Here is a 142,173-nt window from a genome sequence, read left to right as displayed (position 1 = left end):
CGAAAAAAGATGAAAATTTTAGCACTAGGCCCAGCGACGCGCTAAGCGCGAAAGCAGACATCTGCGCTTAGCGAGCAGAGTGCGCTAAGCCTGAATACACAGACCCAAGTCTACCCCAGCATAAAAAAAAGTCAAGCTAAAGAAAAATGACACACTTAGTCTCAAAACACTCTAATACACACCTAAAGCATGAGAACTTTTCCTTAGAAAATTCTCTCATCATTTTCTCTAATTCTTAATAAGAATATAAGAAAAGTATGCATGCATCAGTTTTGGGAGTTAGACGCTCGACAAATGATAACTTCTAATAGAACTAAAAGGAACAAATATCATAATAAAATCGATAACATTTGGGAGATAGATAGATAAAATACACTTGTCATCATGAGACGTGCAAGTACTCTAACAAATGTGGGTAGGATAAATTTACCTGATTGATAAAGAAAAATAAAAAAATAATACATCTTAGTCAAACAATACATGTTATAACATTTTCATCCCATTGAATTCTATATTTGATTATTTTGCTTCTTATTATATTCTCTTTCTACAATTATCCGTTATTATTTATTGTTCTATTTATTTATCTTTTACCTCTCTTTATCTCTTTTCTTATAAATTGAAAATTATACAAATACAAAATAAAGTTCCAGTAAAAATTGAGACTCGAACTTCCAAGTTTTTACTACTAAAACATTCGATGAACTTGCCAAACTGTTAACAAATTCTATATACGGAACTGAGTCGCCACCCACTCCTTTCTTTTCCAGGTTGATCAATCACCACACCACACTCGCCATGGCTCGTAGAATGATTAACCTCTTTTCCCTCCTTTCATTTGTTCCCTTTACAATTATTGTTGTCCTCACCCTCCTTTTTGTCTTCTTTTTAACCCTTTTTTTCTTCTATTTTTCTCTCTGGCCCTGGACAACATTTGAATTTCAAACGAGTTGCTCGTTAGTGAGGCCACACACGAAACATGCCAAGTTCTTAAAAATATGTCACTTTTATGTTAATTTAAGAGGATAAGTGACAAGAGGTTGTACATATATTGCATGGTTGAAGCTCAAAGCATATAACGTTAGCGTAACTTCCAAATAAATGTAACAGGTGAAAAATTTAGTGTCAGTTATGATTTGTGAAAAAAGTGGTCTAATTTATAACATCAGCAATTCAGCATCAATCTTTAGATTTCTTCTATAAATTGCACAAAACCTAGACTAAATATAGGCAGTAATCCATAAATGGGGTGCCAAAGTTGTTGGCAGTGTTCTTAGGTTAATAGTATTAGTATGTAACTTCAAGGTTCAAAAGCTCATGAACTTCAAAATATAAACAAATAGGGTGCATAAATGCAAATTTTGTTATGTTACTTGTAATGTTGGAAAAGGGTTATTATTCTCCATTGTCAATATTTGATTGTGTCTTTGTATGGACAAGACCCCGACCTAAATGGTCAAGTAGTATAATGACATAATCCCTAACAAAATAATTGACTTTTATTTTCTCTCACTTTTTAAAACCTAGAGCATTTCAATTAGGGGCCATGGGAATATAGTATAACATAACTAACGTATACACAACAAAGAAAAATAAACAATTGTTTGAGTCGTTCTCTGTCCCTCAGATCCATTTGAAACTGAATATTTTAAAGCGCGTAGAATCATTATTTATGATGATAATTTTTTTTTTGGTTTTATAATTCCGTAAATTAATTTATGTTGCTGATAATGGTGGCTTTGTGCTTAGTTAATACTTAATACTTTACTAGCTATCATGATTCCTGAATTCCCTTGTATGACTACAATAATGATTATCAACATTGGAGGTATCTTAGGATGCCCATGTTCTGAAGCACCTTGCGGAGATTGAGGAGTGGAAGAAAATAGAGCAAAAAATTGATAGCTTCCTAATCCCATTCAAAATGAAAGTGACTCAAGGAATAGTAGAAGACCAACAAAAAAAAAAAAATAGAAATAATATTGGGTAATAATTGCTGCTTAATGTCTAATCACATATTACAATTTTGGGGTATAGTTAATTAGTTATCATCATGACCCCCCTCCCTCCCTTCCCAAGTGATGAGATCTAAGAATGGATCACTCCTAATCGACTATTGTATAAATTAGAATTATGTTTATTTGCGTTTTCCCTAAGAAAACATTATAATAATTATTTAATTTGGTGACTAAAAACTTTAAATATTTTTTCAACGCTTTAACATATCAAGTTTTAAAAATTATATATGTAACTATATGTGTAATAAAATCACCTTTTTTTATACACATGCAGAAGAAATTAGATATATAAAATTTCCCCAAAAAGTTAATTCAAATTCAACATATTGAAATGAAATTGTTGAACGGAAGTTTTACATAAAAATTTAAGGGCCTGTTTGATTTCATTAAATGTTTTGTGTTCGTTTCTATTTTTATTTTTAATGATAATAATAAATAGGAAAAATTTTGTTATTTTTTTATACAAATATTTAAAAATTAAAGTAAAATAAACATAAGATAATACTTTTTGTAATAAAAATGATTTTTTTCCATATTTTTTCAAATCAAATAAAGGTGAAGGTGATGGTTGGGAAACTGAAGGCTTAATTTTGAAGGCCCAACTCAAAACGTAAACATTTAAAATAAATAATGCCCCATGAGTTGAATTTACATATTTTGATCGAGAGTTACTATTCACAGCTATCGGTTTCTATTTTCACCTCCACTTGCTGAAATTTTTCTTATTTCCGAAAATATGATTATGTTGTACAATTTATACAACAAAATCATATTTTCATTTCATACTTGTTGTGCTCCTCTTATTAATACATTAAAAATATGTTTTCATTGGGTATCTAATGAAAGTGTATAATGAAAATGTGTTTGCCTGAGATATCTTGGTGAGATACACAACGGAAATGTGCTTTTATGGTGTAATTTTGTTAGACACCCAACGAATGTGATTTCATTATCTCAGTAACATACTGATAGTGGGTCGACCCATTATGACCATAGTAGGTCCATTAGAATGACTTCCAGCCCTTATTGCCGAAAGACTTCCAGCAGATATGAATGGGCCTTTTTATCATTTAGTTGTTGTTGATTTTTATTACAGTTTCCCAAAAGTTACCCTAGCTAGGTATATTAAGTGATTTTGTATTCCTGAGACTTATTATGAAATGAATTGTGCATCTTTTTCTTAGTAGTTGTAGTGTAGCCTTTACCGTGCTTTACCCTAATTTAGCTAGTAGCTCTTTATCACATACACTATAGAGTCCCATTTCTGTTGTACACTTTTATCAACGAAAATGTGTTATACAACAGAATCACATTTCCGTTGAACAAATACATGCAAAAAGAAAAAATGCACCTCTCACAAAGGCTATGAAGACAAAGAAAGAAGGTAGTGGGGAAAAAAGGGTAAAGAAGTGAAGTAGGAGATGAGGGTGTGAAGATGGCAGCAGGTGAAAGAGAAGGAGGAGGGGTGGGGGTGTGGGAAACTGGCAACAGGGGTAGTTTCATCCTTTAAACTAAATCTAAAAAAGAATGGGGGTGAATAGTAGTGTCATGGGTGAGAATAACAACTCCCTTTTTGAGCTCATGAGGCCCAAGTAAGTTTCAAACATTCCAAGCAATATTTTAACGGATTTTCTTCTTGTACCCAACACCATTTCTTCTACACCCAACATTTTGAGTGAAAAACTAATTTTGCTCCTGATTCATTGACGCTTAGATGTGAAGTATGGATTCCCAATCTATATGAACCTTACGGATTGCAAATCCGTATATTTATTAGCACAAATCGAAGTTGTAGAAAAGAACTAACATCCTTTGTCATTACACTGTAACACTAACCACGAACTACCAACGAACCACCGCGGCAATGCACCTCGACCAAACCAGCCACAACAAAAAAGGAGGAGCTCCACCAAAACAAAACAAAAATGAATGGTGTATGAAGAAAATAAAGAACAAACATAGGAAGAAGAATAAGTTAACATGGGTAATTTTGGAATTTTAAAAAAAATGTTGAATGTAGAAGTATGTACGGTATAGGAAGAAAATCTCATATTTCAAATGCAACATGTTCCACTTCATTTGTATGTGATGGAAGCCAGATGTCTCCCACATCTGTGATTTCTGTAACCACAGATTTGGGCTTAGGAATGTGCTCCTCTCCTACCAGCAATCAATCTAAGAAACCTTCCACTCAATATACAATGGAGCCTCCAAAGGAAATCTCAAGTTCATTTTCTTCAAAGTTTAATGTTGCTGATGGAAATATCTTGAAACATCCATCCCAGCATTTAACCTTTTTTTTTTTTAAAAAAAAGACTTTTGGGGACACGTTGATGCAAGAAATCCCTAAATTCTTTTTGATGTCCTTACCAAGAAGGTTAGCTGGCAAGATGAAGCCTCAAGTGTTATCAGCAGAACAATAGCTGGCTGCCATGCAAAAAGGGTTGGAGCAAATCAAAGGGGTGATGTGTGGATGAATTTTGTGGGGCCTGATAGGAATGGTAAAAAGAAAGTTTCTGTTTCTCTAGTTAAGTTCTTGTAAGGAAGCCGGGATAATTTTTTTATGTGGATCTTTGTTCTGAAGAAATGAGAGGATGCAATGTGAAATTCAGAGGGAAGACTACTCTTGATTTTATTGTGGGTGAGTTTTGCAAGAAACGCTTCTCTGTGGTCTTCCTTGAAAATGTAGACAAGGCTGATGTGTTGGTTCAAAATAGTTTGTCCCAAGCCATCAAGACCAGAAAGCTTATTCACTCACACCGAGAAGTTGGTGTAAACAATGCAATATTTGTGACTTCTTTCTCTGGTCACCAAGCAAAGGATCCTTACAACTATTCTGAGGAAAGAATAGCAAAGGTAAAAGTGACGCCTATCAAAATAGCAGTTGAACATGTGAGTGGAGACATCAGAAGCCAAAGAGTTAGTGTGGCTGATGGTTCAATAGAGAGAATTTCCAATCTAGTTTTAGTAAATGAACGTAAGTTCATTGGTCAAATGAATTTTATGATCAGCATTTAATCTCAGACACGGCTAAAACAGCACACACAAAATCAAATTGGTATTTAGATTTGAATCTTCCAGCTGAAGACACTGAAATGGAAGATGGAAACTTGGAACATGCCTCAACTGAGAACCAAAACCTTTGGTTGCAAGATTTGTATGACCAGGTTGATGAAACAGTGGTTTTTAAACCTTTTAATTTTGATGAACTTGCGGATAGAGTGGTGAAAGTTATGACAAGTAGCTTCCACAAAACTATTGGATCAGAGTGTGCATTACAGATAGTGTCAGAAGTCATGGACCAATTGCTTGCAGCTGCATATGTCTCAGACAGAGGTAAAGACAATGAAAATTGGGTAGAAGAAGTTCTCTGTGGAGGATTTACAGAAGTACAGAGAAGGCACAACCTTACTGCTAGTTCCATTGTGAAACTTTTTACATGTTCGCATCAAGCATCAAGTGAATACCTTCTTCCAAGTATTACAATGGAATGAATTCCTGTTAGAAAATGTTGCTCCAATTTGGATGTATAATTTAGCTGTAGCACATAGTTAAACTTATTCTAGCCAACACAACTATAATTTTTCTGTTTTTTTTTAATCTAAATGACAAAGTTATAATTGCAAATACTATGTAATACTCAGCTAGTGGTTTGTGTGATTTTCCTTGCATAGTAAAATCAATAATCTTCTTTATACTGAAGGAAAAATATAATCAAATGTCTTCTAGAATCTTGTAACAAAAAAATACCCCTATTTCGATCGACAATTTTCTGCCGTTCGACTTTTAAAAGTGAAACAATTGAACCAAAGACTAGTCGCTAGCCAAAGGACATTAAATCATGAATGAAAGGGATAAAATGGTATGCAGTAATATGAAATGAAATCTGCTTGATTATTCTCTTATTCATTCTAACCCTTTTTCCCCTTGTATGCTTGTACAGAGCGAAAAATCTTAAAATTTGAATAATTTGATACGTATTTTTTTTTTAAAGTAATGATGTGTATATAATAAACAAGGAGGGCACTGAAGCCTTACAACAACAACAATGTACAAGATGTGATACTTGTTTGAGATCATAGATAAAAACTTTTTTCTTACTTAAAAATATTTTATTTATTAAAAAGTTTATGGTTAATGTTTAATAAGAAATATTTGTTATTTTAAATCATTCTTTATTTTAATATTTTACACATGAAAATAATTTTTTCATTAGTATATATAATCCAATCATTTTTAAATATATTTAATAAAATTTAACTTTCACTATTTTATTAATAAATTTAAAATAGGGATAATGATACAAAATGAAATTTTATTATAATTTGATTCAATATTAATATAATTACCTATTTTCTGAGTGATTGAAGTTCACATCTTAAAAAAAGTTTTCAAGGTTAAATGATTCTTAAAGTTTTATGCGAAGTTTTTAATTAGGCACTTATAATTTAAAAACTCTTAATAATATTCTTAGAACAAACATTTTTATGTGCTAAGAAATAACATTCTTAGATATAATATTTCTAGGATGTGATTTCCAAAAATGTAAGAAGATTCCATTAAATAAACACTCTCATATAGTCAGGTAGTCACATATCTTTTTTTTTTTTACTGAATATATCTTTCTTGTCTTGTAATAAGTGTTTTATGAATTTTTATGTCAAATTAAATCCATTGTTCTCTTTAATTGGTCATCAACCCAAGAATGATTTTAAATTTCCTTAATTATTTTACTCAATACTTAAATTTCCACAAATTAATGTTACATATAATAATATATTTCTAAATCATCAATAAATTAACATCGATTAAAATAATTTAAAAATAAAATATAAACATTTATATATATATATATATATATATATATATATATTTATAAATGTATAATTTACGAGATATTTATTAGTCATAAGAAAAAATATTAAATGCTATTTTCATTTTTAAACGGAGTGGATTGATTAACCTCATTAAAAAAATGAGCAGCTTTCATTTTCAAACTCGTGCTGTTTGACAAAATTTTCACTTATTTTTAAAAATTATTTCTGGCGTGCGTGTTAGAAACAACTGCCTCAAAAACACTTATTTTTAGTTGCAAGTGACGGACCAACTAAAATCATGTTTGTCCACTTGACACGCACTGAAGTTACCCCTTATGTCTCCAAATTCTTATGCCTCGTCTTCCCCGCCCAAAGTATAATTAATATCATTCGCCAATTGGCAATTTTATAACCTCTAGGGAATTTCAGTCAAAGAGCTGTAAGCTGCAACAAATTTTTTGGTAATATACTCTTTGAGACTTGTAAAAGAGCTTGTAACAGTTTTTTTTTTTATCTTGTGAGAATCGAAAACAGTTTATCCAGATAATTATGAAGAATTAAGAAAGTAATATGAATTACTAGGTGAATAAGTGAATGTCTGTGTGCATGAGTTCTAAAAATGGTACTTCCTTCATTTAAAGATGATCAATGTTTTAACATTTTAAACTTTTAATGGAAAGGATAAATTAAAATTTTCTCTCTAAAAGTAAACAAAAGAAATAAAATTATCTTGATGAAATATGTCATGCAATATGAGTACTGTAGAAAATTTATATTAAGGAGGGGCATGTCCCCATGGAAAACTACAAACAAATATTTCGAGGCATAAACAATCCTATAAAATCTTTCAGCAGAAACTGAAGGCAATCTGCAAGTGGATTACAAAGAAGATTTAAGCCAAGGTCCTCTTTGTGAGCTTAACCGGCTACATGATCTACTAACTAACATATGGATCTCCCTAATCCTACACATGTAGTATGAGTTCCTAATCCTTATTAACTCAGTGACGAATTGCTTTCACTGTAGAATTAGAACATGGTAGAGAATTCATTGTAAAATTAAGTTTGAAGTAAAAATAATTTTGTCAATAGATCAAAAATCTTATTTTTATATTTATTTTATTTTTATCCGTTAAATTTATTATCATATTTTCAACTGTAAATCAACATCCATATCTCGAGATCGAGCTAAGACATAAGTACTAACAAACCGGACCACAACACATGCATGTGAATCACATTCCACCAATTCTTTTTTCTGGCAACTACATTATATTCCATGTTCTTTCCAGGCCTGTATAAAGACCCCACAACGACCAAAAGAGTTGAAGAATTCAAATTAATGTACATTGAATATATACATGCAATATGTATATTGGATATATGAATGTAGCCGATTAGCCACTTAACTAACGACATCATCACTTTTAATTCATATAAACTAAAATTAATCAATAGACCAACATAACTAATTAAAGAGTCTTACTAGCTAGTACTTTTAACATAATTCAGCCGGCAATGCAAACAGGAAGTTAACACATTAGTTGTGATTTTTGAATTAGGTTGAAGTTGAACCCCGGTATACATTCTAACTTAATTTGTCCAACATGATAGTTACCACCCTTAATATAAGCCATTAAAATTTGGCCACTCGATCCGTGCATGTGCACTGTGTTCCCAGTAGGGTATGTAAAGAGCTTTTTCCTATTAATTACTTACATCTGGTGACTGACTTCTCTAATGTGATTGAATGGCTAAATTTTAGACAATGACAAGAGCAAACCGTTTATCCAATGTACATTATTTTTTTAAGGGTCTCGCGGGCTAATATTTTTAGGCCAGTTAAAGAATTAAAAAAAATATTTATCGTCTAAATTATAGAACATAAAAAAAATTATGAATAACAATTTTTTATCTTTCAATAAAAATATTTTTACTTTAAATTTTTTAATTAATATTTTTAGGACATTGATTAATATTTATCTTTTTTAATGAACTATTATCAACAAGAAAAATAGCAACACAATTTTTATAATTGATTGAAATTTATTAAAAATTATAATTTTTATAGGTTTCACTTGTTATTTAATGAATTTTTTTATTTTATAATTTTAAATAAATTTTAATCAATAATAAAATGTGTCAGAGGAAATGTGTTAGAGAATATGTTAATGAGATTTGTTTTTATCACCAATAATGAAATTTTAAACTAACCTCTTTCTCTTCGTTGAGATTGATATGTAATCAAAAGGGACGAAAATTATGTCTAATATGTTGTTAATATATGGCAGTAGCGCTACCTTTTCAAACTTCGCGTCGGCACCTACCTAGCACCTCTATTAGAATTATTAGAAATAAATACTTCACGACATAATGGACGAAAATATAGTTAATCAACATATCGCTTTCATGTCTTAATTTTCGTTATTAAAGGTACTTAATCTGCCACTTGTTCCATCACACAAATGGAACAAATTGTGTAGGGAAAGATCAGAATCCAAAGAAGGTAATACTTTTCTTACTTGACAAGACGAATGAAAGGTTTTACCCCACATAAACGACGGCTTGGATAACCATGCATTGTTTGTCCCTCAATTTTATGCCATGATGCCGACATTAAACTACCATTCAGAGTTCATCATGCAGAGGCATTAGAATGCTAGTTTAGTTCTCGACCCTGCACGTTAGGAAGAAATACTATGAATCACGGGAATGCTATGCTGCTGCTAGCTACAGTCATTATGAATTAGATATGCTATGTTCTCTTCTGTCTTTGGGAACCATTTGGAATCCAACAAAGTAAAGAAAGAAATTAGAATGGCATAAATGAAAGAAATAAATAATACTAATGAAAAGGGCATGGTCAACTCCACACACTGCATCCTCTTCTCCCAATCTTAGTTCTTTCCAATTAAGTTTGTAAATATGTTCCATTTGTGGATAGGTATAGTTGAATTTTAATGTAGTTTAATTTCATCGTTCCACAAGCAATATATAACAGCAAAACTTGCTCACTTGATATGTAATAAAATGTATTAATTAAATGCATATTTGATTTTCAAGTAAAAAAGTACTTTTTGAAATAAAAGTAATTTTTTCAAATGATCATAATTATTTTATTTTTGTATGTTGGATTTGTATTAGAACACCAAATTCAAAGATTTCAAATCATGTCAACGAAAATTGATTCAATTGATAGGAATAGGATAAAAATGCATTAATTTAATAATTTTGGTTCTGTTTATCTTATTTTCCATAAATAAAGTTGTAGTATTAGTTACTTGTTAAATCCTTGAATGACTTATAAAACACAAAACAAGCGTGAAAGATTATTTTTCCCATTGAAACAAACGTCCGTCAAACGTTAAACTGTATTCTAGAAAAATCAAATACACATTAGTAAATGATAATATAAATTTCTGTAGAAGTTTGTGGCATATCTTTGCCTCTTTAAATAATTTATTAAAAAGAAAAAGTTTCGAACCAATATAATTAAACGATCCTATCATGTGTACGTAATCCCAAATGAGCAATTCCAGATTAGGGTGACTCACTGCCACTATGAGACAACATGAGTGGCCTTTTTAAAAGAAATCAGACAAAGCGTGTCACTATATGTACAGTTTCAAGCACGTGACTAAAAAATGGTTGTGATTTGGATTTTTTTATGATGAAAACCTTAATAAATAGTTGACAATACTGACTTTTGAGCATGATGGGGCTCTAGAATATTCAACACAGTTACACTTGTTTTGTTGTGAGATAAAGCTCATTCGATCGTGACAAGAATTTATTAGGCAAGCATGTGGGTTTTAATTTAAGAACAACTTTTGTCAATACTAAGTTAGGAGCAGTTAATTAATAACTCACCTTGTTGAGCAGAGGTTTAACATTGGATACTAGATTTTTTATTTATTTATAAGAATGAAAGATAAATATTAGATAATTTATAAAAATTTATATACAATGTGATTAATCAATTGAATTAAATTTCTTAACAGTTAGAAAGAACCCATCTGTTAGGATTCATGAGAAATGAGAAATTATTATATGATTTGAAACTATTATTTATTTATGATCATAGTTAATTTTTATATTATATACAATCAAAATTTTAATTTTTAAGAAAGAATTAATATACCTCAATTACTTGTTAGGTATACGGTGATCTATACTAAAATTATCTATAAAAAAAAAATCTTATTTCATGAATCCATCGATCCCCCCCTAAATAACTGCAGACAATCATCTGGAGAATCTCGATGTGTCATACAATTTATATTGTTCATTGAGAATCTGCAACTTAACCCCTCGCCCTCACCACAGATAAGAAAATAAATAAAGAAATGAAAAACATTTGTCTTGTATCAAATGCGATGGAGGAAATTCGACATCCCATTTCCACGTATTAAAAAAGGAATATTAATTTCTTTAATAATTTTCATAACTATGATAAAGAAATGACACATGCACGAAAGCGAGCATCAACTTGTGATATTTAGAATCAGATACATCACAAAGACAAAAGGTTATATGCTCGTGAAAAAAAGAGTCAATTACAGTTGTCATTGTTGAAAAAAAATTGTCTAATAAAAATTGATCGAAGTATTAGTATTATGAATTTAAATTAATAATAAGTTGTGTCAAATTATGATTTTTTTTTCACGTTGAGAATCATCATTTCTAAAAAATATGAATCTGAAAATCATGATTTCTAAGAATAATGAAATTTATTTGGTTAGTAATTAAGATTAATTCTCATATAAATTTTCTGTGAACAAAAAAGTAACATATATAGTAATTCTACTACAAATTTTTATTATTTAACATATTAAATAATGAATTAATAAGAGTAACAAAACATTTTTATAAACTTGTTTTTAAATTTAAAAAATTACATTTTCACTTTTTCCCATGAAAATATTTTTGTTAGAAATGTAGTAAAACAATTCCCGATAAACATGGTTTCCTGAAAATGTTATTTTAAAAAAATTAAGCATGGAAAAAAAACATTTTCATGAAACAAAAAAATATTCTTATACCAAGCATCCCTTAACGCTTTTTGTCATTGGACAAAATTTTGACCGATTAAGTTCTCAAAAAATTTTAAAAACTCAAATTTTAATCCTGTACATCTATATAAAATAAAAAAAAATAATGTGATTCAAACTTTGTTTGAAAAACTAAAAATTGAATTTTTAAACAGTTTAAAGACATTAATTGGTTAAATTTTTATTTAAAAACTAAAAACTTTAAGAAAAAAAATTAGAAAACATTAATCCATCAAACTTTTGTTTAAAACTAAAAAAATAAAATTTTAAAAAGTTTAAAAATTAAAAACTTAATCAGCCCGTCAAAATACTAGTATTCATAAAATGTCACACACAAAAGATATTTTCACACTTCTTTTCACAGTTAGATCAATCATCAATACATCTCCCCCGGCCTACCCATATTTCAATTTTCAAGAGACTAGTCTCTTTTAATTAATCCCCATTCTTTCTATCTGTTTTTTTTCTTCCTATAATGCAAACTCAATTGTGTTATTATTGTTTTAGATGGTGACTCACGAGCGTATCCACCTTAGATCAGATCATCAGCTGTTTGAAATCTCCCACAAACGTCTCAATCAAAGTATTGTGCTATGTTTTTTATTGTTATTATTTTCTTTTTAATATATTAAGTTTGTTAATTAGTCTGGTCTAAACATCTTGTTCTCATGATTAAGCGTTGTGTTTTTTTTCCAAGTACATGAATGTCTACCATTCAAGCCAAAGTGTGTGATGAAAATATCCTGATTGAATATTGGGTTTATTTCATGAGTTTGCTTTTTTTCCTAATCATTGATTGATATAGAAATCACCTTCTATAAACTCAGAGAAGACGTTAATATTTACTTATTTCGTGAGATTTTATTCTAATTGATTGCCACTATCGGATGATCATTCATGATTTTGGGTGGCACACGGGAAGCTCAATGCCATGAAAGCGTGGTAGATCTGGTTTGATGCCATATGGAAAGTGGTTTTTGTTGGCATGAGATAGATTGTGCTCATTGCGAAGCAAAGATCAAGTTCTGAAATCATCATTTTTGTTTTTTTAATGAAGGGACTTACCTAAGTTGGCCAATCTTAAGGAACTATTAAGTTAGTTAGCAGTTCAACAATTAATATAACATAAGTATTTCACTCTTCCTTTGTTGCTTACATATAGCAATTCAAAATCCCTAATGTGTAACTTTTTTAATCGTTATGCAAGTCCTTAGTGATAAAATATAGAATTTTGCTTGATACGACAATCTATAGTGTTGGTTTGCTTGATAAAATATAGAACTTTTTTAATCGTTAGTACCTAACATAAGTATTTTATTTCTTAGCTTTTTCGCCCCACTTGGCTATATCTTTCGGTGGTTACTTCATATTTATCATTCTATGTTGGTAAATATTTATTAACCACCTATTACATGTTGGTGGGGCTGAATATGTAAGTTTTATGGGTACATCTTGTATCCCTTTTAATATTATTATACCTTTGCCTATAAAAAAAACTGACAATCTATATATATATAGTATGAGAATATAAATATTATTTTTTTAAAGGATGAGAATACAAATAACACTCTCCTAAAAAATATTTATTTTTAAATAATGCCGGAGACAATGTAGAAAGAAAAAAGTAGTGGAGTTCAATAATTAATTTAGTGCATTGAATTTGAAGCAGGCTTGTCAAGCATTGCATCATACAATTAATACAGTACATACTATTACTATATGATACAAATATTGCCCCTAAGATTATGGTGCACTTATCACCGTCATCTGTTGGGAATGTGGGGACACAAATCTCTAATAATTACAAAGCTATAGGAATGATCTTTGCGGACCTCCCAAATTCATCCATTAACATAAACAGTTTTTCCACATCAATTTCATATCTATATTATCCAATTGCTTTTGTGGTTTAACTATTAGGCAATTTGTTCAGACAAGTACATATCTAGGAACAGGATTTACAATACTATTAATTATATAATATTGCAAGCAATGTCCTTGTTGATAACGATATATCGATCATCTTGGAGATTTTAACGATTCCACATGAGATTTTCCGCATGGTCCTCTCAATCTAATGAAGAGCCTGTATTCATCAAAGGTCATGGGCGTGTAGAGTGCAGGTTTGTCTGGCTTTACCAATTCCTTTACTGGTTCAATGGGTATGTCACTTTTGGGATTGTAGAAGAAGGCTAGGGAAACTCTCTCTTTGTTTGAATTTACTAGCACCCTGTGCTCCACACTCTTGTAGTTTGCATTGCTTAGAACCTTGTCAAACAAAAACTAAAATAAATTAGTATGATTTTCTCATTGATAAGCTACATACTAAAGATCTAACATTGAATTTCAACTGGAAGTAACATGGTCATGCAAACTTAAAATCGGAGACAAAAATCTACCTTATATGTTTGTACCGCGACATTGCTTAAGCAAAAGCAAATATATATCCCTAATCTATAACTATTATAATGATAATTATCTTATTTAGTATACGTATTCATTATTTCTAATTTATCCTCAATTATTTTTTTCATTACTATCTATCTAAAAAAAAAGCAAAAAATAATATTATCATTCTCAAACGCCTACGACATACTTAATTGTCTCACTATTACACAAATCTCAATTGTTTTGTAAATAGCCAGACACAAAGTGCCTCATTTTTGCCCTTAGCCTTGGCTTATATAATGATCTTAGCAATATCAGTGTCATTTGCACCATGACTAGCCAAATTTTTAAAAAAAACATCACTAATTCGTGCGGTAGTTGGTACCCTATTCTGTCATTTTTTTTCAGTCACGATAACGTCATGCACTCATTAGGTGTTTATTTTATTTTGACTTAGTACATACCTCATAAAACTTTAATCAATGTAATGTCTATTTTGAATTTTTTTATTAAATATAAATAAGCATAGATTATAGGTATCTTAACAGTACTCTTTTAGTTGAAGTCTCAATTATTGGAGCGTGCTCTAACCTTTTGTAGTAGTCAACATAATCTAGATATATTTCATCTTATACAGTCATGATAGGAATAATATTTTACTAGGTGCAGTGTTTGGTCTTTTGAACATCGTCAAAAGATGCAATTATGTACTAGCTAGTTATAATTGGTAGATCATTGATCATAGCTTTATATGATGAGGGTATGATTGGTATGAAGGATAGAGTTTCAGTCACAAACTTAGGAAGGTAAAAGCACAAATGAGCTTAAGCAATGAAATCATTTGTTCAGAAATGTCTTGTCAATAAAGAAAGACCTTATCCCTATAATGCTTTGGCCAACAGGCCAAATGCTATCTATTTTTATGTGTGCGCGCTGATTCTGCGACAGTGAAAAGAACATTCTTTATAATTAAGATCTCTTTCAAGTTTCAATCAAACTATCACTAATAAAAATTATTTTACTACTAATTTATAATAAAACATTTATCAATAGTTTCTATTATTAACAGTTATACTAATAAATAATTTTATTAGTATAAGAAATTAGAAATTATTATTAATCTGCGTTTTAAAATATAGAAAGATCTATAATTAAATATTAATGTATAACTATTTTACCGTGTGTTCATATATAATATATTTTTTCATTGAATAAAATAAAACCCTAAATGAGATCACATGCATGTGTGTAGAAACATTGAAATGGCCACATCCGTCAAAAAATCCGACGAATTAAGGACAAAACTAAAAAAGAATCAACCCTCAACTTGTACCCTCATGTGACAGATGCATGTATCATGAATTTGTAGCCAAAGATTCCATGAGGATAATTATGGGAGAGAGAGAGCATTCACCTGAATTTGGTCTCCAATATTGACAATAAAAGCATGGGGAAGGGGCTTCACCGTAATCCAATTGTTGCCTTTTCGGACTTGAAGACCAGGGACTTGGTCGTCAGAAAGTAAAAGTGTCATGCCTCCTGGATCTGAGTGCGAAGACAAACCCAGCGTCAACTCTGGCCTTGGACACTTTGGGTAAAAATTCACCCTCATGCATGCTCCAACATCTTCTCCTCCAAAAGCTTTCTGAAGAGCATCCTCTTCCAATCCAAGGTTTATGGATAGAACCTTCATCAACCTCCCACATAGCTTCACCAGCTCTCTCCCATACTCATCACACACTTCCCTGCATTAATTCAAGTTTTTATATAAATATATATGGTTGTTATCTTAGCTAGGGATATAATATAGTTAATAACTTTAAAAATTTAAATAGTTAATTTATGATATATGGTATTCGAGTCTCTTGTATTCAATTGTAATCTAGAATTATATTCAATCTTAGTCAATCTCATTCTTCCAATAGAAAAGCAATGAATTTATGCATTATTCATGCATGCTTTGTGTACAAAGGAGTCTTGGGTGATAGAACATGCTAGACATATAATATAATTAATCATTCATGTATATATCATTATGGTTTAAACATTTTGGGTAATTCGATATCATACGTGTTATATACCAAAAGACAAGACATACAATTATACAATTAAGAACTCGACCACATACAGCAAGAGAAATCATGACAATAATCACTTCTAAATTTAAAATATTTTTTTAAAGAAATAGAGGTCAAATAAACTTATTATAAGAATATATGGTAATGAACGATAATTTAAAAACTGATCTTCACACGATCAGTTCATAGACTATTTTCTGGTAAAAATTAAATTCATCACAAGTTTATTAAATTAGATATGTACCTGCAAGAGGGAGGCTGACTGGGCCATTTGTTATTGTCCTTCAAAGACAAGGGAAGGTAATGAAGATAATAGTAATCACTCCAGTCAAGAATGGCACCTTTCTCAATCCCAAGCCTGCTACCATACCCTTCATAGGTTTTTGGCGAGTTTGCATACTGCTGCTTCACCTCCAAAGGCATGTGAAAGAACTGGCGCCAAGTTTCCCTAGCCATGTCCATCAGCTGAGGGCTAACACCATGGTTCACGATCTGGAAGAAACCCCACTCATTACAAGCCTCAGAGATTTTCTTCAGTGTGGAGGCTCGAGCATCTGGGTCACCACCATAAAGCCCTGCAAGGTCAATGATTGGGATGTTGGCATCATCAACAGCAACGGCATCATCAGATGGACGGTCACTGAGGGGTTTGATATACCTCTCAGGGATTGAATCTGTGCACCTTTCGGACAAGGACTGAACTCTGACTATTGGCTCAGGCCAATCTTGTGGGCTATTGTTTTTCATCATTCTAATTTTTAACTACACAAAGTTTGTTTTAGGCTTGTTATCCAAGGTACTCTTCATAGTTCATATCATGGATATATATATATATATATATATATATATATATATATATATATATATATATATATATATGTGTGCAGCTAAAGTACTATGAAAAAAAAAAAACTGATTTTATTGCAACAGTTGGGGTACGTGGGTGTTAGATAGAGAGAGGGAGAGGTGGGCGCAATGGGGCATGGGGTGAAATGGACTTGAATATGAAACGTGGAATTCGTGGGTGTTTAATAGGTGTGAATGCTTCATAAGTTAATGCAAAAAAAAAAAATTAGATGAGGCAATTTAGTGGGTGTTTTTTTTTTTTGCAAAGATGGGGTGGCAGCAGGTCGCCTTGAAGTAGTTGACGCAAAAGAAATAAAAGCAGCATATATCAAATGTGAATTTATTTGCTCTGGTTCATTTTATTATTTCGAAAATGTTTACTGTACATCAGACTGTGAATATCGTGCTACTAATAAGAATCTAATAATACATAACTTGTGGATTAAAAAAATTATATGCTAACTCTCATTTAATTACAATTTATGGTAAATTTATTAACCTTTAAAATAATTTAATTTATAATTAATGTAAAATTCTTAAAAATATTAAGTGTGTCATTTATAAGGAAGGAAGTTCGTGGTAAATATCATGGTCATGAGAGGAGAATTAGCAAGTCAATGACTAAAATAAAAACAAGATATATTTAAAATATACTTAAAAGGAAAAAAAAAACAAGAAGAGTGATTATATTTTGATAACTAAAAGTTTCAAACATCAAATTAATAATTATTATTTTTATTTTTCTTTTCTTATACATTACATCATCAATCAAATTAATCATTTATATTTCATTTTTTTTCTTTTTCTCTCATGTTATAAATAACTTAAGATTTTTCAAGAAAAAACTTTCAAACAAAAAGGAGGAGGAAAAATTAACGAGGGTTAGGAATATTTAAAACAAAAATTGTACTATAAAGTAACATGTGCCATGTATATTGCTTACGTTACATATGACTGCCAAACAATTTATTGATGTGAACAAATGGATTATCACTAAAAATATTATAAGAAGCATAATATATCATGTTTTTGGACTATCTTTTTTATAAGAAGGCACAGAAAAATATTATATAACTAAAATAATATTTATAAGTTTCTTAAAAATATGTGAGATGTAACAAAGAATGATATACAACATTATTCTCCTTCTCATTATGTGGTTAAACTAATTTATAAGTTGCTCAAAAGTCTTAAAAACATACTTTTAAAAAGTAACGTTGGATTATGACTTAAAAAATTATTATTTTCTTTCAGAAACGCAGTTCGTTTCCTAAGCGGCATTTAACATGTCGTGGGTGATTTAGTTTACTGACATTTTTAATTAATTGCAGAAGTTTGATAATAATATTTTCTTGATAAGTAGTTTGATAATGATATTGATCGATAATAACGTACAATTTATATTATTATCTTAAAAAAACACTTTATAATATTATTGCAAATATACATTCTACAATGTTAATTAAAAACTAGCTAGCTAAAGGATGAATATGGCCACAGCCCTCATCTTACAACTTATGTCGACAGATATGGATTGAAAGGGATAGCCATATTCCGGCGCCGTGCACAACTTAATCATTTTATGGTTTGCTATTTTAATACATATGTCTAATTCTGAACCAGAAAAATTCTGAGTTCAATAATCTTGTAAGCCACCAAGATTTCTAGCCTTGCTTTCACTGTATGGAAATGTTTGAGGCTGGGATTTAAGTTGTCCCGAAGTGTTTGATGGGACTTTTATTGAATTGGCTCTCATGTTTCTTCTTTTTCCCCATCTAAAGAGCATGAACTGTTTGCGTATATTGGGTACTCCCTATATGTCTCAATTGTTTTCAATTCCGATCCAGTTTTTAGTGGTAACATGAAATTAATGGTTTTGTTTATTAAAACCTTAACTATAATTTTAATTTTTTAAATATTATTAATGTATCATTTTATTTTCTCTATAATTTTTTGTAAATTAAATAACCATTTTTTAATTATTAAAATTATGACCTTTCATAACTATGAGTACAAGTACAGTTTCTCTGCGGAATACGATACTCGGTCTTACCGTTTTATATTACTTGTGCAATTTGGTATAACTGACCTACTCTAATTATGATGAGTTTCTGGAGGAGCTCGAGTGGAGCCATTGAGATAGGAAGCTCACCAGGCTTCCAGAGAAGAACATAGATGTGACCTTGGTGAAGAAGTTTTACTCCAACATTTATAATCAGTGCAAGGTCCGAGGAAAGGTCATCAAGTTCGATGCTCAGACATTGAACACCTTCCTGGAGATGCCTGTAGTCCTACAGGAGGGCGAGAGGTACCTTGTCTTCTCCCAGTTTCTCCACAGCCAAGGAATACAATACTCGATCTTACTATTTTATAATTTTGTTGATTACATGTATATATGTCTTGATTTCTTTCTGTTCATTGAGTTTATACTTTGCTTGTGTGATGAATTGGGGTATATTGTGTACATACATGTGTGTTGTTGCGTTTGTTTGTATTGTTTATGCCATTTTAGGTTTTCGAAAATCGATGAACTTGTTAAGTCGGACTTTCGTGCTTATCGAGTTCATACGATTTGGGTTTCTGAAACATGAACTCGCTAAGCTAGAATGTTGCTCTTAATGAGTTCATGAATTTCTGGAAATTTTGGATGAACCCACTAAACGTGCCCTACACGCTAAGCAAGTTCATAGGTTTGTTTAATTACTTTGGCATTTTTGGGTTGATGTTCTTCAACCCTTATGAATGTTCTTCAACATTCACACAATCTGGGAATTTTTCAGAATCTGCATTCAATAAGCGGGTCTTCTATTTTGATGTTATCGTTACTCGGGCTTAGCGCTGACTACGCGCTAAGCCCCAAATGTCTCTTCATTTTTCATAAGTGGCTTAGCGCCCAAGAGACTTTTTGAATTCTGAATGTATGCTTAGTGTGTACCCTCGCGCTAAGCAAGCTAGACACTGGACAATTCTTGTAATTGCTTGGGCTAAGCGCCATTCTTGCGCTAAGCCTAAACATGTCTCTGTTTGAATTCTAATATTATTTGGGCTAAGCGCATTCTACGCGCTAAGCCCAAATATCTCTGTGTGTGAAATATTTTGCTAATTGGGCTAAGCACACACCTCGTGCTAAGCCCAAGCTATTTTTTGTATGTTCCACTTTGTGTTGGGTTAAACACGCCTTACGCGCTAAGCCCAATTCCTTTTTTTGTCTTAAAATTTTGTTAATTGGGCTAAGTGCGCTACTTGCGCTAAGCCCACGCCTCTCTGAGAGGTTTCATTTTTTGAATGGGGCTTAGCGAGCCATATGCGCTAAGCTCAAATATCTCTGTGTTTTCCTATTTTCAATAATTGGGTTGAGCGCACACCCTCGTGCTAAGCCTAGTCTCCCTTTCTGAGTGTTTTGCTAAGGTTGGTGTTAAGCAACCATGTGTGCGCTTAGCGCCGAGTCCACTACATATTACCTTTATTTGTACTTTTTAATTTTGACTTTAACTATTTTACCTTTTAACTTGTGTTCTTTTTGTCTTTCTTTTTGTGCAAGTGGCTTCTAAAAAAACGCAGAGTTTCCACATCACAAGCTAGGCCACAAGTGCCCAAGACAAAATAGGACTCCACCAGGTTGACATCAAAAGTGACTTGGCATAGATATCAGGAGGAGCTCGAGCGGGGGCATTGGGATAGGAAGCTCACCAGGCTTCTAGAGAAGAACATATATGTGGCCTTGGTGAAAGAGTTTTACTCCAATATTTATGATCCTGAGGACGACTCACCTAAACAGTGCAAGGTCCGATTGAAGGTCATCAAGTTTTATGCTCAAACATTGAACACCTTCCTAGAGATGCTTGTGGTCCTATAGGAGGGCGAGAGGTACCCTGCCTTCTCCCAGTTTCTCCAAACCTACCCTAACCACCAGGCCTTCTCCTAGTTTCTCCACACCTACCCCGAAAACGACACCAATAACTTGTTGTCTCCTTGGCAAACATACCAAGTTGTACAAGTAGTATAAAACAGTAAGATCGAGTATCGTATTCTATAGAGACTATGCTTGTACTTAGAGTTATATATATATGATTAAGCAATTAATGACTCAAGTCGAATCTTGTTTATTGATTAACTACAAGTATAACTAAAAAGAATTAACTACAAAGCAAGAAACATGAAGGTTGAGAAAACATACACTCGAAGTTATGAGATGATGTTGTGGTGATTTAAGGAACGTGTTGGGGGCTCTGCTTGCCAAAACTTCTCTTGATGTAATCTTAATGGATTTTTCTCTTCTTAACATTAATATAGTTATTACCCACATCTACTAGTCTATTCTAACCAAGATCCCTCGAGCGAAAGAACCTAAACCACTTAATACCACTCCCAATCCCTTGGCGATTAATTAATAAATAATTTCCATTTTAGAGATCATTTCAAAGTTCTTAGCATACAAATATTTTTCAATATTTATATCCTAAAACAGTACATAATGATGGATGATCAAACCATAAGTATGTAAATAAGCATTGGATGAATAATAATACCATTATATTAATAGATAGTTTAGAATCATTACATCACAGATCCCTCTGTTTCCTTGTTCCTCTGCTTCCTTGGTTCCTTTGTGCATAAGGAAACAAAGTATGTTTCCTTTCCTTTTATATGTTTTACCAATTAATTGGTCAATCAGAACTCTCTTGTGCGCTTAGCGCAACTCTCGCGCATGTCCACCTGGATTAAGTGGTCACGTGCTAAGCGCAAGATGCCGCTTGTTCGTGATAGTTGTCTTCCAATGTGGCTCCTTGTGCTAAGTGGTTAACTTGGGCTGAGCGATTTTGATTCACTGAGCGAGGAGATCGCGCTGAAAGCAACACTTCTGTTTATTCATCATCTTCCATGTCTTTGCTACAACTCAACTCTACATAAAATACAACAAAAATTACTCTAAAATCATTAAATTTAGTATCTTTTGAATAAAAATTCAAAAGAAGTTAAGTTTTTGTTGTTTTAACACAAAAAAAAACAATAAAAAATTAAATAATTGCTATATAATTTCAGTATAACAATAATGTATGCATAACCCTTATCAATATGTATTTGTGCATCATTATCACTCTTATCCCTTTATTAATTTATAAATCATGAAAATAAAGTTAGTTATAATAAAAATGAATAGATTAGTCCGTGCAAATTAAAAATAGTTAAGAAATATTGAAGAGACTAAATGAACCCTTAAACAATGCAATATTTTGCATACATACAAACACAGTTGGCCTTAAGATTTGGTTGGAAGAGTTTATTTACAGTTTTTGTTTGTGTGTGTGTTTATCTTATGGCATAAGTACATGATCAAGAATGTGGCGATTTTCGCATGATAAGGAGGCAATTTGATTTAACATTTCAGACTATAGTGATGGTTCTTTGTCTTATTAGGCTAATAGGCCCAATGCCTATCTATTGCAGGCTGAGTTCTTTTGTTGTGGAGGGATATTGCAAAGTGGAAGGTGCTGGAAGACTGCCTCTTAATTGGTTTCTGAAGACAAGGATTCTGATTTTTTTGTTGAAAGCTTCCCTTTATAAGATTATATTTTTCAATTAATTTCAGCTAACAATAATTAGTTTAAAGATTTTATTAGAGTATGTTAGTAATACCCTTTTATTAAATAAAGGGATGAGAGTGATAAAGATGTACAAATACATAAAAAAAACCTCAAAATTTACCACGTTATTTCCTTGGATTTGAATTCCCTACCATTTTAAATTATGAATTAATCTTTATCTTGCTGGAGAAAAATTAAAATCGAGAGTAATCATTCTAGGAACTTGTGATGTGAATTAAAATGCTTATGTTCTTTCACGAATGTTAGCTTATTGGATCTTGACAAATTTCTGTTATTCTTGAGCTACTTATTCTTTACAACCTAAATTTTGCATCAGAATGGTAGTTTATTAGTTCTTGACACGTAGTTGAGACAATTTTTGGCAACATTAGAAGAATCAATGCCTTGTGTCGCTTACTAGAAAGGGTTCGCTTGTAATTGAAATGTCTCTAAACACTTATAAGGTGTGGTAAAACACAAGCTCATTAAGAAAAGGTAATCTAATTGCACTTAGTAATTTATGTATGCCATTATTGTAAAAAGATACAACTTTGAAATGAAGGCAATGTGGGGAAACATTGTTGTCCAGATTAGAGGGTTATGTGGCGGAATGGCGATCCAATGGTTCCTATAGGTAGTTGAGTCCTTCGGATAATGAGTAGGCCTTGGTATATAGTTTGTTTTGGGAGTTTAGCATACCACGTGCTAAAAGGGATTATTTTGCTGCATAAGTTATTTTTCTTTTATATCCAACATATTTTTTATAATTTTAATATTATCCTTACACATAACCTATATGGATTCATAATTTGTATGGACGAAAATTGTATAAATAAAAATATAAAATTTATGGCGCAACTAAATTTAAATTTCTATAAACAAATGTAAAGTTAACCTCCATAAACTAGAGATAAACTTATTAATCGACTAGAATATGTTATGATGAATTTCTGTGTTGTTTCTCTAGCACAACTTTTTAATACAAAACCATGGCATATTAGATCTGCTTAGTTAAGTTCATAAAAATTGCATCTTCATGATTCTCTCAAATGAAACATTGACATTTTTTTTAATCTAATTTCATCATTAAATAATTGTTAACATTTAGTTTTGAGGAAAAAAATATTGATATTTTTCACATTTTATTCGTAATTTAAAAAATATCAATTTACCTGAAAATGCATTATGCAGCATGCAACTTATTGAGGTTTATTATATTATTATAATATACAAAATTATATGCTGTACACAATAATTAAATTACACTAATATCCTAAAAAAATTAAATTAAACTAATATGTGCGTCAGAAAAATAAAAAATAATAACATGCACCACGTTGGACCAAATATGTTTACAAACAGTAAGTGATGGAATCAGCTACCTTAGCAAACTGCGAGGCCAATTCTCCATTCCAGAACTTCAACTTCGAAAGGAAATGAATAAGCGTATCGATGAAAATAAGAAATGCAACCAATCATAACTGCCACCATTTACGATTTTCCATTCTTTTAGCGAGCTCAGTTGCCATGGATGCAAAGTCTTGTGCCCCATTTTGCAACTCCTCAGTACGTTCGTTGAGTATCAAGTAAAAGAATGGCAAGACATGGTTAGATAGAAAAATAATACACGCATTTGGGAGAATTCCAGCCAAGTTTCAATTCATAGTAACTAAAAAATACTTTGATTTCTCATACAGCTAGGTGTGTGTGGGTGTGTAAGAAATGTCTGTTTTTAGAAACTTGATAAAAATGGAGTTTCTTTTTGGTGATTCAGGCTTTTATGTTCTTTGAAAAGGAGAAGTTTGAAATTGTCAAAAATAAGATACGGGTAATGAATTAAGGAATCAAACAATCATCTACCTGGAGTTTTTCTTGCCGCTCTACAAGTTTGTCCCTTGCAAGTGCAGTTGCTGCCGAGGCATCCTGACACCAGTAAAAAGTCAAGACATGATCTAAAATGAGTAAATTACAGAATTTTCAGATCTAGATTTACCCCCGTCTTTCTGTATTTAGCCTTTTAATTTCCTCAGCTGTTCTAGTTTTTGGTTTCGAGTCTGTGCTCACTTCTTCAAGTAATTTCTGTCTGTCTGTTCCTTTCCCTTTATCTGCAAGGCAACCATTTAATATTCAAAAGATAAAATCATAAAATACTTTTTGGAGAAAATAAAACAATATAGACGTACCTCTCTTGTCAATATCGATTTTCTGAGGAGATGAAAAGACTACAGGTTCATCAATTTGAATGTCATCTGCAAAAAGATAAGGTTAACATTTTAAGAAAATAAAGAATAGTAGGCAGTAGAAAATGTTAGGGACAAACCTATGTCAATCACAAAAGGATCTTGCTTATCTACTGTGCTCGAGGAAGACTTTAAGAAAGGAGGACTGGAGAATAATTGTTTTAAATTTTCCAATCTATTAGTATGAACTGCTTGATTTGCATTCTGATCCGCATTCCCCACTTTAAAGCTCTTAGCTATATTAAGAAAGATATGAGCAGCACCCCACAAATCAGTAAATATAAGTTCAAAAGGTTTTGAATAGACTGATTTAGAGGAAGAAGAGGGAAGTCTATGAGACTTACCAACACAACAATGATTACAATAATCAGAAACATTTTTATTGATTGGTGGACTATTACAAAGTTTAAAGACAATTTTCATAGCATCCACACTAGGATGACCTAGTCTAGAATGCCAAGTAGAAAAGGAACATGAAGTATAAGCAGCTGTATTTACAATAGGAACAACAGATTTACAAGAATCTGTATCTACAATAGGAACAACAGAATCACTTCTATCAACAGAAACAGAAGCATTTTTACTTACAAAAACAGAATTAACAGAAGCAAAATCAGCAGTGCTAAGAGACTGAGAAGTCCGAGGCACCAAAGACTTTAAGGCGGGAAATTGGTAGAGACCATCACGTCCCACTAACCCTTTAAAAAGAGTTTCTTCAGTGTATTGTGATTTAACAAGACAAAAAGAAGAATGAAATTCAAAGAAAGCATAATTATCTTTGCAAAATTGACTCACACTAACTAGATTTTTAGTAATTGAGGGAACAACAGCAGATTACTTAGGGCAAGAGACAAATTAGGTTTTAAAGGAGAGGGAAATGTAGAGACACCTGAGGAATTGACATTAAGTCCTTGACCATTACCAATAGTAATCTGGTCAGGACCCTCAAAATGAGTTAGCTGCTGGATGTTTTGGGACATATTGGTGACACGGAGAGATGCACCAGAATCAGGATACCTGCTCTGTGAAGGAGACTGAGCAGTGCTGGTAAGATAAGCCTGAGAAGCAGCATGAGATGTGGAACTCGAAGGCACAGGATTGGGTGTATAGGGTAACTGAGTTGGATACAGTTGAGGGTAGGCAAACTGAGGTGGCAACATGTATTGGGGTTGGTGAAAGTAAGAGGGAGTCCAGAACGGGGGCACCACTAAGCTGGTGCTTGAGTAGTGGTAGATGCAACAGGAGAAGCCACAGTCGAAACCGCAGAGGAAGCAGCAGAAGTAGTAGAAGCCATAGGAATAGTAGCAACATAGTTCTCATCATTTGTGACACACTTGGCATTGGACATCAACAAAATGATCTCGGCCACCACCACCGCGTCCAAAGCTCCGACCACCAAGATTGTGCCTACCAAAACCACAGCAACCTCACCTAGCCGTGTGATTGTTAGCAGTTTCAGAAGCCAGATGAACTTGACCTTGCAAATTAGAATTTGAAGGTTGAAAGGAATCATTAGCCCTAAAATTTCCTTCAGTTAGATTAACAGAAACTAGGGAACGCTTTTTGGCCATGTCAATACGAGATTCATGCTCCAAGAGCATGGTCTCAACCTCATCAATCGTAAAATTGGCAACACATCTACTAATCAGTGAAATCGATGAGTCGTACTCAAGAGGAAGTCCATCAAGCACAAGATCAAGATGCTCAGTGGACGTTACGGTCTCTCCAACAGCCGTGAGAGAATTAACCAGTGTTTGGATCTGAAGAAGATATTCAGAAACCAAGCGGTTTACAAGAGAGAGATCCTGAAGCTCATTACGGATTTGGAAGCTTTTGCACAAGTGAGTGTGGATTTTGTCCCAAATCTGCCACGCAGACTTGCATCCAACCATTCGCGGGAGCATTCTCCCGAAATCCTTGATTGAAGCGATGCAAGGAGGAACTGCTCTTATTCTTCCCACACTTGATATTCCGCAGAGACAACTCCATTGTTGCGCTCTGCGATCCTAAGAAACTTTTGGGAAATAACTGGATTTACGAGAAAATGAAAGAGTTTGTGGCATTTGATGATTGACTCTACTTGTACACCAAAGGATAAAGATAAAGACGATGAAGAAACCACCGATGAAGAACGTGGCAGCGGGGAGGCAGGAGGAGAATTCATTGCGAAAGCGGAAGCCATGAACGAGAAAAAGGATCAGAACCGAGCTCTGTATACCATAATAGAGTTTGTGAAAGAGAGAGAGATTGAGAGTGAGGAAGATATTACTATTCAACCCAAGCGTTTAATCAATACATGCTCAGTTTATATAGAGCTTAACAAACATAACAAAACTAACTGAGTAACTAACTAACTACAGTTGTACTAACAGAAAAATAAACCCATCAGAGTAGGTATACTCTAATATTTCATGAATCAAAACTGGGACTTTTAATGTTGGGATGTGGGGCTAATCCAAGTCCCAGTAAGAAATAATATAAAATTAATGAACCTCCATTATAAACTATTTATTTGAAGGATACTAAGTTAATTTATAAAGGCCATTACAAAGTTCAATTTTTATTCAGTAACAAAATTCAAAATTTCCTTTTCTTTTTGACTGGTGGGGTTGTGTTGGCTATTTTCATTTGATGTGGCTCTACTCATTAAACTGAATAGCATTACTGTGACCAAAGTACAAGAAAGCATATTCATATAAGTATAACCTTAATTGAATGTCTCCACTTTGATACAGAAGAACCAAAACACACTCTTTCTCTTCTTTCTTGAAGGTTGTAGTCCAGCAGCATCGTTGTATAAGGTTCACCTTTCGTATGTACTTACTGCTACCCTATTATTAGGAAATTTCATTACCATTAGGAAGGAATGGATTGAAATTTGAAGGAAGATGGATGTGAAGAGCAGCACCTCAATCACAAAATTTCAAGAGTGTAAGCTCAATTCACTCGTAACAAAGTAAAATGAGTGAGTTCGATATCATCTGTCCAAAATATGAATTCTCTACGGTAGTAGCACTTTCAAATTCAACTTGTGCATTTTCAGATTGGATGTTAGCTTGCACTCTAGAATCACTCTTCAGAGGCGAGTTGGATGTCAGTTTTTCAGCAGATAGGTCAGACGTATTACCATCTGAAATAACACAGCAACATAAGTAATAAAATTGATAACAGATTATAATATTTTAATTTTCTCATCGAAAGTACTTGCCTATAATGTGCATTGAAATTGCATTTGATTTTACGCTGGGGCTCATTGTCCTACTGCAAGCCATATCCCCTAACAGCTTAAACTTTCAAGTCAAGTGGGTGTAGAACATCTATATGCATGTAAACGTGCATGGATATTAGCAAAATACCAAAAAAGAATATTAGATCCTGTATGATAGCATATGCATTTATACAAAATCTCATGATTAGTTATAAACTTACAACCCTAAACTCAAAATCTCTCCGGGTGACACACATCACCCATATCAAGAAAGTTGATAGGTTACACCAAACATGCAATAACAACATTTCTCGTGTACAAAACCACAAGGCCATTTCAAAATTTGTGATTAATGGGTTACAATCTGCATCCAGACTCCAGAGAAAGTTACCCAATATCTTAATCAGAAATTTGGAACAGAAAATTTCTCTCACCACACACCAAAATTCAAACCAAAGAAAAGGCCAATGCTTCTTTTAAGCCAGCCACATAGGCAGGTACAAAAATACTAGTCTTGCTTCCAACTCAAATATGGTATAAATGAACTACAAGAATGAGTACATACCAGATATAACATTTGTGGGAACATAATAGGGTAATATTGTAATTTTTCTGTCTTCAGAGTTGAACATCAACACATATACCATCCCATGCTCAGTTCCAATATACTTGAATCTCATTAAGAGGGCAAAAATGTAAAATACCCATTTACCTATGTTTTCTTTGAACAAGTAGCATGCAAATGCAGATAGAAAATCATCTGCACAAGTATTTTACATGTAACTGGTGCCATAATAACAGAGAAAGAAGTTATGACGGATTCCCACTGCAAGGCAGAAGCAATTTGTTTGCTTTTCAAATCCCAAACCTGCCATTATCAGAAACATACTAAGCTGACTAGTGAATGAAACTGAGGAAAGGGGAGAATGAGAGTAAGGGGAAAAAAAAACTAGGCATAAATGTTAACCATTTTAAAATAACAAAAGCATCCAAGGAAAGAAAGTTCATATGTAATACCCAAAAAACAGGGTAAAATATGTTTTTGGGCCCTCAAAATATCTCGAACTTTGGTTTTAGTCCATATAAAATTTTAATACATTTTTAATCTCTAAATTTACCATAGTGATACGGTTTTAGTCCCTCATCAAGAATACAAACATGTTTTTCTGTTAAAATCTAAGGACTAAAAATGTATTAAATTTTTAAGGCACTAAAATTGAATTTTGAAATATTTTGAGATACCAAAAACATATTTTACAGTAAAAAATTATTACTCATATTCAGAGGGTGCCTGGTCATAAACAGTTTAAAAGATCTCATATGGAAGACCCAAAAAGAATTATAAGCTAATACGTAAGGTACCTGTATTTCATTATCACTTGAGACGCTGGCAAGAAAACCTTGATTTTCCAAGAACTGTGAGAAATTTGCAAAAAGATAAGATATAATATTATTCATGAAATCCCTCAAAATCATTTCATTTCAAGAGATTAATAAATGTACAATGTTAGATCAATAAGCATGCAAATGCACATCATACACACACTGACACACATCTGTGCATCACCAGTCACCACATACGCATATTCAAAGAAAAAATAAAACAAAATATCGAGGTAATAACCAATATAAGATTAAATGACTGATGCACATTACTCTTTAGTTTCAAGTTTCAACATGAATCCAAGATTACGAACCTCTAAATTTTTGAAGGATGCTTGCTTGGGAGAGATAAGAGTCCCTTCAATATTGTCACCACCAAACAACTTTATCTTTCCATCACTACAGGAGGGAAGAAAATGCCAGAGTCAGCTCAAAAACTGTCTAGCTCTCAATACCATAAAGTAGCAAGAATAACTAGTAATAACTAATGTACTACATCTAAGCTACTCCTCAATCATCACCACAAAGGAATAAATAGATTTTATTTTATTTTTAAAGTAAAACAGTTAAAAATACAATTTCAAAAGCACATAATAAAACATAAATATTTCCTTTAATAACATTAAAAAAAAAAGAAGGTGCATAACGTATCATAAGCTAGTTCCAATAGCATGAATCTCTATATACTGCATAACGTATCATAAGCTAGTTCTAACTAATGAAATTTCATTTCGGTATCCTTAGAAATGGAGAATTCCAATAAAGCAGAAAACATGAACAGAACGCGTTGTTCCAAAGCAAAGCAAAGCAAATAACTCACAGTGTTCCCACTGCTAATAGGCGTTGAATGTTATCAAAAGCGAGAATAGACGCAGTAGATGGAACGCCATGGTGAAGAGCAACTCGCGGATCGAAATTCGGCGACGGAAAACTATCTTGCACCACGTCCTGTTGCTGAACGACGCCAAAAATGTTCAGAAACAACGTCAATTGCAGGATTTGCATTAATATATAAGCTCATACGGATGCACTATTACTATTCAACAAAAAAAAACAAAAGGTTTCCAAACATTCTGCACCGGCATTCTTAACAGCCAGAAAAAAAAAATCGAAGATGCTAGAATCTGCAATGAGCGTGAATAGCGTTTGTTTATGTACCTGAGGGCGCTGTTGCGGTGGAGATTTGTGAAAGAATCGAGAGAACATTGTTGAAGATGATCCAATCCAAGAGCTTCTTCTTCTGGCTTTTGTTTGTTTGGTTCCTCTGCTGGCCAAATTTGTATTCCGATTTTCTGTTTCTTCGTGCAGTGCTTCATCTTCAGGTGCCGCGTGAATCACCAGTATGGTGCATCGTGCACGCTTGCTCCTTCCGATTTTTTTCCCATCGAAATGGACGGTGATGCGAAGCCTGAAGGGTCACGTGGACCGTCCGATTTCAATCTTCAAAGGAGTTTCCGGGATCTGATCTCCGGAGCACCAGCACACGAAACTCGAAAGTTAACACGGGGCCCATAGAAGGCAGACACTTTGCTTTTCTCTGTCCACCTCCTCTTGAAAATAAAATAAAAACTTAAATACCAATTTGGTTTTTTATATTATTTAAACTGTATCAATTTAGTCTCCGACTTAACGCTGTTAGCAATAAAATGACAAAAATGGAATCAATTATTTGGGAACTTAATTAATACATTAAAATAATTTGAGGATTTAATTGGAGCTTTAAAATTTGGAAACTAAATTGATGCCTTTTAAAAATGTTAGATATATATTTTTAATATAAAATTTCATTAGTTAATAAATTGATAGTTAATCCTAAAATAAGATGTTTTTACTTTTGATAAAGCAAAATGTTAGGTATACATCTTTAATATAAAAAAATTTACACAATTAATTAACTAGAATTTATTGATCGTTAAAATAATTATTATAAAAGTTAATAAATTTATCAATAATAATAATAATAATAATAATAATAATAATAATAATGTTACATCTTATCTTTCAGTTTTTTTACTAAAGTTTTGCTAAAAAACTTCTCATAGTTTTTTACAAAACAATATAGGGTGTTTTTCTACCTAAAAAAGTATTTGATAAAGCACTTTGACCGGTAGTTTTTCTTCGTCGTTTGATTGATAATTAATTCTAAATTTGTAAGTTTTATATATATAAAAAAAAAACATCTCTAATCAGTTGGTTGTCTTACCCTCTTAATTACTAGTTCTACCATCAATATATAGATTAAATGACATAAATGAATTATTTTAACTTTATCAGATAATATAAATTCAAATCCTAATTATACAATTGTTAAATATTTGAAGATTTTTTTTATTTACAATAATCTGACATAGAGGGACATTCGATTTAAAGGGGTGGACAAGGGCCCAAGTGTCCTCTCCCTCCTTTGAAACTTTTTATGTATATACATACTAATTTTAAGTTAATTAGTATAAAATTATTTTTGTATGTTTTTATTATAATAATGATTAAGGTTAGTTAATAAAAAAATTATAAATTTGGTTATATTTATTATTTTATTGTAATGATTAAAGTGATAATTAATGTAAAATTAGTTATGTGTTTATTATTATTATGATAATAATCAAGGTTATTATTATTCAATATAAAAAAATTTAATTTTATTTGTAAAAATAGAATTTTCTTAAAAAATATTATTTATTGAAATTTAGATATTTAAACAATTATAAAGGAAGAAAAAAAATTCAGACCCATTTTATAAGATTTCTAGATCTGCCTCCGCCGCATATAGTTAATCAGACTTAAAAAATAAAAAGTCTGAATTATAATAACCCAAAAATAATTATATTTTGGTTTGTTTTCAACCTCAGTTCATTAATTAAGTTGAGTGAGGTGCGGTCCGTGAGCAATCCAGACAGTTTAAACCGAAATAAACAAAAAACAAGTAAAAGTTTAAGGTGTGTTTAAATCATTAAAATTATTAATTTTTATTAAACCCTAAACTAGAAGTGAGGAAATTAATTTTGAAACATTAAGAAAACAAATTTGTTTAAAGAGTTTAATTAAAAATGAAATACAAAGATAAATAAACAAACAGTTATATATGCTTTTGTCCAACTGTCCAATTCAATTACCACCTTTGTCCATGGACTGCTTGCTGCCACGAGAGACGCATCTTTCCTCACAAAAGGGCAACAGGGCTGTGAGTCTGCGACTAACTATCAGCCCTAAACTTGCATGGCTTCAAAAGCTACTACCATTTTTCTATGCAGCCACAGACACATTATTTAATTATGCAAAATCTGCCACACATAAAATAATGAACATGCTGGGTTAGACTCATTGTTTCTATCAAGATATTCCCCATTGTACTTGCATAATTAAGCCCTCACTATTCCACTGTTCCTTGTCTCGTGCCTCTTTAGTTTAAGAACACTGACTGGTAGACACCATACCAAACATATTACTTTCATAAGATTATACAATTATATTTTAATATAAGGTAAGGTTAATAATAATAAAATAATAAGAATTATGCAATGGTAGGAAGTTATTTATATTTTAGATGGTATACTATATATTGAAATAAATTGGTAAAATAAAGTATATCAGTTCATTTTTAAATTATTTAAGATTTTCCTAAATTTAATTTATTTTTTTAAAAAATAATATCATAGTTAGATCAATAAAATTTAATATTTATAAAAATTATAAGAAAAAATATATATTTTATTAAATTTAATATTTAATATTATGAATATTAAATATATCTATTGTTTTAAATATATCTGTTTGATTGATTTTGTCATTATGAATATTATGGTGATCGTTTTAAATATATCTATTGTTTGTATTTTATTATAACTATCATCCTGTGCATTTATATGATAAGTTAGAAAAATATTTTTTCCGTAATAAATATAGTTAAATTATAAGATAAAATAATAATGAAACAAGGGGTTAAGATGGTATAAACAATAGTCCAGGTCCTTTTAAGAAATATCTTAAAAATTAGTTAAAACATGTCAAAAAAGTAAGACTATATCCATGCCCACCCAAAGTTACATATTAAATATCCACCTGTATATTGTGCAGACTCATGTCATGCCCAGATAAATATTTTTTAAAATATATTTTTTAACTTTTCTAGTGAGAATTATTTATAATTTTTATTTATTTATTCAAATCATTTATTTATTAGTTATTGTTTTCTATTATTAAGGATTGCTATATATATAGTAGACTTAAAAAAATACAATGAAAGAAATAATAATTAATTATATTTAAGTAGGGAGAGATGTTTTTTGTATGTTCATGTTAATGATTAGAAGCTCTAAAAAAATCAATCAATCACTACTATTTACTAGAATATAGAGATTTCATAATTAAAGTTAAATAATATGTCTTTAAGAACTATCAAAATAGATCTTCCATTTTAAGTAATGAAATCAAATAAAAATTTGATACATTTGTTGTAATTTACTAATTTAGCATTAATTAGAGAACCCCTCAGTCAATTGTAACAATCGTTGAAAAAATGGGAAAAAACGAGTGCTCGAAATTATGATTTAACGAAAATGATTCTTAATCTCCACACTTCATTTTCTTATTTAAGTTAGTAATGAATTAATCACATAAAATTTGGATATGTTGGTCACGATCTAGCTAGTATTTAGAGAAACCTCTCAATCATTTTCAATAATTATTGAAAGACAAAAGCAGATCAATTTCTGGCGATCGAGATTTCTTCAAAATTTAATGCAACTATAACAAAAGGATTATCGTGATATAGAAAGAGAAGGTACGTGACTAAGTTTTTTTTTAAAGATGATGGTTACGTGACTAAGTTGAATTAATATAAAATTAAAGGACAACATCAAAACGAACCAAGAAATTAATGTTATGTCGATGCCATATGTTGCACAAGCATAATGTCATGACATACGTAATGTCAAACAAATCTATTATAATTAATAAATTTTAGTTACATACGTGTATTAATCAAACATAAAAGATTTACAATTAAACATAAAAAGTTTTAATTATAACTAAAAAGAAACTTATTTAAACAATTTGATGAAATGAAAGCGTTTGGCTATTGTGGCCAACAAAATCCCAAGGTTGAGTGAGATTCAATAACACACGTTACAACAAAATCCCAGGGTTTCCACTGTCACTCTCCATAGTCCAAAGCATCCATTAAAATCCCAAGTCGAAACCAATAGGCAGGCTCTTAGTCTGTAGTGGGGTGGCAGGGTTCTCTATAAACCAAAACGACTAGGTTACATTCAACTTATTTAAACAATTGATTAAATGAAAGTGTTACTAAACAAGATCTTACCCACATCAGCAATCAAATGTGGCAATAAAAAGTTAAATAAAAGTACATAACTAAATTTAAATAGAATTGGTAAAAATAAAAATATTAGATGGGAAGATATAACTGTTTATTTAAGAAAATTTAAATTTTAAGAATTAATTATTTTCCTTAAGCTATTTGAATAAGTGAGTTAAGAAAGTAATTATTTTTCTAAAATAAATTAAAGTAAATGTGGAATAAATTATAGCCCTACATTATATGTTGTGTGTGAGTTTTATTTCCTGCATGTATCTTCTGTATAAGACTATTTTAATGTTCAAATTATTAACTCAATTCATTTACATTCTTAATTACAAATAAATAAGTCCTTTAAAAAAAAGCATTAGTATAATGTCTAAAAAGAGGCCAAAGTACCAAACGAGGGAAGGAGACTTCAAATAAAATCAAAACACAAAAAGAAGATTAAAAACATAAGTGAGAAAAGGCTTGAAACATTTTATTCTTCTACTTAAATGAGTTTATCGATGAATGTAAATATATTTATATACTTCTTGAGTTTTATATCTGTTGATATTTAAATTTAATATCAATACATACAAAAAAATATATTTAATATACTAACATATAAACATCATTGTATTTAGGTTAAAACATTTTTTTTCAATATTTTGAACTGACTTTCAATTTGCTGATTTTTGTCTATCTGCCCACTGCACAAATCAATCACATAGAATTGATTTGGGACATCATTCTTTGTACTTGTGACATTCAACTCAAGTTTTATACTTGGGAGTGACATCAACACAAGGCCAACCTTGGAAGACATCTTCTTTGTTTGACCTTTGTGGTCGACATGTGTTATACTGAGAATTCCAAATCAACTTCAACTTGTGTTATGTGCAATGTTACTATCATGCCATGTAACTCATAATTTGGAATAATTGTCAATAGCTTCTATCACGCATTTGACATATATATAGATTGTCATGTGTCTTAGATCCTTCAGCTATTCCTTTATTAACGTCACATCGTTACCTCTCATAATTTTTTACTTGAGCGATAAAGTCTTTGTAAGTTGCGAACGTTGAGTTCTTTCTTACCAATTACCGCACTATTGTTGTACAACGTTCTTTTTGCCCACCAAAAATTGTATGTATTGTACTTGTACTAATATCTACATATGTTAATCCCAACAAACAAATGCATTATTATTTATAATAAATTACTATTATAAAACAGTTTTAAATAAGGATATAAACTAAACAAATAATTAATTAATAAGATTTTAAATTTGTAAAACATTAATACATTTTAAAAATAAAACAAAATTTTACAATTATGGAAGAGAGATACTAGTAATATAATTAATTATGCTAAATTAAAATCTGCAATAAAAAAAGAATTTTTCTTTTTATGATCTTGCCAAATGCGTTAAAAAAAATCCCAATATTGTCTATATTGCCTGCCAACTCCGACATTGTTAACTAGATTGTCTCATTTTTATAACCAAAAAAAGCATATCAGACGTCCTGAAAAATGGAAATGGAAACGGGCCCATCACACGTGTGAATCGTCCTTTGTGCCACATATTTTGCACGCTCGCACATTCACCACAACAACGAGCCCAACATATAAGAACAACCCACAGGGTCCCAAAATTTCACACTATTTCTTATTATTCTCTCACGTAATGGCGTCTTCAGCTCAAGTGCCAAATCTCTTCGGCAGTGCCACCTCAGCTCCGCCGCCAACCCCGGCGGCGCACCACGACAACATCATGTCCTCCTCCGACGCCGCCGACGCGCTCTCCTGCCTCCTCCACCGCCTCCCGCCCACGCTCTCCCTTCCCACGCGCCTCCCCTCGCCTTCCTCCGCAGCCGCCACGTCTCCCCCCTCCCTCTCCCTAAACGACGTATTCTCCTGCGTTTCAAAACTCGGTTACGCGCAACTCACCGATCACTCAGTCCCCTCCGAACTCGCCAACTCGGCCGAGTCGGAAGCGCTTGCCCTCTTTGACCTTTCCAAAGAACAGAAGAACTCTCTCTTTCCCAAAAACTGGCCTCTCGGATACGGCGGCGACGACGAAGACGAAGACGAGCTCGCCGAGTCGTTCCGCTTCGACTCGGCGTGTTCGACCGAGTCGAACGAGTTGGCACTCTTTTCCCTGCGCAAGTTTGCGCGCGAACTGGAGATGCTGGGTTTAAAGATCGTTGATGGGTTAACAAAGGACTTGGGGTGTGAGAATCCGCTTGGGGATGACCCGACCCGGTTCTGTTCGGTTCTGTGGGTTTCGGAGTCTCTGTCCGGGAACAAATCGGGTGGGTTTTACCCGTTTGTAATCGGATTGCAGTACCAGATAAGGAATCAGAAATACTCATTGCTGTCGGATTCGGGATGGGTTTCTGTGCTGCCACACGTGGACTCGATTTTGGTCACTGTTGGTGACATTGCTCAGGTAAATTATTATTTTTAATTGATTAATGTTTTTGTTCAGACATAATGGCTGTGGCTTCTTAATTACTGCAACTTGTTTGTTTTATGTTTTGGATATTTGTTAATTTTGTTCTCCGGTCTCTTTTAAGATTGTTTGTTTATTTATTGATAATTTTAAGATTATTAATTTTACTTTTAATGTTTATACATTGATATGGAAACTCATTCTAGAACAAATTTTCTCTTAATAGAGATGACCTATTTGAAAAGCACTCAAGTAAAATTTGTCTCACCTGCTTTCTTAGGGCAACCAACAAGCCATTTATCATTGTTCATTGTACCTTTTTCCCCTATGATCACATTCAGAATATTATGGCTATCAAAATGTTTATATGTTATAACGTAGATGCCAACTAGATGGAATATCCGTATCCCTGGCAATGACTAGGCGAGATATCAACCCCTGATTTAATGACGTACGGTTGTAGGGTCCGATCAGGAGGGATATTACCAGTACCGATTGTATTTTATCCAAGTGTGTATAGGTTAAAGCTTAATGGTTGGATCAAGATTCCACTTAGAGGACACACAGTTTGCTAACTTAAAGCATGAAGTGTACGTATAGGGATTAAGTGTGTAGCAATTGGAATAAGATCCGACTTGTAGGGTATAAACTAACACTCAATTATTAATTATCTTTTAAATGATTTTAAAATAATTATTTTTAAAAGTCAATAATTTATGATTGAATAATTGCATAAATTTTTTTATACTATTAATACATAGTAATATCTCTTCTTCTTTTTTTCTCCTTAGTTATGGTTTGGGGGAAAATCGGAAAAGCTTGTGTATAAGTTTGTTAGTTAGTTAGGTAATCATGGTGGCTAGTATAAAATTATATATTTATGACTTGTAATTACTTTATTGTCCCTTAGGTACATCCATAGTTTGATTTTGACACCTGTATGTATAATTTGAAGTTTGAACAAGGTTTGAAAACACAAACTGAACTAATCACGTTTTATTTGAACTATGTGATGTCACCTAATGAGGCAGGCATTATTAGTTATATGAATGAATCTATTTTGGTTGTTATACTTCTTTACACTTTATTATTTTAATTCTATATGTAAACACTGTAAGTTTTAGTACAAATAAATTTAATGTGTTTTGTTACTTTTATAGCCATACTAACGTGGTTGACAGTGTAGCTGTTATGATCGCTACAAAATTTATGGAAGAACTACAATATTTATCACGGTTTACCAATTGCTAGAAATTTTTTATCGTGGAAAGAATTTTAGACGGCTTAACAATTGCTAGATTTCTTTTTGGGATTTTATACAGTTGGAAAAATTTTGTCTGGATGTTACAATGGCTAAAGTTAACTTTAGCGAAGTTAAAAAAAAAAACTAACATTAGAAACCAAATTACATTATATTTACTTGTTCAAAGACTAAAATTTTCAAATTTTACATAAAGGTCAAAACAGTAAAGTGCAAACAAATTAATAATTAAACTTTTTTTAGTATGGAGTCTTCTTTTACGAGAGAAATGTTACTTTAGTGATGCCATTCTACATTATTTTGTATTTTTAAGAAGAATTTAATATAAATATATTAACAGGTTATGAATATATTTAAATCATGGATAATTTATTTTAAAACAATTATTATAAAAAGAAAATTCATATATGCTAAATTATTGTGTAAAAAAATTTACGCGGTCAGTGCATGTTTTTTTTTTCTCTTTTAAGAATGATAATGAAGTTATAATTAAAATATTTTATTACGTATGTATAAAGTAAAATAATCATTGTTCTTTTCGGTCATACATTTTGGCATGCAAATTCTGATTTTGATCCTGCAGATAATTTATGTTGGTTGGGCCCCCTTCTTTAGCAAGGTGGGTCACGATGCACTGTGTAGCAATGTCCCTATGTCAGGGTGTGTCTGTTCTTCATTTTTCATTTAGAAAAATCTTCAATTCAGCTCAGAAAAAGTGGACTAGGCAAAAGCCTCAAATCTCAAATGTTATACCACACATCATTTCCTAAGAATAGAAGATGAATTCAATTTCATATGGAGGAAAAAAATCATATACAATGCCCCATAAGTGTTTTTGTGTGTGTGATGCCTTAGTTTCTTAGTAGTTGGTTTCATATTTCTTAAAAAGTTTATAAGATTCATTATTTGTTCAATTTTGTATCATACTATCATGTATCTTTTTTTATAAATTATTTTATTTTGAAGAGCACATTACATTAATCCTAGGGGTGATGCATTTATAAAGTGGGATACTATATGAATTTAAACAATTACTGTGCAGGTGTGGAGCAATGGCAAGTTAAAGAAAGTGAGAGGCAGACCAATGGCCACAGTGGGAGATGAAAATGGTTCACGCTGCATAACAATGTCATTGCTGATAACTCTTCCAACAGATAGCAGAGTGGCTCCACTCCTTCCCAAGGCAACCTGCAACAAGGAACAAAAGGAAGAAGAAGTTGATGAAGAAAGCAATGATGGTGGTGAAGAACTAGAGAAGAGGGTGTTCAACTCTTTTGATTTTGAGGACTATGCTTGGAGAGTGTACCATGAACGCATCATTTTCAAAGATCCATTGGATAGGTACCGTGTTGCTTAGAAGTTGTTGTTTGATCTTCTCAGCCATCGATGTTGTGTGACATTCATTAATTTGTCATGCTAGTGTTAGTTAGTCTAGTAAGATTTGAATTTTGGATGGGTGAAAGGGAAATATGAGAGGACTGCAATAATGATATGAATATCATATGCTCCATTTATTTATTGGATTGATTTTGAAGTTAGAGAAGTGTCACTTATTTTTTACTTTAGCTTTCAATCACGAATTCAGAGTTTGTGTCAGTTACTCTAGGGACAGGGGTCCAACTCTGTCATGCCGAAATTGACGGGACAGTGGCTTCAATTATATATCTTTCAATGAAGTATCATTAAATATTAAATATCCTGATAGAATATCTATCTATATATGTTTCTATGAAAGATGAAAAAATTTGGGTTTTATTAATTAATTTTAAAAAGTAAAGATAAAAGAACATTAAATATACTTCATAAATACTTTTATTTACTTTTAAAAGTATATACTGAATTTTTTTATATTTCTGAAATAATAAATATTTTTCAATAAAAGATTCTTATTCTAGTTCAATTTTCTTACATTATCATTGCAAAGATTTTTATATTATTAATTAATTCAAAATAAATTTAAATATGATTTTTTAAAAATAATTATTATAAAAATAAGAATTTCAGTTTGTAGGGTAATCTATGATAGGATTTTTTTTATGGGGAATAACTCATTATTTCAATAACGACTTTCTCCTCAGTACAAGATGATAAAGTATCAAATTAAGAAACAAGAATCATCATGAGATATAGAAGTCGTCTGTTAAAAACTACGAGCAACTAAATTTACTTGTCAGGAATAGGTCGTTGACAACACGTTGATTATCAAGCTCTATCACAATGTCAAGATTTTGAAGCCATAAAATTGCTTCCTTCAGGGCCAAGGCCTATCCTTCATGGACTGCAGAATAAAAGGTTTCTAATCAGAAAATGCCGTTACAAATTGACTTTGGTCATATCTTATACAGACTCCCAAGCCCCATCCCAAAATTGCTACAATTCTTTACACTATTAGTATATTTAAATTAAATTCAAATTATTTTTTTGTTCATTCAACTAATATGCTTAAAACATTAGTTAATATAATTTTATAGAACAATACTGGATAATCGTATAATGAAATGTGGAAGTACAGGAAACTACTGATTGAAAATTCTAACTTACGTATGGGGGTAGTCATGGGATGGTATCTTTACCCAATAGAGTTATTTATTTAAATCTAAATTTAAATTCCATTTGATTAAGATCTAATGATATATAGAATATAATAAATTCAATCTGATTTATTCATATAATATATCAATCTTAATATTATATATAATTAAATTGTAGAATTAAAGTATATATTTACAATTAATGTATATTTTATAATATATTTTAAAATATATAATATTAATATTGTATAATATCATGCCATACAAAACATTGTTTATTAAACTAAGAAGTTATATTATTAATACATAATTGATAAAAAGATTTATACTTTTTTTTAAAAGAATCTAAGATATTGAACGAGGTTTGAACAATCTGAAGTATAACTTGTATCCATCCTTAAAATATACTGAATTTAATTTCTTAAAAGTAATTTCAAGTCAGATCAAATTAATGGAATGGTATGGATCATAAACATTCCTGATTCTTTGGGCTAAGGTACAACCCAAGCTTAATTACCACTTTGGGAATAATTATATTGAAACTGGCAACCTCTTCCATCATGAGGAGAATGTGTATTAAAACTTGCTACGATCTTGTAATCGTTTTCATCTAAAACAGCTCTGAGACTCCAACTACCACTTCTACCATTCTCCCTGTCTTCAGATTCACTACTAGACGTCCTTTATTGAAGTGCCTTTGAGTGGTTTAGTGCCTTTGATGGCATACTTTTTTAAGGAAAAATGTTTGATGGACATCCATTAACCTATAACCTATAGGACATCTTCTTGAATGAGAGATAAAAATAAGAGAAAAATATAGATATAATAGAGTTTGTGATGTGACAAAAAAAAGAGATAAATAAATATAAATGAGGTGTTCAAAATTAAAATATATTTATATATTATTACTCTTTTTTTAGAATTGCTACTATATTCTACTTGGAGTTTTCTTTTGCTCACGATTTACCAGTCCAAAACAAAATCAAGGTACACTCAGTAAGGGTGGGGATAAACTTTAAAAAAAAACGAACAAACACAAATGTGTAAAAACAAAAAAGACCATTCTTATGTGCAATGTGTTTGGATTCGAACGTACTAAACCAGAGAACTAATGGTATTATTCTTTTCACATTATTCAAATTTCTTCTACATTTGACATATTTTAAAAAATTCAAACTTTATCCTTTTTTTATTTTTTATTTTTTATTTTTTTCTTTTTACTTTTCTTCATATAACCTATGAATTAACAATATGGATTAGATCCATATTTGTATCAGTATGATAGTCTAATCAATCAAACTAATAGATCAATTATATTAAAAGATAGTTAACATTATTATATATAACATTAAAAAATTTTAATGTATATTTAATACACATAAGTTTATATAATAAATTTTATAATAATTAATTTTGATCTAATGTAAAAAAATTAATAATAATTTTAATCTAATAATGTTTTTTTACACAAATTTTAAATAAAAATTTTAAACAAAATATTCCTGCCTACATCGCCTACTCATTTGACATTTCCATGGTTTTGCAGAAAAACAATCCTCGTGCAATAGCCACGATTTACTTATATGTAATTAACTTTCATTGCCACATGTAATAAATTGATGTCTAGTAGGACTACAACTTTGCGACAAATAAATGTTAGTCTACAAAATGTTAATTCATAGGAAAAGATTTTTTTTTTGGACAGAATTCATAGTAATAAAAGATAATAAAATGGAGACTTTGAAGTTTAAATACAACGTTATAAACACTATTTTTACATATTTTCCTTTAAAAAAATTTCTATATAAAAAAAGAGGAGACTTTCTTTCTCCTGTACTTCCAAAAGAAAAAAATTGTAAAACATTGAAATTAAAAAAATTATCGATTGTTGTTTTGGTTTCTTTCTTCTTTTGTAGTTCAAACTCTCAAAATTAATGCTACAAAGGTTTATCATACAAATGTGATTATACTACTGCTTATAGTTGGGAGGGCCCTGCAAAGTAAGGAATACAATAATATGAAAAACTAAAAACAATAGAAAAAATAATGCTCGCTTGTTAGCATGAGACATGAGTTGGCGTTGGACCACTTTGATTTTTTTTTATATTATTATTAGTGCTCTTTTCCCTTATATTCCTTTATTTATTTCCCCATGTTAGTTACGATTAGGTGATCATCTTCAACATATTTATCTAGGGGGTCGTTAATATTTTTAGGATCGACAAGTTTGGCTTTAACACAGTGATCGATGTTGCCGTTTAGCTAATATGATGTGTACATCTGAAAGTTAATCAGATGTTTTGGCTTTGATGCTTTCGGAAGTTAATTTGTCTTTCGAACGATCTGTTTTATATATGTTTCCCTTCAATGCAAAGCTTGCCAATAAGTTAATTAGCACACACATGCACCTATTGATAGGGGGAAAAAGAACACTCGAGTCTCTGATTAAGTCTTACAGTAGAATGACTAAAAAATATATATAGGAGCTAGAATTAGATGTGAGAATAAGTAGCAAATTATATACGTATAAGTTATATATTCTTCCTGTGAATGTTGCATTGGAATCCACCCCTTGAGCATTCTTTTGGATTATCAAACAAATTACCATGATCAAACCATGCATCAAGATTATACCAGCCAGACGTTAAAAAATATGTCTTGTTTGGTGGCAATATTTAAACATAAGTTATCATGTTTTAGTTTGTTGTGTATGAAGATGCGATAAAATAAACTTATCCTACATGTTATTTATTAGTATAAAAGTTAACTTAAGGACTGGTTTAGAACAAATAGGTTAAAACAATAAAATTTTTCATTTTCTCAGTCACCTAAAAAGTAACTTCTGTGTTCAACCACACTATTGACATTATTCTTTAATATTGTCATTATTGATTCTATTATTATTATCTAAATTTCTAGATGAATTACCATCCATCACTATCATTGTGATTATTATTGTTTTCATTGTCTTTGCATGTTGTAAAAACTTTTACTATGGTAAAAAATGATAATTTATAAGCTTTTTTTTTTTTGCTGAGTAATTTATAAGTTGAATTAACTACGTATACTAGTAAATTATCATAATACCATTTACTACTAGTTTAACGTTGAACTATAGCTTCCGTTGTTATATACTTTATGTAACAAAAATGGACTTATAGACATTATATGTTTTTACCAATTATATGATATATCATGCTAACAAGTAACAAGTGTTGAGAGATATTATCTGTTGATATAAAATAATGATATATATTATCTACTACGTATCGAATGTTAAAATAGTGTAGACTCACAATGTAACTTATAATTGACTTAAAAAAAACTTATAATTTACATTCTCTGAGATAAAAATATTTGATAAAAATTATCTCAATGCTTACATTTTTGTATCTTAATAAATGATATTTTTTTAGTGTTTAATATGCCTGTCTTTAAAAGTAATTGAAAGTAGTCAACGTGATATATTTATTAATTTTATACTACGTACGTATCAATGAACACATAATATAGAATCTTGTGAAATAAATTATCACAGTAATTAAAGTTATAAAAAGTTGATTATTTAGGAATAATAAAAGATCATAACAATGCATTAAACACCATCTTATGTATCACTAATTAATTAAATAATGTTTAAGAGGAAGCTAGTTTTATTTTGGTTTAAGAATTTACTTAATTCTCCCCATTTTTAACCTTATTGAAGAAGTGAGTTATGAGTTGATCGACTTACTAACAAAATTATTAAATCTTTAGCGAGTTTAAGGAGTTCAAGACAATAATTTGTCTTGACAAATTTTATAAATGAAAAATTTAGGTATAATATTTTACAGATTTCATTTATCATGAGAAATGAGAAAATCCATAGGTGTTAGTTCAGTCGAATAGTTTTATGATTTGGAGTATTGAATTGTCCAAGATATCAAATTTTCAAAGCTTGAATCAGTCATTCATGGCAAATTTTGACTAAATAACTTATGTTTGCACCGTTATAATGGAAGTTAACAAAAGATTAAATTTGACACGAAATTGAAACTTAGAAGAACAAATTGATCTTAATAAATACTCATATATTTTACCTCTCAGATCCCTAGATTCATTAATGTCAAAGGGTGCAACTATCCACGATGTTCTTGCATGAGAAAATCGGAGGCACGATCGTGTCAATGTTGAATAAATTATCATAAGATTGCTGGAGGCTTAATTAAGCCGATCGAGGTTAGTAATAGAAAGTCCATAAATCTTGATGGCTGTAGATTTTCCTTCCGAAAATATCTGGTAAATCTAAGAATATTATGTACATTCTATTATACTTTTTTAATCATTTGAAAATAATTCTTAAAGAATTTCTATATTTTAAACATAATAAATACTTCTTTTTATTAAAGTTCCTGTATTTAATTTTGTCATTCAGCCGCGGTGTTGTTAGACTGATATATTCATTAAGATTAGTTTGTCGGCATATAATTAATTTAAGAATAAATTATGCATGCTAAATGGGTGTCTATTAATTAAACTCTAAATTTAATACTAGTATATTTTTTAACTAATAGAACTAGTGTAAAATCTCATTATGTTTATGATGTTTACATGTGAAAAAATAATTTATTTAATGGAATGACTTGTATTTGATTTTTTTTAGTGTAAAATTTTATTGATCAATTATAATTACGTATTTTGATAGATGAAATTAATCTATGATTTAATAAATTAAGGACACCGGTGATCTATGGGATTCATGACCAAAATACTAGTATTTTTTTTCTTCTTTTTTTTTTTGTCATTTTAAATTAGTTGACTTATTAACATGTTGAATCTACACTCTACCGTTGGAGGGTGGTTCTCAAACTCAACAAAACTCTCTCACCATCAATTAAAGTTACCTTGCAATCTCAAGAGTGAAAACTGAAAGACAGCAACATTGTGTCCACCTAAGAGCCTCACAAAACCACCACCACCCCTTCACCTGACTGAGACTGCTACCAACTTTGTTTGAAGGCTTTGAGATCACGTATTGTCCCAGACACAAGAATTAAGAAGATGTTGAAAGTGGTTACTAATGCCTCACAAAGGAACCAAAATCACAACAAATAAAATAAAATAAATAAAAAATAGATCAATAGATAGATAGTTCCCTAGCTTGAGAATTGAGAAATACAACTTTCCCTCCACCAATAACCTCTTGAAAGACAAGACCATTTCACCAAACCTTAATTAAACGAACAAACCCAACCTAAAACTACTACTTGAATTAATTTCAATGTCTCTCGTTGCAGTGATCCCTATATTTCTACCTCTCTTTGCTTCTTCTTTTCTCAGAGATTATTATTATTATTATTATTCAGATATCATTTCCTCTTTCTTCTTCTTCTTTTTTTTCTTCTTTTCCCCCCCATGCAGCCTCTTCGAAGAAAAACTCCTCTATTCACCACCTCAGAAATGGGGGCAATGAAGGGTCGCAAGAACAACAACCTCTCCATCTTCGTGGTGGTGTTCTCCATCTTCCTCTTTGGGCTCTTCATGTACAACGAGGATGTTAAGTCCATTGCCGAGTTCCCATTCTCGAGTCCCAAAGCGCATGAAACACAAGAAGGAGGAGAACCTAATAAACATGTTGATTCTGTTCAAGAAGACAATGTTGTTGTTGTTCAAAGGGAGAGTGAGAAGAAGGACGTGGAAGACAGTGTCACAGTGAAAATTTCTAAGAGTACTTCAAGGGCTCAGCTAGAGAAGAGTGGTGCTGAGGATGAGGATTCTGATGAGCGTGTTGATTTGAAAACTGTTGTGGAGAAAGAGAAGAAGATTGAAATGCCACGTGCGGAGGAAGAGGAAGAGGTGGAAGAAGAAGAAGAAGATGAGAAAGTTGAGTTGCCACCAGAAGATTGTGACTTGTTCACTGGGGAGTGGGTTTTGGATAACGTGACACACCCTTTGTACAAAGAAGACAAGTGTGAGTTTCTCACTTCGCAAGTGACATGCATGAAGAATGGACGACCTGATTCTTTGTATCAGAATTGGAAGTGGAAGCCAAGAGATTGTTCTCTGCCAAAGTATGAATTTTTGTTTTTTTAGTTTCCTTTTTTTTTTATTTCTCTATCTTCTTAGTTTGTGTTTTTTTAGTAGATTTGTTTCTTATTGGTTGTGTTTTTGTGATCTTGTTAAGGTTCAAACCGAAGCTTTTGTTTCAGAAGATTAGAGGGAAGAGGCTTATGTTTGTTGGAGATTCACTGAATAGGAACCAGTGGGAATCCATGGTTTGTATGGTGAATTCTGCGGTTCCTTCATATAACAAGACCTGGTACAAGACTGGTTCTCTTGCCATCTTCAAAATCGAGGTTTGTAATTGACTTTCTCCTTTTTCTCTTGTCCAAGCAGGGGTATATGCCTGAAAACTATAACATGATTTAGGACCGTGTCAATGGTTTTAATCAATTTTTATGTTACATATAGTAGTTGAATTTTTCAATTTACAAAAATAATTAATAAAACTCAATTTCATGTCACGTGAATGAAGAATGATTCAAATTATAGTAGTTTGAACTTGGTAATAATTTCTCATACATACCAGTCTATTTGTACCAATCCAAAATCATAATGAATTCGCCAAAATGATTAACCACAAGCATAACATCGTAATAGATTGGTAAAGTACTGTTTTATCTTAATTATTTTTTACCTTTTTGGGCTAGAGTCGATGTAAAGCTGAAACTAGAATCATTGTGAAGGAAGTCTAATTTAGTTAATTGAACGAGATGCGTAACTTATTTTAAATATTTTGACATTGTCATTGATTCCTATAAAAAAAAAAAAATCATTTTGAGTATGATGGTGGTGGGCCACTGAATTTGATAAACAAATATGGGTTTTTTTAAATACCAAGTTACCAACTTGTTTGGCCTTTGTCTGAAAGTTCTGGCTTTAGAAGATTGTGCCAATCTCTTGGTAGTTAAGAATGGACACGCTGTGTAGGGAGTATTCAATTACTAATATCGCTTAGGATGCACTCCTGTTAAGTACTTGCTGGTTATGTTTGTGTAGGAGCCAGAGCACGTTACCACCGTGGAATTCTATTGGGCACCTTTCCTCGTGGAGTCAAATTCAGATGATCCAAACATGCACAGCATATTGAACCGTATAATCATGCCTGAATCAATAGAAAAGCATGGAATGAATTGGAAGGATGTGGACTACTTGATCTTTAACACCTACATATGGTGGATGAACACTTTCTCTATGAAAGTCTTGTAAGCACATGATTAACTCTCCCATTAATGTCTTTCCTTTCTTTAAGGTTTCGTGATTTTCAAGCAAATTCATGAGTTTTTGTAATTTTTGGGTGTGATGCAATAGACGAGGATCATTTGATGAAGGTTCCACAGCGTACGATGAGGTTCCTCGCCCAATAGCATATGGGAGAGTCCTCAAGACATGGTCAAAATGGGTAGATGACAACATTGACTCAAATCGAACTAAAGTTTTCTTCAGCAGCACGTCCCCTCTTCATATCAAGTAATTAATTAATGACTATACATCTTAATTTATGCCTTTTCATTTTTGAATAATCAACGAATATTGATTTCATAATACGAATAGTGGCATAGACACAATGCGTCATATAAATAAAAACATTCAGATACAATAAAATTTAAATCTCAACTTGTCTTTAAGTGTTACGTCATAATTAATATAAATTTTTTAAATATCTTTAATGATATAGATGAATTGTTTTTCAAAAATATTCATGTACGACAAAAATAAAAATTGTATCTAATTAATCTGATTTGTTACACACTATTTTTTTTCCTTTAACATCATTTTTCACTAGTGAATGAGGTGAAAATGATCTATCAACATCACATAAATACATGTTATTTATCAATAATTTAGTTTTAAAATGTTTGGGTTCATATTTGGTAACTTGGAACATCCTTTTGTTATTTTGAAAAACTTACCTACTAATCCATTCCTATGGTTAGTTGACACCAAATAGTTTAACCCACTTGCAATCATCCATGAACAAATTAGTGTGAAACTACAACATATTTGCTATGCCATTAGGTGGGACCATATCCAGGGTAAACTAATTAACATGATTGGAGTTTTCACTTTTGATTGTCAAGTTGGTGACCCTTTACCACATTTTTTTTTCTTTTTTACAAAGTTTATAGTTACCAACTTACCATGTGTACCTAACAAACTAAAAATACTTTTGAACACACTTTGAATTCAACATTAACATTTAACCATATGATTTTGTAGGAGTGAGGATTGGAACAACCCAGATGGTATAAAATGTGCTAAGGAAACCACCCCGATTCTCAACATGTCAACCCCATTAGATGTGGGAACAGATCGTCGCCTTTTTGCAATTGTCAACAATGTGATCCAGTCAATGAAGGTGTCAGTGTACTTCATTAACATCACTTCTTTGTCAGAGTTGAGAAAAGATGCACACACTTCTGTCTACACCATACGCCAAGGAAAAATGCTAACTCCAGAACAACAAGCTGATCCTACTACTTATGCTGATTGCATTCATTGGTGCTTACCAGGATTACCTGATACTTGGAATGAGTTTCTCTATACACAGATCATCTCTCAATCTTGACCTACAACAAACAACCTATAGATATCTTCACACACACTTCTATTCCCTTTTCCCTCTTTCCTTAATTGTTATTATTTCTCCTTTTACTTATGAAAAATGCTCCTTTTTCAATTGAATGCTTCAAGCATTTGTTTCAGTTTTTTTTTTTTTTTAATTTAGTCACTTTTTATTGGCTTTTTTTTTCATTTTAGGAATTGGGCATTTTTTTCCCTTTTTTTCCTCACGTTTCTTTGTTAAGCCAAATTAGCAAGTACGGAAGCACAGCAAGATCCTTAAATGTACAATGAATCCTTTCTCCTTGAATGAAGAAAAAATAAAGCACGAACGTTTTGTTTAGCTTACTTTCATAGAATAATTGTTTCATCTTTTAGTTTCTAAATAGTTACGTATTATGATCGTACGTTTGTACACGTGGAAAGCAAGATAACTTCGATTATAAATATTGCGTCTAATTTAGACCAAATCAAAACCTGCTTAATAACTTCATTATATTTAGATAGTAGTAGATAGAACAACACTCCTAAGGAATCCTATTAAAACCCAGAAATAAAAGCTTCCCTACCATCCACACCAGAATAAATGAAATCATATCTACAACCCTTTTGTTTATAATTTTTTAAGGAAATAATTCTACAATTACATAAAAAAACAATTTATTATTTAGAAATTGTGTAATAGTTGCTATTAAAAAATAAAGGTAATTCTACAATTCTTGAAATGTTAACAAGCACCTATGAATTAATATTAGTATATCACTGGCTATTGAATGACGTGTAAAGTTTGGATGCAAAATTCAATAGTTGAAAATGCAATGATACCAAAATTGATATATAAGAAACATGAAAAAGTCGACTTGTTTGTACCAGCCATAGATACAGTTAGTGTTCATCAGAATCATCACGACTTGCTTGTACTCGCTCAAGCAGTTCCATGGACGCATGCATGGCTATACAAACTGGTAAACAAGAGTTCAGCTGTATATACACATGCGTACTTGGTTTCCAGGGACATGCTCTCAAGTCTCAATGCCAATTTGGTTTGTGGAACAAGAAAATATGCAAAGGGATAAACTTGTATGAGCAAAAATGCTTTCGCAGCTACAGAGATGTGAACACTGCTATACATTAGTATTTGCAAAATCAAAAGATTACTGCTGATATACAATCATGACAAACATCTATCTATCTCGCTGATCACATGAATGTGAGTTCTTGGAAAAAACAGACGCAAGAAGGGAACTGAAGATGACGACATAAGCTTAGGTTTGACTCTATCAACAGCTGTCCTAATTGCAGATGAAGATGGTACATCAAACCACTGAAGGAACCAAGAAAGAAGTATTGAACGTTTATCTTGGGATTCTCCATCAGGCCATTTTCCCAATTTCAAATAGTTATGAAAATCATCCTTCAATTCCTGGGAACAATTTAGGAGCTCCTCTACCTGCTTCCGAAGTGAACCAACAAATGATGATTGCACAATTCCTCCTTTTGGAGCGGATAATTTTCCAGTCATCAATGCCTCAATATATGTTAGAGCAAGCTGCAAGCAGATACAATTAGCATCAAGTCACATACTCATAAGGGGTGGGCTAGTGACCTAGTGAATGAGACTCCGCCCATTATGAGGGCCTGGAGTGGGTCAATTTTATGCTACCTTACTTAGTGGACTAGAGAGGAATTATGACTCAACCATGACTGATACATCACAAACACAAGCAAACAACCTTACAATTTCATCAAGACTCAACCTGATGCAGATGCTTTAAAAACTTTAAAGGAGCAAGATTTATTTGATTTGAAGAAAAATCACAATTAGATTTCAAAAGAATGAGTATAATCTAACTCAGCCTAGCCCTAGGGAAAAACAATAACTGTAGTTTAATTGCGATGAATGATATCAGCACAGTCTTTGCCAGGGAACCCTATATGATAAAGTATGCCTAAAAGACCTCTGCTTTAATCATAAAATCCAGTTTAGAGAAAGCTTATTACTTGAAAAGAAAGTGCAATTATCAAGATTAAGCATAAAACTACCTTAAAACCAGATATAGAGAGTGAGTCACCAAAAACAATGGCACCGTTAGTAACTTGTTCAGCCATCGATTCAACAGTTGTGTATAATGACAAATATACCTGCATAATAGAGCCATCAATTAAATAATATCAGAATTTTCCAATAATAAAAAATGCAAACTCTCATTATGGTTTACAGCAAGCATAGACATTAGACCAAACTTCATTTATCATAGAGTTTGAGAGAGAAAAGAAGAAAGCTGGAAGATATTATGTTTATTCAGAATTGAAAGGTTGGTTACAAACTGATTCTGTTTCTCTATTTATAGAGAGAACAGATATGATTACACATAACCTGACTAAGGCAGTTAACTAACCAAAGTTAGTTACTGCTCTAACAGAAATAACAGCTTCTAACAAACTAACAGAAATAACAAACCATAGCTTTCCTAACTGAACCATAACTGTTCTAACAGCTGCCCTAACTGAATCACAAAGTAAAACTTACTTAATACACTAATAATTTATTTACACAAATACTTATAAGAATCAAGCCTCTCATAAACAATTCATTTCAAATTTTTATATCATGTAGATCATGCTCATAATCCATGGCATTTCATAATTTATACTGTAATAACTAGTAATTTAGTACACGAGATTACCGTCGTGGAATCTAAAACAGAAGAGATTATTGACTGCTTGAATATTTACTTATGGATAAGCAATTTGTTTGAAATGCCACATGTATGGCCAACATGGAAACACAGCCAGTATTGAAGTTTTTAGATTGGGTCATCATTGTTTATTGAATTTAGGAAATACAAATTAACCTTCTAAGCACATTACCTGTAACAGAGCTGGTCTATCCTTGGTCACACACTCAAATAATACTTGCAAGCAGAATTCCTTGAAATCAACATCAGATCTGCAAGCATTTTTATTAATTTATTTAGATATTGAACCGTCTTTACAACATCAGATCTGCATAATTAGTTATACTTTTTTTTTTTTTGGAAGGCAAATAATATATATGTATTAATATAGTCAAAAACAGTACAAGTGGTACTGGAAATTGATGATACAAAGCACCTCTGGTGCTGCCCTCCAAAAACCCAAGCTAACCCATCTAAAAGGCTAACCCACTCGAATTAACCAAAGGAGACTGGAATATTAGAATACCATTGGTTAAAACTAGTGTTAAATCCTTTCTTTCTAGCTTTTAACCAGGACCAAGCTAGGAACAAAGCATCTTCCATAACTTTAGATGGTTCGAAAGGTTTTTCATGGAAAATGAGGAGATTCCTATGCTGCCATATGGTACTGGTCAGAGCAACCCACCAAACACACCATGAACTGTGGTTTATGAGAGCTCCAAATCCATCGCAGAATTGCAGAAAGTGATCCACTGGAGAAACTGGAAGAGGTCCCTGAACCTGAACCCATGTCATCGACTCCCACCACAGGCCTATTATCCTCTTACAATTAAAAAATAAATGACCCACCTCCTCCTGATGTAGACCACAGAGGGGACAAACAATGTCCTGGATGATCACATTTCTTCTTATGAGATTAGCTCTAGTAGGTAGCCTGTCTTTAAGAAGCCTCCAAGTGAAAACTGCCACTTTTGAGGAAATCTTCAGTTTCCATAATAATGTTGAGGATCTCGGATCCGAGGCTGGAATAGAGGGGGTTATCAAGAATTTGTATGCTGACCTTGTGGAATAGACACCACTAGGATCAGCTTTCCAAATCATGCTGTCCTTAACATGCCTCTGGATATGAATAGAGCTGATTTCTTCCATAAAGTTGACAGCTAGATCACTTTCATGGTCAAACAGGTTCCTCCTCCATTTCAGGTCCCACCTCCAAGTATGTTGAGAGAAATTTCCCATCCTTGAAATAAGGTCAGATTGCTGTCTATTAATTATAAACAGCTGAGAGTATTTCTGTTGTAGAGTAGGACCTTCCCCTAACCACTTATCTTTCCAGAAGCTGATTTTATCTCCACTCCCAACCTTCCAACTCAAGCATTGTTGAAACATGTTTTGATCAGCTTGGTGATATAGCTTTCTGAGGTCCCTCCACCAGCATGAATGCCCTCCTTGAACACGAGCTGACTGAAAATCAGTCCATCCTCCATACTTGGAGTTGATAATCCTGACCCAAGGTTGTTGCAAATCAGAAGCTAGGGCCCAAATCCATTTCCCCAGCAAGGCTATATTTAATTTAGAGATGTCTTTAATCCCTAGACCCCCTTCAGACTTGGGCAGGCAAACGGTCTCCCATTTTACCCAAGAAATTTTCCTATGGTCTTGGTCCCCCCCCCATAGAAAATTCCTTTGCAAGGCTATCAGTTTACTTACTACCCTTTGTGGGATCTTGAAGAAGGATAGTAAATATATTGGTGCAGCATTGAGGACAGAATTGATTAAAGTTATCTTTCCTCCCATTGATATGTTTTTCTGGGCCCACTTAGATAATTTAGACTCACATTTTTTAATCAAAGGCTCCCACACAACACTGCTGGAAGGTTTAGCCCCAATTGGAATACCCAAGTAGGTGAATGGGGTTTCCAATTGTCTACAATTCAGGGTTTGGGCTGCTTCATTGGTCCAAGTAACAGCACCCCCTATAACACCAAATTGACTCTTAGCATAGTTAATCTTCAAGCCCGAGACCAGCTCATAGCCTCTTAGCATAGCCTTCAACACCAAGACATTGTCCCATGAAGCCTCACCCACAAAAACAGTATCATCTGCATACTGCAGAATGTTTGTGGGCTCATTTTTCATACCAACCTTGTAGCTGCTATAGAGATTCTTCCGGACTGCTTCCCTCATAAGGCCTGTGATGCCTTCCCCAACTATGTTAAAGAGTAGGGGAGCTAGGGGGTCCCCTTGTCTCAAGCCTCTAGAAGGGGTAAACTCCTTTGTAGGGCTGCCATTAATAAGGATCGAAATTGTTGCTGAGTGAAGACAAGCTGAAATCCACTTTCTCCATTTATGACAAAAGCCCAATCTATGCAGCATGTAGTCCAGAAAAGACCATGAGACTGTGTCATAAGCCTTCTCAAAATCCACCTTGAAAATCATGGCTGGTTTCTTCCTCCTACAAGCTTCCTCAACCACCTCATTAAGAATCAAAGTGCCATGAAGAATATGTCTGTCTTTAATGAAAGCTGTTTGTCTTTCATCAATTAAGACAGGTATGACATGTCTCAACCTGTTTGCTAAAAGCTTAGCTATTATTTTATACATGCAGCCTATCAAAGATATTGGTCTATAATCATTTAGGGACTGAGGGTGGTTAACTTTAGGGATTAAAGCCAAGAAGGAGGCATTGCTGCCTCTAGGGAAACTACCATTGACATGGAACTCATCCACAAATCTTCTGAACTCTGGTTTCAGCACACCCCAGAATTCCTTAATAAAATTGAAATTAAAGCCGTCTGGCCCAGGGGACTTATCTCCACCACAACTCCACACAGCTTCCTTGAGTTCTTGGTCTGAGAAAGCTAAAATCAACTCCTCCCTCTGCCTTTGATCAAGAGAGGGGAAGTGAACTCCATCAAGGGTAGGCCTAGAGGGATTCTGCTCAGAAAATCTGTTGAGGAAAAAGTTCACAGCTCCTTTCTTCACCTCCTCTGGTTGCTGGACCCACAGTCCATGATCTTCAATATAAATCTTGGGAATAACAAAATGTAAATGTAAATGGTTAAAGAACCCAAAAAAGAAAAAGAAAAGAAAACCTTTTTGAAGGAAAGCCCTCAATCAGGCATGTCTAGCTGATTATGATGAAAAGATGGATGAAAGTGACCTTTCCCTCCAGGTTACTTTCAGCATGCAACATATTGTAATTGTGTGAAACTATTGATAACAAATGCGGCTCCTGTACAGTCCATTCAATCACAATACTTGGCTAAGATGATCTGATCTGACCAATAAAGTTTATGCCTCTATATCTTGGAAGTTTGAGGTAGTCTCCAATTTGAATATTAATTTGATAAATGGTATTTCAGGTTTGAAGAATAAGTTGACCAAGACTAATTATGCCTCTATATTCCCAGAGGTGTAGCTCATCGGATAGAGGATTATGATAAATTTTGTGCAGGTGCTGGGGATAATAACATAATTCATTGAGTTAAATGGGAGATCTGTTGCAGGCCCACAAATGAATGTGGATAGATCTTGGTAACTAGCTGTCCAAAAACATTGCCATGGCATTTTTCTAGAGATAAATATCTTACGGCACATGTTAATTTGAATTATATATGGTCCTTATCCACAGTTTAGATGTCAAAGTAGCAGTGAATGAAACTTGCAAGCCCTTGGAATTTTTTTCCAGACATTTTCATTATCAAGGATTTTGGAAGAATGGGTGCGTGATGCCCCTTTCTCAGCTTTTCCACATCGTGTTCAGCTCAACCCCCCCCCCCAAAAAAAAAAGGATAGTAAATAGCAGAATAACCACTGTTACGGATGAGCAATCAGAGTTTTCCCATCTTTACAAAATAAATAAAAATCTAAAGCCAGATATGATTCCACTATGTATATGAAAGTATTACTTGGATTTGTTCCCTTTGTGCAAGTCAGATAAAACTTAAACTGTTAACTATTCATTAAATAGCATCTGATCAGTTATTCATCAAAAGATTTAAGAAACATTTCATAAATCAGACAAGTAGAATGAAACAGTAAAAACATAATCAAACAGAACATGGATGCCAAAACAATCTAGAAATATGAGCTTACCTATTATACCAAGAGGGGTCACAGCAGAGTTGTGCAAAAGCAATCAAACTAGGATCAGATGAGAAGGTACCAACCAACTGATCAACTGTGATTGAACCAGATCCACTACAAATGTCCGTGATTGTATCAGATGCTTTCAAACTTGTCAGGCCAAACACCTAGATCAAGCAAACAAATAAAGTGGGTTTTAATATCTGTATAAACATGTGTAGCAGTATCATACACTACGTAATTTCAACCTTGTGCATTGCCCGTGACAGCAGTGACTGGCACCCAATGGGATCATCAACATATGAACAAGCTCCAACCTTTCTTTTGATGAAAAGAATACCAGAATTAAATGGATTATTCTTGTCTCCAAAATTCCACCAAGGTTTATCTGTTATAAATGCATAATTGGGGTTACTCATTTAAAAAGTATATGATTCTAAAAACCTCATATCAGTATAAGATCACAGCATAATAGTTTATGTTTACCTTCTGGGGTAAAGTCTATTACTTGAGGCCAGTAGCGAGGCCCACAAACACGTATTCTTTTCAACTGTAACCATCAATGCCAATACAAATTAGTCCTACAAGGTTACAGATGCTTTTTTTTGCTTCAACAATAAGAAATATACAACTCCAAAAGCTATCAAATAGAAGTTAATTCAAACCGAACAGGAGAATTGTGAACCAAAAAAAGATAAATTGAACAAGACAAATCAAAGTATCCCACAGATTTCATTCATAGAGACCATCCAAACACTCAGACTTACAATTGATCGTTCTGGCAGAAGGCAAGGGGTGACCTCGCAAAAGCTGGATTCTGCATAATGCTCAGTTTCTCTGACTGTGACCTCAAGAGGAGCATAAACAGGCAGACCCGTGTCAACATCAACTGTCTGAATCCATCGCGCCTCTGTTGCAAGGACATAGAGATGGCGAAATGCCTGCAAAAACACTTTTTTCAGAACTTAATTTTCAATAGTAAACTAATAATCATTTAAGCCTTTATCCACAAGTAACTCCATCAATCTGAAATACCTGAAGGTGGCATCTGTTATCATTTGGACCAGTCGGCAAGCGTGGATATAGAGTAATTAGCAAAGCAGCAATGGAATGGTTGTTTGTTGAAAATGTTCTCATTCCACCACCAAGAAACAAGAAACCAGTAGCTAAGCTTACCTAAGACAGCAGGTTTATAAAACAAAAATAACGGAGACTGAAGAAGGCTAATTACCAAACTCATGTGAAAAAAATAAAAATTAGCATATACAAGATGTTGCATGAATATAGATCATGTAATGATGTAAATAAAATTTGTTTTACCAAATTAGGTACAGGAATATATGAATTTCAAACTGATTCTTTGATATTACTATCATAATACAAGATATCTGAATCACCAAAAGTCCTCTGATTGAAGATAATTTTTCACTGATTCTTTTATCTAAAGCCCAACTGCTAAACACAAACATATTTGCATAATATACGCACAAAACTTGTGGACATGAGATAAAAAGACATTTTGAAGATCATTAGTTGCTTAGCATAATGGTACCAAGCCACCTCCGGCCACTTAAGGTAGGGAAGTTCAATCCCCAACCCCCTGGAAATTCAAGTTCCAAAGCCAGCCTCTCATATATATCAAGATTTTATTCTTTAAAAAAAATGAAAATTAAAAAACCAAAAGACAACTTGCAGAACTTACTGCCATCTGAATACCATAACTTGACTGCCCATCTGCACAATTTCTGCTCCTTAGGAATCTCAACAACCGAAAGGTCTGTAAATGTCCAGACCCAGCCATAACCTGGTATGCAGAAGTTTAACCATAGAATTTTAGTCATGATCTTAATCTATAATTAATTGACGATGGACAGAAGGAGGAAGCAGGTACCACAGATAGAGAAAGAACAATAAGGTGAAGGCATGTTTCCAATGTGCCCCGATCGATGTAGCGAGACAGTCCCTTTGGGAAAACCTTTCCACATGTAGGAGAAACAGGCTTCATCTGCAAGATAAAAATAAACCATCTAAACCTACCACTTCACATGCATGGGGGAGTTAGGCAGCGTAATTCAGGACTGACCTCGTTAAGAAAGTAAATAACAAATTCATAAAGTAATTCCTGTGCATTTTCATTTCTTGTGCCAGCAAACACCATTCCTGACAAGGTTAAGAAGAATAAGTTTCAAGACAAAGACTAAACAGTACCACAACCACTGAGTTGTAAAAATAAAAAAATATAAAATATAAAAAAAGATAGAAGGAACCTTATTTAAGAAAATATCATCAAGGACAATAGTAGCAATGAGGATTTAAATAATTTCACTCAGGGTTATGATATGGTTACCTTTTCATATAAAGAATTTAGATAATATCAACATACATGCACTCTGTTAAATTTATCATAAAATGAATGCAAAGACTAGAGAACATTTTACCAAGTGATATACAAGCTCCAGCTATTATATTAACATAGGCCTGTATAAAAGCCTCAGCATCCATATCTTCAATATTATTGTCATCAACTCCAATCCCTTCTACAGAACATCTGACAATCTCAGGAATTTGAGACCAAACCCAATTTTTTGAGGGGTGAACCCTACAAAAAAATATGCAGGAAGCATGGATCAGAAGGGTGACAAACAGATCCAAGTAGATTGTTGCAATAACTTAAAGAAACCAGGACAAACCTGTTCCACATTATTAAATTTCGAGCAATGACTCTAAGCATTATAAAGTCAGGCCTCACATATTGTAAATCAAAACATGTATTGGGAATTGAGAGCCTAGACACAATAGCCTCAGATTCTGTCTGTCAAAAGAATAAAGACCAAAGTTATAAAAGGTAGAAAACAAATTAAATTGCAGCAGATAAACAGACTTCTTGTTGCCATTACTACTTATTGTAGAGTGAGTTCATTCGAAGAACCTTCATAAACATCAAAGCAATGGCAATGATGGCTCCAGGTGCAGTGACATCAACATTGACTGTTGTCCCATCCATCATCTACAAGTACAAATATTTAAATTAGTTATGCAAAAGAAAGTCTCAACTAAAATGTCTCATACGATTTTATTTCTCTTTTATTTCATCACGGAAAAAAAATACTAATTGAATTCTCTAAACCTGTGCAGAACCACGACTTTCATCCATTGAGACTGTCGAAAAATGAGATCTTTCCTGATGCAAAAGTACTTGAGCATTATATAAAATTATAAACATTATCAACAAGGAAAGAAATGACAGAAGAATGTGAACCCCATTACATTGTGTACTTTTTCACCAATGTAGAGAAACAGACGATTCACAAATGTGTCAATGAAACCAAGTGCATCTTCTCCCCGTCCTTCAGGCAACATATTTTGGTTAGACAAAGAACCACAAAACCAAAATCCAAAACCTATTATTTAAGCATTCATACCCAATGCAACAAGACCCAGTGCAAATCCTGCAGAAACAGCATGACCCTCTCGCTCAAGAACATTATCACCTCCACTTCGGCACCCAATTTCACCCTGAAAAATTACATATAGATGTAGGGGAAGACCAGTTAAAGGAAGAAATTAAATTAACAGAAACACAGGCGACAAACAATTTAGTAAATATGGAAATCCTGCAAACCCTAATCAACCAGGGAAGACATAGGTATTATTATTTAGAATGAAAAGGTACCATGCAAAACAAAAAAGAATCATGAAAGAAATTTATGAACTGGTACTGAGGCTGGTTTGTTCAAAATACAGACAATAGGATCTGTACATACCTGACAGACACTATCATGCAAGCAAACAACTTTGATAAACCAATTCCTAAACATGCAAGTGCACAAATGATAATGAATTACAAATCTATCAAAACTCCAAGCTAATTGCATTTAATGGAAGGGGAAAAAGGAAACAATATTGTAAATCATACCAACTGGTTAAATGGTCCAAGAAAGCAATAGAATTCAGCACAATAAATAGTACTAGTTCAACCATAATCAACCTTCATGTTCACATTATCTCGATGGCATGCAAGAATTAAATAACTCGGGCATATGTTCAACCATTGGATAAACAGCAGACAAAGACATGAAATATATTTACCAATAAAACCTGCATTGTTTGTGGGTGAGCTGAACCTTCATATAAAATCCCCAAAGACATTAAAGCGGCTGACTGAAAAAATATAAATTTCTTCATGAGATAAAATGAAGCAAGTGAAAGCCCCAGTTTTGGGCTTTTATAATTTTTCTTCTGATGTTAGAAAGCACCAGAAAAGGAGGGAAGGGGTGAAAGGGGCTAATTCAAAGTGAACAAATAAAATAAACATAAAAGATACCTGGAGCAAGGTTGGAACCTCTAACTCTGGATAGGAAGATGGATGTCGTACAGGAATATGAAAATAAAGTGTCTGCAAGTGAGTAATTTTATCAGTTCTCCCAACACAGCAGGCAGAAGGGATGAGATAAGGGGTACGTATGCATGCTATCAAAGAAGTTGTGCAATATAAAGATACTGATTTCATGCATTAAAGGGCACAAACAAATAAAAGACAATCTTCTATAAAAAGGTTAATGTTAATCCCTAAACCAAGGTCATCAAATCACGATTCAAATTGTGAATTGTAAATTGCATTTTTTGAGATCTCACATCGAGTAGTGGGATACCCAAGGCCCTAAATCCAAATTCTAAAATGATATCAGAACCTATCCTCGACTCATTATTTGGGTCACCCATATTTTCTTGTCTATCTATTCCTAAGCATGAGGGGGTGCTGTTATTGGACCACCTGCATTTGTCTGGCACACAAGTCTGACAATTCAGGTGACAATTCCGACATGCTTTGGTTCACTCTCTGGTTTGTATCAAAGGAGCGGCTGGGTCATCAATTCACACCATTCAAATTGTGAATCAAATGATTTCTATAATACTCCCCCCCCCCCCAAAAAAAAAAAAAACACAGAATCGATTATTTTGTTTCCTTGTCTTTGATAAAAGAAGAAATTTATCGAGACAGGGATCATGTTTGCAAAAATTAACAGTATACATTGTAAGGGAGGGAGGGAGTTTAATCTAAATTGTTAGCCTAGAACAATTAGAAAAGAAAGCCAACTCAATCCAATTACACCCCTCATTTGATTCCTAAAGTCAATCCCATTAACAGAACCACATCCTTGAATTCAATTAATTTTAAGAAACTTGATAGTCACTCATCAACAAATTAGTTCTAAGTAAAAATATACAATTAAGAAGACTTATTTTATTTCACCACACTCAAATTAAAATATTATCATTTCCTTGTGCTCATGGAAAACAATTGAACTAGGCGCATCCCAGATTTAATTTTCATGGAAACCATGACAAGAATGAGTGTTTTCTATTATACTCCAGCTTGAGATGCCTCAGATTTAGTTCCATTAGATTAAATTATGTGTTTTTGCAATAAAATGGCAAGTGCCTTCATGGTCAAGAAAAAACAATGCAATCAATAAGATATTTTATGTTGCACTTCAACTATGATCTAGTATCTGAGGGCAGAGATCTGCAACAATTCCACCAGAAAAATTGTGCTTGATAATACCTTTGATATAGCTGGATGCATGGTGCCTCCATAAGAAGCTGCAAGGCCAAGCATTAATCCCACAGTAGTACTTTCATGTTCCTAAACATATGTAGGGAAAATAATTTGATGTCAATGGAAAAGCTGAAAGATAAGAATATAACATATAAAGGAAAGATAGACAAATTGTCCCCAAGTTAATTGAAATTAAATGAATTATATGGCATCAACCATTTTGTGGTGACAATCGGGCCCTTAAAACCAAACAGTGTATTGACTCTACCATTTGAGAATTCACGTTTTAGTTCATTGAACTTCATTCTGACTCCAATCACTCTCACGAGAATATTTCAGTTTAAAAAAAACTGAGAACTCTACAATCAACACTGTGTCTATTTTCCTTCAGTGACTATAATTGTCTACTTGCACCTTACCAACTTAAGAGCCCCCCCCCCCCCCCCCCCAAAAAAAAAAAAAACAGCATAGTTGCTGCAATACCTGCAATTGCATTGTAGGCACAACAGATGAGACACAAACACTCTGCAATGCAGTTCCTATAGTGAGGGGCAACCACGATGCAACACTACAACGCTTGATAACTAGGCAACAAATACCCTAATTTTGGGAGCTTTCAACCTCTAACTAGATGCAGCCTGACTAGAAAGGAAACTATACAAAAGCTAAATAATTTTTTGAAGTGCCAAAAATTTAAAGATTGAGCTTAGAGTGGCAGCAACAAATAATATATGCTATGAAGTATGAAATATATTATTTTCAACAGAAATTTAAGATTAATTGTTTCTGTTTTGTAACAATAAATCATCAACATTAGAATAAATGGAGTGCTAGGGGAGCATTAGGGAATTAAACCTGAGAAAAATACTGGTAGATGTCAGTAACAGCTAATACACGCAGATATCCATGCAATCCTAGTGCAAGTAGAAGTCCAGCATGAACAGAATTTGGCTCCTCAGGTTTGTTATACAAAACCCATGTTCTTGACATTCTTCCCTGCAAAAGGAATTATATGCAATTTTCAGAAATATGCAACCATACAATTATGCAAGCCACAATAACAAATACTCCCACCCAAAGCTGGTTCAGTAACAACAGAGTTGAGAGTGAAATATTGCTTTAAAACAATACAATGCCTCTTGAGTTTTTAGTATGCGTGTCTAATTTCTGACAGACTCCATTAAAGATCTGCTTGTTTTGCTAAAAGAAAGGGACAGGAAGGCACCAAAAAAGTACTTTGTTAATTTTTAAAATAGTCCAAGATCTGGACAAAAAGAAGCCCAAGGGTCAACATAAAACACTGAAATACCACTAAACAACAACAAAGATTTATCCTACTAGGTGAGGTCAACTACATGGATGATGGATCACACGACTTGACACAATTAAAAACCAAAGTTTCAGGTTGCACAACACAAAAAGTGAAAAAGAACAATTACCCCTTCCCATTGGGTGTGTCTGGGAGTTGGGTTTTGGAGGTAAAGGGAAGGGTAGGCAGGGCAAATTTTTCATTTCTCAATTCTAATAAATATCATAAATGACATCATAATCTTTTTTTATAAATATTACACAGCTCTCTTAATTTTAAAAAATAAAAAAAAAAAAAATTGTACTCCTTTCCTTTCCCTCCAAAACCCCACACCCAAACAAACTCTTTTTTCCTAATTCTATTGTGAGGAAAACAATGCCAACAAAAAAGGTATTATAGTCTTTTCTTGTGATCTCACCAAACAGCTCCTATACAAATAATATCCTATGACTCAACAACTTGTATATTAAAAATATTTTTTCCTTTCAATTTCTCATTCAATCTTTAAAACATTAGTTAATATTTTTTCTTCCTTTCAATTTCTTAATCAATGAATTTTGGATTCTAGATGTTTGTTTGTCTCTCCATAGTCCATACACATCAAATACCCAAAATACTTTAACATAAGTGGAGGGCAGGGGGCAAAACCCTCACCCTATCAGCTCGTTATAAGAGTTGAGTTAGGCCCAAACTCAAATCCTAAAAGGCCTTAACCCTTCTACACTTATATACACCTTTTCTTGTCTTTATTTTTCTGATGTGGGACTTTATAGTTCTCCAACGAAATAGATCACGGAAGAATAGTAGAAGAGAAATGCTATTTCCTTCAACAAGTATAGACCGACTGAGCCTCCGAACCATAAAAATTCAACACGTGTCTATCAACATCATATTAAAATATTCATTCAATTTAACATTTTAAAATTTACACTCTTTCCACATTTACCCTTTCATACACGATCCAGACTGTTACACACACGACCTGGCAGAGAATGTGACTGCTAGTCGAAAAACGTTAAGCAGGTAGAAGGCGACGAGGACCTTCAGGATGTTCTGGCAGAGGTGTGTTCGCCGCCTTTGACACGGATGAGCATGTTGCTGTCGGTGAAGCAGTGGTCGTCGAGGAGGAGGATGGGCTCGAAGGTCTTGAACCAGTTTAATAACAAATTCTATATGCGACGATTTACAGGTCAATCAGACACAGCACCATAGTTTCTGTTTGTAGAAGTTCAAAAGAGAATGGTTCTGCGCTGGTTTGGGAAATAGTTGGTCTATTGTATATTTGAAGGACTTGTTGAATTAAGCATTTAGTTTTGCTCCTTTTGGTGGGTGAGCAATCTGTTTTAGTACTAGGATTTGTGGTAGCTATCTGCATAAACACTTCCTTTTTGGGTGTTCAATGCGTAGACACTTATACTTTGGAGGTTCTTGTCCATCATGAGTGGGGGTGCCACTTCACTGCTTGTGATTTGGTGCCTTTTACCACTTTTTAATATATTTTATTTGGCCTTTAAAAAAAATAAAGTTCAAAAGAGAATTGATTTATGTTACTAAAATTGTAAATGCAACTAAAAAGGGCATTAGTGTTTTCAATTGACTGCATTATAGTAGATTTTGGTAGTGATGGGTGGAATTTATCTATACATATTGTATTGTACAGCACATGGTCTTCACTTTGCCACTGGAACCATTTTTAGAGCTGAATCTAGCTGATCAAGTTTGAAGACACAGCTCTCTTAACAGTGATAGAGCATACATCGATCCTTATTTCCCTGAGAGGTTCAACAGCTGGGGGCCTAGTCCTGATGAACTACTCCATTTGTCTCATCTCTTCAAAGAACTTGTTTGCTTAGTTTTTGTACATTTAGTTATAGCTTCAGCATTAATAACAAATTTTAATTGGTGGCATCTTAATTCTAGAATTTGACATTTCTTCTTAAAATGACCTTGTACGTATGTCCAACTTTCATATATATATTTGGCTTTATGTCTTCTTCGGTTCTATTCCAAGCATAATACGCTGCATTTGTTTTTTTAGCATATCATATCATTTTCAAAAAAAATTTCCTTGTTCTTTAGTTAACATGTTACTCTTCACTCACATAATTATTAGGCATAATGGCACTAAGGGCATAGACTATTACCATTACGAAACAAAATGGAAACCATGCTTTGCTGAGGGAACTTTGCTGCATTGTGCGTATTTCTTGTGCTACTAACATGTATCCCAAGAGAAAGTGCTCAAGATAGCTCTTGCCTAAACAAGCTTTCTCCTTGCCTGAACTACCTCAACGGCAATGAAGACCCACCTAATAGTTGCTGTGAGCCACTTAAATCAATGATTGTATCAGCACTACAATTTTAAAAAATGCAGTTGCAGTAGCCAGAAGAGAGGTTCGGGTTTGGAGCCTCCTCTGAACCCACCTTTGACTTCTTGGTTAACCCTCACCGCCTTCTTTGGCTTCCCTTGTTTCTGCATTTCATCTGAGCTTTGACAAATACCATCAAGCTTAGCATCAACCACAAACCGCAGAAGGTTGTATTTGCCAACCACCAGCCTTGGTGCCTCAGGGAAGTTGAGTCTGGGACATTCGCCTTGCCGGAGATGCTTTGTCAGTAATCGTTATCAACATGCGTGTCTACGTCAAGGGCCCCACACCTCTCAGATCTATTGTACATGCGTGCAAAAGTCTGGGGTGAACAAGGGTGTGATCACGTGAGGAAGGGTAATTCTGGAAAGAACTTACATTTTAAATGTTAAATTAAATGAATATTTAATAGTAAAATTACAGACAGGTGTCAATTTTTTATTGCGTCAGAATATCTTCTGGCTGGTTTCTGGCAGAGGGTATAGCATTTCTCATAGAAGAATACTACGCAAGCAACCCATATAAGGTCAATAACATGAAAAAGGTCTTCCGCTTTTCAAGTTCTTGGTCTGGGGTGTCAGCAAGGGGCAGAAGCTCATTGAAGCCGTTAAGAGAAATTTTCATTGTCTAATTACGATAATTAAGGATATCTAACAATATCCAACAATTGCCTAATTACTATAATCAAATATATCTACAATATCTAATAGTCATTTTAGGGGAGTTAGGAGTGTCCATGTTAGATCTCAAGAGAAATTGGCAAGTTGTGTTGCATGTTTCTTAATTTATTTATTTATTGTAGGTTGTATAATCTTTAAACCTTGAAGATTTCTTATCCTCTTTTGTATATTTCTTTCCTATCTTAATAAATTTCTTTCTTATAAAAAAAATAAAATAATTTCCTAGCAGAAACATGTTTAAACCATTCAAAACTATGTAACTTAAGGATTAATGTTAAACCTGGAGAGGGGCTAGTCTAAGTCCAGCAGCAACAGCATTATGAAACTCAGGCCACGACCTGAGTTCTTGTATGTTCCTGATGTTTGGATCAAGATTAACCTGTGAATAAACAAACATGACTCAAGTCAACAAATACAACAACTAGTAAAAATAGTTTCACAAGCCAAAACAGGCATTACAGATATAATCAATAATATGATATCTACTTACAGTAGCATTCTGTTGGGCTGGCAACCGACCAGCTAGTACGAGCTTTGGAACACTAAAAGCCTAAAAATTGTACAATTTCAATCATAAAGAGTATATTTCCCAAAGTAATTTAAAAATTCTCAGTGAAGGCAAGTAGGAATATAAAAAAGTTAAACGTAAAGAGCACCTCAGTTAAGAGTGTATATATGGTTGCAAGGGTAAATGCCCCACGTCCAACAGGAAGTGAAGTGGTCCTTTGTGCAAGGTGCCACAATTGAGCCTTCATAAAAAATAAAAGAAATGTATCAAAGGCAGATTTATATATATTAAAAAAAAGTACACCCTTTCAACTTGAGAAATACTCCCTCCATCCCCATTTATAAGACATAGTCAACAAATTTTTTTGTCCCTTATTACAAGACTTCATTTCATCTCTCTTGTGCATTAATTATTCTTTTACTTATTTATATTATTCTAAAATTAAATGCTACTTTGAATTGTCACTTTCTCCCTCCTATGAAGATTGGAGAAGATGAATAGACTCCCAATAATGTTAAGGGCAAATTTAAAAAAATATTATAATTAGAGACAAATTTAATGTCAATACCTAAATTAACTATTTTTCTTAATAAGCATAATTTAGTCAACAATGTCTTATAAATAAGAGAATATAAATCACAAACAGGAAGCAATGTGCAGCAGATAATTAAAACAAACTTGGCCATCTTTTTCAAGAATAGAATTTGGTAGGAGAGAAAAAAAATATTAAATGAGAAAACAAATACAAACATGGAAGAATTAAAACATAGCCCACAATTAGGATGATTACCAACTCAAGGAAACCTTTCCCGTATAAGTACAATAAGACAAGTCGTGTACAATATGCAAATTACAAATTTCTTAGGTTTCTTTAGTTTGGTATTGATTTAATTTAGCTGCTGTAACAATTATAAATGATTACTAACGTAAAAAACATCAATTCATAACAATCTAGATTTACTTTTTTAATAAAAAATCATTCAAAAGGGAGAAAAGGTAAAAAGGGTCAAAAAATAAACATTTTACTTTAGTTATATATACCATACTAGTTGAATCAAAATATTTTATTTTTAACATTCATAAGTAATTATTTTTACGTTACCTTAATAATTAAATCAAATAGTGTTCTAATATAAAAACCATAACTTAACCTCAATACGATGATAATAACAAAAATCAACTGAACATTAAAACTCGGAAGAAATACAAATTTATGACAAAATAAACGAAGAAATCAAGGGAACAAACAACCACATTATGTGACCAAAGAAATGTATGAAAAGCCCAATTATATGTAGGATAGCTAAAGTGTCCCCTGAAAAATAATGAATTGCTTCCACATGTGTGTGATGAACATCTTATAATGGGGAGATATTTTTTACATAAATCAGGCATGTTACACAATGCCAAGAATTCCACTTAAAGTTAATATGACAGAGCAAAACAGAAGATCTAATTTCCAAGTTACATGTATGTCATAGTCACCAAGATCGGGATCATTGCATTGGGTGTATATAAGAATTTTTACCAAAGGAGGGTGGCAGGATCAGCCTTGCTAAGAATAACACCAATGAGTATATTATCAGATGCTTGAATAATCAAATTATAAACAAAACTGTTGACAATCACAAATAAAACAAATACCATGGCAACACATACCTGCTGGAGGTCCTGATCAGAAGCACTATGGTTAACAGATGTTTGAATTGCCACAGGCCTTGAAGAGCACAAAAGGCGTCTAACCTAGTAAAAGTAGCCAGAGCCATGATTCAGATAAGAAAGAAATAACTTTGTAAGTAACTTCTGCATCAACACATAACATACATCAATTTCCAGTGGACTAGTGAAACATCTCAAGATATCAGTAAAGATAAAATACATGTACTGATAGACTGTAGAGAATGATCCTGTAAGAATTCTCCATCGAGGCATAGTAACATTGCAGGTTCAGAAATGTCCCATCAAGTAAGGAATAACAGTATAAAAAATTTCATATTTCTAAGACTATAAAGCAGTTGATGTTATATGCATAAAAGCTTGACATTAACAAGTACCATATAGCACTCTTCTCTCCTATCAATTTTTGTTGTTGAAGACAGGTGAAAAAAAAATCCTCTGGACTCACTAGTAGCTGTTAAAATAGAAGAAATGGAGTAATAATTGACTGAAAACAGAGTATCAGAGTACATTGTGGATGCGTGTTTATATAGGTTAATTACATTAATTATATATAATTATAGGATATTATGTTTCCTCTAAATCAAAGATTATGTGCCTATAAAACGCTATTATTAATAAATCAGAATATTATATTCTTATTGCAAATACATTGATGGGCAAAAACCATAACCTTTTATATGATCTATAGACAAGCCACAACAGGGATTGAAAATATATATCAAGGAATGATAATCAAATCAGTCTTAAGTGAAGTGCCTCATACCATCAGATCACAACAGGGATTGAAAATATATATTAAGTGAAGTGCCATAACTGACCTCATTCAACCTAAGATCACGACCATAACGCAACTGTGTGCTAGAGTTGAATATATGCTCCATACCATCAGTCATAGACCCATCAACTGAATCTGTATCCTCAAACTTTGTTCCTTCCAATCCAATTGCATCAGAAATAGTAGAAGATATTGTCACAGGATGCAGATTTAACATATAAGGTGTGGACATAGATATAACATTCACATTGGTTGGTGTTTCCATGCCCCTATATTTGCATTCACGTGCCAAAGTTGACATTGCCAAATCTTGTCGGCCTAGAAGTACATAAGCAGCAGCTGGCCAGTCATTGGGAGGTGAATCTCGACACTTATCTAATGCCTAGAAGGCATAACAGAAAATAGATGTAAAAAACTCTGGAAATATATGTTAAAACTTAAAACTTGCTAGAGATAAAGCTCAAAGCAGAACTATTATAGTAATAGTAGTAAGCAAAACATGTGGAAAATAGGGTAGAACATTGTCCCAGGAATGTGAAAAATTCAAACAAATATAAGAAAAGCAGTAGGCAATGCCTGATAAATGAGAGTGTCATCAAGATGAACATTAGAATTATGTAAGATGACAGATAATTTCAAATGTTTGACATGCTCCTGAACAAATTAATTTGTAAATGATTTTAAAAAGTTCTCAAAGCCCTGACAGACTGGCATCAATGAAGTCAAACTTACATGGCGTAGTGGAAGAGATACACCAGAAGGTAGTGAGTCCAGCTGTTGAAGTCCAAATCTTTCACCAACCATTGCTAAAATAGTAAGCTCCTCCTTTGAAGAATGTGATCCCATAGTAATGTTACAGTAAACACCAGTAGACAGTTTCTTTCCCAGCAATTTGGCACCAGATAATATGCTATAAAAGCAAACTACTTTCCGGGCTATGCTAACCACAGAACTTCCTTCTTTACAGACTAAAGCTGGAAGATCATTAATATTAGCATAATTAGATCCATATTGCAAGCAATTTTCAAACCATCTGAATAAACTTGGACAAATTTTAGGCGAAATGGTGATTCCAGACTTCAGAAACTTTTTACAGAGGCCAGGGAAATCACGAATATAATGGTCCAAGTAGATGTCCTCAGCCAGAAATTCAGCAATTTTGCATAACAGAATTGAAAGAAGCTCCAAGTCCCTATAGATCATAGGCAACAATTATCATATAGAATCAATAAATATATTTTAAGAAAAAACTAAAAGTGGGAAATTAACTGCTTGGTAAAATACAGCCTAAAGAACACAATGAAATGCTTAAAGCAGATAGTGGTAACAATATATGGAATTATGGATAACCAAAAGACAATCAAATTAACCCTTTAGCTGCCAATAATCAGAACACAATTAGCTTGGTAAGTCTGGTGGCATCCTCACAAAGCTAAAATCTAAGGTCCCGTTCGGGGTGGTTGCCAGTTTGTGGTTTATGTTTTGAAATACTATTTTAAAACCAAAACGTGTTCAGCAAAATTGGGGCTGAGTTGGTTTTTTAATTGTTTTCAAAACAGTTTTACCCTTGTTTGTAAAACAATAAAAATTGGTTTCTGGAGTTTTGTTGTGAGTTTACCCTAAATTTCAGTCCCCCTTACGCTGCTATCTCTCTCTCTCTCTCTCTCTCTTGACAGCCGCTCTCTCCATGCGACCCTCTCTCTATGACTCGCTCTCTCGACGCGGCTTTGTCTCTCGTCTGCTCTCCCTCTCCCTCTGGTGGTCACCACTCACCGCCGGTTTCCTCTAGTCGCCGTAGATCAAACCTTGTCGCTTGCAGACAATGAAAGGAGTCCAGAGGAGACAAAGAGGTTACGTCGAAGCCAGCGGCGAAGGCTTGTTGGTTGGTCTGCATGCCGACGCTAGCGCGGTGTCTGCACCAATGATTGCGACACCATCTGTGCACAATGGCAACACAAGATCTGCATCTCAGGTTTCACGATAGAGAGGTGGTGAATATTCATAGATCCAAGTTTTGTTTCATCAAATTTGGGTGTTTTGAAAACCTACCTTCTTTTTTTCTCTCAACTCTCCAAAGATCCTTCAAGCAATTTCATCACTTCTCTGATAATCATTGTTTGGGATGGACAAAAACCTTTATGATGGATGAGTTATATGTTTTGATGCTATTGCTATCTATACCTACGTGGTTTGGGGGTTATTGGCTGGAATTTCTTTATTGTTGCAGTGGAAATTTCCTTTTCTGTTAGTTTCAGTTGATTATAGATGTTGTATTTTAATTGAAATGGAGATAATAAGAATTTGTAACTGGATATGATGTTCGAAATGGAAAAGTTTCCCTTGTTCATTGATTGGTGCTCATACATGATATGATGTAACATTGTTAAATTCCTCCCTTTTTTTATTAGTATAGTAAGGTTCTGGGGGACAAATTTCTGTATTCAATCAGGAATCCATTTGAAAGGTTCTCTATACAGCATAAATCAATGCCTATGAATTGCGTTAAATACGAATTAAAAATGCCTATGAACTGTTTAATAGAATGGCTGAGAATGAATTGAATTTTTTTGGAATGTTGTATTTCAATTGAATTTACTTTTCTTGCAAATCTAACTAGTACTTTGAATCAGATTTGGTAATTGAAATTTGAAAGCAGTGTAGTTTGTGTTTAGATGTGATAAGAAGGATTCATAGATAATGTCTTTGGAAGAAGACAGATGAACATAAAACTGAAACTCAACACTCAAAACTGAAACTGGGTTTAGTTTTTAATAATTTCAAAATTAGCAACAGAAAACCACCCTGAACTGGGACTAAAAGATTTTGCATAACGTGATGAAGTAGAAAATGACAGATGGAAGTCTCAGCAAAAACTTCAGCATTAAATTTTTGCAGGTCTAAGACTAAGACTGCTGACTGATGTATGATCTTTACTTCTAGCAATTTCAAACTTGTAATAGCAATGGGCAGATTATGAAATGATGAGAGAACAAAGAAAGATACAGGAGAGAAATTTCTTCTTTTTCCTGTACCAGCGAGTTATTTCTCCCGATTGTGTTACTGTTGTTCTGGTACCTAACAAACTTATTTGATTCCTTGACTTCTGTTGTTATGGACTTCTGTGTTTAGCTTAAGACTGTGACTTTCAATTATTAATTATTATGAATGAATTATGAATATGTCTATCATTTTATGTAATTTTTTTTATTTTTGAGCATTTATATATAAGTATAAATTATTTAACTTGTATTGTTTCTATAGGTTTCAGTACAGCAGCCATCCAGCTATACTGATGTTCAAGTTGGCTGTTCTACCTTACCCTTAAACATGTAAATCCATTTAAAAAAAAAAACTGTGACAGAATAAAACATGCAACAGGAGCAGGGCTTATGCAAACTATCCTTTGTACTGTCTCTACCAATACATAAAGCAAAAGAAAGTTGGTATATCATCATGAAATGAAAGAGAAGAATAGGCGTAGCTACTTAGCTTAAAAGTTGGCCTCAAGCTAATCAAATCAAGCTAACATTTAAAACACTGAATTTACAACTAAAAGTAATATAGATTACTGACCAGATTCACTAACCCAACCAACTAGCTGCTTCCTAAACAAACAGGGCAGTATTACCAGACAAAATGCCAAATAGGATAGAAATAAGAGATGATCAGAAAATGCATTAGCTAGGATGCTAGAGACTAAAATGAAAAGGCAACCCAAAATATATTACACAGGATCAGAGACATACCTTTTGCGGAGATTGTCAAGTTTCAAGCTTTCATAGAGTCCATGAAGAGATTCCAGACTTTCCCATAACAGATCAGTATAAAAAGGCTTGTCAAAACTTTGTGCGTCATCTACAGATGACCTTTGGAAATTTAATTCCTGCTGATCAAGTGACACTGCACAAGGTATTCCGAACATGGAGTTTACTTTGCAAAAATTATAATGAAATTGGCTACTAACAAGGAAGTCCCAAGCAGAATGTGGTACTGAATCAGAACGCTTTTGACATATAATGTTATATTTTCTGCAGATTTGCATAATTACATGACAAAAAGAGTCCCATTCTGAATCAACAATAGATTCAGTTTCCGACAGATGAGCTGGATCACTATCTTTCCAGAGAAGACCAAGAAGATGTCTGTAATAACTAGAACGAAGCCCCTCAGCAAGTGCTGCGATGCAATCATTAGCTAATGTTGATGAAGGACTTTGTCGTAATGCACATCTAAAGATCTATATGGAAAGCAGAGATTTCAAATGATGCAAAGAAACAGACTATTAGTTTCCATTTGCCAAGAAACCTACATATGCCAACTTCAATGTAAAAAATGAAAAGAAATCATCCCTAAATACAAGTCAACATACCTGTCTATTATTTACTATCACATTGACTCGCCCCTCAACAGCATCAGCCAGGCCTGTAATCTTTAAGTAATTGGGAAGAGGAGATTCTTCTGAAAGCTCCAAATCATGCAAAATCTTATCTTTATTTAAGCAAGAAGGTAGCACATATTTGCACAGGCATTGCTTCCCAGACTACAATATAAGCATGACATATTACTAAAAGAAATATCAAACTTTAGCAATCTTAATGGCACTTGATGGAATCATGAAAAAGGGTGAGTCTGAGAAGACTGACAACTTTGTATAAAGTATAAAAAGTCAATATTAAAAAGAATTTCTACAAATTAAAGCTGCCAAGTTTACAGCTCCATTTATACGAAACCATATCCAGGCATTATGGTAACATATAGGTCAAATTTTATAAGGCCAGAACAAGTTATCAGATGTAGCACCCAGTACTTATCAGGGAACAAAAAAGTATCTGTCAGTAGATATTAATAACCTACCTACAATATCAGTTATATACCAATCAATGAAACTAAACTTACAATATTACTAAGAGAGGTAGTACGCAAAATTTAGCATTAAAAAAGAAAATAAATGTCACTTCAATTATTCAAAAGTAAAATCAGATTACAGAAAGAAAGCAATTTTTATATGGACACATTAATTGAAACAAAGATAAAAACAAAGCAGGAGAATCAGGAACCCTACTAAGCCCTAACAGCAACAAAAAAAAAAATGATGCAAACATCAGCTCAAAAAAGGTCTCAAATCCACTCTATGCAAATTGCAAAGAAACCTTTATTGTAAAAAATCAAGCATTAACCCACAAGGAAGCTAGGAAAAGAATAATAATCAAAACACAATATAATGACAAACAAATGTAGAGACAGGATAGTATATAGACTGAGAGAAATGCCAGGAGTCAGGACACTAAAAAGATTGAAGAATGACACAATCAATTTATGCCCATCCATGTGTAAGACTTACATAGAGAAGCAGAACATTTTCTGGAGCCAAAACCATTATGTCTGAATATGGAAGTAGTCCTACTTTGACCCTAGAAAACACATATTTGAAGAAAATTATGTTCATCATTATAAAATCAATGTACAAATAGATGGGATATGTACCTTGGGCGGGTTACCGTCACAGGTGAAGCTGCAATTGCAGATATGTTCCAGCTCATATCAGGTTTGACATCAAACACAATCTCATTATTTATTTCAACAATCTGAAGACTAACAGACAACAACTTTCTTTGTTCTTGGTGAAAAAAGCAGACAACAGGAGCTGTATCATCATCAGTGGCCATAAAGACCTAGTAGTCATTTGAAGGAAAAGTCAAAAGAAAAGAAATAAAATTGAATGTATAAACTAAATGATAAACCACCCAAGGAGGAAAGGAGAATGCAATCCATCCATCCAGCTATCTAATTAGGGACTTGCAATTTCACTGTTCTGTGTAAAATCTAAAGGAATCTGGAGAGATTTAGAGAATGACCTAAACTGTATTTCATTTCATCAATTGAGTTGATTACAAGATATGTATTTACAGAGTACAAACATAGAGCACTAGCACTAACTGACTAACAGCTGTTGTAAGTAACTCAACAGCTGTCATAGCTAACTGAGAGGTAACTCTAAGCTACCTGTAGGTCTATACTACATACACTATAACCTATACAGAATATACACTATCATTCTGAACTAAAAATCTGATACTCCAATGAATAAAATAATTCTTCAAACAACAAAACAGTGAGGCATTTTGGATAATGTAGTGAAACAAACATCATTAACAGTGTGTTTAAATTAGCCAGTTATCTTTTTTATGTTCCAAATATCTTACAACCAAAATCTTACCAGTGTTGTTAAAACATTTTCTAGTTTGTTCTTGATAATTGATATATGTCATTATTCTATTTTATCTATAGTCTATAGTAGTACAAAAACTATTCAGCCGTTGCCATGTGTTGACTGGTCAGTGATTTTTTTTTTCCTTCCCACTTCACACTCTCTCTCCTCCTTTTACGCTCTTTTTCTGTTTTTCTTTAATTAAAAATAAAAACCGTGCAAAGCACAAGGCACTCCCTAGTTTATTACATTCTGCAGTTTTTTAGTATACATTTTGTGTGTAAAATATTTTTTATTATGGCCACCATGCAAGGGCAGGGAGTACCATCGCAACAAGGTGGTCCTCTTCTATAAGCAGATTATGAAATCAAATAAAATATTATTAAAAAACATTTGAATAATTATTTTCAAGTACTAAATATGTTACACTAAAACTTTAAATTAACAAAGTTTTAATTATTGATTAGTCATCTGCTATGCTAGAAATACAGATAAAACAGCTTTGAGGCCATATAAAGCATCTACATTCTACTCTACATTTACATATATTAATATCAATACTTGAAAAGCAAAGTAAACAACTATGTCATAAACTGATGAATTGCACTTCCCTTTTTGTTAGATCTCAAGATAGACCAGTTATCTGGAGGGTCTATTCTAGAAGGAAGAAAGCCCCTACACGGGAGATAGGATCGAATTAGTTATTAGTTTAATCTTTAGGGCCATCTATCTTTATTATTCTATCTTTATCTTTATTATTCTATCTTTATCAATTAGTTGGATTAGGATATTATAAATAAGAGTATTCTCATTAGAGGAAGGGGTAGAGAAGAATTAGAAATTGTAAAGGGTTTTCCCTTGGAAGAAGGTTTCCTTCTTGAATAAATTCAGTTTGCCCCCAGTATTTTCCGTATATTCTTCTATTTTCTGTTTCTCTTGTTTTCTCTGCTGTTAGGGATATTCAATACCCTAACAATTGGTCCGACCAGCTCTTTCCTCTACCATTCCAAATGGATTCACGTATAGACACCTTAGACCGCACCTTGATGACCCATGGAGAAGACATAGCTGATCTCAGAGGCGGCATCCAGAGGGTAGAAGGCATCATGAATCACGTACTACAGCAGCTGGAACGACTACAGAAAGACCCCTCCGATACCAAGTCGGAGAGCAATACCGAATCTGAGGTGGTTTTTGAACCACGCTTTTGGACCAAGAAGGTGGAACTATCGGTCTTCGATGGAACAGATCCTCTGTCTTGGATAGCTAGAGCTGAAATTTTTTTCGAAGTACATCAAGTGAAAGAAGAAGAGAAGATTTGATTGGCATTCATTAGCATGGAAGGGGAGGCGGTACACTGGTATCGTTTCATTCAAAAACGCAATCCATCTCTTTCTTGGCAATCTTTAACCCCACTCATGCTTCAGCGTTTTGGTGAAGGTAGTAAGGGCAATGTTGTCGAGCGTTTAAAAACTCTCAAACAGGAGGAGTCCATGGACGTTTATTTGAGAGAATTCGAAATTTTGGTGGCTCAAATCCCTGATCCATCAGAAGAACAGATGCTGGGATACTTCTTGGGTGGTCTCCAGCCGGAGATTCGATGTAAGGTGCGATCTTTCCGGCCGACAGAGGTCTTGCGTGCCATGGAAATTGCAAGAAATGTGGATGAAGAACTCCGTCTTGCTCGTGGTCAGCCTCCTTCTCAAAGGATTTTTTTTCCTCCGCGTTTTCAACATAAGGGAAGCGTCGTGATTAGCAACCCAACGAGTTCAACAGCCAATACAGCAGGCAATTATAGCGCATCCCAGGCACGTCCAGCTACTACTGGAGCACGGAACATCATGACAACTTCAAAAGGGGTTTCTTCGTGTGGATCAAATAACCCGCATTCCGGTAGTGCTGGCACCTTTTCAAGAAACAAGGGAGCTAGACAATTGCCATACGCTGAATTTTTAAAACGAAAAGAGGAGGGCCGCTGTTTTAGATGTGGTTTAGCCTTTGGTTTTGGACATAAGTGTCCAGAAGGGAGTCTGCGGATCACTATCCTTGGGGAGGACGAAGGCGACAACATAGAAGAGAATGACAAACAGGAACCAGAGGAGACCAATGATGTAGTGGGGGATCAATACCACTGCCAATGGATGGAATTTTCTCAACTGGTCCAGAGGAACATTACGCCTCCAAAAACCATAAAACTATGGGGAGAAATGGCTGGTGTTGGGGTTACCATTCTGATTGATAGCGGCGCTAGTCACAACTTTGTAGCAAGGGACCTAATCTCAAGGATGAACTGGCCGATTCAACCTACTAGAAGTTTTGGGGTTCAGCTGGGAAATGGACACCGACAGGAATCTCAGGGATATTGCCAGAATCTGATCCTAAAGATGCAGGGTTATGTTTACACTGGAGACTTTTTCTTGTTTGATCTTGGTGGTGTGGATGTCATCCTCGGGATGACCTGGTTGGCTTCATTAGGTGAGGTACAACACAATTGGAAGACTCTTACCATGTCTTTTCGCTATCAAGGGTCACCCACCCAAATCACGGGAGACTATAGCATGTAGAAGAAGGGATTTTCAGCGAAGGTCTTTGGGAGGGCTTCAGATGTTGAGGTTGCTGCCATGATACCTTTCTATTCAGACCTGCTCCGAGATCAAGAGGGAGCAACTCAAGGTGAGGAGCAAAAACTTAACCATCTTCAGTTGACCCAATTACAACATGTGACAGAGCGTTTTCAAGCGGTTTTTTCCAACCCCATAGGCTTACCTCCAAACAGACTTGTAGATCACAAGATTGTCCTCAAAGATGGGACGGGTCCTATAAATGTCCGTCCTTATCGATATCCACACTTACAGAAGAATGAGATCGAGAAACAGGTTGCAGAAATGTTACAGGAAGGCATAATCCGGCCCAGTAATAGCCCGTATTCTAGCCCGGTAATTTTAGCAAAAAAGAAAGATGGCAGTTGGCGGTTTTGTATTGACTATAGAGCACTGAATAAAGCGACAATTCCAGACAAGTTTCCCATTCCTGTGATCGAAGAATTATTGGACGAACTATTTGGGGCTGCATACTTTTCCAAAATCGATTTGAAGTCGGGCTATCACCAAATTCGAATGAGTGAAGAAGACGTTCCCAAAACAGCCTTTCGGACTCATCAAGGTCATTATGAGTCCCTTGTGATGCCTTTTGGCCTCACCAACGCCCCTGCCACTCTCCAACGAGCTATGAATTCTGTGTTGCAGCCCTTTCTATGGAAATTTGTGTTGGTCTTCTTTGATGACATCTTAGTATATAGCAGCGATTGGGAGAGCCATCTACAGCACTTGAGTGAGGTCCTACACACTCTCTTTCATCATAATTTCTTTGCAAACAGCAAGAAATGCAGTTTGGGCAGGACCACCATCGATTATTTAGGGCATCTGATTTCGAGAGAGGGGGAGTCTCTATGGATCCAAAAAAAGTAGATGCAGTCCTTCATTGGCCTATACCGAAATCCATTAAAGCTTTGAGGGGATTTTTGGGCTTAACTGGTTACTACAGGAAATTTGTGAAAGATTATGGGAAGATGGCTAAACCACTCACTGATTTGTTGAAGAAAGGAGCTTTTAATTGGAGTGCAGCGGCAACTGAGTCCTTTAATGCACTTAAGGACGCATTAACCCACTCTCCAGTTTTGACTTTACCAGACTTTAAGGAACCTTTTTCCATTGAATGTGATGCTTGCGGAACAGGGATCGGAGCTGTGTTAACACAAGGGAAACGTCCAGTTACATATTTCAGCAAAGGGTTAGCTACTTCAGTTTTAAGTAAATCTGTGTGGGAGAATGTGGATGTGATTCAGAATCTATTTCCTGAATTTAACCTTGAGGACAAGGTTCATTCTTTGGAGGGGAGTATTGTTAGATCTCAAGATAGACCAGTTATTTGGAGGGTCTATTCTAGAAGGAAGAAAGCCCCTACACGGAAGATAGGATCGAATTAGTTATTAGTTTAATCTTTAGGGCCATCTATCTTTATTATTCTATCTTTATCTTTATTATTCTATCTTTATCTTTATTATTCTATCTTTATCAATTAGTTGGATTAGGATATTATAAATAAGAGTATTCTCATTAGAGGAAGGGGTAGAGAAGAATTAGAAATTGTAAAGGGTTTTCCCTTGGAAGAAGGTTTCCTTCTTGAATAAATTCAGTTTGCCCCCAGTATTTTCCGTATATTCTTCTATTTTCTGTTTCTCTTGTTTTCTCTGCTGTTAGGGATATTCAATACCCTAACACTTTTAAAACCAAAAAATGCACATACAAACAATAGCCAGATAATTGTGAAGAAGCCTAATAGCCTATATCACACCTTACAAGCAGCTGTCTGAGCACCTTTCCCCTGCCATATTTTACGGAAGGACAGATGTTTTGGCAATACACTCATGGGATCTATATGTAATAAATCAGTGGCCGGATCCTCATCAATGTTAGAGCTGACAATTTCTGCAACCCACAAAGAGTGCTGCATCTTTCCTGAATTCAGAGTAACACTATCACAAAAATTACCAAGACAACTACCAGGAACTGATTGCAAGAACTTCAATGAAAGAAACCTTTATTATAGGAAGCCATAAGTGGGACCTGATGACTTGTCCAAATTGTCTTTTCATCATATTCCTTCATCATGTTCAATTTCCCTCTTTCTTCAATAAAAGTTGGCTACAATAACAGTAAAAGTCAGTAATCAAATGGAAAAGGTAAACCAAAACAAAAATTTATAGCAGTAAATATGTCAAAACTACACAAGGATAACCTAGAAGGAAGAAATTTCAGCAACAATCTGGAGATTGTTAACATACTCGAAGTTCATCCAGTGGATCCATCAAAATGAGATGAGAGGATACCGAAGTACCCTCCCCCTTTTGGATATGATTAGATGCACTAAGCAGCATATCACGTATATTAAGCAAAGGGCTTGTAGATGAAAAAGGAACATGTGACGGTATATTTGCTTCAACTTCTTGCTGGAGTAATAAACCAAAAGGAAGAGGCCATATAGATGTAATTGTATGAGGAAATGGAAGTGATACTACTTCACCTATTAAACAGAAGGAAATTTCAGTCACTATAGCACCAAAAAAAAAGAAAAATTGAATACCTGAAAATATTGACAATCTGATATATAGATATAATGATATACAAGGGAGATTTAAATTGATGACTTCTTCTCTAGTCATGAGTGAAGTGTGTGTGTGTGTCCAGTTGAGATTTAAAAAGATCTTTGAATCAAAGATGGAAAACGAACATGAGACATGTAGTTAATTAAATTCCCTGCTAAAGCAACAAATGAAATGGAAGAGACCGTGCAGATATGGTAGAGCAATGAGACATATAGTTAATTCAAATAGAAAGGAACATGAGACATAGTTAATTAAATTGGACTCCAGCTTCACCATGACTAAAAACAAGTATACATATAAAAACTAAAACGATAATCTAATTCTTGGATTTTACATAAATGATATGAAATAATTCGGACAAACTTCTGCTATTTTAAAATAATTTTATGTCATTTTTATTTTTTGGATTTAGGGAATTTATCTTAGTTTGACTAAGTTATTAGAGGGCGGCCCTGGCACAGCCTTGGTGACCTGTTGGTCATGGGTTCAAATCTGGAAACAGTCTCTTTGCATATGCAAGGGTAAGGCTGTGTACAATATCCCTCCCAATACCTTTGCACAGTGAGGAGCCTTCGGACAATATCCCTCCCAATAGCTTCTTAGTTTTTTTTTTTTACTAAGTTATTAAATATTAATTGATTAAATTAAAAAATGTAATCCCTATTCTTGACACCATTTTCTGTTTTGGGTCCATACATGAAAAAGTCTGCATTTTAAATGTTTGCTGACTTGACTAATGTTTGTCTTACCTTATTGGCTACTAAACATTAGCCAACTTAGCAAACATTTGACACTGATATAACTTTGGCAAATGGCAAGGACCAATATATAAATGTTTTTTCATGAAGGAACCAAAACAAAAAATGGTGTGGAGTATAGATGCCAAACTTTAAATTTAACCTTATTAATTTCAATAAGCTAGTGTTTGACTGGGATTCCAACCACCTTTTGACTATAGATACCATTTAAGGTGTCCTATTTTATTCACACTTCGATATTTATTAACTCCCACCTTGCGGGAAAAGGCACCGGTGCTGTTGTTGTAGTTTTGAAATTATTAATTAAAGAAATTGTGAAATTTTACTAGAATCTCAAGGACTCTTGGTTATTTTGGTTCTAGTTCTACATCAATAATGAGTAAAAGAAACTTGTTTCCAATGAGAAACTTGTTTTTGACAACAAAGCCAGAAACTAGTACCATTCTCATGACACGAGTTCTTTTTCTCCTTTTCTATCATATGATGGTTGAACTTCATTTATTACACTTACCAGATGTATTATAGATAGTCAAACAATCATTTTGCAATATACATAGAAGAGCTTCATCTGTATGACCAAGACGACACCAGCACACCTAAAATTTCAAAACAATTGGTTAAAGCAGAACTGTTCAGTAAATGGAACCAAAAACAGCATTACATATACAACAATGGAAAATAAAAATAAAATTTGAGACTTTTAGTCCTCCACTGTTGCAATTTCTTGTTGCACGGGAAATGTTGCAGCCATCGGATGATTGGATAAAATTCAACCTCCGTAGTCTTTGAAAACCCAAAGCCAAGTCAAGGAAGAATGTTTTGAAGGAAGACTTTATTACAAGGAAAGAAGGATAAAAATGGAATAATATAAAATAACCTCCTTAAACAAATAAGCAAAATTAAACAGAGTAAGGCCAATAATGCCTCACAGTCACAGCAGCACCTGTATGAATGCCTACCAAAAAAGTTCCACTAAGAAACTTTTGAACACCAAAGATATACTATAAAAACTATTCTTCCGGAAATAATTTATGGTCAAATCATTAAAATCGAAACATTTAACTAAATGATAGGATTCGAAGGACAACATAAATCATGTACATCACAGAGCTCTAATATAACGAATTTCGTTGCCTAGTTTTTGGGTTGGGCTTGTATGTTTTTGCTGCTTAGGTTGGATGGTTATTTTGGAGGGTAGCACCTTGGTGCCTTGTAACTTATATCTCTGGTACCACTGGTACTGGTTTATATATTAATAATATATATATTTTCTGCCTTCCAAAAAAAAAACATCACAGAGCTCTACCTTACTCCTGCCAAAATCTATAAAACTAGTAAAAAAGAAATGCTCGAAAGTTATTAGCACACACCCAAGATTCACCAACCATGCCAAGAAGCATACTTCAAATGTTGCTAGTTGCAATCTTCCTTTCTTACAGTCCTAAACAATATTCATCCTCTTATCTTATTCATTAAAATTAAATTCCTTTTTAAATTGAAAATTGCTCATAGAACTCTAATCCTTGGCATCCAAATTTCCTGAAGTAACTGTTACAGTCTGAAAATTCCAGATACTACTTACTTGAAGATTTTTTAATCCTCTAAATGTTTACTTCCCTATCTGCTTTTATATTAACTAGATCTCATCTTATACAATGTGTATGAGAATCTGAACTATATATGCAAATCACATGTCCTCTAACCACCGGCTGCAAAGGCACAAATTTTGTTTCTCTTTTTAAGGAATAAAGAAGATTAAAGTAAACATTACAAAAGTAATGAACAAATACATTAAAACACGAAGGGAGCACTAAACCAATAAATTTCTATCTGAAACACCAAAGACCATTTTCTCTACAGACTCAAACCATTAGCTTTGGCTTCACTCAAAATTAAAATAACTATAAAAAAAAAAAAAAAAAACTCCAGACAGGAAACAATCCACACAAAAAGCCGCTCTAAACGAGATATCCCTCCATCAACAATGTTCAGTTCACTTAACAAAAAAATCGTAAAGCGGGAGTTATAAATTACTAATATAGCGGGTTAAATTAAACAAACTCATTTAATTCAAATTCAAAGCATGAAAACTCAAAAACTCAAACCTTAACGATGTCAGATGACAAGGTAAATCTCTTAAATACTCTCGCACCCGTCGACCATATAATCCTATCACAAAACATCACAACGTTAGATAAAAGCAATGCAGCAACAGTGCAACTTCAGACAAAGTAATAACAAAGAGGAACACAGACACAGGCACAGCAGCAAAAGAAGAAAACAGAATTTCAAAACGAAGGTTCTAATTCAACTTCATTTCCGCACATTCGGAATCAACTGAGCAGAGAAGCGAGGGTTTTATTGGCAAAAGATGATAAATTACCGATTGCCTCGGATGAACAGCTCGTGATCCCCACGATTGCTCGGCGCAGAAGCGACGTCGTCGCAATCGTCATCGGCGTCACGGTCACGAGCGATTTCGGGATCGAAGAGGAAGTAATCGTACTTGTCGGTGACGGTGTCGGGGGGCTTGCCGTCGAGAGCTTCGGCAATGAGGCCAAATGGCTTGAACTCGCCCAGCACTGTTAAGCAACGGACTCCGATGGACATTTTCTCGGAGCTCGGAGCAAGTTCAACTTCAAGTTCTTCTCGGTGGTGACGAGAGTGGAGCAGAAGAACTAAGCTTGAGTGAAATGTGTATCGCACTCGCAGGCAGAACTAAGCTTTGGTCTCCCGCTCTTTATATCTTTGGTTGATTTTTTATTTTTTAGTTTCGAATGCAAGTACGCGACTGGGGCTGAGTTTTGAACTTTAAAAAACCCTAGCCAGACACTTGAACTAGTACCGTACCGGGAATTTAATTGTTTTTAATTAACTAATCAATTTATTTATTATTATCATTATTGTAATGTTTTTATTTTTTAATATTCTTCCAAAAGATACTTTTGTTATAGCAATTCTAATGTTTTTTTTTCAAAAAAAACTCTACTATTAACTTTACTATAATTTTTTTATTAAATTTTGTGGGTTCAATATCCAAACAAGAATATCTACTAAAATTTGCTTAATCATTAAAAATCGAGTTGACCATCTACCAAGTTATTATACTAAATTACTAGGTCAATGATTGAATCAATTACTTACTAATTAAATCATTTGACTTAATCTTTATTAAAAAAAATTAATTTTTCATAACATGCATAAAAAACCTATATAATTATTATTATTATTATTTACTTTATTGTATTATATGCCATGCTTTTGAATAATTTTTATTACTAAATTATCGTATTATATTTTATAATTATTGTTATTAATTGGTTTATTGTATTTTATTGTGATTTAGTTATTATATCATATTTTGTTTGGTGGTCATATGCATGATGTATGATTTAAGAAATATCATATTTACTTGCTACAAACTTTAGGCCAAGGTATGCTATGGAATAAATGTCATTTATGTATTTAAGTGGAAGAGATTATATTTTTTTTTATCTTTCATAAATAATTATTTCAAAAAAGAAATCTCTCATAAATACTACTATCAACATGAAGAAAAAAAAATGTGAATATGTAATTGATCAATTGAGTGTTGATTAATATCTATAATTTTTGGGAGACTCAAATTAAATTTCACTTCGATGTATTCAAACTATATGGTCCAACAAATGCTAAAACGCATTTGGCCCACATGACCCATATCCCTTGGGGTATGTTTGGAGTTGCAAAGATAGCATGGAGAGGGGAGGGCAAGCAAATAAGTGCATTGTATCATAGGACTTGAGCGATTTGGTGAGATCAAAATTGAGCTTAAATATTTTAAAAATGAAATGTAATCCACAACACAGTATTTTTCCTCTAAGATGTGAAGAAGATAACATTGTGCTTATGAATTTACTTATATGTCCCCATGATTTTATACATTTTTTTCTCCATTTTCTACCCGTGTTCACATGCACGACTTTTCTTCTCCGTCATTGGCTCCTATCAACTACTATATAAGCTAGTTTATTTTTATTTTTTACAATTTTCTTGTCCCAAATTATATAAATTATTTTGAGCACCTTGTTATTTATGGATTTTGTTCATGTTTTGAGCTCAGTTGTGTTTGTAATTTGTATGGTTTTTTTGTGCAAAAAAACTTTACTTGCTACGCCGCCTCAACCCACTGACCCTGCTTGCAAATTGGTTATTATTGTTTGTTAAAATTGTGTTTTGCCTTTTTATTTTTTTAATTATAAAGTTTTACTTATTAAATAACTTTAATTCAAATATTTCCCCTTTATTCACACTTTATTTCTTTTCATTCAAACAACATTTATTTACTCTTCTTTTCTCGCCTACATACTTCTTCTCCTTCTATTTTTTCTCCTTCTATTAAACACACCCTTGAAATCCTAATTCACTATCATTGGGTAGTTCTTTGTACTATGATGTTGCTACCTCTTCTTTTTAAAACTAAAGCAGAGTTCAACGTGGCTTGGTGGCGGCAGGAGTAATGTGCCAAAGCTTTTGGGCGACAACGCGAATGCATAACCTTTCCAACTCCAAATTCCATGTTTGATTTTTCTTTTTAGAGATGCTCAAAGAAGGTTGGAGTTAGCAAGAGGAAGGTGACAACACTTTCCGACGATGGCACAAATGTCCTCCGAGCAAGAAGAAGGTTGGAGCTAGCGAGCACAGTCGCATAACCCTACCAATGTTGAACTTTTTTTTTTTAAATGCACGAATCAATCTGGATTATTTCAACTTGTTGGTTCGCCAAGTCAACCACTTAAACAATTGAGTCGCAATGATTGGTTTACATCAGTTTGATTGGGCGTTCGATCTATTATTTTGCTCAATGCATCTACTACTCTAGTTCTCTCGACGTTCGATCCAATTTTTAAGACTATGGTAATTAGTGAAATGTGTCTCACTTGTTATTTTATATTGACATATTAAAATTATTTATTAAAAATGTTTTTTCTTTTAAATTCTCAACGACACTTTTTAATAATATTTGATGTCTCTCTCTATCTCGTCTTCTTGTATATTTATTTTCTTTTTTTTTCTTATGTTGATTGATTGGTTCAATATTTTTCTTCTTCTTATAATTTGGTGTCCTTTCTCGTCCATTATTTCTTACTTTTGATTTGATTAATTATTCTTTGTATCATTCCCCACACATTTGTATTATTTTAGGTGTTGTCGTCACATGCATGACTTATATATAGAGATTTTCTTTCACTTTGAAGATTTCATCATTCCCTTTAACAAAAATCTCTCCATCTATACCACTAACCATACACAATAACTCCCCCGAACACATACTTACAACATTTATCATATTACGCAATTCAAATAGTAATCATTCTTAAAACCTTCGTGGGTTTGGAGGATTTAGATATGGGAGAATCAAGAACAAAAGCTTCTCCCACACTCTTGTCAACTTTAATGATCTTAAAATACATCATGTTGTCAAAAACTTGCTTTTCCTTGATGATGATAATCCCATCTATAATTCTTATTTTGAAATTCATTTATGTTGGGCAAGCACGTGCAAAACCTTATTTGATTCTGGGTCAAATATTCAAATCAAAACATATTTATATAATTTAGTTATTCAAAATTGCAAATCAAAATATTTATATAAGCTATCTGATTTCATTCGTATAATTATGCTCATCAGTAAATAGTTAATACATACAAAAAAATAAATAGTTAAATCAATAAATATTTAATAATTAATAATTAATCTATGATAAACCTAGTACCTATAATCGAGAGCATTCGAATAAAATCAAGCATTACTTGTCGGAGGCGAAAGAAGCAATTTTTTTTCTGAAAAATCCTCTCCTATTTTTGTTGCACAATTTTAAATTTAAATTAAACGGGCATGAAAAAGACAAGACAGGATCCTACGTGTCCAAAATCAAAGCAAAGCCACCTTAGCAAGGCACGTTGACACGGCTCCTACAGTCTCCATTACGATTTTTTCTTTTCTTTTAATTTTGAAGTATTTATTATTTATCATTACAGCTCCTAAATATTTTCGCTTCGCTTGCTCGGTGTGTCAATAGGAGACGAGATCCATTCTTCTCGTCTCGTCATTGTAGACGACACGCCAGTTCAGTTCCACTCCCTTTCTTCTCCCTCGTTTTATTCGTGTCAGACCTTCAATTTCCCGTTTCGTTTCCACGTCTTTCTCTCTCTCCTCTTCGTTTTGAAGAGGGTCCAAGTCTTCTCTTCCGCTGCTTCCAGATCTCGCAGGGATTTGGATCCTCCTCAAGCTCCTTCTCTCTCTTCACTCTTCCACCCTCCATCGGCGAATTCAATTCGCCGGTTGCAGATCCGAATCTTCGATTTCCAGTTCCTTGATCTAAGCCACCATGGCGGCCGCGAATGCTCCGATCACCATGAAAGAAGCCCTAACTGTGAGTTATTGTTCTCCTTCGATTTTCTATTCCCGCGAACTTTTGTTTATTCAGATCAATTCACTGTTATAGCTCTGGAAGCAAGAACTAGAACACTTGCTTGTGATGATTATTGATGCTTTGCTGTATAATCGGTCAATTTCGGTCTCCAAGTCAAGTATGCTGCAAATTTTACTTTACTAGTTTGCTTACTGTGAAGTATGCGCAGATCTGATTTTTTTTTCGTTCGCTTTCTGAACTGGAGAGCGAGAAGCATAATTGTTCGTTGTTGCTGATGTATTCTTTTGCTAGATAGTGATTTGAGTGATGTGGTTTGTGTGATCTGACTTGTGATTGCAGTTGCCGAGCATTGGCATCAATTCGCAATTCATCACGTTTACGCACGTGACGATGGAATCGGATAAGTATATATGTGTTCGTGAAACCGCTCCACAGAATAGCGTGGTTATCATTGATATGAACATGCCAAATCAACCTTTGAGGAGGCCTATCACCGCGGATTCCGCTCTTATGAATCCGAATTCTAGAATTCTTGCTTTGAAAGGTACGTGACTTGTGAGTTGTGTTCTGTTGTTACTAATATTCTCGATTCTTTATCTGGTACCTTGGTATTGATATGAATTCTGTCTTTGTTGATATAAAAAATCCATTGGAAGCTTTCTTTCAACAGTTTTTCTTCTATTTATTTTTGCTTCCTTTAGTTGTATCATTTTTGTTGATGAGATTGTTGGATTAAATGAAACAGACTGCTTAATTATGACTAGTATGACTTGAAGCATTTGAACACGTCTAGTCATCCATAATATATCTACTTCTAATTCCGTGGTTCTTGGACTGTTTCTGCCACGGTCAGGTACTTTATATGCATCCTGATCGATAGGGCCACAGAGCTGTGAAGCAGGGATCTTTGATTGGTTTGAGAAGTTGAAATAAACTGGCATCCTTATTTTAAATTTTATATATAATATATAATGAAGTTAAAATATCATGTTTTTAAGTGCTATAATAGTATTTGTTGGAAAAAAGGTATTGTACATTGCTCTCACTCTTCCACAAGAAGATAGAAGGAGGGATTCCATTAGATGAGGAATTTATTTATGTAGATACTAGAAAAAATTATGTTTAAACTAAAACTTTATTCTGGTTAATTTTAATAAAAATATATGAACATTATCTGATAAATATTTTTTCTCCATTTTTTTTTACTTTTGCTAATATATCAATAATCCCCAATTTCACATTAGGCCTATTAGATGTCGCAATCCTACATATTTTTCATGCTGTCATCGTTTGACCAGGTTTTCAGTGGTTAAAAGAAAATTTTTGGTATTAAGATGAGCTGCAATGTTCATAGACCATAATGCTCCCAAATGTTGAGCAGTCTTTTAAGTTTTTAGTTTGTTGTGCATGTGCTTCTGTTGACGCTGCTTTTGAAATATTGTTTACTTTTGGTTTATCTTCACTTACAAGTTACATCATTCTGTTGAAGCCCAACTGCAAGGAACTACTCAAGATCACCTGCAAATATTTAACATTGAGATGAAAGCAAAGATGAAATCATATCAGATGCCTGAGCAGGTAACTATTATGCACAAGGACACATATATTGCAACATAGTAGGTCCAATATGGTAACATATATTGTTAATCATGCATAGGTAGTCTTTTGGAAGTGGATTAGCCCCAAGATGTTGGGTCTCGTAACACAGACCTCTGTATACCACTGGTCAATTGAAGGTAAGATGATAATTTGCTTAACTAAATATTTTTGTGTTATACTATATTTTCCAGTTTACGTATTCTTTATGCAGTGTGCTTGTGGTTTCTGCAAATTGTTGACTGGTACATGGTTCATGATCTATATAACTTGTAGGTGACTCTGAACCTGTTAAGATGTTTGAGAGAACAGCAAATTTGGCAAACAACCAGATAATTAATTATCGATGTGACCCTACAGAAAAATGGTTGGTTTTGATTGGCATTGCTCCTGGTGCACCTGAGGTATATCTCTGGTTCCTATTGTAGTCATTGTTATCAATCCCAAATAGTGGTGCAGAGTGGCTAACTTTAAAACTGTTATGGCAGGATGGACCTCTATTCTAAAGCTATATATTCAATTTAAATAATTTACATTTCACATTTATAAATGCTCAAAAGTAAAAAATTACATAAAGGGGAAAACATAATCATAATTAATAATACAAAATCAAATTCTTAAACTAAACACATAGGGTCAAAAATAACAAATGTAAAGGAAATAAAATATCAAATAAGTTTAAGCCTCCAAGTGGATGATGCCATGATTGCTTGAAGGATGACCAATGAAATGAGAAAAAAAATTGTAACAGAAAACGCTAAGATAGATCAGAGGGGTGAGCAAGTAGAAGAAGAACAAAATGTGGACTTGGAAAACATTAAAAAAAGAGTGAGCAAATTGAACATAGGCTGACACAGTTCTAGTTACATATTGCTTGATGACATGTGGAAGGCACCACTTCAGCAATGGAAGATGAGCCAACAGAAGATGCCACAAGGGAGATGGACGGTCCCTGATAAATCCGAACAGGTTCAGCCTGGAACCTAGAGAGCCTCACAATACACAAGTATTTGTATGAAAAGTTCAAGTCTGTCTATTCCATTGCAATTTCGTGTATCAGGGACTATCCATCAACCCTTGTGGCGTCTTCCTTTGGCTTATCTTCCATTGCTGGACGTGGCGCCTTCCACTTGTCATCAAGCGATCCGTAACTAGACCCGTGTCATCTGGTATAGAGGCAGGCATGACCTTTCTTCACTCAACACAAAGTGGTTATGCCTAGGCTTTGCCGAAAAGACCAGGGTTTGGTTAGAAACAACATTGGTAAGCACTGAGTGCTGGTGGTTTGTGTCAAAACAGGTGAGACAACAGTGGGTGCTTCGTGAATCAAGCTTCAAAAAAGGTTTTGAACCCTATAAGCTGTTTTAATGAAAAGGTGGGAGTGAAATCACGGAAGTCACTGAAAAGATTATTGGAGAACTTGGAAAGTGGTTGCCAAAAAAAGGGTTTCCCTATTCCAGTGTAGTGGCTACAACAACTACGAAATGCCACTCATTTGGGTGTTGACACAGAAATGCTTCGTGATATTTCTGTAGTGCTCTGCTCTCCACTATGTGATACTAAACCACAATAGCACCACTATCACATGCTCATGCTCTTGACATAGTTAGCTCTCGTGTTGCAAATACATTTTAAATTTTCAACTTTAGTTTAGGCTTTTCATTCAGATATTAATAGTTGTCTTTATCTATCTTTCTGCTGGCTTTATCTGTGTATAATTGTATAAGAATTGTGATCTTTTCACCGTGATTTTAACAAACCTGATCTATTTTGGTTTATTTTTCCATATTATTTTGCATTGTAGAGGGCACAATTGGTAAAGGGAAACATGCAACTTTTCTCAGTGGATCAACAACGTAGTCAGGCTCTTGAAGCTCATGCTGCATCATTTGCCCAATTTAAAGTGTGTTTTTTTTTTTTTTTTACTTTTGTCTTTAGTTTCCCATGATTTTTATTTTATATTTCCGGAATAATTGTATATATGCTACTGTGCTGGACAGGTTCCTGGGAATGAAAATCCTTCTGTTTTGATTTCTTTTGCCTCGAAGACACTTAATGCTGGTCAAGTTATATCCAAGTTGCATGTTATTGAACTGGGAGCACAACCAGGTCTGCATATTTTTAGCTCATTCACATTTATCTGTAATGCATCTATTTTATGGGCAACTTATGTTTTCTAGAAAAATCTGTCTTGTATGCTGGTTTAGTTATATCTCTCGACTTGATGAATTTTAATTTTCCTGGTAAATCAGAAATTGAAATTGATTATTTGTATCAATATGCATTTATCATTCCTGGTCTATAACTCAAGGTGAAAAGGTCATATGAATGATCCTTTTTGAAGATGTCTGTAGAATGATACCTTCAACATTAAAAGGATTTCAGAAATGAAAGAAGAGAAAATCACAAACTTCAGAAATGGAGTTTTGATATTAACTACCTCAACTAAAAACAGTTACATCTCGAGTATTTATACTAGAGTTAGACAGCTGTTACAACTAACATTAGTAACTGTCAACTAACCTTAAGTTAGTTGAGTTAACTAATACAACTAACCAACAATAGTTAAAAAACAAAAAAAGGAGTAATTCTACTCTTCTACTCTAATAAACATTGAACTGAAAATATAACTTTCATAAACTTTGATCTGTGGATGTATTACTCTGATCCATGATGAAGGAAGAGGCTACTCATTATTGCCAATAACTTAGGTACATGAAATGTATTATATTTTGTTGTTAGGCCATACTATGAGGATTGTTTTCCATTTGTTACCATGACCTTGGACAGTTTTTATAAATATATAGATGATAAACATGTGTAAGTGTGAAATTTGAAGGTAGATGAAGCAGTAAATATTTACTAGATAAGGGTATTATGAAATTAAACCGTGTATATCATCGTATCACCTGTGATTGAATTGATCATCCTTCTAGAGCTTGAATTGTTAGAGATATCATATAAAATCATTCATGTGTCTCTTCACCTAACTGCTGAAGCTTTTGAGATAGTTGGTATCAAAGTCTCTATAACTAATGGTGTAGAGTTCTATTCTTCCTGTCCCCATTCTTCTAAGAAAAATTTGAACTTCAGCACAGGATAGGTGGGGGCCTCTGTTCATTATCCATGCTTCAAGCCCAAAGGGCTCTAGCGTGAGGGGGCATGTTGGAAATGTTCTATGAAACCACTCATGCATCTTCACTTCACCTATCAACTTAAGCTTTTGCAATAGTTGTTCCCATGACAAACATTGCTAATTTGTTGGCAGGGAGGCCATCATTCACAAAGAAGCAAGCTGATCTTTTCTTCCCCCCAGATTTTGCTGATGATTTTCCAGTTGCCATGCAGGTACTGAAGTCGCTAGTATTTGTTGTTCATTTTATAAACAGTGTAAATATCTGATTTCTATTTTTATTTTTTGGCAGATATCCCACAAATACAATTTGATTTATGTGATTACGAAACTTGGCCTACTATTTGTCTATGATTTGGAGACAGCTACTGCTGTATATAGGAACAGAATCAGTCCAGATCCTATATTTTTGACCTCAGAAGCTACATCTGTGGGAGGCTTTTATGCCATCAACAGGAGAGGCCAGGTTTTATTGGCTACTGTTAATGAACAAACCATTGTGAATTTTGTCAGTGGCCAAGTATGTTTCTGACCATGTTATAACTTTTTTGTTGTAAAGTGGGGTATGAAATGCCATTTTTACAAATTTCATTTGGTTATCACAGCTAAACAATTTGGAGCTAGCAGTTAGTCTTGCCAAAAGAGGAAATCTTCCTGGTGCTGAAAAGCTGGTATGTCAATTTTGTGTAGAACTCAATTTTAGTAATAATATTTTTTTTCAAGGGTGTTTTCAGTGAGATTCAAAGAACTTGGATGCATTGTCAATTAATCTCTTGGGGGGCATTTGTTTCACCAAATGATATTGTATTCCTAGGATTTTTAAAAGTACATTTGGCTAGATTTTAACATTCCTAGGAATATTTTTAAAACTGAAAATGATTGAAAATAAAAAATAGGAGTTGGAATGGAAGTTATAGTTGGGTTAGAAAATAGCTTCCCATATTCCCATGGGAATATAAATTTCCCACCCCTTATCATAGGAATAGAAATGACTTGAATCATGGTATAACCACTGTCCTGGGAATAAGAAATACCCAGGAATGTTTTTTAAAAACTCGTAACATACATGGGAATACTACATTCCCCAGTTCACATTTCCGGTAATGGGATTTTAATCTGTGAAACAAACACACACTAGGGGTTTCATGTAGCTGATAAATGCTTACTTGCATGAAGTTTTGATACTAACTACAATAAAAAGTGCTATACTTTGATGAGTAATTGTTAACTCTTCTTTGTAGCAGACAGCCAGACACTAATTCAGTTTATTTCGTTGGTGTTTGACAGACATTTCTTTTCCTTACTGTTTTTTGTTGCATATTTGTTTTGAACTGTCAACCTTTTATTTTAGAGATTCTATTTTGTAAAAGATTTGTGCTCAAGTCTAGGGAGGTATGTGAGTGACCTTCATGATGCATGCTGTAGATCTGTTGCTTCTTTCGTCATTTACTTCAATGCAATATACACTGTTTAATCTCTCTCTTGTTATTGTATTTTTGGTTCTTTTATTCATGGACATGATGTCCATACTTGTTGACATTACAGGTAGTGGAACGTTTTCATGAACTGTTTGCCCAAACAAAATATAAGGAAGCTGCAGAACTTGCAGCTGAATCTCCACAAGGAATCCTTCGAACTCCTGACACAGTTGCCAAATTTCAGGTTTCTTGATAAGATGTTGCTATCTGAGAATTGTCTCTTGCTTTTTTAGCCACTTTATTCACAGAGATTCATTTTCTGGTTGTTTACTGTTTGCCTTTAGGTGGTGTCCTTTTGTTTGGTCAATTAGTTATAATGTTTAAAATGCCATTATCTGCTTTACGTGGCAGAGTGTTCCTGTGCAAGCTGGGCAAACTCCTCCTCTGTTGCAGTATTTTGGAACACTTTTAACAAGGGGAAAGCTGAATGCCTTTGAATCATTAGAATTATCACGGTTGGTTGTGAACCAGAACAAGAAAAATCTGTTGGAAAATTGGTTGGCAGAGGACAAGCTTGAATGCAGTGAGGAGCTAGGAGATCTCGTTAAGGTTGGGTTGCATTAAAATTTGAAAAATTCAATATTATTCTGTTATTTATAACTTTGTACTCTATCTTTCTAATTGTCTGCCAAAAATAGGGTACTGATTCTCATCTAACCTGTTTATTGTGAAATGTTGTATTAACTTTTACAAGCATGCTCCCTTGTAGACTGTGGACAATGATCTTGCTTTAAAAATATATATCAAAGCCAGAGCTACTCCAAAAGTTGTTGCTGCGTTTGCTGAGAGGAGGGAGTTTGACAAAATTCTGATTTACTCTAAACAGGTGCCTGTTTACTTATCAAAGAATATTGAAGCTTAATCCATAGAATAATTTTAATGCTATTATGGCATGTATAGCATTTTGTCTACCTGTATAATTATCATTGCATGTATTGCACTTTCATTTTACTGTAAACATTTGGTCCTGAACATTGTATTACTTATTTGTTGCTATAGGTTGGGTACACACCTGACTACCTCTTCCTTCTGCAAACAATTCTCCGGACAGATCCTCAGGTGTGAGAGAAACCTCTGCAGTTCATACAATTTTTTTATTTGAACCTGAACCATTTCTTTGTAGCTCCCCTTATTGTCTGCGTCCTTGTTATATCTGTGGTAACTGTTTTTGTTTTGAACAGTATATGTACATTAAGTTGACAATGTCTGCTGACAGTTACCATTTTCATTTTGATTTGCAGGGCGCTGTTAATTTTGCATTAATGATGTCTCAAATGGAGGGAGGTAGCCCAGTTGATTACAACACAATAACTGATCTCTTTCTTCAGGTTGATTATATGTTGTGATTAAGCAATTTTGATGAATATTAATATGATATTTTTGTTTCATAATCATTGATTTAGTACTGAATGGTTCTTGAAATTATTGTTATTTTCCATTTGGTTACTTCCTGCTCAGAGAAATCTGATTCGAGAGGCAACAGCTTTTCTCCTGGATGTTTTAAAGCCGAATCTACCAGAACATGGGTTCCTTCAGACAAAGGTGTGGCCTTTGTTTCTCATCTGTTATGGGCATTTTACTCTGAAAATTCTTTCTTTGAAGTGTTACGATGTTGTGAATCACTGTTCAGGTGTTGGAGATAAATCTGGTGACTTTCCCCAATGTTGCTGATGCAATATTGGCTAATGGCATGTTCAGCCATTATGACCGTCCTCGTATTGCCCAACTTTGTGAAAAAGCTGGCCTTTATGTGCGAGCTTTGCAAGTAAGGACTCTCCAAATGTGTTTTATTCTTGCACTTTCTCTATGTTAATCTTAAAATCAAACCCTTAATTGATTGCATTATTCTTGGTGCAGCATTACACAGAATTACCAGACATCAAACGCGTGATTGTTAATACACATGCAATTGAACCTCAGGTTTATGTGCTGTTCTGCTTTTAATCTCTTAGAGTTTAAAAATTAAAACCCATTCTGTGAGCTTTTAAAATACCTACTCATTATGTGGTTGTTACAGTCACTCGTAGAGTTTTTTGGTACACTGTCAAAAGAATGGGCATTAGAATGCATGAAAGACTTACTGCTGGCCAATCTTAGGGGCAACCTACAGATCATTGTGCAGGTATGGTGGTGTCAGTGTTTTCTATAACTTGGAACTTATTAAACAATTGTTGACAAAGCTTTCTTATGTGTGTTCAGGTTGCTAAAGAATATTGTGAGCAATTGGGCGTTGATGCCTGCATAAAACTTTTTGAGCAATTTAGGTCATATGAGGGACTGTACTTTTTCCTTGGATCATACTTGAGCTCCAGGTAATTCTTTCATTTGGAAAAAAAACTTGTTTTTCTGTTGGTAATTGACCTCATTTTATTGAGATATTGTCCGATGTATTTCTGCTGATGTATGTTCCTCTAAATAATATGGAACAGTGAGGATCCTGACATTCACTTTAAGTACATTGAGGCAGCAGCAAAGACTGGTCAAATCAAGGAGGTTGAGCGTGTGACAAGAGAATCAAATTTCTATGATGCTGAGAAAACCAAAAACTTTCTGATGGAGGCTAAACTTCCAGATGCACGGCCTTTGATTAATGTTTGTGATCGTTTTGGATTTGTTCCAGATCTAACACACTATCTATACACAAACAACATGGTTCGCTACATTGAAGGCTATGTTCAGAAGGTATAATAGTAGCCTTGCTTATCTCATGAGTGCTATCTACTCTTTTTCTCTGCCTATGTAAAACTTCGTGCCTTTCTATACAGGTGAACCCAGGGAATGCACCTTTAGTTGTTGGGCAGCTGCTAGATGATGAATGCGCAGAAGATTTTATCAAAGGCTTGATCCTTTCTGTTCGTTCATTACTGCCAGTGGAGCCCCTTGTGGAGGAATGTGAGAAGAGGTGGTGTTTTCCCTTTGATCCTATGTGTTATTGCTTTGCATTCTTGTTTCTTATTTTATCCTGTGTCTTTTTGATATGCAGGAATCGACTTCGTATGCTCACACAGTTCTTGGAACACCTTGTAAGTGAGGGAAGCCAGGATGTACATGTTCACAATGCACTGGGTAAAATTATCATTGATAGCAACAACAACCCAGAACATTTCCTCACAACCAACCCATACTATGATTCTCGAGTTGTGGGCAAGTATTGTGAGAAACGGGATCCCACCTTAGCAGTTGTAGCTTATCGGCGAGGACAATGTGACGATGAACTTATCAATGTCACCAACAAAAATTCTTTGTTCAAACTGCAAGCAAGGTTTGTGGTGTATATTGGCTTCTCTAAAGTGAGAGAGTATACTTTGCAGGATAAAAGTGTAGTTGCAACCATTGATTAGAAAACCAACAATTAAAATTGTTACAACTTCGAAGTTTGTTGTACTTGAATTTTATCATATTCTCAACCGTTGATTTTCTAATCAATGGTTATAACTGCACCTCCGTCACTTTAGAGGAGCTATATTTGTGATCCTTAATACACCAAATCAATTTTCTTTAATACAATGTTCACATGCTTATATTGTGATGACAGATATGTTGTTGAGAGAATGGATGGTGATTTGTGGGCTAAAGTTCTTGATCCTGATAATGAATATAGAAGGCAACTTATTGATCAGGTTGTATCTACTGCTTTGCCTGAAAGCTCAAGCCCTGAGCAAGTTTCTGCAGCTGTTAAGGCTTTCATGACAGCCGATCTGCCCCATGAATTGATTGAACTTCTTGAGAAGATTGTGCTTCAGAATTCTGCATTCAGTGGAAACTTTAATTTGCAGAATCTTCTTATTTTGACAGCAATAAAGGCTGATCCATCCAGAGTTATGGATTATGTTAATAGATTGGATAATTTTGATGGGCCCGCAGTTGGAGAAATGGCTGTAGAAGCTCAGTTATATGAGGAAGCATTTGCCATTTTTAAGAAGTTCAACTTGAATGTTCAAGCAGTCAACGTGTTGCTTGATAAGATTCATAGCATTGATAGAGCTGTTGAGTTTGCTTTCCGAGTTGAAGAAGATGCTGTTTGGAGTCAGGTGGCCAAGGCTCAACTCAGGGATGGGCTAGTAAGTGATGCAATTGAGTCATTTATACGAGCTGATGATGCTACACAATTTTTAGATGTTATCCGTGCTGCTGAAGATGGCAATGTTTACCATGACTTGGTGAAATACTTGCTAATGGTAAGAGGGAAAGCAAAAGAACCCAAGGTCGACAGTGAGCTCATTTATGCATATGCAAAAATAGATAGGCTGAGTGACATTGAGGAGTTCATTCTTATGCCTAATGTTGCTAATCTTCAAAATGTTGGTGACCGGTTGTACGATGAAGCATTATATGAAGCTGCAAAAATCATATTTGCTTTTATATCTAACTGGGCCAAGTTGGCTATCACACTGGTCAAATTACAACAGTTTCAAGGTGCTGTTGATGCAGCAAGGAAAGCCAACAGCTCAAAGACATGGAAGGAAGTTTGCTTTGCTTGTGTTGATGCAGAGGAGTTTCGTTTGGCCCAAATTTGTGGACTAAACATTATTATTCAGGTAATATGTTGATTTCAGTTTTTTGATGAACTGTGTGTGCCCATGCACACGCGTGCGTGTATATATAGGAACGTTTTTCTTCATTTCTGATGCAGACCGAGTTCAATTTAGAGAGTTTAAGTGATCTGCGTTTCAGTATGTGATGGTGAAGCAATTTCCCTAAAAGTATGCTGTGAACATGTGAATGGGCATGATTTATGATTGGAAGGGTGTTGTGCTTGTTATATGAACTTAATGTTGATTTGCTACTAGTGATCTTATTGAATTTCTAATGCTTATTGCGTCATTTTTTTTATTAATTTCATAGGTGGATGACTTGGAAGAAGTCAGTGAATATTACCAAAACAGAGGTTGCTTCAATGAGCTCATATCTCTCATGGAGAGTGGTTTAGGGTTAGAACGGGCACATATGGGCATCTTTACTGAGTTAGGAGTTCTGTATGCTAGATACCGCCCTGAGAAGCTTATGGAGCATATCAAACTATTCTCAACCCGCCTCAATATTCCTAAACTCATAAGAGCTTGTGATGAACAACAGCATTGGAAAGAATTGACCTATTTGTATATACAATATGGTGAGTTTGATAATGCTGCAACTACCATCATGAACCATTCACCTGAAGCATGGGATCACATGCAATTCAAAGATGTTGTTGTTAAAGTTGCCAATGTGGAGTTGTACTACAAGGCTGTTCACTTCTACTTGGAAGAGCATCCAGATCTTATCAATGATGTTCTGAACGTCCTTGCACTTCGTGTGGACCATGCACGTGTTGTTGACATCATGCGGAAGGTAGGATGAATATTGGCAAAAATTTCATTAGATATCAGTTGTTGCATGCCATAACACTAATGGGAAATTTCATTGATATGCTATAGGCTGGTCACCTCCGTCTTGTGAAACCGTATATGATTGCAGTTCAAAGCAACAATGTATCTGCTGTTAATGAAGCGTTGAATGAGATATATGTCGAGGAGGAAGATTATGATAGATTGCGCGAGTCAATTGATTTGCACGATAACTTTGATCAAATAGGCCTTGCTCAAAAGGTGTGGAAATTTGCTCTTAATTGGAACTATTTTTTGGTTTCAGCTGTGGAAATCTCAGATTATTGTTATTACTGTATACGCAGATTGAAAAGCATGAGCTTCTTGAGATGAGACGTGTTGCTGCTTATATTTACAAGAAGGCAGGTAGGTGGAAGCAGTCTATTGCTTTGTCAAAGAAGGATAACCTTTACAAAGATGCCATGGAGACAGCCTCCCAATCCGGGGAGCGTGAACTTGCTGAGGAGTTGCTTGTTTATTTCATTGATCAGGTGCTAAATTCATTTTCTTGCAATATCTTATTTGATTAGGTTTACTGTTATTCTTGGATAATGTGTTTTGTTTAATTGTTATAATGTCATACTTTGTGCATGTCTATGCGTACATAGCTACTCTGCAACCTTCTTTGCAGCAATGGTTATTGCATACTTGTGGAACCTCTTATAATATGTGTAATTCGAAGTCATACAAAGAAATTATTTGATTCCAGAGTTATTAATATTTTCTTTTTGTCAAAGCCTAGTGGCTGTTCTGCAATAGCATGTTAATCTTACAATCAAAACTACTGATTGAAGGATTGTCATTCAAGCTTCTTACTCAAGGGTTCAAGCTTTTTAGTTTGTCCTAATGGAGTGATAGTATTTCAATTTATTTATGTGCATATAATTGAGATTTCTAAATTTTCTTTTCATATGCTTATGCAGGGAAAGAAGGAATGCTTTGCCTCATGTCTATTTGTTTGCTATGATCTCATACGGGCAGACATTGTTCTTGAACTAGCTTGGATGCACAATATGATTGACTTTGCCTTCCCATATCTATTGCAGGTTTGCATTTGTTTTATGCTGCTAATTTGTATCACCTGTAGTTAGAATTTTATGTTTCATGATTCAATGTGATTCAGCTAGCTATTGATTTGTATCATAAGATTTGATCATATACTTTGCAAAGTCTGATAGTTTATGATGGGTTGCAATTTTAGTCAGTCCATTTGAACTGTTTTTTTGGTGAAACAGTTTAATCTTCCTCTTTATTTATAAGATCAACTTATTTGTAAGCACTTATTCAATAAGTACTTGATTAAACAGTTTACCCAAATGCACAATTAGTGGTGCTTAGCTTGTGAATATTGTGATTGGTCTTATGCACTTGCGGTATTACAGAGGTTATGTGAGCAAGTAAATCTAGGTTGACTAATGCAGTTATTGTCTTCTCCAGCCTTCCATTGAGCTGAAATGAATCTATTTATTGCCATCTTATCCAGAGGTTTCTCTCATCATTATTTTTTTTGGGGTTGTAGTTTATTCGTGAGTACACTGGCAAAGTCGATGAACTAGTGAAGGACAAAATTGAAGCACAAAATGAAGTGAAGGCTAAAGAGCAAGAAGAAAAGGATGTAGTTGCACAACAGGTAATTATTTTATGTCATGCTGTCACTCTGTCAGCAGTTTGAGTGTTCTGAAATGTTTGTTGTTGATAAATCCTCATCTTTCGCATCATTCATCCTCGACTTTCTCAACAGATTGAACATTAGAGTAGTACTGATATGAATGAGATGTGCTTTTTGTTGCAGAACATGTATGCTCAATTGTTGCCTCTTGCTTTGCCTGCACCACCAATGCCTGGAATGGGAGGCTTTGCTCCTCCCCCTCCAATGGGTGGACTGGGGATGCCCCCAATGCCTCCTTATGGTATGCCACCCATGGGCAGCAGTTTTTGAAGAGTATAGCATGAACTCGGTCCCTATGAAGAGCAATGTAGGAACTTCCAAGTTTTGCGTAGAACAATATCTTGTGTGATTTGGATGCAGCATTCTTTCTTTGCTTCGGTTGGCGGTGGGATATCCCAAGTTAAAATAATGTGAAGTTTTTCGGTTTAGATTGTGTCATAATAGTCTTGTAAGTTTATTGTTTTTTCTGTGTTGTAGTCGAGGCATTTTTTGGGCTGCTGATTCTAGCTAACCGATAAATTTCTGTATTCTACCATTTTTCTTGTAATAAATGAGTTAGTCCTAGGTAGACCAAACAAAAAATGAATTACATCTAGTATATATAAGAAATTTTCCGACTTTAACAGCCAGCTTTATGTGTGCATGTTGTGGCCTAAATTTCCTCACATTTTCTTGATATGGAAGCTACTTGATTATGGAGGCACCCTTGTTACCCCCTGTTTCTGCAGATCCAAGCTACACCCTTGGAGACATGTTTATAGAAAAAACACAACCATATTAGTGTTCCTTGAAAAACCACAAACTTATATATGTAGCTTTATTTTGCTTTTAGTTCTATTAACTCCTCATAATCTCAACACTTATTTGAAAGCGTCGCCATAGCTGACTTGGTTTCCAAATGGCGCTACATTTGGAATCTAAAGATACACGTGGGTTTTTTTTTGGAAATAGGGTTAACAAAACATGGTAGTTGTTTGGTTTGCTACTATTTAGTTAGATATAAATAATATACTTTAAACTTGAGAATCCTAATTTTGAATGTGTTTTTGAGTTGGTTAAATTAGATAAGAACATAGTTATCCAAAGGATGAAGAATTTCTCTTTTTCTTTCTATGAATGGTCAATAAATTCCGTGGAATGTTGGAAGTGGTTGTAGGGTGCAAAGCATAACATATTTGAAAATACTATATGCGTGCAGTAATGGCACTGCAGTGAGATTAGTAGGTTATTGACTAGTAGTCGGACTTACTTTGTATCTTGTATAAGCGCTGGAGTATGAGGGTATCCCCCATTTAAAGAAGTACTCAAATTGAAATCAACATAGGCTTAAAGAAGTACTCAAATTGAGTGTCTTTACCCCAAGGCCTAGACTTCGAAGAATTCGTTAGGGCCTCACCTTCCTGATTTAGGTCCAACCCCTAAAATAATTTTTTTTACACGCAGACACTACTCGTGAATTATACAATATCTAGGACCTCACACTCGTGTTTCAAACACGTTTAACACATTGTGTTACAATTTAACACTGATTTTTAACTAGAAAACCTACACTTTTCCTTTAAAATTGCACATAAACACTTTTCTCAAGATAAACACCAATTGAATTATTGTACAATTCACAACTTACAACACAAAAATTATCACATCAAGTGTTAATCACACACTTATTCACAATCAAATCTCATGTGCACAATTTAACATCTCATAATAACACAATCCATCATCACATGTTTATGTGTATCTCACAAATTAACACATGTTCAACTTTACACTTATACTCAATCTCAATAACAATATTATAATCTCAAAGCAACATGTTATCCCACAATTCATCACATATTTAATTTATCATTTATACACAATTTTAATCACAATGTCATGATCTCAATATTATAATTTATCATGTTCAACTAGTGAATCTTATCCAAAATACAAACAATTTATACAAAAATGTTTCTTATAACATGGGGAGTAAAACCTCAAACAATTTCACATAATCATATCAAAATCATAGGTAAAAAAACATGAAAACACCAAGAGCACTCAATTTATTAACCAATTCGCATCAGGACATCAATTGGTTCATCAAACACAATAATATCATATTTATAATCATAAAGGAAAATTTATAATTTAATAAACATCCCAAAATAAATCCAATTTAATCCCTTAAAGATCTCTACACATGTTCATTCTAATCCCAATTGTGATAAACTCATCCCTTACTTCTAAGTGGGCTCACGTGTGTAGTCCGACAATGATAGCTGTATCTTTAGGAGTTCCCTAAGATTCTTCAAATTTTTCCTATGTTTGTTTTGTTAGAGTTTCCAAGCGTCAGAGAAAAGGAGAAGAAATTGTAGTCTCCATTTTATTGTGAACATGCGAGGGACGTTTCTCTCTTTATGGACATTATTTCACAAATCACAACGGTGGAGATGTGTGAAAAGGGATTCCAAAGGTGGTGTCCAAATTTCACAATGATCTAACGATTAATGAATTAAAGATCATAGTTTTACTGAGACATATTTAAATCTCTGGGAAAAGAGAAAGCTAAAATACAAAGGGAATTTCTCTCACCTCGACATTGTTTCACAAATTCCAATGTTTTACCAAGACATGTCTGTGTGTATGCGGGACAAAGAGAGAGTGTTTCGGGAGGAGGAGAAAAGAAAATGAAATTGAGAAAAAAGAAGAACCACATAGACTATCGTTTAAAAACTGATATAGTATATTTCTATTTATAGCTAGGGTATTCCTAATCTATTATTTCCTCTATTTTTATTTATTTATTATTTTATAAAAAAATATTCTATTTTATTTTTTAACAAATGAATAAATCAATTTTTTTTTATTTTCCTTCAAACTATTATTTTAGTAAAGTTATTTTTCCTTATTTATTTAATTATAAAAATCTTATCATTTATTTTAAAATTTTATTTATGTTTAACTATTTTTTTTAATTTATTTTACGAAAAATAAGTTACCATTAGTATGATAAACCTACGTGTCTTTGCGTGACAATTGTAATACGGTAATGATATTCTCATGTTTATCTTAACAAAGAATAATGAAGTTCCATAAATTATTGTGTTGCTTACATGGTATGTATGAAATATTTTCACTACAAGCTAATAATTGTGGGCTATTTCTAAGGATTTTAATTATGGTTGGCATGAGTCTATCTTTTTCTGTGGGAAGTTTGTTGCGGAGAAATAAACTTTTCATCGAACTCACTTGTAAACATGACTGAAATGTGTGCTAACGACTTAAATATTTCTGAAAAAAAATCATTATCAAAACTCTTAATTTTTGATGTGATTAATTATATTTGGCATCACATGCAATGCATATATTTACATATAATTTAACTTATTGATCTTTCGAACATTACTTGACATCCAAACAAAGAAATATAGATATCGAACACCCCGCATATATTTACATTTAATTATATTTGACAGGACAAACAACACCCGTGCATATCCTTCCCTTTCTTTGAACATTTTCACTTCCCACCCATCTTATTCGCTTAAAAATATAGAACACATATAACACTGTGCAGAGACTGAAAAGGGAGGAAAAGTTAAAAGAACAAAAAAAAACTGACTTGAATGATAGATATCGAATTTTAGGATAAAGTAAAATCAAATGATTTTCAACGAAAAAGAAAAGTAGAATCAAATCACTTTTACCTCTCATTAGCAATTACATAATTATTTCCATCTTTTTCAATTGCATCCAATGTATCTCAGCCTTCCCCATTCATGTGTCAATTTTTTTTGCCGTTTACTAATAATTACTCTCCATTGAGCCATTTATTACGAAACTATGATTGCACCTTATCTTTATATTATTTACCCTTTCTTTGACCAAAGGGACAAGGAGGAGTGCATAGGCCTCCAACCTTAATTAGCTTCGGTGTTTATAACGCTTTATTTCTTATCATTTCATTTCTTGATATAACCAAAGATTTTTATTATGCAGCACGGCTGGTGGATCAATTAAAATAAAATTATTTGAGTTTAATTAATAATCTTAAATATGACTAAGTTATGTTAAATACTTGAAAGGAAAATTTTATCATTTATAATAATTTTATTTGTTTTGAACATGATTTCTCTTAAAAATAGGGTCCTAAAATATCCATTATGCAATTTACTTATATATAAGGTTAATACTAATAAATTAATAAAAATAATTTAATTAAAACAAACAAATATAACATTAATTCATCCAAATTCAAGTCATAAATAAACAAAATTACAAAGATAGTCATCCAACATATCAATTGTTAAAGTTAATGTTTTAATTGTCTAACAAAAACTTTAATTAAAGATTTAGTATTTTCACTCTCTATATTATTTCATATTAGAGACTTAAAGTATTAGTAAAAAAATATAATTATTTTTCACAAAAAATTATATATATATATATATATATATATATATATAATATAATATATACAATATATATATACTACTGTTTTATAACATATTATTTATTTTATATATAGAGAGAGAGAAATGTATTTTATATGAGGGTGAGATGATTAAATTTGGATCATATAACTAAGCATGGACGATTAAAATTTAATCTTAAAAAGTCATGTGACTTTTCAAGTAGCCACATCACATTAAATTTTAATCTTACATATATAATTATATAATCCAGATTTAATTATCTCACCCTCATGTAGAATATATTATAATACTCATACTCACGTAAATTTACAGATATATACTCATCCCAATATTATGAATAATTATCCGTCTTACTTACAGATATTTTTGCAAATACTCATATTATCCGCATATACTTTATCATACTTAATTCTTGAAGAGAATACATGTGATCTAGAACTAAGAAAAAGGACATGCCATCTCACTTTGATGGTTTTGGTTTGCCACATTTTCATCATGATGCCTTCACTTTGCCGATGATATATAGATAAATATTGAAGATATGTTTTGGGATTATGTGACCCAAAAGCCTAAAGTTTCGATTAGATAAAATAACATGGGTTGAGGGAAAGAAAGAAGAAGAAAGAAACAAGGAAAGAGATTGAAAAAAAAATACGGAATCACAAGAAACCACACAATTTGTATGAGAGATAATTGAGCCTAACAAAGTGAGTGGTTGGATCAGTAGTCGTATCACTCTTTAAGGTGCTTTATTATGAGTTACAAATTGTGAGGGAAAATGGGACCCTCCAGTGATTGTAATTGAAGCTTCCTTTGTTTGCTAGCTTGTGCGATAGACATACTAAGTGAGCTTTTCAATCAGAGCGCCATTAAAGTGTACAAAATAAGCCGCTTTTACTCAGTGGCCTGCTTTCAAGTTCCACCTTTCAATCAAGATACATGAGGAATTCACCAGGAAATAATAATTTGTAAGAAATCAAAGTAATTAACCTCTCTTCCAGATGCATGCACAATTGGACAAATCCACTTATTTGTCCAATATATAGAGATGGGCAGTAAATGTAGTAATTGAGTAATTGTAACAAGATAGAATTGCTTGTGATTCGTGTGGTGGAGTAATCCTCTAAATAAGTTTCTGCTAACAATCTCGACATATCATTGGTGTCTTGTCTGTTAGTATAAAATGTCTACCTTCTCTATTACTTTTTAATCACAATATAATAGAGATTGGCAAAATAGGTCCACAACATAAGTTGTCTTAAACTTAATGGACAATCCGTTTATCACTGTTGTTACATCAGGCATTTGTCTAATTGTACGAGCAAATCTTGCGTTCATTTTTTTGTGTACAAATGTTCTCTTTCAGTCACCTTTTTCATCTTCCTCATCATGGCAAAGACTAAAACCTCGGTTGGGACAGTATATAATAGTACAGCAACTTATGTGGTGAAACTTAAGCATATTGAAGTTCAATGTGATAAAGTATATCTTTGAATGTATTTCACCTGTAGCCCATATCCTAAGTTAAGGCTTTAAAATATAGGAGCATTTTTATTTTTAACTGCAAAGGTACATGTAAGTTTTAAATGGCAGTCGACTTGTGGGTCACAATCTTTGACATTATGGAAAGTTACAGACAAATGCAACGACAATTGCGGCCACGATACAATTGTCGTCAATTCAAAACCAGAGGTTAAAATCGCGATCTCAAACCATTTTTTAAAACTATATGTTTAATCTTATGAAGTTAAATTTCAAGATAAGTACTACTAGATCTAGACTATAATCCACATGGTGAGCCCAAATGGTTATGATTGCCATCAGAGCAGACAAAAAACTTTATGACTATACACACATATAGAAGAATAAGATACTGTTCGTGCATCCACTACATCAATTGCTGTTAATAGGTCAAGCGATTCCAAAGTTCCACACAGTTGTTCCCAAGTCCATTTGCAAGATACTATTTCATTTATGGTTCAAATTCTTAGTCAGCACGGATACTCATTAAGATAAGCCTGTTTGTTGGGCCAGGCCACACCCTCTTGCTTTTTATTTTGGCTCTTCCTTTTTCTCCTTCTTAAACTTGAGAGATTCTTTACAAAGTCTAGTGAGATTTATTAGGGAGGCAAAAAAAAAAAAAAAAAAATTCTTGGTGAAGTGACCGGAGGATACAGCCAAAAATGATTTTCATCTGACCCCATTAAAGGTCATTGCATATCACACCAATCACCTTAAAAGATAAGAAGATCGCCCATTAAGCAAACAGTGTCCATGAAATGGGAAATAAAAAGCTCACAAAGCAAGGCCCAAGCATTAGAATGGTTTGTAATTTGTGTTGTGTGTGCATATGGAAAGTTACTACTATTCTGGCTGGCCTCTGGCTCAATTCAACTCTGCACCAAACAGTGATCAATTATCTCCTTTTTCAGTCCCAACAACAACACAACAAACACTCCCTCTTGTTGCTACTTCAACTTCTGACCGTGCAGCAGCAGCCTCTCTTCAATTTGGTGAGTTCCCTTCGTGGCCTGCCCCCATTGCAGCAGAAGATAGAGCTGCAAGTGCTTCCAAGAGCCACAGCCAAGCAGAGAAAAGGCGCAGGGACAGGATTAATGCACAGCTTGCAACTCTCAGAAAACTCATTCCCATGTCTGATAAGGTAATAGGAAAAATAAAATAAAAATCATGATGTGTTTCTTTTAATAAGTAGCATAGTTACTCCTATCAAATATACTATTTTTAAAATCTTGCATACTGTTTTAGACAAGAAGCAAAAAAGTGGAATTGGTGAGTTACCTATTCTATGATGTATAGGGTATCATTAAGGTAAATTAAATTAGATTCGATGTAATAATTTAATATGATATGATTGATAAAAATTGGCGTTACTTTAGCATGCGATCAATGTGATTAGAGGTTTGATCCTCATGTCCACGCATATAGAATAACATTTGGTAGGACTTGGAGAAACTAATTCCTTAAATGCATTTTAATATTTCGAGGGATTAATTTCTGACTCTCAACCATAGATACCTTGGGTTAAAAACAGAAAATAAGATTTGATCCAGTGTAAATTTGTGGCATTTCAATGTTTCTTTTTTCATGATAGATAGCACAGTCCCTTTCAATTCCATGAATAGCTTTACTAGGTTGTATGATAGGCCATATAGATTTCAATTCCACTAACTTGCCCATCTTTAGTAAAAAAAAAAAAAGAAGAAGCTATGAGAAAAAAGAATTATAGCATGAATAGCTTTACGATAGGTTGTATGATAGGCCATATATTTCAGTTCCACTAACTCCCCTATCTTTAATAGAGAAAGAAACTATAAGAGGTAAATTTATGTGGCTGCAGATGGACAAAGCAACATTACTAGGGAGTGTGGTAGACCATGTGAAAGATCTAAAGCGAAAAGCCATGGATGTCAGCAAAGCCATTACTGTTCCAACTGAAACTGATGAAGTAACAATTGACTACCACCAAGCTCAAGATGAAAGCTACACAAAAAAAGTGAACATATTAAAGGAAAACATCATAATCAAAGCTTCTGTTTGCTGTGATGATCGACCAGAACTGTTCCCTGAGCTCATCCAAGTCCTCAAAGGGTTGAGACTTACAGCAGTTAAAGCTGACATAGCCAGTGTTGGTGGCAGAATCAAAAGCATATTGGTTCTTTGCTCAAAGGATAGTGAAGAGAATAATAGTGTTTGCCTTAGCACTCTCAAACAATCACTTAAATCTGCTGTGAACAAAATTGCTTCGTTATCCGTGGCAACAAATTGTCCCACTAGAAGTAAGAGGCAGAGGTTCTTCTTGCCTTCTCATTACGTACAATAATTCATTGCAATTTTCTTTTTCATTTTTGTTTTTAATTCTTAGAGGGGTCGTGTCAGTAGCTCAAATTATTGGTTTCATTTTTCAACATTTGTTTACCGGTCAGATATAAAACTAAGGAAAGCTTAAGTGTTAGTTTTGTGCCTCCAATTATGGTAGGTTACGCTGAAATTAAAAAGTAGCCGGTTAAGCATATTCAAAGACCAATTCTTATGTTACTTCCAAAATAGAAACATGAGCTTAATTACCAATTTATGCAAGAAAAAGGAGGGGGATTGAGACAAAATCTTGGTAACTTTCTTCGTTTGGATTTTATCCAATTAGAAGGATAATTGGAAAAGGAAGAATCATGAACAATAAACAATTACATTGATATACACATTGAAACAGCGGAAAAATACACTTTTCAAAGCAAAAATATTAGAGTAACTATGCTCTAACTTTTATTAGAAAGTCCGTCAAATTCTAACTATTTCTCAAACACACTATATCCTCCCACAGGATTAAATTATGGTGACCCAGTAAATCAAATATTAATTATTAGAATAAACTTTAATATTATCTTAAAATTTATGTTATGACTTAACTCAACTTAAAATAATATTACTTAAGTAACCGAAAATTATTCTTCACTTATACGTACTACTTTAATTATTTAATTAGTGAACGTGAGATTTACAACAATACTTTATTCTTATTTTTTTTTGGTAGATACTTTATTCTTAAACCATACTATGTGACTTTTAGAAATGATTTATGGTGTTGGAAAATATTGACACGTCTAGTCGAGTAATCTTCATTGTAGTGCAACAAGTTGTTCCTGTGTGGGGCCCAATATTCTCTGGTTATTTATACGCAGAAGCAGCAGATGATTTATGAGATGCAACAACCAGTGATACCATTGTAAATAAGAACCAAGGCCATAATTAGATTAGGTTTAATTTTTTTTTTCCTATAATTTAATTGTGGTGTTTTTAGTCCTTATATTTTATATTTTAATTTTTTTTTAATTCTTATATTTTATATTTTAATTTAATCAAAATATGAATAATATTATTAATTACAATTAACTACAAAGATATTAATAAATAATTTGTAATAAAAAATAGTTAATAATTTATAATTAATTTGTAATTAATTATTTTTATATATATTTTTATAATAAAGACTAAAAGGTAATTAAAATAAAGACTAAAAAAATCTCTTTCAAATTATACAGACTAAATGAGAATTAAATTAAAAATATCACTTTTAAACTATATAGACTAAAATGTACGAATTATAAGACTACAAACTAAAATCATAAGACTATAAAGAGACCAAATAAGTAATTTAGTCATTCCGTTACTATGCAACAAAAGGAACATTTTATAAAATGTTCTTTTGAAAATGATTTATACGGGAAAAAAGGTAATCGCCTGTTGCAATGTGTTTTTTTCTCTTTTTGTCTTTAGAATTGTGTTATTTTTTAGAATTGTTTTTTTTTTCTCCTGAATTTTTTCTCTTTTTGTCCAAGCCTTTCATTCACTGAATTGAATCTCCATCCTCAACTTCCTTCTCCTTTCCTTTATACATCAATTCTTTATTAACATCACTTGTGTATTCAATTACTGTTGAGCACTTCTCCCGATCCCACCAAAATAGACTTCTTCTGAATTGCCACAATTCTAACTAACTACTCCTTGGTTGTAGTCAGGTACGGTTGAATTTGTTGAATCTCTTTCTATATCAAATATTCAAATTGCCCGTATTCTTTGGAACATGTACCTATTTTCCAATCTAAAAGCACTTTTTTTTTTAATAAATATTATTGAAAAGTATACTAGGAACAAGGATGTGTTAACTTGTTTTGGTCATATGAGAGATTATGTAAATTAAAGAAAATAATAATAATATGAAATCAATTTCAATATATCGAATCAACTATGTCATACTAATTCTCCAAAACTGGTGATTAATGAGAACATATACAAAGAATATATAAGTAAGCACACGCACACAAGTGTATGGCTCGACATTGTATAGAGCAATACTTCTTTCGACCCAACTTTATTATTGTTCTAGCTTTCTCTTTTTATTACAAAAGTAATATTTTTTATAGTATATTTTATTTGGTTTCAACATAATTATTTCCAGTAAGTATAAAACATATATACACGTAGTGTCTACCATAAACCTATAACTGTTTTACAAATTTTAATTCTCAAATTATTTTTTTCACATATATCTCCCTATATTTAAAATTACTATATTAGATTCTGATGAGAAAATTTATACTTAGAACATATTTAAAAGGCATTTCATATTACACCTTACATTAAATAAGAACATTTTGGACTAAATATATTAATATTTTATCCTTATTAAATGCAAAAGGCGAACATAAAAGACTGAGTTCCACCTAAAAAAAGGTGATCATCCTTGTTAAGAGTTAAAAAACATGTATAAGGAATTATGTTAAAGTATTACATTTTCATTTTTTTTTCAAAAAAGAATGAAAAGTTGATTTATTTTTTGGGCTTGTTTTTAAAAATATTTTTAGAAAAAATGTTTTCAAAATTTTAAACAAACATATTTTCACTCTTATTTTTTGTTTTCTTAAAAAAAACATTCAAATCAAATGTCACCTTATTGCAATAATTTTTCATTCTTGCTGCATGGTCTTGTATATTAATTTGTAGCATTGGATATGTTATTCGTTTATCATTTATTTTGTTTTTTTTGGTGTTTTTTTATTTTGTAAGACAAAAATATAAAATTACTCTTGTATAAAAAAATATTTAATTTAAATATATTAATATTATAAAGAGATTTTATATTTTCATTTAATCACAAATTATTATAGATATATAATATAATTTGTTTTTGTAATAATTAATTTAAAATCCATACTTATAATTCCTTAATTAAGGATATTTATGTTTTTCATATTCATGTCTATTTTCTTTCTTTTCACTTTCTACGTAACCATACAAAATGAAAGAAAAGTTTTACCTTCTTTTTTTCAATTTTTTTCTCCTGCCAAAAACCTAAAAAAAATATCTTACTTTCAATTTTTTCTCTCTTTTCATTTATTTATTTTCACTTTCTTTCATTTTACTTTTTTTCTCAAAACCAAACACATTCTAAAGGCTATCATCACCTAATATGATCACAATTTGAAAAGCTTTTTGGGGCTTTCTGAACAATGTAGGGACTATTTAGAGACAAATTACTCAATTAGGATACTTAAAAAAATGAATTTTTGACTTAGACTGGTCTTCGTTATATGAAAATCCACTTTATTAGTAATTATCTTGAATATTGCACGAATATATTTTAGGTAATTGAAAAAAAAAGTTAAACTCATAGTACTAGCTAATAGTAGGAAATTTGAACAATATGCATAGGATTCTAATATAACAAAAAAAAAGTTCAAATTTAAAGAAAAATGTGTGTAATTAATTTAAATAAATAAGTAAAAAATATATAAGAAGTTTAGATTTAGAGAGATTAAGATAGATATTTTAAAAATTAAATAAAAAATAATCTGAGTATAAACATTTATAATTTTGAGAAGAAAAAGGGAATTTTTATAAAAAAAATTCTAAAAGTAATTAACATGAAAAGGTTGAGATTTTAAGAAGAAAAAAATATAAAAGAAAATTTGAAAATAACTAATGGTTTAGAAGAAGAAAAAAGCACTAAACGGTGAAGCAGGCACCATGTAAGCTCAAATTTATAATAATGCACTCAATTTGTGTGACAAAATGTGACGAAAGACAATTCTACTTAACTTTTTAGATGATGAACTACACATGATGACTTGAATTGGTCTTTTATGAGTGATACCATTGCCATGTCACAAAAGCTTCCAACACTTCATAATCATATAAAGCTAATAGGTGAATATTCTATGGTCGAGCTAGCAAATTATTGATCAAAATAAACTCTATACAGTTTTTTTTAGAACGAATACACATTTCTTTTATTTATATTAAAGTCAAAAGTATTAATTTTCAGTAAGTTATTCAATCAATTCATACTGAAAATTAAAATCAATTCCAGTAAAAGGTTTATAATTAATTAATTTAAAATAGATCCATATATTATTTCAAAATATCATGGAGGTGGTACCCAATGAGGAAGGGGAGAAAAAAGCTCATGAAATACAAGGATAGATTTCTCAATCAAGGGGAGGACACTATTTAGTTGAGGAAGGAAATGGATGATACTCCTAAATCCTAACTAAGAAATGCTAAAAAAGATATATGATATAAGGAGGTAAAAAAGGATGTAAAGCCTTATGTTAAGTCTAGAGGTGTCCCTTATAGATAAGGGATAAGAGAGTGGGACAGAGTCATTTAAGAAAACAATGACAATAAAGAAACTGGGCAAGAAGGTGAATTTAAGGGTTCATGAAAACAAACTTCAGAGAAGACAGACCAAGGGGGTATGATATCAAAGAATGAATAAACTATCATATATCATTATCTTGAATTCCATGAGATAAACCATGCATTATTTTCAAGTAATGCTATCATATACATGACAAAGGAGTCTCTGTACCAAAGAATAAATTATCTTTTAGAAAAAACTAGCCTATGAAGGTAAACAAAACATATCTATTCTCAAGTCCACTCCACATCTCCTACCATCATTTAATCTTACGTGAAAAAGTAAAAAAAATAATTTTCTTTTCTTTTAAAATATCTTTCATTTGAAACTTATTATCATAAATAAAAGAGTCATTCAAGATAGAAAAAGAATTAGACGAAAGAATAATATTTTAGGAAATAACATAAAATTAATTAAATTTATTTATATTTAAGTACAATAAACAATTTCATTTATTTACTTTTATATGCAAGTTTCGGAAGAGTAGTTTAACTGAAACTTTTGCTTAAGCTTTGCACAACATTTATCTTTTCTTCTTTTGTCTTGCAACAAAATATTGAACTGATTAATTCTTCAAGGAGAGTTCTTCTTGTCTATGTCATGATCCCGGACTTCTTTACCCTTCCAAGAGGTGTCTATCACTTCTTAGAGATATAGGAAGTGATAAGCTTTGTCCAATACCAAAAAGGACACCTTAAGTTAGTATTCGGAAAGTTGTTATCCTCTTTCCTCCACTAAAGGAAACTCCTCAACTTTCATATAGATACATAGTGCATCTTTATGTAATAATTTATTCGTTAAAATATCATAAGAAAGACAAAAAACATGATGAAAATGTAGGTTGTTACAACGGCCTCACGCTTATGGTAAATATATATAGCCGCTCTTAGCATGTTGGACCTGGAACTTAGCGCGCATAAATGGGTTTAGTCATTGTCACAATGATAAAAAAAAAAAACAATATATGGAAATTGTTCGTAAGGTTCACGACATCTTTGGAGCTTAGAATGAGAAATCTTTCCTTCTCATAGAATTTTTAGCGAGTTTAGTTAATTTTTATATATTATTAGTGTAAAAAATTATTAGAAACTATATAAATATAACTTTTAAAATAATTCTTACAAAAGTCCATAATCATATTATAAAAAAAAACTATCTCATTGTTAATTGACACCCAAAGAGAAAAAGAAAGAAAAACATAGATAAATAAATAAAAATAATAGATAATAATAAAGTCTTTAACATATAATAACCTTTATATAGCATCCTTTGTTATCATATATGACAATTGGTAACCAAATAGATGTATAATAAACTTCGATCAGTTCTAATTAAATTTATTTTTAACCAGTATAAGAGGACAACCAATTATTGACGTTGGTGAAGAATTGAATCGAGTAATTTAAAGTTTGAAAACTCTTTCAAACTGGAGCATGTACCATATGCATGTCTAACTGCACCAACAACTTACAGTTGCAAAACCCCCCACTTTGCTCCTCTCATTTACTCATCTAATTCCCTCTCTCCCAGTCCCATGCCATGGTCCAACTACATATAACCACTCTTAAATATATTATAACCGATGGCAGTTACACCTTCATGTTCATTTTGACTTCCCATCAGTTTAGTTGGTCTCCCTGACTACGTCAAGATTATGATAATAAATAACAATTAATTCCCGTTATAAAACAAATAAATAGAAAGTCAAAAATTACATTTATAGAATGAGTACTCCATCCTAACTGCCACACTCTTGGAAATCATCATCTCTATCCAACTACAGTTAAAAACAACACACATTTTAAATTAATGAAACAAACCGTGAGACGTTATAAAATAATGACGAAAGAATCATAACAGGAACACCATCAAACAAACCACCTTCCTTGCTAGAGTTTCTAGGAAAAGGCGTTATTTAAAAGAGGAAGTTATAACTTCCTCCATTATTAATTAATCTTTTCTCATCACCCACTCTCTTCATAAACCCTCAATACTCTCGGAGAAACCTAAGTCCAAACCAAAAACACCCACACACCAAGAGGTCGTGGAACAGATTGGAACCAGAAACCTTCCTGCATTTGTTAAGTTCAAAAGCCGGTTATACTTTTAAGTTTTAAGGTTCGTGCCAACTAAATCATTTTTTCATTCATTTATGATCTAAACAAGAAAACAGATCGCACAAAAACATATATTTAACAGGCACCAACCTTTGTGTCTTTTCTCTGGCATTTTCTCGAACAGGTGAAAGGCGATGACGACGATGACCGGCGGCGACAATCGCGTGAAGGGTTCTTGGAGTCCTCAGGAGGATGCGACGTTGCTGAAACTGGTGAATGAGCACGGGGCACGCAACTGGTCCGTCATAAGCGCCGGCATTCCCGGCCGCTCCGGCAAGTCGTGTCGTCTGCGGTGGTGCAACCAGCTGAGTCCGGAAGTGCAACACCGTCCGTTCACTCCGGCGGAAGACAAGATGATCATTAAGGCGCACGCCATTCACGGAAACAAGTGGGCCACCATCTCACGCCTCCTTCCCGGCCGCACCGACAACGCCATCAAGAATCACTGGAACTCCACCCTCCGCCGCCGTCGCACGGCGGAGCAATCCTCCTCCTCGTCGGCGTCTCCGCCGGCCAAACGACCCTCATCCTTGTTTGACACGCTTCACCCTCTAAAAAAGCAGTGCATTGAAAAGGAAAATGAGGAAGAGAGTCCCGTTACGACGTCGTTGAGCCTTTTCCCTCCTGGGGAAAAATCAGAGGAAGAAGAAGAGGAGGAGGAGAAAGAAGAGTTTGCTAATCAAAAGGTTTCGGATCAGAATTACTTTATGCAGATGATGCAGCGGATGATAGCGGAAGAAGTTAGGAATTACATGGAGACTTTGCGCAATTGCTCCCTTGAGCCTGGGTTAGATCTTCTTTCTCCGACGCTTCCAAAGTAAATGATTCTATTTTTCTGACAGTTTTTGGAGTTACTTCTTCCTATGATCACAGTCTTAATAATTCCTTAGTAACATTCAATTTATTCGGCGGTTTAAGATTAGGTTGATGAATAATTAGTCAGTACAATGTGAAATTTTCTGAAACATCTCAAAAGAGGATTATACGATGCAAAAATATAAACATTCGTACCAATTTGAGATGGATTTTGAGAGGAAAGGGAGATAAAAAGGAAGAAAAAGAATATAGATACATGGAGAAAATACATGTAATAAAGTGATAGGTGAAAAATGATATATTTAATCTTTTATTTTTTTTAAAAATGGTTCAATCTGATTATTCCATTCATTGGAAATTAATAATCTCAAAATATCGTACAAGTTAAAAACTGTAACAAAATATGTCTTTTAAATATCCTCTTCTTCCTTTGCAAAAGATGACTGTGACAACCTCGTCGACAACAACCACCAACCACCACAAGCCACCTTCCTAGCCCGTGTGGATTTGAAAGGTAGGAGATACAGCGACACATGTTGGAGGGCGGAGAGGCCCAAGTCGAAGACCTTGAGGTCACAGTGAGCGACACCATGGTAGTGGCAAAAGCAAAGCACGGATGAGCTACACAATGTAGTGGCATAAGACGAAATGAAGATGGAGCCAAGGGAGGATTGAAGAGAGACCAAGAACAGGAAAAAAAAACTTATATTTTATTATAATTTTTAGTCGTTAGTATCTTTATTTTATTAATGATATGTATAAGGATTATTTTAAAGTTTGAATTATTTAACAAAGATACAATATTAAAATAAAATTTTAAAAAATAAAAGAACAAAATGAAAATAAAATAAAATAAAAAGTTAAATAGATCATTTCGCGTAAGTGATATAATAGAGTAATGATTCATAAGTATTTTACCTAATAAACATTAAAAATATCAAAGAGTATTGTTAGAATTCTTCTTTCATGAGTTTCATCAATTCATATTATAGGAATAAAATGAGAGGTTTTTTTCTTTCTTTTTAATTATAAGAAACAGAGATCACTTTTTAAATATATTAAATATTATTCATATATTTACAGAGAGTTCGTCTTCTTACTCTATGTTTTATTGGGAAAGGAAAAAATTAAATTATTTTATAGTAACTCCCTATAGTTTAATTTTTTTTTAATAAATACCTTATAATTTAATTTATTTTTAACTAAAGCTTAAATGCCAATGTCCATTAAACATTACTGAGTTAACATTGTTTAGATGGAATTAACGTATAATTATCAATGTTAGGCTTCTCATAATTAAAGATTTGCATAACCATCACATGGTTCGCCTCAAATTTATCCTGGTCCTAAATTTACTAAGTGATGACAGCATTATAATATCCTATATTGACTTGTATCCTTTATGGTATATTTGGATGAAACAAAAGAAATTAACGAAAAAACAATACAGAACATGGTATATTTTTGTTTTAAGTTAGGGATAATTTTTTTAATATGTAGAAATTGAAGACAAATATCAAAAGTTTATAATAATTCATACAACATTTTCAATCAATTGACTTACATCATTTGGTGATTGGAGAGAATAAAAAAGAGAGAAGAGTGAGAGAGAGAGAGTTAACTTCAACAAACAAAAATAAATAAATGATTTTTTCAACTCTTCTTTCAATTCAAATTTTAAATTTCATTTCTTAATTTTTCTCTGTGACTCCAAACAGACCATTAGTTAATAATCACATGAAATTTTGACTATATTCTTTATAAACCCTCCAATGAAAAGAAATTTGATTTCTACTTTAATATTTAGAAATTAGAATTATGAATAGAAATTAATTAGGGTTTTTGTGGATAACCTTGTTCTCACTTGCAATTATTTTCCTTAAAGAGACTGTTATTAAGAGCCTAAGAGGGCTGTGGTTAAGAAACCAAACCAGACTTCTTATTAAATGTTGGTAAAATAATAAGGTTTTTTTTTAAGTTAAAGCAATAATTTAACAAGCGTGCAATAATGGAGTTTAGAAATAAGGGGAAATTGAAAAGTAAGGAGTAGGATTTGAAATAGAATCGCAAAAAATAAAACACTTAAAAGAACCAAAGGAATACACCATCCCAATTTCTGACTCAGGTGACCTTTGTTCGAAGGTAAAAATATTGCCTTCTAAAAAATGTTACAATAGAAATTAAAAGTGAGTTAAATTACAAATTTCTATGTGAATGAAATTTTGGTATTTCTCATCAACATTATCATCAATGACACTCCATGATGTTTTTTTTAATATTGCAAAAATTTATTTTTTTAGTATTTACAACTTTTCTTATGAACAAACATAATGTGCGTGTTTGCGCATTTGAAGTTACCATTTTTTGCAAAACCACACTGTTTTGTTACCAATATAATAAAATGGTAAAAGACAAAAAAATGGAAACTTTTGACAGTAAATTTCACAAAAATAAAACATAATAAGTAAAATGTGCCAAAATTAAAAACGTTAAAATTCACAAATATAAATAAATCTAGGTGGTAAAGTGATAGATTTTACCATTAAGCCTTAGTAATTATAATATGAATTTCAGCCTTACATTCCAAAAACATCATAAGAATTGACGTGTAAATGCAAATCGCAAGTTCTTATTAGGGAGGTTGATATAATAAGGGTTAAAAAAGTAAAGAAAGTTTTTACCTTTATCTTATTTTCGAATGGAACGCTGACACTACTGGAATCCTATATTGTAATTCGCAATGATGAGCATTGCTATATTATTTAGTTGAACACTAAATTTATGTTTTCTTTAAAATAGACTTCCAAATCAACAAAAAAAGCTGAAATCGTCACTGGCTTTAATTCCTAATTTCTCAACGATATGTATCAATCAACAAGCTTTTATGGGTCAGCATATCATGTACCCGATCATATTTCATAAATGGTGTTTAACAAATACTAGGAGTTATGAGATAAGATTCCAAGTGGCAATGCAGCAACAATTTTTGAGAAAATGTCAAACAAATACTATCCAAATCATCCTAAGCAATTGAAATTTTCCTTATCAACAAAACAATTGAACGGATTAAGCCTTCAGATCTAACATTGGGGGATAAGATATTGGAATTAAGAATATCAATTAGATCATAAAAAATTGAAGCAGATATAATGTGAAATTATAATAACCCTAAGAAAATCAGAGATGCAAATAGGAGATCATGTTGATTCGCAAAAGCAGTAACAACATTGTTTTGAGCTAATAACATAAGACGAACATAAACTACTTGAATCCAACAAAATGTATCAAACATCAAAAAGGAGAAACCAGTGCCACTAACAACTGGGTGTCCCATTCGACAACATAAGCAATTGTAAAAGCAACAGAAACAAACTAGGTTTAACGCACTACTTGGATCTCTGTCTCATCTTTCGGCGCTTCCTCTTCAACCTCCTCATACGCTTCTTCTTCCACTGCAAAAAAAAAAAAAAACAAAAACAAAAAGCCCCAATCAGACCTCAACGCTTAATAAAAACATAAATAGGCAAAGGAAATGAGCGAAACAACAGTGAAGAATTGAACCCGCCTTGGCTCTCATCGCGAACAGAACACCGAACCCTTTTTCGTTTCTGAACCCTAGCCGAAGCTGCTGAGAAGTAAAAGACGATTCAGAAGAAAGGGACTGTGAAGGTTGCAACAATTTATAGCCTACGGGAAACCCTAGCAAATTATGAGGAAGTTTCGGCCTCTAACCCAAAGGCCCAGCATGCACGAGTAACGAATCAATGGGCTTAGGAAAGCCTCAACAATTAGAACGGCCCGTTAGGTTTTTGTTTGGAGTGAAGCACATGTGAAATGTATACAGGTACAGTTTTAGTTTACTTCTATACCAGTAAAAAAGTTTTTTTTTTCTTTTTTTTACGTTTATACTGAAATAGAATGTTTATCGAATAAATGAAATTCAAAATTTTAAGTTGTTGTAGTCGCTGTCTTTGCGTAGTGGTACAGTATTTTGGATAGATATTTTAGGGATGTAAGATTGAGTACAAAATTCACAAAGGGGGAGAATATAACAAGAAGTCAAGAAGGGCACACAACTTTTGAACGATATGTTTGTAGAAATTAATAAAGTAGAACAAGCAAGAACTTCAACAACAAAGCAAGAGCCTGTGCCAATAATAATAGACAGTAAATTAAAGAGGCTTATTGGCGGCGAAGTTAGTAATATCAAAATAGTATTTTCATAATTGATAGTAATTTTTTGCTTCATTAAGTTGACCTTAAGACGAGAAGATGGGAAAAATGGAATTAAGTAAATAGAATGAAATGAATTGTGATTCATCATCCTCTTTAATTGTGGTATATCCTTAACTTTACAAATTAAACAATGAAATAATTCATCCTTTTATACTTTATACCACCAGTTAAAGCATATATATATATATATATATATATATGTATATGTGTGTGGGGGGGGGGGGAATAGGATTTGCATCTAAAGTGAGTTTAAAGATTTACACTAAATCTTAGTATATGTTGATCTTTGGTATATAATATCTTAATAAATATGACAAATTTAATATATTTAATGACAACCAATTACTTATTTTTAATTAATGTAAATTAGATTATTCAATTGAATTGAATTTTAAATTATTTATTTATCAAATTTGTTAACAATAATACATTTTTACAATTTTTTATGCAATTAATTATATAGTTATTTGCCTCTATTTATTATTTTCATTATAACAGTTTATTATGACTCATTAAAAATATACTTATTATAAAATAGAAAAAATAAATGTGTAATGTAATTACAATTTAAACTTATTTATAAATTTTATTATTATATTCTTTATTTTATACATTATTGTAAAAACATAATTTAGTATTTTTTTTCTTAGACTATATTAACGGTGAAAAATATATATCATAAGTAGAAAAATTATAAACTTTATTATATGAAACATTTGTAGAAAATATTATTTTGTTAATAATTTTTATAAATAGTCAAAAAAATAATCAAATAATCTAATTCATTGATTATAATTAATTAACGGATAGTCATAAAATATATTAAATTATCATATTTATTAAAGTATTATAAATTGTATAATTAATCTATATTAACAATGTAGATTTGGTATCAAAGATCTTACCCCATATATATATATATATATATATATATATAACAAAAGTTGAACTGTTTCATTTTACTTGTGTTAGTATAGCAATTTTTAATTTTTGTTTCTAGGCATAGGTAAAATCAAACGCATCCCTCAAATTTTCTCTCATTTAAAATTTTGTCCTCCATTTTGACTTCATCCATTATTCAATGGAATTAGTTGATGAGATAAACTAAACGTGAAATCAATTACAATTAAGCAAATACAATGTATCAACTAAAGGCGCTCTAATTGTATTGAATTAATATCGTATATACTGACGATCCTTATAGTAAATAAATATTTGTATGATAACAATAAACAAAACAAAAAATATCTTTTTATTATGAGTTTGTTAATGACTTAAATATTGAATGAAATAAGGATAGAATGACTAAATTGTAAGCGAGAAAAAACTTGAAGACTCAATTTTTTTACAGTTTAAGCAAATACATGTACAAAATCAATTTTTTAGTAGGATTTTTTTTATACACCACAAGTATCTTTTATTCTGACGGACTCAAACTCAAGATCACAAATTTTGTTGAAACAATCAGTTTTAAAATTTTTCTTTTTCCTCCTCCACCCCTCGTTAGGAACTTAAAAGTAACAAAAAGATCTACAAAGAGTAAAATCTGACAGCCATATTTGCAGAGAATTAAAATATATTTAAGGTTTTTATTTTTATTTTATTAGGACATAAAGATGTATCCTCATGGTTCATCTATCGTGCGAAATCTTATCGGATTAAGCAACAATGTTGTTCTTTTGGTTAGTCCTTAAATTCCACAACTAGTTTCATTTAAAGTTTGAAACATTCCTAATTTGAGCGAAAAAATTGTCCCTAAACTATTTTTATTTTATTTCTATTAAGATTTCATAATTTTAAAATTTTAGTAAACTAAATTTTATCCTTTTTATTTATAGAACTTTTCTTCAAATTAAACTTATTATATACTACTTCTTTGTGTTTGATGTCCTAAAACATTTTATCTCTGTACTTTAACTTCCCAAAAGTAAAAAAATAAAAGAGACTTCAAGTTCCGATTGAAAACTGCAAACTTGGCATGAAACACGCTTTATATTGTAAACGTAATCCAAATGGTGGGCAACTTGGATTAGAGAAAACATATATAAAAATTAAAACAAAAGTCTTGACATAAAGTCACATGGATCGACAATGGAGTGAACTAATTGAAAATGAGAATAATAATTATAAATTTTCATACTCTATCATCTTACAAATTACTCTATTATTTTTTTATAACAAGTTTTAAATGTGTTTTATATTTCGAAAATTTAAATACTTTTACTTCTCATTCAATACTTTGAAGAAGAAAAAACTCACTAAAGATCATATCTAACGTCAAAAAATTTATGAAGAAAAAAGGGATATCCTCTTTGAAAATATTTTCATTAGCACTGTTTTTGAAGAAGAAAAAGAATCGGAATCTTTGCTCCATCTTAAAAATGAATAGTTATAAAAAAATTGATATTTTATTAAAAAACTTTCATGACTTACAAATGAAAATTGAGGTGGTTCAAAAAGATTTAAAAGTGATCAACGAATTACAAGAGATAATAATAAGATTTTTAGGAGGATAAAATAAGAGAATATAACGTTCTCAAATGAAAAAAAGGATGAGGGGTCGTAGCATAGTCGTACTTTTTCATGTTTCGGGGTCCCCATTATCTAGTTGCACAATATAAACAAAACATATCAGAGCAATATTATTTTAGGACTTACATAGATGAGGGGTGCAAGGAAATTATATTCTAACCTTTTTGAACCCCGGTCTTGTACTTTTCCATCACCCAACGTGGGAACAAAACTCAATCAGAAAATAAAAAAAATTAAAAAACCCCTGTCTTGGACCTTTGTCACATGTGAAGGAATTTCTTGGGTAACCCTTTTTCTTTGGCTTTGGCAATTGGCATCTTCCAACTTATTATCAATATTTAATTAATTCTGAATAAATATTTAAACTTTGGCAAATGCGAATAAATGGTAAATTAGACTCAATTATTTTGATTCCACTTAGACTAAAATAAAACAAAATTTCGTTGATGTTCCTTATTCTCAAAATTAAGTGCCTCTTTACCTGAATCAGAAAACTACTTTTGAGGGTAAACCTAGGTACTTATCTCATAATTCAAAGTCAGTGACTAATTTTTTAATTATTAAGATCTATTTAAAAAATTGACAATCTCAGTAATTCATATATTTAGATATTAAGCGGTGGTGATTTTAATGAATAGATTTACATTTAGATGGTTATTAATATCGAGAATATAATAAATTATAAAAAGTTGATATGTTGCTTAGGGATCGAAATGAGCCGAGTAGCTTGTCAAGGACCTTTGACTCGACTTATTTAAGGTTCGGCTTGTTTATTATAAAGGTCAAGTTCAAATTTTTTTTAAAAAAATTCTAGATAAAAAGGCCAAAGTCAAACTATAAAAAAAAAACTTATTAAACTTAACAAGCCGACTTATTTAAGTAATAATAATAATAATAATAATAATAATAATAATAATAACTATTATCTATATCATTTGTATGACATTATGAATGACAGGATAAAGTGACATAAAGTGCTTAGAAAGTTCACTTGTATGTGGAAAATTCTAAAAAAAAAAGACTCAAGTTAAAAGGATAATGCAACCAGATTAATACTTTCAAAGAAAAGAATGTTTTGTAAAGACATTTTCAGACAATTTAAATATTTTTATTTGATTATATTAGTATAAATTATTTTTAATTCATATATTTTTTAATATTATACTCTTTTTTATTCATTTTCTTTTAATATATTTTGTGTTTTAACAACTTGAATTCAATATGATTTTGTATTTGTACATTACTTATAAGAAATTTTATAAGTTTTTTTTTTAGTTAATATTTACAGACTTTTAGACAGGCTCATAGACCAAGTAAGACTTTTATGTAAATCGAGCCAGGTTTTTAGAAGAAGTCTATAACAAGTAATGAGTCAAACTCAAGCCTAACGTATTGAACTCAAACTGAGTTTAAACCTAATAAAATTTGATTTTTCCACCCTAATGTTGCTAGAGGCAAGAAAATTCAAACTAATATAATTCGATGCACATTAGAGAGACTTTAATTCAAAACTCCGACCACATATGTGAGAGATATAGTAGTTACTTATCCAACGTATCAAACCATGTCAGTAATGAGTTATAGTTTAGGAATATGAACTTTGAATTAATTATTTATATTTGTTGTTTATCATAAAAATAAGATTAATTGAAAGCAATGCCCTTTATGGAAAAAAAGCTGTTAAACTATCAATATCTCTAGGGATTCCCTTCTTGGTTCTTGCAACAATTTACATTACTCAAGACAAATAATCCAAAACAAGTGGATTAGGGATTTACTATTACTAACTTACTGTTGAAGTTACAAATCGAAAACTGAAAAAAAGAAAGAAAGAAGGGATCAGACCGGAAGACTAGTTCTAACGGGTGGCGATTGGATCAAAATCGCGGGGAAGGAAGAAGAATCGAGCTTGAGCGAAGCTCTGCAGAGAGGGCAATTGGAGTGATTCGTGAGCCACTTATCCACGCACTCGCAATGGAAGCTGTGGTCGCACCCTGGAAGAACCTTCAGCTTCTCTCCGTCGGCGAACGCGCCGAGGCAGATGCAGCACTCCGCCTCCGCCACGCGGTTGCACCGCGGGTGGAGGACGATCGGTAGCCTCTTGATCGCGGCGGAATCGAGGCCGGTGTTCTGCGGCGGCGGGACGGCATCGGGGAGGAGGAGGCCATTGTGGTGGTGGTGGCGGCGGCGGCAGATCCGGCGCGCGAAGACGAAGAGCGCGGTGAAGAGGAGAATGATGGAGAAGAGGACGATGATGAAAAAGAGCTTGCGGCCGCGGATTTCGAGGGTTTCGTCGTCGAGTTCAGTGTCGTAGTGCCAATTCAGTGATTCAGAGTCACGAATCGACATCGTGGAGCGAAACGACGGCGTTTAGAATCGCCGCACGGTGATGTGGTGTGAAGCTGCAATGGGCACAGAACAGCTTTTTGAGTGGGTTCTGTATGTTGCTCAGGCTCAGACTGCTTTGTGAGAAGGGATAGAAATTAGGATCCAAATAACATTATTTATACTCTCTCAGTGGGGCACACGACACTTTGGGGTTTTCAATTTTATACTAAGTTCAAGTATTTTATCTTAATAATGAAAAAATGCTTTTAAAAAACTAATAATCTGAATGATGAAAATTAAAAACCAGTGCGTATTTGGTTTATCATCATGTTTGATTTACATCTAACTTGTGCACAAATTTCAATATAAAATCTAACCAACCAACAGAAACTAAACGAAAAAAGAAGGATGTAAATATTTTTGTTAATCTCATTTTATTACGAACGTCTGTTTAGAAACGGTTACTTTTAGAAATAGTATCTAATTATTCGTTTTTTTCCTATGAAAATAATAAAAATAAGTATTTTTAGAAAATTAAACTAAATACACATTCTATTTTAAAAACAATTGTTTAATTTTGAATTTTTCCCTTAATTAGGTACAAAAACAAGGGATTGTTTTTATATAATAAATTAAATCGATAGGTATTTCATTTAATTTAACAATTTGAAAAGTATATGTTGATGATTACAAGAAAAATTAAGTGATTTTCAAACAAAAAGTTAAATTGCTCTCTTACGTTACAGCATGTTGTCCACTTATTTGTTTTTTTAACGTACACATACTATACAAATAAGTTAAACTATTTCCCTTAGAAAGTTAAAAGGAAAGAATGAAGATTTTTTTGGCCAAAAAATTAAAGTCAATTTTTTTTTAAGAAAATAATTATTAAATGGCTTTTCTAACAAGGGTCAAGGCCACTAGCTGATCAGTAAGAGCATTAAAAATATTCTATTCAATATTTTTAATATTTTTAAAAAGTAAGTATTAAATGTTTATCTGATTTTTATATGATAAATGTTTCCTTTTTGAATATTTTTCATTTATTTTACTAGAAACTTTATGCATTAATTAAGATTTGCTTCGTTGGAGAGATATTTCTATCCATTTTTTTACGTTCATATTTAATTTCTATCCATAGTGTATATGATTTAATCCCGCATGTGTGTATGAATTCCCTGGTTGAAGAAAAAACAACAGTGCAAATGTATTTCGTAAATCTCAAGAAGTGATTTTAAGCAAGATGGGATTGGAGTTCTTGTAAATAATATATATGATCAAGAGAAGAAATTTTATTAAAAACGACCACCTATCTCAAGAGAGATCCAAAGATACTTCATATCTATAATATAATATGATTAATAAAATAGGCATCAATTTAAGAAATAAAAGTAAAATGACATTTTAAAAAATGATTTATTATATTTAAAACATAAAAATTAACACTTACTTTTATGTTGCTAGAAACATTTGTACTTTTATAAAACTTTTCTTACTTAGTATTTAAAAGGTAATTGCCACAATGATTTATTATTTATTTATAATTTTTAATAATTTAAAGTAATATTTAAAATCAATTAAGGTTGATTTAAATAATTAATTGATAGAAATATAAATAGGAAAATAATTATATCTGAAAATGTTATAAAAAAATTTAAAAAGAAAAAAATATCATGTGCATAAATGTTTGAGCTTAATAATTATATTTTGGCAATTTTTAAATATAATTATTTGCCTCTTTATATTTTTTTAGCTGAAACGTTTATTTGATGTTATTTTCTCTCAATAATTATATTTTTTATATTTGAAAATTGCCAAACGGCGTACGTGGGAACCGAAATACGAGGAGGGAGTGTATGTTAAATCATACTATAACACACTAAACAAATACATTATCACTAAGAAACAAATAGGATGAGGTTACTTCCTTGAAAATTTAAGAATAAACTTTATCATTCAAAAACTACGTGCCACACATGCATCGCTGTTGGATTATTACTTGCTGTATTATTTTGTTTGTTTATTTGAAAGAAAGAAAAATGAGATTTTTTTAAATTTAAATTAACGAAAAATTAAAATAATATTAATAAAAAGTTAATTTCTCAAAATCTTAAAATGATAACTTTAGACTTAACTCAATCTTAAAAATTAGCTTAAAGGGTTATTTATATTTTAATTTTAGTTTTAATCGAAGTGAGATTTTTTTCAACATAATTTTTTATTTTATTTTCTCTCAATAAGATAAATAAAAATACATCATATATATATATATATATATATATATATATATATATATATATATATATATATATATATATATATGTTACTTTTCACTTAAAATTTACAGCCGGGCCCCGACAGAGAGGATTGAGCCCTATCTTCTAACTTATATGCAGTAAAATTTGCGAGTTCACTCACAACCAATTAATAACTATCGTACTCTACGACTTTAACTGTTAATAGCCAGTTACATGTGCTCAAAGAAAATCTTTGACTTTATCTGAATCAATGTAGAGAATGATGTCCGAATTCACATTTGTAGATAAGATTGACAAGTTCAATTTTTACGGCCTTTTCACGTTAGGCTTTTGAATTGGACGGTAAAAATCTCTGGTCGTTAGCAATTTTGTTATATTAACCTAATAATAAAAAATCATTGGAAGGAGATTTTTTTATCAATTATTGTCGACCAAAGTTGAATGTTCATACTTTATGCATGTACCGTAGTACCGTACATGATTACATGAATACGGTCCATTAGGAACTTGGTCATTAACACCGTGGTAGCTTATCCGTAACAATGTTGGATATGCAACAATTTCACGGGATGTATACGTACACACCAAATAGTTTTAATGTTACGTCTTTCATTCAACTATTTTGTCTCACGCAAAATTTTTGGATTTACCTGAATAAATATTTTTTAATACATAAAAATTAAAGCAAATATTAATAAATTTATAATAACTCATATCTTATTCAATTAAATGAATTAAATCTTTTCATTATCCAAATGAATATAGTAATAGACTAGTAGTGTTTTTTTCATGTATATATATATACTGGATTTACATAATATCTTAATTCGCCGTAGTAACATAATCTTTAATAATATGTTCATAATATTTTATTTAAATTAAGTAAAAAAGCATTTAATACAAAAAATATTTAATATTTTCATTTCTAACTTAAAATAATAAGGAAATATAACGTGTGGATTCAACTATTTTTTTTCAGGACAGAAAATATACAACCACAACAAAAGCTTTTACATTTTATTGAAAATTGAAACTATTTTTTATATACTTTCAATATTAAGTAAAAAATAAATACATTGAATATCTAAAAAATATTAAACGTATTCATTACTTCTTAATTTACTTAATCAATAAGAGAATCACTATAATGAAATTATAGAGAATTTATAATTATCTTTAAAAAAACATTGATTTGCTTGAATAAGAAATAGAAAGATGAATGACTAAAATAACTAGTTTTTAAATGTTTATATAATAAAGAAATAGATAAATAGAGAAGAGCAAAAACAATGAAATAAGATTATTAAAGAGCATAATAGTGTTAACGTGCTATAGAAAATGCTTTTAAAATGTTTGTATAACTCTACATTTAGTTTTTATTACAAATATCTTAAATTTTAAAAAAGAATCAAGAGATTCATTAAATCATTTTAATTTAATACAATATATGTATATATATTTATTTATTATATTTTTTTATATTATTCATGTTGTTTTCTTTCGGTTATTGAAGATTTATATATAAAAAAAAATTTAGAAAAAATGATTTTTTTTTATAAAAAAATCTTCATGAAACCAGCGAATTTACGCAAATAAATTATGTGTCATATTTGACTGAATAGCTTAAATTAGACTTAATGAGGATGACTGACCCAATGTCTCATTCAAAGGTTCATTTTTGAATTAACTTCACACTCAATCGATTCATGTTATTGCAAGAAAATCGTGGGATTTGCATAATTAATTGGCAGAATAACATAAATTTAGACTGCATGGAATAACCGGCACAGAGTTTAGTTGAAGAAGTCATAGTTGTTATTATATATATGAGCGTTATTATTCCGTGAGCGCCTATTAGTATTTGTTATTTTTTTTAAGATTTGAATTCTTTCTTCTCTAGAAATATATTTAATTGATTTAGATAACATTTTATAAATTAAAAATATATTTGGCAAACAAAAAATACAAAAAACATAACCCATATATCCACAAATTGATACACTTGATTTAGGATCATTCACTGTCCAACATTGTTTTGCCTATTAGATTCTTTTAAGTGAGGGTGTTTGTAGAACAATTTTTTTTAATCAGATGGGTCAGACTATTCATAAATTTATTAATAACTAATCTTTATAAAAAAATTATCTAAGTAGTCATCTTTAATAAAAAAATTTATCATAATCATATTTTTTTTTTCCATTTACAAGACTCTAACATAAAATTTTATTTTAGAAATCAAACCTTATTTCATTCATTCCAACAATTTATTAATGTTCTTGGGATAAGTTTAAATATCGTTATTTCATTCCTTGTCTAACATGAAATTTTATCAAATTAAATTTATAAATTCTAACTCGTCCCAATAATATTTAGAACAAAATCAAAACAACTCAACTTTTTTTAAAGGCCAAAAAATATTATTACTGATAAAAATGTCTGGGCTACAAGCTATAACCCACACCAGAAGACAATTACAAAAGAAAAAGATGCCGACAAAAAGTAACAGCATTAATAAAGCCTATAAATCCAAACAAAGAGACCACATTGGGCCTTCACAACAAAACATTGACCTTTTATCATTTTAAATTTTTTTCTCAAATAAAACCCTAAAATAGATGGTCAACTAAATTATTTATTCATCATGGGTTATTCTCATCACATATACATTGATTAAAAAAAACAACTAATATTCTTTTACATTAATTCTAAATTAATGAATTTAAAAGATGATTGCGTTATACAGGATGATGTCTCTTACATTTTATCTGATAAAAATAATCTATAACCCTTCCCATTTTGGTATTTTGTTTGGAAGAAAGAAAAACAAAAATTGTAAAAAAGTCCAAAATATTGGAACAAAAGGAAATATAGCAGTAAAACCAAGCACAATGTTTCTGCTTGAGGCTTATGCAACTCAGAAAACCCTAACAAGCAGGGTACCACGGGAAATACATGAAATTGGATTGGCACACCACGAAGACAGAATAGATAAATCCCTAAATCCCCCTTGCAAGCTCTAATCCACTTCCAAGCTAGAAACCTTTGCATGATCTTGATCGAATTGCTGCCACTGAGAGAATATTTTTTGAGAACACCACTTTAATTATTCTGCACTAACCACAGCCCCCACACACATGCTTTTCGTATAATAATGTTCCAGCAATCTAAATAATTTTGAACACCCAAAGAGCAGGAAAATATGATTGTAAATGCTATTTGGCCAAGCTGAGACTACCCTCAACAACTTAAACATTCTATCCAGACCTCCGATGCACGTGTACAGCCAAAAAAATTATGATTCAAATTTTCAAGTTCTATGTTATCATAGTAAAAGGAACTATAGAACTATTATATATTTAACAATGTATAATCGATTCATTATTTTTTAATAAATTACACTTTATAAAGGAATATAACTGATTCATTATTTTTTAATAAATTACACTTTATAAAGGAATATAACGCATTAGACAAATTAAGATGACCCATAATGTAACTCAACTTCATCCAAGAAATATAAGAATATAATCTTTTAAATCTAAGTGCACGTTTGAATTAACATTTGTAAACTTAATTTGGATAAACTAAGTTTGAATGAAAAACATCCAAGTCTTGCTTCTTCTGAGCTGAATTTTTAGACAAATTTTTTTTGTTAAACATAATTTTAAGCTATAATCAAGTTTCATCACAAATTATTTTACTAACAAACATACTGAGAAATTCCAACACACCCTCAAAAATCCCTTGGGAAGAGTTATGAGTATCCGGACTTCCTGTTGATGTATGCAATAATTTAGTTAATTATTTAATTAGAAATTAGTGATTCATTTTGAAATTAGTTTGACAACTATAAAATTTGTTATAGTTACATGTACAGTGTGTATAAAAATAATAATAATCATCAATGAGAACTAGAACGTGCAGGAGTGTGCAGGAGAGTGCGATTTTTTTTTTAGATTTTTAAATCTCTTTTATTTTTTCTCAATCAATTCCTTCGTCATCTTCTCCTATCCTCTAAATCCGGCATTTTTGTTCAAATAAATAAAAATTCTACTGAAAAAAAAAGAACAAAAGCAAACTTGCTTAATGTTAATATAACTAGATGAAGAAAAATATTTAGCAACGCATTACACATCTCTAACAAATTATCCAATAAGTTTTTATGTAAAACAAAAAAAGTATCTCCAATTTCTATATTTTATAGTGTTTAAAATGGAGGGAGAATAAAATAATTAGTTTTCATAAATTAAATTAAAAATATAGATTCCTCATTTAAATAAATGAATAAAATAACATATTAATTTATTTTACCTTCATAATTTTTTCTATAAATACTTGAAGTTTCACGGAATGATTTGTATTCTAAAAAATCATATTCCTAGAAATATAACAACTAGGATTATTATTCCTGCTTATATTTAAAATATGTTTAATTTTATTTGAATATTCTTGAAATTATTTTTTAAAATTCAAATAATAAAAATAAAAATAAAAGTTACATGCATATATATTTAGATAATATTAGCTTTTCATATTCACACAGTAAATTTTATTTTCATACTCAATCCCATAAAAATATCACATATTCATCCCTCTCCATTTGGAAAGTTACATGGAACATCATGGAAAAACATAATAAAAAAGAAGCTACAAGATTCATAAACATAAAATACTTAGATAAATTTTCAAAACTTGTAAAAAAAACAAAATAATATTAGGTTTGTGTGTTCATATTTTCGATGATAAACTCCTAAACCATAAAACAAACGCACTCAAAAACACAAATTTCCCAAACTAAGTCCGGATCAGATTTGATATTGGCCTGAAATTTGAGATTTTAAAATTTAATTTTTAAATTTTAAATTTTTTATTTGTTTAATATTTTATGACCTAATGAACCATAAAGTAATTTATAAATGAAATTTCCAAACATACATCCATTTATATTATTTTGAAAGAATATTTTATAACAATATAAATCTATGTAAAGAAATAGTAAAAATATATCTTGTAAGAATTTATTAACATATCTACCACCATAACTATTTAAAAGAATATTTTAACGAAACCCTCAAATAAAAAAATAATTATATATATATATATATATATGAATATTTAAATTTAAATGTTAAACCTTGTAAATGAATCTATTATATTACAATATGACAAATTTTTTTAAATTCATCTATAGCTACTAAGGTAGACTAGATACAAAGTTAAAATAATTAAATAAATACATGAATATATAAATTTAATTGTTAATGACATTATAGGGAAAAAAATCATCGCTAAAAAAGACACCTATCTAATAAAAAAATAAAATAAAATTGAGTATTAATAAAGTTTTCAAAAGTGTTTATTCAACAAAAGAAAATATTACCATATCAAATAGTCCACAAATAGAAAATTGCAATGTGATTTATGATTTTTAGATTGAATAAGAAAACTTCAATGTTTTTAGACCTTTCATATTAACACTTTTAACATTAAAATAGTTTCAGTAAAAATATGCCAAACTTAAATTTAATGCAGAGTAAAATCATATTAAATAAATAACAGTATAAAATTGGGAACAAGAGTAAAATAAAGAATATTACAAAAGAAAAATATTTGGCTCACATGAAATTTTGATCTTCCTATTTTAAAATAAAGATATTTAATCTTTTTATTTTTTAAAATTCACAACTTTAATTTTTTTATTTTAAAATAAAAAAATTTAGTCCTTCACTTTTATTAAATCCAGGATTTTCATCTTTCCTTCAAACATAGAAAGTGTGTTGGAAGTGTTTATGGTCAAGATTAATATTGGGTATGACATTGATTAAACAATTAATTAATTGTGTGCCATGTTACAAAATTTGTATCAGGCTAGATTAATTTCATTACAAAAATAAAAGACTAAAATTACATATTTTGAAGAATATGACAAAATATCTCTATTTTAAAATTTTAAAATAGGAAGATCAAAATTATGAATTTACAAAATAAATAGACCAAAATTACATTTTAATCAAAATGTTTATACTAAATTAATGAAAAATGTTTCTCCATATCATTTCATAAGTCAAATTATTTATGATATTAAAAGATATCATATACCAAAATGATAAAGAAATAATAACTTTAACACAATTATAAAAACCATACTTTTTTTGGTCTCCACATTCTTGTAGATTATATAGATTATATTACCAATTAACTAACTTTATATACTAAATCAAAAATCTGATAAATAAATTTTATTAAAATAAACTAGAAACAATTTCTAATAATAAATTCTAAGGAAGTAGTTTAGATTTATAAAAATAAATTAGAGTTTGTAATAAATAAATTATTTGCATACTTCCATAAATCAATATTGGGTCATGCTAACAAGAACATAACTCTGAAGATAGGAGAATGTTTGCATGGATTAGACAAATAAAAAGAAGGAAATTTTTATAGACAAACTAATTAAGAACAATATTAATCAACCCAAAAAAAATAATACAGCTTTTTTCCAATCATTCAATTTCTCAACTTCTGGTTTCACAGTTAAAACTCCATGAAAACCTCCGAATTATTTGATCCAAGAGAACAATGACTACGTACATTTACATTTAAACATCACTGATCAGTGCATATAACTTACACATACATTGAATTGATGAAGTCCAAATAATAGAAAGGGCTTACCGCATAATCTGGCAAGATACATAACTTCATCGTTGATTTGCTTCCCAATCACCAGCAGCAAAATGTATTTGCACTGCAGTTAATTAGTATTTTACAACAGCACTAAATCTCAACCATGAAAATGATTTTATTTAATTCTACTACGCTTATTATCCACAATTAACAATTAATACTAACAAGCACTAATCTTTCAGCGTCGTAGTCTACCCAGCATTTTATTCACAACAGCATCGATCAATCTATATGTGATCCTCTTCCATCACGATGAACTAATACTATAAGTTCAAACCAATCGAACGATATAATTAACTTGAACAAACATATGTTATAATTCTAATTAATTAATCAAGCAATTTCAAACTCAAATTTCTTTAAAGATCAAAGAAGAAAGGATCATTATAATCCCATAAACTACCAGTGTAGTCATCCTCGTTCGCCATGGACCAAAACGGCGAAGAAGATCCAAGCCCCACTGTCCCCACCAACGCCAGATCCGGATCCACCGAAGAAGCATCCATAGCAGACGCAACCGAACCCACAACGGGGGAATTATTCACTCCCTCCACCACCACGCCATTCTGATGTTGCTGTTGCTGTTGATTCGACAAAACCCCATGTTGCACTTGCACATGCACATGATTATTATTACTATCCAGAAAACCATGCCTTTGGTACGAGGTTGATCTAATAGAACCATCAACAACAAAAACATTATTATTCACACCTAAACCCACATCGGATTCCGAATTATGTTGGTACGATGTTGATAGAGTATGTGCCACTTGCACTTGCACCAATTCCTCGGGACAACGATGGTGATGAGGATGATGAACTTGCACTATATTATTATTGTGATTATCATTAGGGCACAGAACCGGTGGGGAGTAAGTGTAATTGTGACTATTGTTATAAGGGTAAGGCACGGTAGCGGTGTTAAATGGAAAATTGACAGAAAAACCTGAAGGGCGAGGAAGCAAGGGTCTTAGGGTTTGGGTGGAAGAGGAAGAGGAGCGAGAAGAGGAAGATTGAGAAGAGGAACCGGAGGGTTGGAGGTTAAGCTGTGCCCTGGAACCGTAGAGGATGATGGCGGCGCGGTCGTAGGCTCTGGCGGCGTCCTCGGCGGTGGCGAAGGTTCCAAGCCACTTACGAGTTCGCTTGCGTGGCTCGCGGATCTCGGCGACCCATTTGCCCCAGCTTCGTTGTCTGACGCCGCGGTACCTAAATTTGTTGTTGTCGGGGCCACCTTTACCTTTGCACTTACGACTACTGATTTTGTTGTTGGTGTTACTGTTAGATGTTTCGCTGGGAGTGGTTTCAGTGGTGGTGGTGGCGGTGGGTTTGGTTTCTTGGGGTTGAGGTTGGAGAGAGGCCATTGGTTGGTTGGGCCCAGTTTGGTTTATAATTATCTGAATTAGATTAGAGGGAGAAAGATAGATGGAGACGCTTGTTGTTGGGAAGCTCGTTGTTGAGTCAGTGTTGATGTTGATTAGGCTCTGGTGGGAAGGGGTTTCGATGTCATCTCTGTCAATGGTGGAATAGGGCGGTGTAACATGCAATTTATACAGGAGAGAGAAAAAAGAGGAAGGGATTGGTGATGTGCATCGAATAGAGTACCACAATAGTATTGGTTTCGGAATTTGGAATCCCTGCTTCTGATGCTTCTTGCTTTTGTTGATTTTCTTCGTTTTGTTTCGAGACTAGGGTTATGGTGTTTATTGCTTGGGATAAGTTAATTAAATTAATTACTTCCCATTCCTATGCTGTTTACCGAAAATTATTATTCCTACTTTCCCAGACAACAACTCATTATTACACTGCCACCTAAGGATCTTTATTTCTATTGTGCCTTGCATTTGCATCAAGAAAAATACTCCTAGTAATTTTTTTAAACAGGAGTACTAAGCTACTTCGTTTGTTTAAATATAGGGAGTATTAATCTTTATCAACTCTTGTTACATATATTGGCAAGTTAACTACTAGTATCACACAAGTTTAATTTTAATAATTAAAATAAGGGCTACAAAATAAAAACCTTGTAGGGTGGGAAATGGCACAACTATCATTTTTATTTTTTTTTAACAAATGGCTAGATATTGGTCCCGGTAGGCAACCATGTTCCTTTTGTTGGTGTTCAGGAGATTTAGGTGATGGTATCTAACGTATTTTATGGTAATACTAATTGACATATAAACATAGTCCAGCCACCCTTATTTTAGTCACACATATTGCATTGGATTACGTGGTAGTTAAATGTTTCTAATGTCGGAAGTTTATTCTTCAAAAACTAGTCATAAGTGCCGGATAAAGTACACACATCCATCCATAAGCGCAACCTTCATTGAACTGGCGCGTGCGCGCGCATATATATATATATATATATGGTTAGCTATATTGAAGCTTTTTGTGCTGGAAAAAGAATTCGGTTCTTTGTTTGGCTCATCTTCCATGATGATGAACTCCCAAAGTCACAACCTAATTAATACGTACTATATATACGCCACGAAAGACTTTTAACTTATAGTCCCTCTTGCAACTTAAGTGCACAGGCCATTCAAGATGCATCCTATTGTCTGTGTAATTGCACAAAAGCTTGTCATTTTTTGGGAATGGCTGGATTTTCTTACCAAGCTGATTTTCTTGCTTTAGACATCAAAAGCTGGCTTCACCCCTTCAGTTACGGCATCAATACAACCTTGTCCGTGTCTTGTTATATATATGAGGATTTGTATGCTTCCATATTTGATATGATCACTGAATTAGTACGTTTGATGTATTAAGAATAAATCCAATTATAATTGTCGTAAACATCTTTCATGTGATGATGTGATTAGAGAAAACATGCATTTTGCTAGTATTAGTACTAGTCTATTAGTACTAGTCTAGTCATTTAATTAGGGGTGTTTTTGGGTATAACTTATTCGCGAATTCAAATTAACCTAAATCGATCCAAATAATTTTGGATTGAGTCATTTATATACGTATTTGAGTCAAAACTGAATCAAAATTGTTTATGTATGAGCAAAATGAATTTAGATTTATAGATTTATTAACCCGATCCACTAATCCGTAATTAAAATATAAATTTTATTTTATATATATATATATATATATTAAAAATTAAAAAAATATTTTTAACACATTACATTTTAACGCTTGATGCTTCCTTCTCTGCCGTTTTCTAATTCTAAGGTTACAAAGTTCCCTTTCAAACTTTCTAAGAAGCATGGTCTTAATAGAGAAACATTGTGCCACTGCACCACCACCACACCACCTTGTCACTGCAAGAGCATGTTGCTTCCTCCTCTTATGTTCTTTTATTCTAGGATTACAAAGTTTTCCTTTCATACTTGTCAGCAGCCGCGTGGTCTTGACAGAGAGACATCGCGCCACCACACAATCTCGCCGCCCCAAGTCTGCATTTCCGTAGATCTGCTATTCGCACCACCACATATCCATGTTACTTCACTTTGTTTCTTTTTATTGTGGATGGGTGCTTTAGAATTTTAATTAATACCTCTATCTGGAGCTTCCTATAATTAAAATGCGTGTTTATATATGGCAATGTTTTTATATGTTTTTTTGTATTTAGTGAATAATCTTTATATTGAAATAGCTCAGATTATTTTTATGCTGGATTGGTTCATTCGCAGAGAAAGATAGAGAGCTTGGGTTGGGGATGCTTTTGCGGAAATCAAGTCTCAAAGAAAGAAGGGTCAAAGAGGTATTCTATATTGTTGATAATATGGAATAGTGTCAATCTACATGAAAGAACTTATTATTGCATAGGTTCTCTTGAAGAGTTATTTGTTTCCTCTCATTCTCATACAATGAATTTAATTTTTATTTGGCTAGTGAATTTTCTCTTTATATTATTGTACAGGTTATTTAGCATTTGCAAATGAAAAAATTGAAAAAGAAAAGTGGTATAGGGAAAGAAAAGTGGTATAGGAAGTGTTAGTAATTCATCTCCAATTCCACCAATTAACATTCTCTCTTCATTTCACACTCAAAGTCTATGAGGGCAAGGGACAAAAGCTCCTTCACAACCATAAAGACATGAAACAAATTTGGTTACAACAAATTTGTAAATTTTATTATAAGAAATTAACTTGTAAGAAATAATTGTGATTCAGATTATTATACTAAATCTTGTTGAAAAATATTTATTTTAATTTATATTAATTTATTTTAAAATATTATACTGATAGTATTAAATGGATACATATAGATGCATTCGTAATTCTTTTACAAAATGATTCTTCAGGCTTCATTCAATACTCTTGGGAATATTTGTCAAATTCTCGTATCCTTATTCTACGTACCATGCATCCTTCACAGATAATGAAAGCCAAGTATACCTTCACATGAACACATAAATTATCAAAGTTATCTGACTTGACTCATAGTTTAAATTGGTTATAAAAATGTTGGCTCGTTTTTTAAAATTAATTTTATTTTCGTATTTTTTGACTTTGTTATCATGAATAATTTTTTTTTGTATTCATATTATTCTAATTCTTTCCTGTATTTCCTTCATTTTTATTTTTTAAATAAGTGAGTTAGCTTGTGAATCTACCCACCTAACTTACCAACCTTTAGTAAATTAAATTATTGCACTATTTTTTTTTCACTCACTAAAGAAGTGAGATTGAATTAGTTTGACTTACTTTTTATGTAACCTTGTGATTTAACACAAGTCAAATTCTATTACTTTTTATCTCTAAGATTACTTCCTTTTTTAATAACGTCACTTTTCATTTTACATATTTTTCTCTCTTTTTTGAAGTTTCTTATGAATGTCTTTGACCTACCTTTATTGACACAAAAAAATAAGTTTTATAAAAAATCAATCTTGATAATTATTTTCAAATAATTAAAAATGAAACTTTTTATTGATAAATATTTATTTTATATAAGCTTACAAAAAATATAGACACTCTTCTTAATGAAAATTTCCGTTTTCAGTTACTTAAAATCGATCCTAAATACTGAATAAAACACATACACACAACGATTCGATGATTCCTTTAACTTCATTTTGGTCTTGCTTTTTACTAGAATTTTTTAACATCTATTATAACATAAATTTTAAGTTGTAAACTTGTGCATTAAATCTTTTATCCCAGTTTCACTGATTTAGTTCGTTTGGAAACAGTTTAGAAAAGATGAACGTTGTTATCATAATATTTTTAAGAATTAGGAGTTATACTATTACAGAAATTTCTTATTGGGACAACGATTTACAGAAGTTTTTTTTTTTTTTTGTCAAAGAGAAGTTGTCTTTAACCATGATGGATATGATACTGTACTGTATAGGGCCCACAAGTAAAGCTAAGCCCAAGAAGGTCCAAGATGAGGTCAGTTATATGGGCTCAGATGAGGTCCAAGTCCTTCCCTTTTCTTGATCAATGACCTGACTAATAATAATAATAATAAAAAAGCTGCTTCCAATTGAGCCATTGAGGACCAAAAAGAACCTTTCCCTTTGCGGCCGGCTTTGCATCTTCAACTTAGCAACAAAAGAGATTTATAATGCGTAAATTGTTATACAATCACAAATTTAGTTACGTGATAAGTTTGTAGATTTTTATATAAAAAAATTTTAATTAAAAGTTATACACTTATACTTATAATGGAAATTTGTGGTAATTATATTATAAATATGAAATATTTATTAACTTTTTTTTTATTTCAGAAATGACTTTGCTTATAACTAATTTTTATTTGAAAATTTGGTTGACCGTCTTTAAAAAAATATTCTCTCTTAACTACTTTTTATTTTATTTACAAAACCAAACATGAGACTTTAGTTAAAGAAATTTAAGCCCAATTTTTTGTTAGTATAAGTATATACTTGTACTAACCATGCATAAAAATTACTCTAAAAGAATTCTCAAGATGTGCTTAAGCGCTTAGAAGAGAATACTAAATGTATATTAAATATTAATTTTATATTATGTTTTAATGTAACTGGCAAGTAATAAAATAATTAATAGATATCACATCTAATATTGTTTTTCTTGTTTACAGCTAACCAAGTTGCAAAAATATAGATTAAGAGAGAGAAAGTATTCAATTTTTTTTTCATAGGATTAAAATTTAGAGTTTAATTTTTAAGCATTTTTTTAAATGGTGAACTATATATTCAAAATTAATTATTAATAAGTGTACCTGAGTTAAAGATACATAAATATTTAATGTTTTAATGCATGAAAATATGTAGATAAGATGTATAAAAGCAACGCTAGTGAATAGTGGCATGAAATCAGTGAAAAGCAGTGATAAAAAAAAACTATATTTGCTTCTGTCTCTCCGCTTATAGAATGGAGAAAGGTTTGAGTGCATATTGTTATAGTATTTATTTTCATATATATATATATATTAAAAAAATTACATCTGAACTCACTTTTGTGGTGTAGATGATGACTTTAATATTTCTTTTTATTACATGTCTACATATGAATATTTGAAATCATAATTCACATTTTGATAAAATAGAATGTATTTTTTTATATGGTAAAATGCAAATATTTGAGAAAGAGCGAACATTAATATTGATTAACATGAATATTAATAATTGAAAAGAATAGAATTGATTAAAAGTATCATATATAACTTGATTAATTAAAAAATATCAACAATAATATAATTTTAACTATAAAACATTACAACTTCAAAAAAAAAAAGCTATAAACATTACAAATAAAATTATTTAATTTAATTAAACAATATTTTTTTAAATTTTAATTGTAAAATATGACGAACATGGAATGCAGATATGAACAAATCGAATAAAATAGTAAATAAATTTATGAATAAATATTCGGATCCAAACTCTCTGAATAAGTAAGATGTTTTTTACCATGATATTTTTTAATGTGCATCCGATTCTCATTCTTATAAATATACGGCTTGTTAATCTGTCGTTTATCATGGTCTGTACTTGGACTCTTGTTGTATTTTTTCGGCATTAGCACTGATTCTGCCCTTACCCTATATATATGTGATCCTCTTTTTGCATAGCTTAGTAATATATTATTGTCCATAATCTTGAGAACAAAACCTTCAAATCAGCGTTACACAGCCCCGTGGGGGATATAGCTAGCTAGGTTCCTTTAAAATGGGAACAAAGGGATATATAAATATAGTTTCTTTATTAATAAAATAGATACTGTAATTGTTAGCGTCCATCTATAAATTTGATCTTGTGTCTTTGCTTTTGTGAAAAGACGTGATGGGCATGCAGCAAGCAGGACAAAAGAGGCAGCCAAAGCAACAAGGAATCAGATAATAGTGCAAGCAAATTTACCAAATTTTACATGCAGATATCCATGCATATCCATCAAGAAACAAAGTTAACAAGATTTTGATTACTT

The 142,173-nt window shown here is 32.5% G+C and overlaps 9 protein-coding genes, 2 long non-coding RNA genes and 2 pseudogenes across 14 annotated transcripts; 7 read left to right on the top strand and 6 right to left on the bottom strand.

Moving 5' to 3' along the window:
• Nucleotides 1-4,042: 4,042 nt before the first annotated feature.
• On the top strand, nt 4,043-5,512 carry LOC114385263 (annotated as a pseudogene).
• A 7,998-nt stretch (nt 5,513-13,510) lies between these two features.
• Nucleotides 13,511-17,176, bottom strand: LOC114383482 (probable 2-oxoglutarate-dependent dioxygenase At5g05600). The gene is made up of 3 exons (XM_028343164.1): nt 16,596-17,176; nt 15,688-16,018; nt 13,511-14,153 (listed from the first exon to the last, which is right to left on the bottom strand). The coding sequence occupies exons 1-3, from the start codon at nt 17,099-17,101 to the stop codon at nt 13,905-13,907; spliced, it is 1,086 nt and encodes a 361-aa protein (XP_028198965.1). The 5' UTR covers nt 17,102-17,176; the 3' UTR covers nt 13,511-13,904.
• Nucleotides 17,177-24,134: 6,958 nt separating this feature from the next.
• LOC114385262 lies at nt 24,135-31,114 on the bottom strand (annotated as a pseudogene).
• Nucleotides 31,115-36,569: 5,455 nt separating this feature from the next.
• On the top strand, nt 36,570-40,169 carry LOC114384272 (1-aminocyclopropane-1-carboxylate oxidase 2-like). Its single transcript, XM_028343930.1, has 2 exons — nt 36,570-37,367; nt 39,674-40,169. Exons 1-2 carry the CDS (start codon nt 36,603-36,605, stop codon nt 39,986-39,988), a joined length of 1,080 nt encoding a protein of 359 aa, XP_028199731.1. The 5' UTR covers nt 36,570-36,602; the 3' UTR covers nt 39,989-40,169.
• A 6,300-nt stretch (nt 40,170-46,469) lies between these two features.
• On the top strand, nt 46,470-50,111 carry LOC114385358 (protein ESKIMO 1-like). The gene is made up of 5 exons (XM_028345404.1): nt 46,470-47,212; nt 47,326-47,497; nt 48,201-48,406; nt 48,513-48,671; nt 49,422-50,111. The coding sequence occupies exons 1-5, from the start codon at nt 46,557-46,559 to the stop codon at nt 49,768-49,770; spliced, it is 1,542 nt and encodes a 513-aa protein (XP_028201205.1). The 5' UTR covers nt 46,470-46,556; the 3' UTR covers nt 49,771-50,111.
• A 456-nt stretch (nt 50,112-50,567) lies between these two features.
• LOC114385356 (anaphase-promoting complex subunit 1-like) lies at nt 50,568-84,334 on the bottom strand. Its single transcript, XM_028345403.1, has 37 exons — nt 83,925-84,334; nt 83,647-83,710; nt 82,053-82,137; nt 80,463-80,701; nt 80,217-80,322; nt 79,973-80,136; nt 74,896-75,083; nt 74,753-74,822; nt 73,781-73,951; nt 73,158-73,648; nt 70,144-70,603; nt 69,455-69,793; nt 68,616-68,699; nt 67,105-67,197; nt 66,939-66,998; nt 66,729-66,827; nt 62,946-63,086; nt 62,097-62,177; nt 60,855-60,926; nt 60,620-60,691; nt 59,953-60,046; nt 59,798-59,877; nt 59,658-59,711; nt 59,460-59,537; nt 59,221-59,342; nt 58,969-59,129; nt 58,614-58,690; nt 58,422-58,535; nt 58,233-58,334; nt 57,566-57,706; nt 57,298-57,471; nt 57,017-57,080; nt 56,779-56,918; nt 56,540-56,697; nt 52,635-52,713; nt 51,807-51,905; nt 50,568-51,312 (listed from the first exon to the last, which is right to left on the bottom strand). Exons 1-37 carry the CDS (start codon nt 84,149-84,151, stop codon nt 50,935-50,937), a joined length of 5,421 nt encoding a protein of 1,806 aa, XP_028201204.1. The 5' UTR covers nt 84,152-84,334; the 3' UTR covers nt 50,568-50,934.
• A 3,232-nt stretch (nt 84,335-87,566) lies between these two features.
• On the top strand, nt 87,567-101,469 carry LOC114383235 (clathrin heavy chain 2). The gene is made up of 30 exons (XM_028342859.1): nt 87,567-87,957; nt 88,297-88,501; nt 89,447-89,535; nt 89,615-89,693; nt 89,830-89,957; nt 91,358-91,456; nt 91,554-91,662; nt 92,822-92,901; nt 92,979-93,206; nt 93,292-93,357; nt 94,232-94,348; nt 94,516-94,713; nt 94,874-94,990; nt 95,164-95,223; nt 95,406-95,492; nt 95,623-95,706; nt 95,795-95,929; nt 96,022-96,084; nt 96,182-96,286; nt 96,364-96,476; nt 96,594-96,846; nt 96,930-97,066; nt 97,148-97,426; nt 97,700-98,702; nt 99,010-99,495; nt 99,582-99,752; nt 99,836-100,021; nt 100,454-100,576; nt 101,050-101,160; nt 101,323-101,469. Exons 1-30 carry the CDS (start codon nt 87,913-87,915, stop codon nt 101,467-101,469), a joined length of 5,103 nt encoding a protein of 1,700 aa, XP_028198660.1. The 5' UTR covers nt 87,567-87,912.
• Nucleotides 101,470-107,803: 6,334 nt separating this feature from the next.
• LOC114383678 (transcription factor bHLH51-like) lies at nt 107,804-109,593 on the top strand. Its single transcript, XM_028343403.1, has 2 exons — nt 107,804-108,282; nt 108,979-109,593. Exons 1-2 carry the CDS (start codon nt 107,971-107,973, stop codon nt 109,459-109,461), a joined length of 795 nt encoding a protein of 264 aa, XP_028199204.1. The 5' UTR covers nt 107,804-107,970; the 3' UTR covers nt 109,462-109,593.
• Nucleotides 109,594-115,384: 5,791 nt separating this feature from the next.
• LOC114384345 lies at nt 115,385-116,523 on the bottom strand. The gene is made up of 2 exons (XR_003660652.1): nt 116,043-116,523; nt 115,385-115,907 (listed from the first exon to the last, which is right to left on the bottom strand). It is a non-coding gene; the product is annotated as an uncharacterized LOC114384345 (long non-coding RNA).
• Nucleotides 115,821-117,564, top strand: LOC114384344 (transcription factor MYB73-like). Of its 2 annotated transcripts, none has more exons than XM_028344004.1 (3): nt 115,821-115,953; nt 116,077-116,769; nt 117,208-117,564. In XM_028344004.1, exons 2-3 carry the CDS (start codon nt 116,087-116,089, stop codon nt 117,209-117,211), a joined length of 687 nt encoding a protein of 228 aa, XP_028199805.1. In that variant the 5' UTR covers nt 115,821-115,953; nt 116,077-116,086; the 3' UTR covers nt 117,212-117,564. The 2 variants fall into 2 exon arrangements, with proteins under 2 accessions (XP_028199805.1, XP_028199806.1); XM_028344005.1 differs by having other exon boundaries at nt 116,077-116,739; nt 117,208-117,563.
• A 7,619-nt stretch (nt 117,565-125,183) lies between these two features.
• On the bottom strand, nt 125,184-126,007 carry LOC114384409 (RING-H2 finger protein ATL66-like). Its single transcript, XM_028344079.1, has one exon. The coding sequence runs from the start codon at nt 125,883-125,885 to the stop codon at nt 125,376-125,378; it is 510 nt and encodes a 169-aa protein (XP_028199880.1). The 5' UTR covers nt 125,886-126,007; the 3' UTR covers nt 125,184-125,375.
• A 4,965-nt stretch (nt 126,008-130,972) lies between these two features.
• Nucleotides 130,973-136,348, bottom strand: LOC114384243 (ethylene-responsive transcription factor ABI4-like). Of its 3 annotated transcripts, none has more exons than XM_028343897.1 (3): nt 135,213-136,348; nt 134,798-134,870; nt 130,973-131,192 (listed from the first exon to the last, which is right to left on the bottom strand). In XM_028343897.1, exons 1-2 carry the CDS (start codon nt 136,168-136,170, stop codon nt 134,824-134,826), a joined length of 1,005 nt encoding a protein of 334 aa, XP_028199698.1. In that variant the 5' UTR covers nt 136,171-136,348; the 3' UTR covers nt 130,973-131,192; nt 134,798-134,823. The 3 variants fall into 3 exon arrangements, with proteins under 3 accessions (XP_028199698.1, XP_028199700.1, XP_028199699.1); XM_028343899.1 differs by having other exon boundaries at nt 134,798-134,837; nt 135,213-136,347; XM_028343898.1 differs by lacking the exon at nt 130,973-131,192 and having other exon boundaries at nt 134,576-136,345.
• A 1,606-nt stretch (nt 136,349-137,954) lies between these two features.
• LOC114383242 lies at nt 137,955-138,913 on the top strand. Its single transcript, XR_003660437.1, has 2 exons — nt 137,955-138,518; nt 138,678-138,913. It is a non-coding gene; the product is annotated as an uncharacterized LOC114383242 (long non-coding RNA).
• Nucleotides 138,914-142,173: the final 3,260 nt, after the last annotated feature.

The sequence above is a fragment of the Glycine soja genome, chromosome 14 (assembly GCF_004193775.1).
Source record: "Glycine soja cultivar W05 chromosome 14, ASM419377v2, whole genome shotgun sequence".
Taxonomy (NCBI): Eukaryota; Viridiplantae; Streptophyta; class Magnoliopsida; order Fabales; family Fabaceae; genus Glycine; species Glycine soja.
Note: the sequence above shows the minus strand (reverse complement) of the source record. Positions and strands in the feature narration are given on the sequence as shown.

What these genes read in the sequence shown, in the direction of transcription:
- LOC114383482 (XM_028343164.1), bottom strand. Translation starts at nt 17,101, where the DNA reads ATGATGAAAAACAATAGCCCACAAGATTGGCCTGAGCCAATAGTCAGA. An exon ending in AGTCAGCCTCCCTCTTGCAG is followed by an intron (nt 16,019 to 16,595) that starts GTACATATCTAA and finishes GAATTAATGCAG; the next exon opens with GGAAGTGTGTGATGAGTATG. An exon ending in ATATTGGAGACCAAATTCAG is followed by an intron (nt 14,154 to 15,687) that starts GTGAATGCTCTC and finishes TTGTTTGACAAG; the next exon opens with GTTCTAAGCAATGCAAACTA.
- LOC114385356 (XM_028345403.1), bottom strand. Translation starts at nt 84,151, where the DNA reads ATGTCCATCGGAGTCCGTTGCTTAACAGTGCTGGGCGAGTTCAAGCCA. An exon ending in GTGACGGTAACCCGCCCAAG is followed by an intron (nt 74,823 to 74,895) that starts GTACATATCCCA and finishes TGTGTTTTCTAG; the next exon opens with GGTCAAAGTAGGACTACTTC. An exon ending in TCTCTATATCTGGTTTTAAG is followed by an intron (nt 51,313 to 51,806) that starts GTAGTTTTATGC and finishes ATCTGCTTGCAG; the next exon opens with CTTGCTCTAACATATATTGA.
- LOC114383678 (XM_028343403.1), top strand. Translation starts at nt 107,971, where the DNA reads ATGGAAAGTTACTACTATTCTGGCTGGCCTCTGGCTCAATTCAACTCT. An exon ending in TCATTCCCATGTCTGATAAG is followed by an intron (nt 108,283 to 108,978) that starts GTAATAGGAAAA and finishes ATGTGGCTGCAG; the next exon opens with ATGGACAAAGCAACATTACT.
- LOC114384344 (XM_028344004.1), top strand. Translation starts at nt 116,087, where the DNA reads ATGACGACGATGACCGGCGGCGACAATCGCGTGAAGGGTTCTTGGAGT.
- LOC114384272 (XM_028343930.1), top strand. Translation starts at nt 36,603, where the DNA reads ATGGCGTCTTCAGCTCAAGTGCCAAATCTCTTCGGCAGTGCCACCTCA. An exon ending in CTGTTGGTGACATTGCTCAG is followed by an intron (nt 37,368 to 39,673) that starts GTAAATTATTAT and finishes ATTACTGTGCAG; the next exon opens with GTGTGGAGCAATGGCAAGTT.
- LOC114384243 (XM_028343897.1), bottom strand. Translation starts at nt 136,170, where the DNA reads ATGGCCTCTCTCCAACCTCAACCCCAAGAAACCAAACCCACCGCCACC. An exon ending in GAACGAGGATGACTACACTG is followed by an intron (nt 134,871 to 135,212) that starts GTAGTTTATGGG and finishes AATTAACTGCAG; the next exon opens with TGCAAATACATTTTGCTGCT.
- LOC114385358 (XM_028345404.1), top strand. Translation starts at nt 46,557, where the DNA reads ATGCAGCCTCTTCGAAGAAAAACTCCTCTATTCACCACCTCAGAAATG. An exon ending in AGAGATTGTTCTCTGCCAAA is followed by an intron (nt 47,213 to 47,325) that starts GTATGAATTTTT and finishes GATCTTGTTAAG; the next exon opens with GTTCAAACCGAAGCTTTTGT. An exon ending in ACTTTCTCTATGAAAGTCTT is followed by an intron (nt 48,407 to 48,512) that starts GTAAGCACATGA and finishes GTGATGCAATAG; the next exon opens with ACGAGGATCATTTGATGAAG.
- LOC114383235 (XM_028342859.1), top strand. Translation starts at nt 87,913, where the DNA reads ATGGCGGCCGCGAATGCTCCGATCACCATGAAAGAAGCCCTAACT. An exon ending in GGATCATACTTGAGCTCCAG is followed by an intron (nt 96,477 to 96,593) that starts GTAATTCTTTCA and finishes AATATGGAACAG; the next exon opens with TGAGGATCCTGACATTCACT. An exon ending in TTGTTCAAACTGCAAGCAAG is followed by an intron (nt 97,427 to 97,699) that starts GTTTGTGGTGTA and finishes TTGTGATGACAG; the next exon opens with ATATGTTGTTGAGAGAATGG.
- LOC114384409 (XM_028344079.1), bottom strand. Translation starts at nt 125,885, where the DNA reads ATGTCGATTCGTGACTCTGAATCACTGAATTGGCACTACGACACTGAA.